Here is a 121896-nt window from a genome sequence, read left to right as displayed (position 1 = left end):
CTTTTATGTGCACCTTAGTGACAAAAGATGATTGTGTATTAAATGTGAATTCAAAAAAATAAAGGAAAAAAGGCAACAAAAAAAAGTTGCCTTTGTATAAATAAAAATGCAAAGAAACAAAATTTGAAGTCCATCTGATTGCATGGCACAAAACTTAATAGCCACAATATAGTTCAATGGTACATATACGAATTTGTTGTGGCAAAATACCAATAATGATGATATTACCATCAATTAAGCGGCTGGGTAAATAAATTTAGCACAACCTTGTTATTAAAGTAAGATAACTCTTAATGTCCTGCTTAAATTTCTTTCAGAAATTATAATTCCTCGCAATGGGCTGTTCAAGTTGCATTTGTTGCTCATATCTTGCCTACAATGAAACTTAATCACAAGGTCTTTGGCCCTCCTGTGGTTTTACTCTATATCAATTTTCTTACCCAACATACCACAAACTATGTTAATGTTATGATATGAATTAGCAGTCTATTCTGTTCCCATGTTTTAATTAGGGGTGTAGGAAGAAAATTGATTTGGTAATATATTGCAATATTTCATTTGTATAAATTCAAAATGCTGCCAGGACGATATTTATGTAATAATTTTTGAGCGTCCTTCAGTTTCTGACTCTTGTTTTCCACTGCGGTGCTTTTTAGCGGGCTCCAGAGAAGAACAAGTGAAGCACTGCAGCTGTTCTGCAATGGCTAATCCATGGAGAAAAAAAAAACAAAATGCTGTCAGCTTAGCGGGCCAAAGTTCTGCAGATCCTCAGCAATAGATTCTAGTTTAGCTACCTGATGCATCAGAGTGATGTGTAAAATGCTCTGAAAGAAGGCCAGCGTTGTGGCGATGAGCGGTGAAATTTGTGTTTACTTCTCCATGTAAGTCATTGGACAATATTGTCTGTTTCTTTTGAGAACAAATATTTCTTAATTTACTAAAATAAAAGCAATATGAATTTGCTTGGGTAAAAGCAACTTGTGTATAAGGTACAGTCTTAGTTCTTAACATTGTGATCATTAAGAAAAAATGAATGTCACCATTTTTTTTTTTTTTTTTTTACAATGAAAGGTGTATTAATATTCGGGTTCAATTTTTTTTCTATGTCATATTGTTAATAAAACAAAAATATTGGTTTATGCATATCGGTATATGTACAGAATTAGGTTTATTATAACTTTTTTTGACAACTTTCAATTGATAAAGAGAGAAAAAGGTAAATGTTCTGCCTGTCAGAGTTCTGAATTAAATCAATCATTCTGCTTGACAAAAGAATAAAAACCTTCAGGTCAATTATTTGTCTAGTTTTTGCTTCCAATTTGACATTTGTTATGTAAACGAAAAAGCAATATGTCAAAATGGATGGCGCTACAAAATATCAGAGGTGGGTAGAAATTAGTTGCATTGACTTAGTTACTATACTTAAAAAACCTTGTGAAATAATTAAAATAATTATGCTGTAATAGTCTTGCAGGACAAAACTTTGTACTTTTGCTCAAGTAGATGAAAACAGTACTCTTACTCAGCTATACGGTTTTTATTCAGTTACTTTTTTTAACTTAGAATTACATTATCTCCTTCTAGGGATAATGATAATCATTATTGAAAATTGGCAGATAATTGTATAAAAAGGTAACTGTCAGCATTAGATAGAATGAAGAATTCTAAAATTAAATCTCACCAACACTTAGCCTTGACTGAAGAACACACCAAGGCCTCCAAAATTGGTGCTGTAGGAATTATGCATGGCAGCATTAAAACATCCTTTTCATAACACTTAAAAATATACCCTTACTAGGAAAAAATAGTATCAGATGCAAAATATTGTTTGAAAGAAAGCAAAAGTTTCACAATTAAATATTTATGTAAGATCTTTGTGTGAAAAGTATCAACCAATTGGATCATAAAATTACTGACCCCGTGACCTGACAGAAAAAAATAATAACGTCATGGTTTGGGTTTCCTTGTATTGGTTTTTCTTTCCGTTTTGTTTTTTGTCATATTTGAGTTCTGTTTCCTGTTTTATTTTGAAAGGTTTCCTGCATGTCATGTTTTTGAGTTTTACTTCCCTTGCTGTCATGTCCATACCGTGTCTACCCTGTCCGTCTTCCCACAGTAAGCCTACAGTTAGCTTTGGTTTTATACTCTGCTCTGCAGTGCCTTTTGTTAAGATTAAACCCCCTTGCTCTGGAACTGTGTGCCTCCCGTCTCCGCATTTTGGGTCTTTCATGCTCACCAGCCCTACCAACCTGACAAATAATTATCTCGTTCCCACAAATTAATATCTCGTTCACACGCGATAGTTGAGTTGTGCGAACTAAATAATATTGTAACGACCCAGCTGGTACGTCACTGTAGTGGGGAAACGAGAGCCAAGCTGCTAATTAACTGGCTGCCTTGGTGAGCTGTCCATGCCACATACAACGCTCGACTATGAACAGTTTCATAGAAGGAGAAGTTGACAGAGTAGCAGATTCCATAAACCATTTATTTAAACACCACACAAACAGACAGACAGCATTGACCTCACTTCTGCTCACAATCCCCTCACTCATGGTGAGGAACTTTGTACCCAAGTTTTCCCACTTCCCATAAGCCTTAGGAGCTGAAGGTGGGGCTAAACCCCTGGTCGCCACAATATCTTGTTCCCACAAAATAATATTCCACTCCCACTTATTAATTAATTTGTGCGAACGAAATAATTATTCATGTCATAAGACATTAATAAACACGGATGTAAGCAGTATTTGGATTTACAGCAGATACCTTCACATTTCTGTCTGTGTGTGTCATTACATTGCATGGAAGACACGGATGATGTTCATCTTCAGGGGGAAACTAAAATAAACAATATCTTAAGTGTATAATCTATAGTTGTACAACATTTTCAAAATTCAAATTCAATGTAGATGATCATCAACAATTTCATTTCAGCGAGTACTCACATAATTCATAATTCAACATTATTTAAAAAGCATTAATAGTTCAATCATGGCTTCACTCACCAGTTCACGTTTTTCTCAACCGTGCTGATTCAAATCCCAGCTTCAGGTAATGAATGGCAATCTGCAGCAGCGGTACACAGCCCAGCTCCCACATGCATGCACACCTGTTGGTGCTTTGACATGCCTCCAAAACAAAAGCCACGTCACCCTAGGACTTATATTCTCACGGTATTTACACAGTGCAAGGGAACCTGCAAATTTAAAGTGACAGCGCAGAATTTAATTAGAAGAAACAGCGCAGAATGTCATTTTAAGTGATAGCGCAGAATTACATCTGGGTTACACCCTCCCCGCTTTAGTTCACGTTCCGCGTCGCATGTCAATACATTTCTTAAGATGAGTCAGTTGCAATGGCTTGATCCAAAGCACTCGAATAAGCATTTCACACATTCTGAAGTAGTGTTTGAATAACGGAAAGAAGTGGTTTTCCCAACACTAAATATTTAACCCTACTTGGTTGTCGACGTTGCCAAGTAGATCGTCTGGTGTTTAAATCTTTCCCTATGGGACCACATGTCACAACAGAGGTGTTGGGGTTCGCAAGTTCTGCTGATGACTCAGATTGAACAGCATCTCCAACCTCAGACTCCAGAGACAGCCCGACATCAGGTAAGGTTATGGACACGCTGGTGGGTAAGTTCTCTTCCACACGAACTTCCACAGGTTGTTCAGCCTCGTCACTGGCAAAATTGGAGAGATCACCTTCAGGCATCGGTACGAGTTCTGCGACCTCAGGCAAGTTAGCCCCTTGTGCTCCCATAGATGAAGCTAATTTTGAGTTGAGGATCAGCAGAAGAGACCACTGCAGTTGAGTCTAGGGAAGATGAAGCAATCCAAGCTGCCTGGTTCAAACTGTGGCTGCTCTGAAGGTCGTTGCACTCTGAACCTTACTGGCGACGGAACCGAACCTTCTGAAAAGACAGACTAAGCATCTTCTTCTTTCGGAAGATCGACAGAATCAGACTGAAGTTTGGACTGACTCCGTGTTTTTGGTCTAACCTGAGAGGTTTCTGCATTGAAAGACGGAACAGAACTTGATGGAAGAAACCCACAGGGTAAGAGTAAGTCTCGATGAAGTGTCCGGCTTGGCCCATCCTTTGTCTCAGGTTTTATGGTGTAGACAGGGAGGTTGCCAGCACGCTCGGTCACCACATAGACATCATGCTCCCGTTTATCTTCCAGCTTGTGCTTCTCACATAGCCGAACAATTCGAACAAGAACTCTGTCTCCAACCTCCAAACTGTAGGGTATTACCCTCTGGTCAATGTGACGTTTTTTTTTCTCATTGGACTTGAGTGAATTCTGTGAAGCCAGCTTGTAACTCTCCTCTAGGCGTGAAAGAAGGGTTTTAACGTACTCTGAATGGGAAACACTAGGAGGGTCACGAACAGGTAAACCAAAAGCCAAGTCAACAGGGAGTTGTGGGAAACGGCCAAAAAGGAGTTCATAAGGCGTGGACCCTGTGACCTCATTCTTTGTGCAGTTATAAGCATGCACCAGAGGTTTCACGTACTCCCTCCATTTGGACTTTTGTTTAGCCTCTAATGTCCCTAACATGTTCAAGAGCGTTCGGTTCAAACATTCCACCAAGTTTCCTCGAGGATGGTAGGGAGTAGTTCTGGTTTTAAACATCCCAGAAATTTCACAGAGCTCTTTAATCAGCTTTGACTCAAAGTCTGGGCCTTGATCAGAGTGCAGGCGCTCTGATATGCCATAATGAACTATAAACTCCTCCCACAGACACTTTGCAACTGTTTTGGTTTTCTGATTTGGGGTAGGTATGGCGTCAGAAAACTTTGTGAAATGATCTGTGGGAACCAGGATGTCTTTGGTATTGGCACTGTCCGGTTCCAGTGACAGAAAATCCCTGCACAGAAGCTCAAGAGGACGAAACGTTCTTATGTTCACCAATGGAGCAGGTTTTTCAAGTAAGGCTTTCCGCCTAACACACTGGTCACATGTTTTAATTGTCTGGTCCACATCCGCTGCCATCCTGGGCCAAAAGAACTGCAGACGCACCAAATTAAGGGTGCGCTCGATGCCCATGTGCCCCATATCGTTATGCAAGGCTTTCAGCACAGCAGGACGCAAACTTGGAGGCAGAACTAACTGGAAAACATAAGTGTCCTCTTCACGTTGCTTCCGATACAATTAAGCCATCATCCAGCTCCAACTTTCACTCCCGTAAAAGAAAAGGCAACTTGCGACGCTCCTCTCTAACTAGAGGGGGGACTTTTTCACCAGTGATCAATTGATGCATAACTTCCCGGATGGCTGGATCAGCTTGCTGCTCAGCTCTTATAGCTTCACGTGACAATGGTGGAATAAGTGGAAAACCATAAAAGTCCTCTTCATAACTGTCTGGAACAACTTCAGTAGTAACGGATAAAATCCCAATCAGAGCGACATTGCATTGTGGAGAATCTGTTTTTTTTCCCAGCAGACAACCATTACAGATGGCATCCACAATATCGGGGGAAAGTTATCCCACCTTCTTGGTTAGGTGCTGAACCATCTCTGGCTGTTGGCTTGACTAATTAGGCAACTTTGTACACAGAGTCCACCAGGCAAAACGGAAGAAGGGTGCTTGATGACTGCCCAGTTACTTGTAGATGCAGCGTCCATCTTAGCAGAACCCTCCAAAACTTTCGTTTGACCTGCTTCAATAAGCACTGGGTTTGGACTCTGGAACTGCACAACTTCAGTTTGTCTTGCTTGGGTCTGGTTGTGATGAAGTTCCAAAGATTTCAGAACCACTTTGTACCGGTATGCTTAAGACTGGTAGGTATTACAGTCACTTTCAAAATTTTTATGATATAATACTTCAAGGGTGTTCATTCCAATCAGTTCAGGGGTTGTGTTCTTTGGGTGTAATTCAGGCACTATCAATGCTAAGATTTGAACCTCAAACTCAGCTCCAAGAAAATCCAACGGAAAGGTTGTGGTGGTTTCTACATATCCCAAATACAGCACAGATTGTCCTGCTACGCCTTCCACTTCCAAAAGGTGGTCCAGAGATTCCACATGTTGATCTGTTAACAGTTAATTGTAAACAGTAAGAGGGATGGTGGTTACTTGAGAACCAGTGTCCAATAAACAACAACACTGTGAACCAGCAATCTTAAACATAGCAGTACACTTTGAACCGATGAGCCCTTTTGGAAACAACTTCTTCTTGGAACTGGACTGAACTCCACACTGAACATATTTTTTCTTGTTGGGACTTGCATGACTTTTGGCTCCCATTTGTCCCACAACAGGCACCAATTCTAGTTTAACGACTGTGATTGAAAAGTGCTTTGGTGCTTTTCCATCCTTTTCGCACTGTGGTCTTATATGTCCGTGTTCGCCACACCTAAAGCAGCAACCTGGTTTGGGCTGAGATTTGATCCCCTGAGGTGGTGACCTCTCTGATTTTCTTGTTTGCTTTAAATACACCTGGTGCTGAAGGTGATGTGGACTGATTAGCTGTTAACAAAGCTAATTGTTGTTGGACATCAGCCAATTGTGTGATGTTGGTCAGCTGTGCCACAGCTCCCTCCTTTTTAGTGCTGTGTGCAAACTGAGCATGGGTGGAAACGTTTTGCTTTGTTGCTCCCAGATGTTGCTGTGGAGGGTTTCTCCCCAGCATTTTGATATGTGTCCATGAATTTAGCAAACAGTTCATCTCTGTCCTGTACTGTGGCATAGGCTGAGTCTAGAGTTTCTAGCAAAATGGTAGGCAGCGTGTCAGATCTCAGATGTTTAATGTCTGAAGCAGGGGGTAGCAGACTGTCAATGATCTTTCTTGGTCTTTGGAGATCAGACACAACAGGATCTCTCAACATCACATCTACGGCCGACCTCCAAGTTTAATAGTCTGTTTCATGAGTCTGTTTCATTCTGAGAATGGCTTGAGTCTTTGGTAGTGTGTTGACTCCTCACGTTTCACAATGTGCTCCACCACGTAATGTTGAACCTCAGGTGGATTAAGATTCAGACCGGAGGCAGATGGATGAAGTGGTGTTGGCTGTGAAGGTTGACCCTGTTCTAAACTCGGGGTGGCTGGATTTTGGTCTCCCAACATCTGATGGTCGGTTATCTAGTTGCCCGCTCACTGATGATGCCATGGATTCAGTGTCCATGGCAGCTCCTTCACCTGTGAAAGAGGCCAAAGAGCTGCAACTGAGTCACCAATCTGATTCATCATGGCGGTAAGGACCTAAACATAATGCTTGCTGGTTAACTGGGTTAAATCCTGCAGTTCAGACAGATACAAAGTCGTTTTTAGTTTTGCAGGATGCTTCGCACAGACATTTGCTAACTCAGAAATCCAAAATGATGAGGCATGATCTTCAGAAACCAAAGTATAAGGTGGTAAAGCTTCTAAAGCTGAACCTGAGCAATATTCAACCACAAGCATTTCATTGAAATCTGAAGCAGTGTCAGTAGTTACTGTAAACTTGTTAATTTTTCCGTAAGACTTTAGAAAATCTAACACTTCCTCATTGTCCGTAGTGACAGTGATACCTTGTACCAAAACTGCATTGGGTATTTTAATTCCAAATTAAAAAAAAAAAACTCCATGACAGAAAATGACCTTTTCAATGTCAGGTGATTAAACATTCATCCAATCCTCCTAGCTCCAGTCAGGACCATAAATATCTGGACAGAGACACATTCTTTCTAATTTAGTTTCTTTACATTACCACAGTGAATTTTAAATAAAACAACTCAGATGCCATTGAAATGTGGACTTTCAGCTTTTGATTCCATGGGTTGAACAAAAAGATTGCATAAAAATGGGAAAAACAAAAGCATTTTTTAAACACAATCCCTTCATTTCATGGGCTCCTAAGTAAGTGGACAAATGAAATAACTAAAAACAAAATGCTCATTACTAATATTTGGTTGAAAACCCTTTGTTGGCAATCACAGCCTGAAGTCTTGAACTCATGGACATCACCAGATGCTGGGTTATGAGGTTGCACAAAGCAGTTGCACATCATTGTTTCAGTCTCTGATGCTTTGAGCTTGTTCTTAAAAACATTTAAAGATACCAGTTCATTTAGTTTCCGGTCTTTCTGCAGCATATTTCAAGCAAAAGAAGAAGAGTGGACGAAGGCTTTTTCCCCCAGCTCTGTGCGGGCAAATGGAACAGAAAACAACAAATGGTCTTTAGATCTTGAGGAGTAAGATTCCACACTTCTCCTTGTGATTAAAGAACAAATGTAGCGAGGCAGTAATCCAAGCAAGGCTTTGTAAATAAAAGTGTACCAATGTCCCTGCCTCCTAGTGGCCAGAGAAGGCCATTGTACTCTTGTATACAGGTCACAATGATGCATCATGGATCTACAGTTGCTAATGGACCTCAGGGCAGAGCATGATACATGGTGTCAACCTTTTTGAGACATGAAGATAAGGTATTCATATACAGAATATCACCATAATCCAGCACAGATAAAACAAAATTGCAGTGACAAGACGCTTTTTTACTTCAAAAGAAAAACCCAACTTATTTCGTAAGAAAAAGCCAAGTTTAAGTTTGAGGTTGTTTTTTTTTACAAGTTTTTCTACATGAGGTTTAAAGGTGAGGGAGTCATCAATCCAGACACCAAGGTACTTGGACTCATGAACCAACTCTATAACATTTCCATCCAAGGTGGACACCATTGGAATTGTGTCAGGGACCTTCTTTGAGTTTGAAAACAATATAAGTTTGGTATTGTCACCATTGAGGACCAATTTTAACTGAATAAGTGAGTGCTGTACAGCAACAAAAGCTTTCTGCAAGGTTCCAATGGCCTGAGCAAGAGACAATCCATAACAGTAAATAACTGTGTCATCAGCAAAAAAATGTAGATTAGTGTCAGAGACATTTTTACCCAAGTCATTAATGTACAAGATAAATAGTAGGGGGCCCAGAACTGAGCCCTGTGGCCAGTAACACACTGAAGGCCCAGACACACCGGGATGAATTTCGCCCGCGACATTCGCCGACGTTTAACGCCTTGTCACTAAACAAAGGGCACCAATGTGAGTGTGCACACCGACGCGAAAAACGCCACGCGTCAAAGCGTCACTTTTTAAAAAACGCCTCGGGTTCGTTTTTTTGGTTCGACGCGCCGCGTCGAGAACTATACGACCAATGAGAACGGCGCTTTTGCACACGTGTCTGGAGCTTCTGAAGTTAAAGTAAAACACAACTTGGGGGCGCTCAAACATCAAACTGCCTTTCTGAGCACATATACCACCGAAGAAGATAGACGCCAAGTAGCGTCTACACTGCCGCGAAGAAATAATGACGGACATTCTAAAATTTCCCCGAACCAAGCACCAGTTGGAGCTACTGGTGCTTGAAATATTCATGTTTTTCTTTGTTTGATTCTGACAAGCGCGTAAATACTTGCTCTCTTCTTCCGAGTGAAAAGCGACTTTAAGAAGCGTGAAGTTGCGCAGCGCCACCTTGTGTACAGGAGTATTTCTGTTTTACATTAAGCGCCATCTAATGTCAGGGAATGAAATTGCATGTTCGCTCGGCTCATTGTCAGCGAAAATCGCCTGGGTGTGAGCACAAAAAACGTGACGAAAAACGCTGGCGAATAACGCCTGGCAAATATTCGTCCCGGTGTGTACGGGCCTTTAGAACAGTTACATCATGTTTAATGCATTGGGTGCTGTTATGCAGGTAATTTAAGAACTGGAAGGAGCTCACCAGTGGTCTGAGGTGCGACAGCACCAGCCGCTCCATGACCCTCATAGCATGGGAGATCAGTGCTATTGGCCCGTAATCACTAGAGCCCTCGGGATGAGGTCACAAATACAGTGTATGTGTTGCTTATAGATGCAAAGGCAATAGGAAAATACACTTCTCTCACTTTTCTCCATGTCAGAATGAACTGATTCACATTGATCAGCTCCTTCTGATGGGTCTGATGGACCAATCCTGGTCCTGAAAAAAACAACCCTACCTGCTTTTCAGCTCTCCCTTGATCACTTGATGCTGACTGCTTAAGTTATTTGTGTTCAGTCAATCAGAATGGGAAATCACCAGGCTCAGCTAATCAGCAGCCAGCTGGTCAAGGAGACTGGAAAATAGGCAGGGTCATTGCTCTTGAGGACCAGGGTTGGCCAGCCCTGACATAAACAGTCGATGAGTTTGACATACTGTAAGTATGTCAAAAAGCATGCATTATTTAGTTGTCTACGTTGATCTCATACATATTTAAACTCTTACACTATATTTAAATAGTTTTTATCTTCAATTTACTGTTTTACAAGCAATTGAGATAACAACAGTCTCACATTTATCGAGAGGGTTACGGTAAAAAAAAAACCCAAAATAAATTAAATCCGATAAGTAGGCATAAAGATACTTTAAGGTGGTAGAACTCCTCACTAAACACATTTTACACTTTTCTCAGTCAGACATGAACATATTTATACTTTTTTCTCTTGTTTAAACTCTCAAAGTTCAAACCTTCATAGAAGTCCAGTATTATAGAATGAAAACAAAGATCTGATAGCTATAAGATCAGGTAAATTGAAACATTCTGTACAGGAGAAAAAGCACAGAGGAGACTGACAAAGTCTCCAGTGAATTAGGACACAGAACACAATAGACTGCTAAAAAAATGCTAAACTGAGGTAACATTTTAATTTTTTCTTCTCCCCAAGTAACAATATTCTAAAGTTGAGTGCAGTTTTTGGAAACTGTGTCAGTATCTGTAAAAGGTCAGTAGGGTTTGGAGGTCCCACATCTCTTTTTGCATCTTGTCAAAGTCACAAGAAAGTGTCTTCTTTTATCTCCGGCAGTCGATTTTTCAATAAGATGCTTTGAAATAAAGCTTGGTTTTGTTTTTTTACACACAATAATACTTGCTCTGAAAATCAGTGAACAGAGAAGAAAATAGAACAAAATGATTTGTTTCCAAAAACACAAAGAAAAAAGTATTTTTCCTTGAAACTTTCTGGGTGCAGAAAGCATTTGCAGAAAGATCCTGACAATAAAAAAAAAAAAAAACTTTTTTTTTTTTTAATGTATGTACTTGTTTGCACAAATAACGCAGCAACAGCCTTTATTTTCTCTAAGTGACGAACATAAAATTGAATGTTGCTTTTTAGTTCCTCTGCCCTTTGCTGTGCTTGTATTAATTGAACACTTGACCTGCAAATAACAGTGAATTGCACAAGCTATTGAAATGTGGATCATCACCTGTTGTTCAGCTGTAAAGATGAGGACTTAAAGAGAAATCATCGATGGGAATAGCGAGAAGAAGCAGGAAAAAGAATAAATCTACCATGTGATGCAGAAAAAAAACATTAAACATCCAGTTATCTGTCTTTTATATGCTAATTTTAACAAAAAAAGAAGTTGTAAAACCACAGGAGCAGAGTTGACACAGGAATAAAGCATTGGATTAGAGGTGGGAGGCGATGTGCTTGTTAGAGACAGGAAATGGAAAGCTGCCTTCATGTGAACAGTGGCAGTTTAATCAAAACCGACTGAAAGGCTACAGAGCAGCAGCAAGTTAAATGAGTGGAAAGGTGCAGACACACAAATCCAAGCACACACACGCGGTGATGGACTGCATAAACACTCATGCTGTGGTCCACAGCCAAAGGAGAATTTCCTTCGAATTCCATCTGGCACTGGGAGAGCTGAGTCTGCGATCGCAGAATAGCTGCTGCTGAAACCCCGCCGGGCTCGAAAACAGAGTCTGCATTCACACTTTCCTGACCTCCATCAGTTTCAGCACCAAAGCTTTTAGGAGTTTGGCCCACACCTCAGAGTTTCTGTCTTCTCGCGTTTCCTTTCCACTCAAACAAGGGGAGCTGTCGTTCTCCCACATGAGCAACATTATTTTTCACAATGTCATTCTCAGTTGAGATAAAAAAACAAAAAATACCTGTATCTAATTTTTTAATGCAAAGTTAACTTGTTTCAGCTTTGCTTATTTATGACTGTTTATATCAGCACAGGAGTTTATTTAAGACAAATTATAACATTTGTGTGCCTGTTAAAGCACTAATTGACTATGGATGGGCGATCAATGTGATCACCTGATTTTTTTAAGGTACTAGAAAGCTTTATTTTAGTAAAATAATCATTAGTTTCTTTTTAATGTCACAGTATTTGGACTTTTTCCAAAAGAAATGGTTTAAGTTGAACACTTAGTTTGAGAGCGAGGTACATAAAGGTCTTTAAAAAGAATTGTTATAAATACAAATCCAGCTACAGAAACAATACAAATTTTAAAGGCGAACTTCAATCATCGTTCCCATTAGTCTTTTAATTATGATTATGATGTATTTTTTTCGTCAAAATCCCAAAACCTTGTTGTTTTTAGGACATAGTTTCTACAGAGTGGCAGTAGGTCATTAGAAATGCTGCCACTCTGCTTCTGAGTTGTTGGTGGGACTGTTTCCGTGGAGAAACCCCGCCCCCTGCTTTCCCATTACCCATAATTGAGCGCTCTGCTAGATTATAGCCCCTCGCACCTCCAAGCTAACATTAACGGCGCAACAAAAATGCAGAGCAATATCCCAGCTATCCAGCCTACTACTGTAGCCCACAAGGACCAAACCAGACATTGGCCCCAAAATGAGCTTTGCCCTTTTTTTTAAGTCAGTGTTGTGTTTTTGAAGTAATTTATAGGGTTTGCTTTGCTGCAACTTTTGTGAGTTCAGTCTATCCGACACATGTAACTATTCAAAATTGTTAATGCCAGTTAAAGATGGGGTGTTTTTTATATATATTTGGAAAAGTTACATTGAGCAGAAAACTGATAACACATTTTTCATAAATTTAATCAAAGAAACTGTCTAAATCAGAACTTAGTCATTATATTCATCATCACACTTGTCACAAAATAAACGTGTGTGTGTAGCAACAGTTATAATAGGGGTTGATAATAAATCCAAATACTTTACATTTAATTTACAAAACTGCTCTTCAGAACTACTGTTCTCAGTAGGAGGAAAATGTAGCATTTTAACCACATTAAATAAGTTATTCCTTTTGACAAACTAACAAGTTATTATACTGAATTATAACCTTTGAATGTCTGTGTTCAGGCAGAAGTTCAAGGAAGCGACCGATACTCTTTAACATGATGACCAAGATTAATGTCATATTGTGTTCCGATTAATCATCCATTTAAATCTCTGCATTTTGAGAGAAAATTGACAAAGTAGCTCAGCTTCCTCCTGCAAAATGGTTACTGGGTGTATGTACATACCAACTCCATACCAATGCCTTTTTTTTCTTCTCTTGCTAAATACATTTTCTTTTTCTGATTGCAATTATTCTTGCAGTCAGCCCATAATGACCCCATAGTTCAAGTGCAACAATATATGGAAATAGCTGCTTTTTGGTACATGGTCAACAGGATTGAGGCTATTCGTTGTCAAGGTTCACAAGAAAATGTGAAGCCTGGGCCATTACTTCAGTCTAGTTTGCTCCAGCTTTCATTAGCAGAGCTGTGGGCTTTTGTGGAATCGAGCACAGACAGTTAGGGTGTTATGGCTGATCGTACCTCTATAATGTCTTCCAGGATTGTTTCACAGAGGCCCAAATTGCAGTAAAAGTAATTTGCCAAATCATCCTCATCAGCTAAGAATGAACAAATGTGTTCAGAATTAGTACCATGAGACACCAAATGCTAATTTCGCAACAGCCCTGGTTCCACAATGATATGGCTTGTGTGAGGAAATGTAAAGTAGACTCCTTCCAAGAAAAATCTCGTATTATTGTTGGTGCCAAGTTTTTTTTTTTTTTTTATCTGGCAACAATGCTGAGAATGCTTTTATAGTTGTTTTTGTGTTCTTCAAACAAGGCATTAGCATGCAATTTATTTATCACTTAGGATAATCTGGGCCCAGACAGCTGGAAGGCTGTTGACATCTCAGAAATTAAGTTTCCAAACTGACAGAATGTACACGTCGGAATGTGAGATTAAACTGATTTATAGCGCAGGGTTGAGTCAGATTCAATCACAGATTCAATATGCTGTTGCAGATGAATTTTTAAAAATTATTCCACACACAATGCAACATTTCAGCTTCGAGGCAATGAGTGGAGTGTAAGTGGTGGGACCAATGTGACTCAAGATTAAATTGTCATTTAACATTCACCCATAACTTCATCTGATCTGATATAGAAAAGTGTTAATGCTTTAATTACCTCGTTTTAATATTGTGTTGTTTGGATTTCCAGCACTTTTCTGAAAAAAATAAAAAAACATATAGTGGATACTTGTCTGTCAAAAAAACAATAAACAAATTTTCTTTCTTCTATTTCAGCTAATATGTAAGTGTTACGGGAAATCAAGGTGACCCAAATGCAGGAACAAAGAAGTAACTGGAGTGAGGAGAAATATTTAATATAACTAAGGAAACCACTTCCAAATGAACAAGCTAAGCCAACCAGGAACATAGAGAACAAACAGAAACTACCCTGTGAAACAGGTGAGCTTAAATAAGAAACCAATTAACTCAATGCAAGCAGCTGTGCGAACTTTAGGAATGACAAGAGGGGAGGAGGAGTCCTCCAGGAGCCACAGCCAATCTACACACACACAAGCAAAAGGAAACTGACAGACTGTAACATAACCCCCTCTCCCCCCCTACGTCCGGCTACAAGACGGACGACAAGGCTAGTCAGGATGATCCCGATGGAACTGGGAGATCACGTCCTTGTACAAGATGTGACGTACAGGAACCAACTGGCGACCATAACCCTCCCAATCCACCAGGAACTGGATGCCCCGGCCCACCCTCCGAGAGGCGAGAAAAGACTTGATAGTGTATGCCTGACCCCCTGTGATGACTGTGGTCACACAATTTTGTATGTTTTTTTGTTATGGTTATTTGTGTATATTGATTTTGTTGTTGTTTGAGTTTTCATGTGGAGCTGTACCGGCTTGAGGTGGCCTAGAGATGGTGCCAAATGGAGAGGCTTTCACAAAGGGTTCTACCATTATCTGGACTCCATGGGGAAGGGAATGGGTTTTTCTGTTCTGTTATAGTTGTTTTTTGTCTCAACCTGGGTGTACTCTCAAGGTGGACGGAAGATCCAGCTTCACGGCCACAGGGTTGATTATCCTGCTGATGATGAAAGGGCCGATGAAGCGAGGATGCAGCTTTTTGGAGCCACCCCTGAGAGGAATGTCCTTAGTGTTCAGCCAGACCCTGTCTCCTACCTTGTACTCTGAGGGAGGGGTTCGTCGACGATTAGCCACAGCCGTGAACCTCTCCTGGTTCCTCAACAGCTGGTTCCTGAATGTCTTCCAGGTGCGCAGACAATGCCGTACAAAGGCTGCTGGACCCGATAGTGAAGCCAATTGCTCCTGGTGAGGGAAGAGAGGTGGCTGGTATCCATAAGCAGCCTGGAACGGAGAGAACCCAGAGGAATGTACCAAGGAGTTATGAGCATACTCCAGCCAAGGTAATTGGGTGGACCATGTACTGGGGTTGTTGGAACGCATGGCAAGCAGTGTGGTCTCAAGGTCCTGGTTGCAGCACTCTACCTGGCCGTTAATCTGAGGATGGAAGCCCGAGCTCAGACTGACCCTGATCCCCAACAGCTTGCAGAACTCCCTCCAAAAACTAGACCTCTATCTGACCCAATTAGACCCAATAGATTTTATTATCAGAAGCTCTCTGTGACAAGACTGTTCCCACTCCAGAGTCAGACGCATCCACCTCCACAATGAGTTGCTTGGAGGTGTCAGGCTGAACCAGAATGGGAGCTGTAGAGAAGCGTCTTTTGAGATCAGTAAACGCTTTGTTGGCCCCGTCATCCTAGACAAAAGTACCTTTCCAGGAGACAGCTTATGGAGAGGTGCAGCAACACCACTGAAGCCCCCAATGAAGCAACTGTATAAGTTAGCAAAACCCAGAAAACGTTGGAGCTGTTTTCTACCAGTCGGGAAAGGCCACTCCAAGACAACTTGGACCTTGGAGTCATCCATTTGGACAGTGCCTGGAGTAACCACATGCTCGAGAAGCTTAGTTTGAGTGGTGTGGAACTCATACTTTTCAGCTTTACAGAAAAGCTGATTCACCAGCAGGCGCTGTACGACGGCTCTGACGTGCTGCACATGGACAACAGGGTCTGGTAAAAAAAATCAAAACGTCATCCAAATAAACAAACACAGACTTATTGATCGTGTCCCTCAATACATCGTTAATCAGTCTCTGGAAAACTGCAGGAGCGTTAGTTAAACCAAACGGCATGACAAGGTACTTAAATGTCCTGTAAGGGTATTGAAGGCTGTCTTCCACTCATCCCCCTCTTGGATACGCACTAAAAGATAAGCGCTACGAAGATCCAGCTTGGAGAAAATGTTAGCTCCTCTGTTCGCACTGTATGCATTAGAGAGAGGGGATAAGTGTTACGCACAGTAATGTTGTTTAGGCCTCTATAGTCAATGCATGGTCGTAAACCACCATCACATTTACCAACAAAGAAAATCCCGCTCCTGCAGGAGAAGAGGAGTGGTGGATAATGCCAGCCTGTAGACTTTCTTGAAGGTACTGCTCCACAGACTCTTGCTCAGGAGGTGACAGAGGATATATACGTCCTCTGGGTGGTTGTGTCCCTGGAAGTAGGTCAATAGCACAGTCGGGCTCCAGGAAAGCACACCTCCAGAAACCCAGTCAATGTGAGAGGAGTGTTTGCAGAGCCAAGGAAACCCTAAAACAATAGCAGGTTTCATAGTCTGTACAACCAGGAATGACATGAGTTCTGAGTGATTACCAGACACAGTAACTTTAACTGGAATAGTCTTAGCAGAACATTGGAGAATAGTAAACCCATTTATAGCATTGATCTGTAAAGTAGTAATGAGAGGTTCGACTGGAATGTTCAATTTATCACAAAAGGAAATGGACAGACTGTGACAGTAAGAAGAATAGCGTAGCTTTAAAACTAAATTCTATCATACGCATAAAACTCAAAATCTATGTTCGCACCGCCCTTGGCAAAGCATGTTTAAGCAACCACTTTTAAGAAAAAGTCTATGTAAATGCGTGTAAATAAGCATTTTGGGATTCTGCGTTGAAAAGTCTTGCATTCACGGCATATAGGTTTCTACAACTGTTGTTGGGCTCCATGTACAAAATGCACAGCCATTGAATGCACATTGAAAATGTACCGTAACGGCTCTCTGTTGGCCAGCCAGCTGCACGGATGTCAGTATAACAAAAATCAAACGAACTCATCCTGGACGCGGGCGAACTCCGGCTGGTACTGTAATTTAGGGTTGAAAAGGAATAATAATATTCAGGACATGCTGAGGTTACTTGCCTTTATTAACATACTTGTTAACAGTCACTTTACATCCGAAGGCTACATGCTACGTATCCCATCATGCATCACACATATCCCATAATGCATCTCGACCAATCAACATGTCCCTGTAACTGAGGTGCATTCAAATACAACAATTCAATTCAATTTTATTTGTATACAGCTACATATATAAAGTCCAGCAGACGAGCTTCATCCAGCCATGGTTGGGGGGACAGTCAGGGGCGCGAGTCGAGCCTGAGACAGGAACCACAGCCTGGTGTAGGAGCAGGAGCAGAGACGAGGTACTCGGTCAGGTAAAGAGCAGAGACGAGCCAGAGATGAGCCAGAGGCAGGATCCACAGCCAGGTGTAGGAGCGGGACCAAAGGCGAGGTAAACGGTCAGGAACAGGAGCACGGATGAGCCAACTGGAGTCTGGAAGCACTCCCAGTCCCCAGGAGGGGAGAGGAAAAGAGGGACAATACATGAATCGCACTCCACCAAACAGAGGCATGGAAAACTAAATGATAAGTGATGATCAAAATAGAGGAGAGGAAGGGTAGAAGTAGATGAGAAAAGAGGACAGAACCCCAGTGCACCATAGTTACCCCAGCTTCAACTTCTAGCAGCCTTTTAAAACAAATAGTTATTGTTATTAAGTTTAATTTAAACAAATTAACATTAAGTTAAATAATCTCTGAATACTAACTAGTCTGACAATAAGCCTGTTCAAAGAGGAATGTTTTCAGTCTAACTTTGAATGTAGAAACTGAATCGGCCTCTCTTACATGAGCTGGGAGCTTCCATAAAACAGGGGCTTGGTGGCTAAACGCTCTACCTCCAACCGTACTTTTACTAATTCTAGGAACCACAAGCAGTCCTGCATTTTGCGAGCAAAGTGTTCTTATTGGAGGGTAAGGGACTATGAGGTCCTTAATATAGGACGGGGCCAGTCCATGTAAGGCCTTATAGGTTAACAGGAGGATCTTGAACTTGATTCTAGAATCAACTGGGAGCCAATGGAGCGAAACTAACACAGGAGTGATGTGTTCTCTTCTGCTAGTTCCTGCTAACAATCTTGCTGCTGCATTCTGAACAAGCTGGCTTCTTAAGGAACTCTTAGGACACGCTTCCTCACAGAGTCCTCAAGAGTCCTCAAGAGTTACGTAATCCAGCCTCGACGTAACAAACGCATGGATGAGTTTTTCAGCATCACACTCAAAGAAATGAAAAAGTGCTGTAGTATTTTTTATGTAAAGTATTTATGTTGAAAATATTAAATCAATTCACTTTCAGTGATATAAACAAGGGTGTTACATTTCATTTAAATAATAATTCCAATTTGGGTAATATTTAAAAATGTTAAATAAAATTTATTTAACACAGTCAATTTTTAAAAGGACAGTTGTCCCAACAAGCTTTCCGTTCATCTGACGCATGCGCATTACGCAATAAAATTCAGCAAGAAGAAAGCGGCCGCCATTTCTCGACGACTCCTCATCTAGTAGTGTGCTCAATAATTTTCATCGAGTTTCTGGTAAGTACTTTAAGTGTAACAAACATACAAATGAAAACGATGTATAAAATTTTTACATTGGGGATTAATAATCAAGATAGTGTGAAGCACTGTTGATTTCTGGAAAAAACGAGGGCGGGAAAATTTTGAAACGTTGAAACTAGCGGTGTAACGGTACACGGAGTTGATCGAACCGTTTTGGTAGGGCAAATTCTGTTCGGATCACTTTTGTACCGCTCCGTTTTGGAGGTTATTTAGTTTATCCCCTCGCCCCCCAATGCATAAACTTTGTGCCGAGGCGGAACTAATGTTAAGTCCGAGTTCCCGCCGAGACGCTCATGTCTGCGCTCGTGCCAGTTTAGGAAGGGGAGGAGGCCAGAGCGGAGCAGTGCAAGTGAGTGTATGAGAGCTCTTTCAGCGTGTGCTGCTGAGTTCACCGTAAGTTTTAAGAGTTTTGCCTTTCACGCGTCATTACAGCGTTAACGCAAATGTTTTTAACGGCAGAAATTATTTGTAACGCTGGTTAATTGTGCGTTAGAACTGAGTGTTTGTTGACCCCATATTGAGGGAAGAAAACCGTGAACACGTCGGTTTCTGTGCGCGCGGGTTAACTCCTCCTCTGCTCAGCGTCAACCCGAACACAAAATGGAGGTGGGCGGCTCCTGCCTCACTCCAAAGAACTCTGCACACCTTTTCCCACAGTTCTCCCTCACCGTCCTCAAACAAGCCTGCTTAGTTCTCTCATGGTAAACAGGCATGTAGCGGTGGCCTATATTTTGAGTTTAGGATATCAGCAAAAAATAACTAAGATAAAATGTATTAAAATTTTTATCGCTTTATATATATATATATTCATCATCATCATGATGATATATAGATACACACACACACTAATCTTTTATCGTCTTTTTTTCTTGTCTAGATCATGTGGACATGCAAAGAGTGTTCTGCAATTGAATCTAATAGGTATGAGCTACTATATTTTGAGGACATGAGCATCAATCACACTGTGACACTTCTATGGTAATCTGTATACTGGTATTCCGTTTGAGATTGAATTACTCCGTGATTCAGGTAAATGCCGAGTTCACCCCCATTACCACTGGTGTCCACCTTCATGTTCCAGCTAAATCATTATTCAGATCTGTTACTAAAGACCTTCAAGAAGAAGGGGGGAACATCAGGACTAAAGGCAAGAATCCTGGCAGCCATGGGGAAGGTTGGTACGTACTGAAATCATTTACACTGATCCAGATTATAAAATCAATTTCTACCGTAGCCTAAGTGTTCTGAAAAACTTAATAGAATTGTCCATGTTCACTAAAACATTTTTTCTGTCTTGTGCATAATTTAGCAACATCTGAAATTACATAGACGCCATTCCCATCTTGGAAGGGTAACAAAAACTTAATGCTGTTTTAAATATAAATGGGTACTATTGTTTACCGTATTTTCACCACCATATGGCCCACTGGGTTATAGGGCGCAGTTTCAGTTATGGGTGATTAGGAGCTCCGCCTCATTAGGAGCACCGCCTCATAGGGCGCCCACTACATTTTGCAGAAAATTTAAGACTTAAGTGCGACTTTTAATCATGAAAATACAGTACTTTAGGCACTGGGTCGCCATTTTACGCTTATTTCACATTAAGCTTATAACGTAGTATTCACCATGTCTCTCCATTTATTTTCTCACTAGCTTAACCAAACATACCCTGATTTTGAATCTTACTCACTTTTGTGTATGGGCAATGCGATAATGGGTGTTTCACTCTGTTCTGGTTTAATTTTTCCATTTCCCATTTCTGGAAAATAAAGTACAGGCAACCTGTGCACAGAGATGAGTTTGTGAAAGTTTCTTTTTTTGTGTGAGTTTTCACAGAACACATCTGTTGAAAAACGAAGAGAATGCATCCTGAAAGCGGTTTGTCTTTACCTCAATAAAAGTCCTGATGACCTGATAAAGGAGTCCCTGGTAAGTGTCAAATTTGTATGACATGAATCCTTGTGTGTAACATTTTTTTCACTTAGAAATGTTAAGACTATCTTCATACAGGTTTTGTATTTAGCTCCATAAACAAAACTAAATTTTTCCTAGAAAGCTCGGAATTTAAAGCGTGCTTACAAGGTTTGGTGCTCAATCATCCAGCAATTTACAATATTTCTTACAGGTTTTTAGTCCAGAGCTTGGGTAAATATTATTTTAATCTAGGCTGAAAAAAGTCATGATGTAGGTAAAGCTTCTTATATATGAGTATGTTCTAGTTCTTGTTTTTTATTATTGTAGTTGATTTTGTATTTGGGTTGTTAGTAAATGCCATAAAGAATTTGAACTTTGATGAATTTTTTTAATATATATAACGTGACAGTAAGACTATCTGAAACACACCTAAAACACATCTTCATAAGTAATTTATTTTAAATCCCTGCTTTAGGATGCTGATCTTGAAGCGGAGCAGGCAACAAATGAGCAACTCCACATGGTGATCCACGTCATTCAACATGAAGGAGCTGAGCTCACAGATGACCCCGCGGAGGTGAACATTTTCATAGAGGGGGTGGAAGTGCTGCAGGATGTAAAGGACGTGCACTGAAAAAAAGGAGACAGCCGTCTCTTGGATTAATCTAAGCATATCTGGTGCATTTAACACAATTTCTACATGTTTTCGAGTCAAATGTGACTGTACAATGTATAATCTACATGAAATGATAAGATTGCACATAGATTTGTTCAGATCACTTTGGAATGAAGCAACTCGGTTATGTTGCAATACTAATTATCGGGATACCTCACGGGATTTCCTCTCGCGCGCTAAGGATTGTTGGAAAAAGAAGGCAGCCATCTCAGTCAAATCCAATGCCTCGTGGTACGACACGTCACACCACAACTTTCCCGGTAAGTCTTGAATTTCTTATTAAATAGTGACAAAATCTGAGCCAAATGTAGCTTAATGTCTCAAGAGTGACTACATAACGTTAACGTTGAAATAAGTTGACGTTATCACTCTGTTTTATTTTAATTTGTCTTTTGAGCAGGAGCGGTCAACGTCACATTTGCGGCGCTCCTAACATATTTTGGTCTTATGTGTGAATTTTTTTTCTTGAATTAATCGTGGTTTACATTGTGTGTTAACGCCACTTTAGTGTTGTTAATATAAGAGTGTCGTAGCCCTTACGGAGAGAAGGGGCGGGTTGCAGCGTAAAGCGAGAGAGAACGGGGGCGCGTAGCTAAAAAGACTGAAAAGTTGTAGCTGGATACTGTATGCCGAGTGTACATTGTGGACAAATAAAGTGTCGAGACTCATCCAGCCGTGGTCCGAGTCGTCCTCCCACCAGCTAATTTCTCTGGACGCGGGGTCTTAAACACGGAACTGAGCGGCTCCCTTGCCCTTACGGTCATCAAGCGGTGAGCAGGAAAGTTAATTTCGATAATAAAGTCAAAGTGTCATTCTTCTCATTAATAAATGCAGTTTCTAATACAATCTTGTTATGTTGAGAATGAGACGCTACTGCTGGGTTGTGATAAAACTTAACATTTACTAAAAATGCTGCGTAACACAGAAGTCATGGCAACCGCTGAGTCACCATGGCAACAGTTACATACACAACAACAACAAAATCCTTCACAAAAAATGTTCTGCGTGGCCCTAAAACTCTGTCCTTGCTAAGTGCTTACTTAGTCGGCTGCATTATTTTAATTACTCCTCCCCTGTTTTGCTTCAGATTGACAAACTCAAGTCATCTATTCACCTGGAGTCAGTTGAAAAGTCGTGGGCTCAAGTATTTGTGGTAAGAACAAGAAGTTGTATTTGCTTTTAAGGCTTTCAATGCATTACATATATTTTAAGTTGCTTTGCAAATTAGCGACAAATGAGTTATGTTTATCTCAGGAATGTATTTTTGAGTTAAACACCATTTTGTCCTCACTATAAGTTAATCATGTTTTGTTTCCCACTTTACAGTGAACAGTGCTACTAGTGTTCCAGTGACAGAGTGAATGTGGCAATGCAAGGCCTGCCCTTCAGTTTTTCAAAGTAGGTCCCACCTTCTGAAGCATTATGGAGTAAGACATGGGCATTATGGGAATAACAGTCGTATTCCATGTGTTCATGAAAGCTGTCCATGCACTTTTAGAACGTGGAATGCACTATTAATTCATTTGAATAGATGTCATGTTATTAAAACTAGCCACCATCATTTAGAGAGATGTATATTTAGCTGCCACTTGTGTCCCTGTAAGGATCTTGTGTCTGAAAGAGATTACTGGACTCATATTAATGCACACTTGAAAAAAAATGAGGTTGTAACTTGTATGTTTTTGCATTGCGACTTTGAAACAAATATTTTAGGATCTTTTAAATCCCACAAGAGCTGGAAACACAGTTTTTACTCATCCAAAGATTTTAAACCAGGAATAGTAATATCAGCAACTGTTGCTGCCCTAGATTCTGCTTCCAGTGCTTCTGATGATGACATTGAGGATGTTCAACCAAGTAGCAGTGCTGATGGTCTTAGCGACCTACCAGATGTAATTCAGCACAGTTTGGCAGCAGCGTTGTTAAAATTAGAACATTTTTCTTGTGTGCCAAGCAAAGCAATCAATGATTTTTTGGTAGAACTTCACTACCAAATTACCAAATTATGCCTTGACAAGTTGTCGCAGAGGATGTGTTCATCTAAAAACAATGCTTGATAATGCTTTCATGTTATTTCAGATAAACGCAGAGTTCAAGCGCATTACAACCATGCCTCTACAGTCAAGGTTTCTGTCGCAGCTTGACTTTCTGTCTGAAAGTCTGCTGAGAGTGTTTGCAAAGCCATCGGGGAAGCAGGGCAAAATGTTGAAAGACATGACAGACATGATGATGGTAAGAACTTATCAAACTTGTTTAACTATCAAGTTTAAATTGCAGTCAGTAAGACTTGTATAAATAAATCCATTTCAAAATCACGACTTCCTCTACCTGAGAGTACTGATGATCTGTAATTTTTAATGCATATTCACTGTCTATTGAAAATTTGAGTTCAAATTTCTGTATTTTCTTTTGTATTAAGGATGACGTGGATGCTAGAAGGGAGTCCCTCATTAAAAAGGACTTTGCCTCTATTTGAAGGAGAATCCTGACATCTTGGTGCACGAGTACATGGTGAGTGTTATAAGTAGATTACTGATTTGCTACATTTTAAAATGTACTCAGTGCACTCTGTGATCCTAAAAACAATTGTAAAGCTTAATATTCTTCATTTGAGCTAGAAGTTGTCGATTTTATTTTGACTTTTCAAATGTGGCAGGGAATGGCAGGGAATCTTTGGCAACAATAATTTACTATGCTGCTCACATGTTTAAACTATAGCATGAGTACTTTTGCTAGGCCTGCACAATATACCGCAAATTTATCGTTATCGCGACATTAAGCTGTGCAATATGCATACCGCAAAAGACGGCGAAAATCGCAATAAATGGTTACCTTAAATTTGCTAAAACAATCTCATGGCAGCTTGAAATATTGAACAAATGAAATAAATCCCTTTATGCATTTAACCAATCGGAAGGACCCATTTACGTTGTTGATCAATCAGATGAGCCCTTTTATGTTTGATGTTTGCCTCCTACGTCGACGTGGGTCATTTGGAGTCTAATTTTTAAACTGTTGCAGTGAACACGGAAATTATGTTTTTGGTTGTTTTGCTATTTGTTTATATACCGCGAATTATATCGTTATCGCAATATTAATCACCAATATTGCATTTCGCGAGTTTTCCTCATATCGTAACTTTTGCATTCAAAAGATCAGTTTAAAAAATCAATCTTCAATAATATTTTCTTTGCCCAGGACATGACTGATGTCTCCACTCTCAGTGCCATTGAGAAAACAACAGTGGGAGTCTATGTTGCCAGGGAGACACCAGGCAAGGACTTTCCTGATGTTGGCATCATCATCGAAGGTGTGGTGATACTTCAGGACCTGGATAATGTGGCCCTTGCAACAGCCATGCTGTTTGGACTTTTTTACTGCTTCAACATGAGTTACCTGGCACAGCTCCCCTACACTTTTGAGGTGATTCAAAAGGTGGTCATGGAATTGGATCCGACTGAACTCTCGAGAAAAGCCCAAAACTTAAAGACAAAACTTCAATAAGAAGAGATCATTGTTGTGCACGTCACATGTTTAACTAAAGGTAAGAGGACATTTATAGTTCACATACGCCCTCTTGCATTTTGGACATTGAATTTGTAGGTGAATGATCAGCAACCCAAAAACGATCACATTGTTCATTGTAGTGTTTATTCTGTGGGATGGTTATAACTGTTTACCTGCCATGGAAACGTAGTGCCATTTTTTTCTGTTTAATTGGTATGGTTCTTCAATTTTGTTTTTCCAAGTGAAAAAGGATGATTGTACGCAATCTGAAAAGGTTGTAGTTTGTCATGTAATTGTAATTTCTATTTTTATTGTTGTTATTTTATGATCATTTTTATTTTTTATTCTGATGTTTTTTACTCCAGTGTTTCCTCTGGGGGATCCATCGTTCTTGGGCACCACCAGCTTGACCTGTAGGGCATGCCGTTGCTGTGGTGCCCGTTCTGGTTGGGCGGGCTGGGGTCCCACTCTGTGGTCTAATAGCCATGGATGGGGCCCTGGGCTGCCCTGTGTTGGGCGGGCGCTGCGGTAATGGCCCCTGTGGTCCGGCTGGGCCTTGGAATGAATGGATCCCCATGATATCGTTTCCTCACAGCAGTACCAAGCCAGACCTTCTTCAACTGCAGTTATTTGTTTCGGTTCACTGTTCTACTGGGGTAACTGGGTGGGTGGGGATGGGGGCGGGGGGTGGTGAGGGAGGGGTACCTTCTTTGTGGGATTGTCCTTTGTTTTCTGTTTTGAACAACTTTCATTTTTTATGACTGTTTTATCTGTTTTTATGTTAAGCGCTTTGTGTTTTTAACCAAAATGAAAGGCGCTATATAAATAAATAAAGTTTGAGTTTGAGTTTGATTGCTTAATTCAATGCAACAATGCTGAATAAATTCAATATAATGATTAATAAATCCAACGCAACAATGTTGAGTAAATTCAATATAATGATTAATAAATCCAACGCAACAATGTTGAGTAAATTCAATATGATTATTAAATCCAACGCAACAATGTTGAGTAAATTCAATATAATGATTAATAAATCCAACGCAACAATGTTGAGTAAATTCAATATGATTAATAAATCCAACGCAACAATGTTGAGTAAATTTTACATAATAGCACTATGTAAACTTACAATAACTGTGTAATGTAGCGCTTATTCAAGATGTTGAATTTTAGTCATTCAGTCTGTCTCAGATTTAAACAAAATTGTTTTGTGGAACCGGTTGACGATACTTTTTTATTTAAATCTAATGTTTCATTTCTTTGAGTGCACTCTTAGAAAGTATATTTCTGATCTTAACAATATTCCGCAGGTGAAAAAAGGCAGTTCTACATGCCTGAGATATGTGAGCCTTAAATAATAAGTCCTGGTCAAATAAAACCCCAAGGTTTCTAACTGTGGAATTGGGGGCTATACTTATGCCATCCAGGGAGACTATCTGAGAAGACAGAGCATCTCTGAGGTTTTTAGGACCTAGTATAATGTCCTCAGTTTTTTCTAGGTTAAAGAGGAGGTTATTAATTGTCATCCAGGTCTTGATGTCTCTGGCATTCAGTTTGTCTATATTGCCATTCTGGTCGGGTTTTATGGATAAATACAACTGCGTGTTGTCGGCATAACGATGAAAATGAATTTTTTGTTTCCTGATTATGTTTCCTATAACATATAAAGCGTAAACAGGATGGGTCCTAAGACTGAGCCCTGTGGGACTCCATAGTTAACTCGAGTGCACTGATAAGAATGTCCATTTACAACAAGATAAATGTATATCAGAATATTATTTCATGGGAAGAAATTCTTATTTTGTTACCCATGTCCGGTCACGTGCCCTGTAAATATGACCTCCTAATGCAGCAAATTCAACAAATAATCATTTTCAATTCTTCAGAATCTATAAAATGTTGTGGAACTCTGTTGTGCCTAAAAATTAGGAAGAGTGCATTTTAAGGTTCTTATTTTGAAAAAGAAATGTTTACATCTGCCTATTTCTATGCACTTTTAATCTCATTGTGGTTGAAACTGAGCACAGCTGCACATACAGCTGGGACCCCCCTTCCATTATTATCTATGCAAATAAGAGGGGAAAAACATGGCCTGCATTAATATTTATTATCTCATATTTAGCAGTCGGCTAACTCATTTTCTTGCACTTAATTAGAGTATCATGGTTTTGATGTAATGAAACTGCAATTGAGCTTTGCATTAATTTTTTATGGGTTAACAAAGACCTAGGAAGATGCAAAATGACTGCTGTTTCTGTGTTCTATGAATACAGTCCTTTTTTAAGTTCCTTTCTTTATGTTCACAGTTGCAAAAATGTATTTCTTAATGCAAGTCCTGGACCACAGCCTGTCCTGGAAGGTACAATAAAGACAATTTTAAGTCGCCACCAATTTGGATCTTTTGAGTTTTGTAGGTGTATTTTAGAGCGTCTGCATTCGAGTTGAAATGGTGACCGCACAGGCCAATGCATTCTTCTGGTACTTCAGTCACTTCCATAAAGAAAGAATAAAAAATATATTTTTTCCTGGTTTCCTGTTTCTAACAACAATGTCTGTTCTATATCCTAAAGCAAGCAGATGACATCTTCAGCTTTGAAGGGAAACATTTAGTGTGACATGTTTTAAATCATTCTTCATCTAGTTTCTGAGAAGATTAACTGATGTTTTCAAGGTAAAATGCCACGAAAAGGTTATTTTTTTCAGCAAAGCACTTCAGTTGTCAATCATTAACTGTATAAGAGAGCTAGACTGAGTAAGTGTGACATATCTGTAGAAAATGGCTTACTTTCTGGTCCAACAAAATTAAGTCAATTCAGTCGCCAGTCCAACACATACAGTACGTCGCCATTTTGTTACCAGACGATGTAATTAAGCAGTGAGTGGTCTGAAACTACGTTTCTATGGTGACCACTCTCTCCAATCACGAGTGAGTTTGTTGGAAATCAAACGTTTTTAACGTTCAACCTTTGAAGCATGAGATTGGCCAGTTTATAACTTGAATAACTTTTACTGCATAAAAATTTGAAATAAAAAAATAAATAAAATGATAAATTAAAAAAAAATTAGGATTATTAAAAACATATCGAAAAAAATTCTCAGTAGAAGTCCATGGGATTTTGGCTTTTTGGAGCCAGTGGAGACTTCCTGTTTGGAACACGACGGGGAGGAGTCACTCAATCCAGTTTTTGCATACCTTCAATAATGTAAAACTAAACTTTTATATACATATTTCAAAGGGCCTATATCATGCTTTTATTAAGCCTTTTATAGTAAACAATATCCAATTATACGATAATATATCACCTATGGCACAAAAGAACGTATTTTAAAGTAAATATTCGTTTTTTTTCTTGAGTTCTTTTCCAAGTCGGAAATAAGACGAATCGATCTCTGAGGCACCGGCTTTCACTCTGTGTGGGTGCCGCCTATTTTATGACATCATCTTTAAGCCTGCCTCGGCAGCGTGTCTGCATTTTGCCCATCATAAACAAACAACAACCAAACTTTTGCAAAGATGGATGTCCATATTGTGCACATACAAGAAAAGTGTTTTAGATAAACACAGCTGCCGAGAGAGTGTGTGTGTTAGTTTGGGGGTGGTGCTGGCGGCGCAGACTCTTCCTGGAAGGAGCTGGTCTCACTGGTCTACATCAGCTCGAGAGAGCCTGCTCGTTTTCATGGGTTGGGAGGGGCTGCCGCTCAGACAACAGGTTTTTAGAGGAATACTCAGAAATGTGTGAATGGATCAAAATACCGCTTTGGAGTTTCTTTTTATTAGGAAAATTGTAATACACTTAAAAGCTCAAACATTTTTATTTTGCATGATATAGGCCCTTTAGGTTTTTGGTGTGATCTGGAATTGATCCTTGATTTCCTGTTAAAAAAATATTTTTTAAATTAATCCTTAAAAACATTGCAATTATGAATTTGTCACTGTGTTTGGATTGACTGAAGCTTCAAGCTGCCGACATTTTATCACTATTTACTAAGATTATCCTCATGTTAAGAAAAGTTTTAGAGCATTATTGGGCTTCATGTGCTCAATTTAAAGCCAACGGTTCGTCCAAATTGTCCAACAACTTTACAGCAAATAGGCAAAAAACATGGACCAAGTTATATAGAATGGGTTTTTAAGGATAGTTTGGGTCATGCTAATGAGATGGGGCTTCAGAAATGTGTGTATCAAATGACATGAATGGGTATATAGGATTCATGTAATACAAAATATGAAAAACACCCTTTGAACTTTGGCACAAAATGGAGACACAAACAGGGGGAATGATTCAGAATTTCTTACGTACTTACTTGTGAGATTTCTGTGTGATGCAATGAAATATCCCGTCAGGATTGTAGCGTTTTCCCTCATTTCAGCTACTAAAAAGGTCGTATAGAGGGACATACGGCCACTTATTAGACACAGGTGAGCAGGAGAGAGCAGGAATACAGCCGCTTATTAGACACAGGTGAGCACTGAGAGAGCAGGAATGCTGGTGTAGGTGGGAGGACATCTGGAAGGGAGGAAGGAAAATAAGAAACCTGGAAGGGATGCAATAATTTCTGCAACATCCATCAGTCCCTAAAGCGAATCTCCAGTGTTGGGCAACGAGAGATTCTTTTAGAAAACTTATAAAAGTTAAAAGAAGCTGCACATGATTGTTAACATGATAGTATTAGTTTGATGATCTCATCCTTCAAAAAGCTTTTTTGTAGCTTTCACAAATTTAGAAAATGTAACATTTGAAAAAGGATCTCTTTTTTTAGAAGTAAACCATACTGTAGCTCACAAACGTTCACTTCTGATCTCAGCCTCACTTCCACTACTTTCCTATGACTTTGTGTGACTGATCAGTTTTAATCGTCCCTAATTTCCACAACTCCAAACTTCTCCCTTTTTCTCAAACAGAAATGATAAATCTTCTCCATCCTTAAGGCCTCCTCTTTGGTGTCCAAGACCTTGATAACAGTGAGAAACTGAAGATTCATCCATTTTCAGAACCCACTGGTATCCTGTCAGGGTCACGGGTTTGCTGGAACCAACCCGGCTACAGTTGGGCAAAAGCAGGGTATACCCTGAAGAGGTTACCAGTCTGTTGCAGGGCCACACAAGCATACTCGCATGCACACCTAGGGACAATTTAGAGATACCAATTAAACTACGTAGCATGTTGTTTTTGGACAGTGGGAGGAAGCCGGAGTACACGGAGAAAACCCCCACATGCACAGCAAAATGTAATTATTGATAAAAGAGCTAGCCAGATAAAAATGTATTCCTGCCTTAGCAACTTTAGATATACTTTAGATACAATGCTCACTGAAATGACTTGAAACGTTCAAAAGTAACAATAAATCAAAATTTATTGAAAAATTAAATAATCAAAATCAGCCATCACTTTTGAGTTGTTTAACAGAATTATTTAAAAAAAAAAACTTATGAAATAGGGAAGGACAAAAATGATGGTACCTCCATAAAAGACTAAGAAATAATTGCCCAGGGGTCATGATGAACTCAGGTATGTCCTTTAATTGACATCACAGCTGTTTTCAAACCCATAATCAGTCAGTCTGCCTATTTAAAGTGAGTCAAATAGTCACGTTGCTCTTTGGTGAAAAGGTGTGTACCACACTGAACATGGACAACAGAAAGCCAAGGAGAGAATTGTCCCGGGACATTAGAAACAAATTATAGACAAACATTGTAAAGGTAAGGTTATAAAACCATCTCTAAGCAGCTTGAAGTTCCTGTGAAGACAGTGGCACATATTATTCAGAAGTTTAAGACCCACGGGACAGTAGCCAACCTCCCTGGACGTGGCCGGAAGAGGAAAATTGATGTCAAATTGAGGAGACGGATAGTTGGAACTGTATCCAAAGAGCCCAGAACAACCTCCAAAGACATTAAAGGTGAACTCCTAGATCAAGGTACATCAGTGTCAAATCGCATCATTCGTCGTTGTTTGAGCCAGAGTGGACTTCATGGGAGACGACCAAGGAGGACACCACTGTTGAAAGGAAATCATAAAAAAGCCAGACTGGAATTTGCAAAAATGCATTCTGGGAAAATGTCCTTTGGACAGATGAGACAAAACTGGAGCTTTTTGGTAAGGCACATCAGCTCTATGTTCGTAGACTCAAAAATGAAGCATACAACCAAAAGAACACTGTCCCTACTGTGAAACATGGAGGAGGCTCAGTTCTGGTTTGGGGCTGCTTTGCTGCATCTGGCACAGGGTGTCTTGAAGTTGTGAAGGTAAAATGAAATCTGAAGATTATCAAGGCATTCTGGATAGAAATGTGCTGCTTAGTGTCAGAAAGCTTGGTCTCAGTCGCAGGTCATGGGTCTTCCAACAGGACAACGATCCAAAACACACAGCCAAAAACCCCCAAGAATGGCTAAGAGACTATTCTGAAGTGGCCTTCTATGAGCCCAGATCTGAATCCCATTGAACATCTGTGGAAGGAGCTGAAACATGCCATTTGGAGAAGACACTCGTCAAACCTGAGACAACTGGAGCAGTTTTCTCATGAGGAGTGGGCCAAAATACCTGTGGACAGGTGCAGAAGGCTCATTGACAAATACAGAAACCGTTTCATTGCAGTGATGGCCTCAAAAGGTTGTGCAACAAAATATTAAGTTATGGGTACAATCATTTTTGTCCAGCCCTATTTCAGTAGTTTGTTTTTTTTTAAATAATTCTGGGAATCAACAACTCAAAAGTAATGGCTGATTTTGAATATGTAATTTTCAATAAATTTCAATTTATTGTTACTTTTGAACTTTTCAAGTCATTTCAGTGAGCATTGTGGACTTTCTTTCTTTAACTGAGGGGTACTAACAATTTTGTCCACCACATGCTTATTTGAACATCTGCATTATTTGTGGTTCCGACGTTGCTTTTTTTTTTAGTATTCCATATCTCAGGTGTCTCTCGTTTCTTCTTACTCTGCCAAGGAAAAATCAATCAAAAGATGATTGTACTCATTAAACCCCAGCTCGTAACAAGGAAACTCATGGGCAAACACAGAGAAATTGACCAATAAACAATAGAAGAAACTGTAAAAGAAGGAGACACGTCAAAGATCCACTGAGCTGAGAGAAGAAAAAAAAGACATCTTTAAAATATGGAGGGGATAGAAATCCATGTCATAAAAAAGAGAGGGGCGACATGCTCCTCCTTAGACCCGCCTAATTCCTGACAACTTCACACGCTATAAGTGTTTTAAAGTCCGCTACTAAAATGATTCCATCTGTAGAATTTACTCAAAGGATCATCAGAATGGATCCATTAAGTACGCATAATTACATCCTACTGATAATGACAAATTGGCTTGAGTTTCTGAGAGGAAATAAGTACAAGAGGAGACTATGGGTACCGCGAGTGGTATAATCCACAGCTGCAGAGTGGAAATGAAGCAGTTAACACTTCAATTTGGACTCATTCATGGTTTAAACTGGAGTCAGTAGTGAGCTCCTTTAAAGCTCTTTCAGAAGGCCGCAAACCATCAAGACACTGCAGATGGACTGAATTTAGGCCTGCATGAATTTAAGGAGGTAAGAATATTTTTAGCCTAAAACTTGTGTACTTTAAAGAATACATGCAAAATAAATGAGGAAATAAATCAATTAGAAAATAATTTTTTACATGTAAAGTAAAAACTTTTGATGGTGATTTTTACTTAAAGTCTGCCTCTATTATTTCATAATCAGTAAAAAAAAATACAATAAAAAATAAATAAAAATGGGGACAATTTTGACTAAGAATTTCTGAAAAAGAAAGTTAACCTAAAACAAGGGTCTGCAATCTGAGGCTTTGCAGCCTCATGCAGTCCCAAAAACCTTCCAGTGTGACTCTTTGGCTTTGAACAAAAATGAATACATAATGTTTATTTTTGCCATTTGTGTTAAGATTTTTAAACTTAGGTTAGCTTTTATTAGTAAAATATATATTTTTTAAATCAATGCTTACATTACACTGAATTAAGACGCCAACTTTGCTTTACCAGCAAAATGATGGTTAAAGTTGAAATTGATTGTCAGACTTGTTTGTTTTTATCAGAATAAGCTTAAAGCACATGTTCTTATCTTCAGCTGCTGAACTTTGTCTTCTTGTTGTTTAGAGGTTCTTACAAGTGTACATTTGCAAGTAAATGTGTTGCAACGGGAGGATCGATCTCATTTGATACAAGCTGTATTTTATTTTTAAAGGAACAAGCACATGCTGCTCTCAAAAGTCAAAGAAGTTCAGGTTATCTTTAGAAAATGTTATAATTTAAGTGTTATAAATATATAAAAGCTATGATCTATAAGTTAATGTCTTAGTTATACAAACACAAGTAAATAGTATTTTTTATTTTAATTATGAGGTGAGATTGTGGCTCTCACTGAGTTTTGATCTGTCAGAAACTTAACCAAAGCTCTCTTTTAGCAGTAAAGGTTGCAGACCCTGGCCTAAAAAGAACCTATTCTGCTCCATTATATGCCTCATAGCTAAACCCTGCCAAAAGTTATAAGTCTCGTCAGTTTTCTAGCCTAAACACGCACATAGCTCATATTTTTTTCTTTAACTTCACACTAATTATTCGTCACAAATGTGTCTTATTACTTAGCGGAGAACTGGTTTCTCATTAAACCTGATTGCACAAGATAAGGTTTCTTGCCAAATCGTTAATTAGAGCACATAAATAATAGACCCAGTTTTATCAGTAGCTTAAACTCCAGTGTGCATTATCTTAATCCAGTGACGTGTGGAAAGGTTCACGACTGGTGAGGCACTGATGTCAGTCAGATTTACAAACACATAAACCCTACAGAGTAGCTTATTCACAATTAAAGTGTTGTTTAAAATTTCATTTTAACATTTTTCTTCCGTTTACAAACTAGCACCAAAACTGTTATTATTGACTTACTTTTACTTATAAATTATGTTCTGAGTGACTTGTAGAAAGAAATTCCTGAGTTTAGACGCCTATTTCCCCATTTAGAAAATGATTCTAAACAATTTTAAAGAAAAACTACACTTGACATGCTGTCAGTAATTCTATTATTCTTTAGCTGCAGTGTTGCATTCTCTGGGATTTAGCGCCCTCTGCCTTGAGGCATGCATATTGCGTGCCTCACATAGTGTATTTCTAATGGCCTTTTCCCGCAGAGGAAAAAGACTAAACTGCGTCACAAGCTGGCACCAAATCAGACAGTTGGTGAGAAAAAAGCAAATGAAGTATTAAAAAATAAAGTGTAATTTATGACGATGGACACTCCGAGTTAGTAAAGTGCATGTGTCAGCTGGAGCTCCAGTCAGTGTGCTGCGCAGGCTGGGCGGAGGCTGGAGCAAGGGACGCCTCACCTGCCACTCTCTGTCTTTTCTTTTTTTTTTTTTTACCACAGAACTATTGAAAAACTCACACAGAATAAAGTAATCATTGGATAGACGTGTCTAAAAATTAATATTTCATTTTTATTTTTAATAAAAAAAAAAGTAGATTAAATTAATGTATTTCTGTATTCTTTAAAATATATTTTGCAGGTGAAGTTGTGCCTCCCCTGACTGCACGTCACTGTCTTTATGCATGTTTGCAATGGATCTCTTGTTTTTTTCTAAAGAAATAAAAAAAAAAGCAGCAGGTTCAGTTCTGGTGCAGTTTTCAGATTCCGGCAGATCTTAATCTGCCGAATCAATGGAGAAGCCCTAAGCCACTTTACCGCTCAGGCAGAAAACCTCTTAAATGTACTAACTTCTGTTCAAAATGTGCAAATGTAGCACCTCAAATGCTGAGTTGGACCAGAATAGTTCTAGGTTCAGAGGAGCAGTTGAAAAGACTAAATTAAATAAATAACCACAGATCACAATTATGATTTTTTAACTTTTAACTTATTTATGAAAGGATGCAAATTAACAAAAACACTTTCAAATACCGGTAATTCCAGAACATGAACAATTAAACCTGATAACCCAAATAAAATTTGTGTAGAAAGAAAATTAGTTAACCCCGGGGTTGGTCAAATTTTACCTTGCAAGGTTTTCAGAAAAATACTTTTTAGTTGAATGAACCTTAACGTTTCAATTTTAAACTCGATATACCAGGTTGGTTCACAAAAATCATGCAATAAAAATATATAAAATTCTCTAAATCAAAACAATATCTAAAAAAGAAATAAAGGTCTGTTCCGTCCTTGGGCAGTTCTTTCAGATCCAGGTGATTGGGCACCTGTGGAATTAAGGTAGTCACTCTCCTACCACAATTGACCGCAGTGTTCAATTTCTCCTCTGAGGCAATCAGAGTTCCAGGGCTCTTTTAAGGTTGCTTCTGTTCAGACTCCAGTTGGGTGGCTCGCAATCACCATACTTCCGTCATTTGCTGCGGTGTGTGTGGAAACTGGGCACTCGTGACAGTGGGGAATTCAGACAAACGAAAAAAACCTGACCTGTCATAAGTGCAATACAAAATAAAATGTATATAAATAAACAAAGATAAAATTCAGTCACAGCACTTAAATGTAGGTCACGCCAACACACACTTCACATTGCGGCTCGTTCACACGAGGGTTAGCTTGCTAAAGGCACCTCGTGGCTCATTAGCTCAGTTCAGTTTCTCAAGATAAAAAGAAAACTCAAAATAATGTCATTTTGACTACAATCATCTCACAAATAAAAAACTGGTATCAAAATAAGTCACAATTTTATAATGAAGAAAATGAAAAGAAAATAATCGATTATATAATAATCATTTGACTCACCAAGTCCTTTGTAAATGTGAAACGAAACAAAACTTGTTATCTGGGAGGCAATATCTTGAAGATAGCCGTCTTTCTTACAAGAGAAAACATAAAAGAACGGGGACAACTCGCCACGTTCTTTTCCAACAGTCTGAGGTCCAGCTCACAGATCTCACAACTCACATATCCCTCCGCGCATGTTCGTCTGTGCTTCCCAAACTACAGCGCCATCTACAGGATAAAAAAAACATCACTCACTAGTTCTAGTAACCTGGGTTACACAAACAGTCTCCAGACAGTGCTGGATCAAGAAAAGGTGCTGAACCAATCATTTTGAATTTTATCTTAAACTAAGCTCTCTACTGACATGATTTCTGGTTCATCAAAGACTATCCAACAGTTATAGAACTTGGCACAATGCCTTTGAATTGTGCTATTATTTTCTCCCTCCTGCAGAGAAAACCTTTCCAATCGCCTTTTAAATAGAACATGAAAATGGTGTAGGGTTATTCTGCATTATACTGCCCTTAGGCTTTATAATTATGGCTTGCAGCAGTCACTGACTGCAAGGACCATATTGCATTCGCAGACGGAAACATTTCTGTGCCTTTGAGCACAAATTTGAGCCCCATCACATGCTTGTAAACTCACCAATATTTGCACACACCTAGTACCCGGCAAAACTGAATTTTGGGCTTAGTGACTCAACCAGCAAGAGCAAGTGGGCCCCATTGTCTAAAAGTGGACAGGAAATATGGAATGGGTTTGTCCACAGTTTCCGTGGTGGCCCCACTTGTGCTTGCCTGCATTGGCTTAACCCTTGTGCTATCTTAGATGACCCCACCCTTACATTGACGTGTTCTCCCTACCATGACAAAGGTGGATAAAGGTGGAAAGATTTCATGTAATCCATGGACACCAGTGAGGTTCACAAATCATTGAAGAAAAAAGGTTCAGCGCACTATCTACTGGGTCTAGATGACCCAACTCCCAACATTAAAGTGCATCGGATAGCACAAGAGTGGCTGGCTCGCTGTGCTAGCCAGCCGTCTGGAGAACAGCGGAGCTCACTACGCTGTCCACCTGGTGTAGCGAGCTCCCCTGTCCACACTTTCTCGTCTTCTAGCTCTCTTCCACCCTCGAGGACCTTGACTTTGCTTGTGATATGGCACTGCTCTTTCATATTCACGACACAAGCAGAAAAGACTGACCGGTTGAACCGGTTTGGATCTCAAGTTGGTCTCAAAATCGACCAAAAAAAGTCAAAGATCCTGACCTTGAACACTACGCCATAGCCCCCCATCAATGTCAATGAACAGAATTTACCATTCACAGAAAGCTTACTTGAGTAGCATCATCACGTCAGATGGTGGTAGTAAGAAGGACACAGAGGCTTTCTGCCTGAGTGGTAACAAATCAAGTATTTAGCAGTCATCAGAACAATATTTGTCATCACAGTACAGGACTAAGACCAAAGTGAAACTCTTCAGCAGCCATGTTCTGTTAGTGTTACTGTATTGAGCAGAGTGCTGGAGAATGACACAGCAAGACTTAACATCCTCCTCAAATTTCTGGTGTGGAAGTTAATGGGTTTTATTAAGAATTACAAGCCCCCAAAAATCTCCAGTAAAGATATATAGTTCCGTTGCCATGAAGAAGACATTATTTTCTAAAGACACCGGACATGGATTTTATGGAAGCATACTGTATGTGCAATGAACAATTAACAACCACAATTTGTCACACACATGACAAAAAAGGCAATAGTGAAAAGGTTAAGACAATGCAATAACATACGGTCAAGACTGCATTATGTTTCTCTGCTAGTAGTTCATACATTTTTTTACTCTACTCTTCTCTTTCCTAAATTTTGTTCTTCATCTGATTTTTGAACCTTGTTAGTTTTTGTTGTTTTGTTGTCCTCTGTAATTCACCCTGACTTGAGAGCTGCAACTCCAATATACTTGTTTTACATGTACAAATTGCAACAAACTCGTAACCCTTGTGCTATCCTAGGCACTTTACCATTGGGAGTTGGGTCATCACACTAGACAGTGCACTGAACCTTTTTTCTTCAATGATTTGTGATCTTCACTGGTGTCCATGGATTACATGAAATCTTTCCACCTTTATCCACCTTTGTCATGGTAGGGAGAAAGCGTCAATATAAGGGAGGGGTCATCTAAGATAGCACAAGGTTAATCCTTGATCCTTAAGTGCGGCGCCACCAAGGTCGATCATTCCTTGGGGTGTGTCCTGTAACTGGAAATAAAATAAGCCATTACTATCTATTTTTTGTGGGTCCTATGCTTCTATTTTTAGGTTATTTGACAGTTAATTTTCTTTAAATGTCAGTAGCTTCCCTACAGGTTTACAGGTTTTGGAGCCAGGGTGCAAATACTTTCAGATTGCAGGCTCCTCTGCAATTACGGGTCAAGTTACAGGCTCTAAGCTCTTAAGACCCAAGCTAATATTTGAGTTAACCCTCTGTGAACATAGTCACAGGGCCCCATTTATCTACTGTGGTAATAAAATCCAAACTAAGATGTCCACGCATATGGACGCCATTTCTTGAAGACCCACTCCAATGAAAACTTTGTTTTGGGTGTTTTGAAAAATGGAAGACATGCGTGTCATGTACCATTTTTTCACATAATGGAGGGATTGTATAAAAGATTTTAAAATTGAAAATTCATTTCTCTGTATTCCTTTATTCGTATTGCATTGGGTCAAGAGCAGATGAAAACCAAATGTTTAAAAAAGCTTGGGCTTACGGTCGTGGGCAGGCTTAAGTCACACTTTCTCTGCTCCGATCCTAAATCCCCCGCTTGCAGACAAATAGATAAAATAACGTCTTAGTTTTCCTCATCTGAGCTGACATCTGGTTTAAACTTTGCCATTGTATAGCCACAATATTCCTCTGCATTTTTTTTGCTACACTCACATTAGCTTGGGCTTTTGAAGCACTTGTAGCTAGCTGGAGACAATAAGGGTATTTCACCAGAGGAGACACGCCCGCTTGGTAAGCCTGGCTGACGGTGGCGTAGCGCGACGCCATCTTAGTGAGGTCGTCGGTGCCCACATGACAATGTTTTCTAAAGCCTTTGGTGGCATCAAAGTAGCTTTTATATAATTTATATATATTCATATTTATACATATATATATATAAATATATATGTATATAATTCATATATATATATACATCATTTGTTGTTGTTAAATAAAAGAAACAATCAGCCTTACAAGCTCAAACTTTAATGAAAAATGCATAGTTGCAGGACTTCTTACAAATAAAAAAGAATATAACTAAAAAAATTTAAAAATGATTTTTAAAAATGTGAAGGTTTTAGACCCTTTTTGACATGTAATTTAAATTATTTAGAAGAGCCCAACAATAAGTTAATAGTAAGTCGATAAGAATAATAAATGATAACAATAAATTAATATGTCAACAATAATAATAAACAATAATAATAAATCAATTATAAGTCAAGAACAAGTGCAAAAGTCAACAACTGATTTACTCTAAAAAAGGAAAAAAACAAAAACAAAGAAAAACAATAGATTTACCCTACTGATTCATGTGAGTGATCAATTCGGTGGAACACAGATGGTATGGTGCCGGGTATCAAGCGAACAGTCTCGCCAGTGTCATCAAAATCTGGATCCACAAAATGTTTTGAACATAGCCAGACTGTATTACCAGTTGGTACCACAGTGATCCATCTGGGTTAGCTCTTTTGATAGCTAAGGCCCACTCCTTCCTTAAGTCTGAATTCATTGGAAACCTGCAAAAAAAAGTTCAGTAACTCAGTCAGAAATATATAAATCTATATTACTATAATAGCCTAGTCCTAGAATACTGTACATAGGTTTAACAAAATACAGTTTACATTTATGTTGACGACAAATTATACGTACATCATCCACATGTTGATAATTGCCCTGCAGCATTAAAACAATATATATATATAGTCCCTTCCTTTGAAATGTTATGCCTTCCTCCTTCGTGGACTTATTTCTCCGATTTTGGCAGGTGAAACCCGCACAATGAACTGGCATTTTGCAAAAAATGTTTTCACATGCATGGACTGCAGCAGTGACTTGACCCCACCAAGAAGGCGGTGCTCCCCTTCCATGAGGAATCACGTAATGTCTCCTCTAGCGATATAAGTCAGGAGAGATATAAGCTGGAGAGAGTGTAAACAAAGGCATACTTTGAAATTAGCCAGGCCAACAGTCCTGCCCACAACCCAAAAATGACTTTTTAATTAGCGCCTGCTGCTCCACAGAAAAGAAATATCTTAAAAATGACTCAGGCTTTTTTATTTTAGCTAAAAACTGCATAATCATATAAAAGACCACTGGAAACAATTTTACAATAGAAAAAAATGTAGTTGGTGTGGGACTTTAGGAGGTTAAACATAATTCCTGGTTTACAAAAGATTGCTATGAAATGTTCTTTTTCTAGATTTTTCCTTCAAATTAATATATATGATATAGGTGACATCATCTGACAACATGGCTTAAATTTTCACTGTTATGCTGATGACATACAACTATACATCTCCACCAAATCCATCAGCTCCATCACTTATTTCACACTCACCCATTGTCTAACTGACATCAAAACATGGCTTGAGCACAATTTCCTCAAACTCAACTGTGATAAGACAGACATAATCATAATTGGCCCCAAAAGCATCACAAAATCCATTCAAAATTTTCAGTTAAATTTCAATAACAACACGCTTTCTTTGTCACCAGTCATTCGCAACCTTGGGTTTCTCTTTGACACAATTCTATCACTTGAACAACATGTTAATCAAATCACTCGGTCTTCCTGTTTCCACCTGAAAAACATTGCCCGTCTCCGTTCATCCCTTTCCTTTGCTGCTGCTGAAACCCTCATTAATGTTTTTATTACCTCCCGGTTAGATTATTGCAATAGCATACTCCTTGGTACACCCTCCAGAATAATAAATAAGCTGCAATACATTCAGAACTCTGCTGCCCGTCTGCTCACACACACCCGCTCCCGTGAACACATCCCCCCCGTCCTTCAAGACCTTCACTGGCTCCCCATCGATCAGCGTATCAAATTCAAAGTTCTCCTCATCACTTTCAAAGCCCTTCATAACCTGGCCCCACCATACCTCACCGATCTCCTCCAGTGTCACACCCCTTCCCGCTCTGTGCGCTCGTCCGATGCTAACCTTCTGTCTCTCCCCTGTCGGACCAAGCTTCGAAATTGGGGAGACAGAGCCTTCTCCATTGCTGCTCCAACACTATGGCACACCCTACCCCAACATCTCAGAGACTGCACTGACCTCCCAGTTTTTAAAAAAATCACTTAAAACTCATTTTTTTAAAACAGCTTTTGATCTTTAATCTGTCTTCTATGTTTTTATTAATATTTTCATTGTATTAGCTCTGTTCTTATTAACTGTTTTTGCTTCTTTTTGTTTGTGTTGTAAAGCGTATTTGTGTGCCATTTAAAGCGCTATACAAATAAAATGTCTTATTATTATTATTATTATTATTATTGTATGTTTAAAGACGTTTCAAACTAAGAAAGCCTCAGGTGGTTTGTGTGAAATAAATGTCATTATGCACAACTGCGTTCTTAATGGCAAGTTGTGATTTCACACTTGGAAAGTACACAGCAAGTCTCTGTCTGTAAATGGCAAAACAATCAAATGTGTCCTTCCACGCAGAAACAAAAGTTTACCATGACAGAGTAAAAGTCTATCTGGGGAAAAACTGTACTTTAACATCCCAGACTAGTTAAAGCATCAAATTAGTAATATTTCACCCCCGAGCATCTCATAAGTCCCTGGGTTGTCATAAACGTATATTAAAGTTATGGAAATATTAATACATTAATAAACTACTCTTAGAATTTTTTGTTTTACGAGTTTGAGTTTTCTTTTGTTTTTTTCAAAAAATCGGCTTGGCCCAGCCAGCTTTGCTGTTGCTTGGATTCACCAGTCTGACTGAGGCATCTGCTCCTCTTTTGACATTTTGCAGCCCCTGCTTTCCCATAAAACTGTTCTCTGCAAAAGCTCTTTACAAAGCTTTGCATATAAGCTCTACACTAAGCTCTAATAAGCTTTGCACTTACATCACATGAGTCTTTATTCCAGATAAAAGCTCAGAAAGTTCAAGGTAAAATCGTATTTAAACTTGTCTTCTTTTAATCATGAATAGTTGTTCTTATTGTAATTTATGCTTTACTGTTCTCTACTGTATGATTGCTGCGTCTGAGCAGATTAGACAGCTTTTTCATCAGGAACTATCATTTGATAAATGAATATTGCAAGTTGCTAAAATATTCGCAGCTTTTGGCCATCATTCTTCTTCTCACTGATGCAATCTCATCGGTGCATATATCTGTGTTTTCAAAAGACCATGCAACATTGAAACAGAGTTTCAAACTGAAGTTGAGATGTTAAAAATATAGATTATAGTTGACCTTTCTTTCATAAAAACTTAACCAGAAATCATCAAAACCGCGCCTGCCCTGTGGCCTTGGGGCTCCGATGCTGGGGATACCTGTGCTCTGCGATGCCGGAGGGGCCCCCTGTGGGGCCCCCTCTGTACCTGGCCGGGTGGGTGGCCGGCCGGCCTCCCTCGATCGGGCTGCGTGGGTCCTTTCGCCATGGGGTGCTCCGATGAAAGGAATTTTTGATAAAATCAAAATTTAGTTTGATCATAATATAATAAAACTAAAGGGACATATGATTCAATGAGGTTCCTTGTGTCTATAAATTATACTGCGTACTTAAATTATTTTTTATCAGACACTGGTTTGTGTCTGATACTAGATAATAGAGACTCCGCAGATGGATCATGGAGGCGGTGGAGATAAGAAAGCGAGCCCATACTTCCATGAACAGGGATGAGGGGGCCTTCCTGCTCTCCCACACCTGGAGCAACATCCTCCAGCAAAAAACGGACATCAAGGGGCGGAGTCACTTGTCAAAGTTTGACAGGTGACTCCAGCTCAGTCACAATCATCTGTTTTTAAAGACGTCACACACCACCACCTGATGACGACCCTGGCGAAGGCGGAAGGTATTCCACCGTTTTATAAAAAAACAAACCAGTGTCTGATAAAAAATAATTTAGGTAAGCAGTAAAGGGACATATGTTTGTCATTTCAAAATACTTTTTAAGAAAAAATATTTTTTTAAAAGGTGTTTAACTAAACTGAATGATAAACAGAAATCATTTTACTGAGCTGGGTTGTTTCAAAGAAAACAAAACTGTCAAGACATTTACAAAACATCAAACGTGATTTAATAAAGGTGAATGTCCTTTGTGTTTCACGGGATCTGACAGAGCGACAGATTTATGGCAGCAGTTCTTTCTTGGCTCACTCACACTTTGCATCATATTTGTTCGGAATTTCCCCAGGGACGGAAAGGAAGCTGCCTGTAAATAAGTGTCAATAGAAGCTGCTTCATTGATGTTAGGAGGTATTAATGTTTAGTTTGCATCACACCTGACATTACATTCATTTGAAAGCTATAAGATACGATAAAAAAAGGATAAGATGCACATTTGACTCTTCTTTGTCAACAAATTGCATGGATGCAACAACAGGACAGATCTAAACAAGTGAGATGTAAAAACAATGGGCAAGTGAGGATCTGCAACAAAAAATAGAAAAAGAATTTGTTAATTTTGAAATGCAAAAGTATAAAGTTCCATGCAGGGAGAAAATACATTAAACTACACTCAAATCTACAAAACAAACAAACAAACAAACACAGGAAAACCATAATCAAAATGTTTAAAACAAATATTCTCAATTGGTAGCGGAGATGAAGATGTTGAGGTTCTCCTTAGGAGTGACCAGGTTAGACAGGATAAGGAACGAGTACATCAGAGGGACGGCTCATGTTGCCTGTGTTAGTGACAAAGTCAGAGAAGCCAGACTGAGATGGTTTGGAAATGTTCAGAGGAGGGATAGTGGATATATTGGTAGAAGGATGTTGGAGATGGAGCTGCCTGGCAGGAGGGCAAGAGGACGGCCAAAGAGGAGATATATGGATGTCTTAACAAAGGACATGAAGTTGGCTAATGTTAGGGTAGAAGTTGTTCATGATAGAGTGAGGTGGAAAAGGATGATTCGCTGTGGCGACCCCTGATGGGAAAAGCCGAAAGAGAAAGAAGATTGTCAATTGGTAGAAATAAAACAGTTTAATATTGTTAAGATGTAAAAGTCTAAAAAACTTCTTGAAAAAAAAAAATGCTATAGCACAACATCCTTTTTGCATAAAGAAAAACACTAAAATAATTAAAAAAAATGTAATAAACTGATTAAAGAAAAGTTAAAGTTCTTGAAAGGCTCAAATTATTTAACCCCAGAGAACCTACAGGGTAAACTTGGCCACTGTTTCTTTTTATAATTTATTTATTACATTTTTTAATTTAAAGTTTTTAATGTAGTTATTTACAAACATTGAATTATATTTGTCTGTAAGAATTCAGAAAATTTTATTTATTAACTCATTAAAAAACAAAAAAACTTTTGTTGTTTGTTGTTTTGTTTATAGAGATTTATTTATATTTCTTTTTCCACTGGTAATTGCTGCTATACCCAAAATGAACAGATAAAAAAAAAGTCAAATTAACTTTTAGAAGTCCTAAAGAAAATTGTTCTTGGGTTCTCCAGGGTTAAACATTTTTGGTAAGCTTTTGAAAACGTATCAAACCTTATACTTTATTTATTATGAAATGTCAAACAAGGTTTATTTGGTTGTGTGCACATTTAACCCTTGTGCTATCAGAGATGACCCCACCCTTACATTGACGTGTTCTCCCTACCATGACAAAGGTGGATAAAGGTGGAAAGATTTCATGTAATCCATGGACACCAGTGAAGATCACAAATCATTGAAGAAAAAAGGTTCAGAGCACTGTCTAGTGTGTCTGGATGACCCAACTCCCAATGTTAAAGTGTCTAGGATAGAACAAGGGATATTAGGCCAGTCTGGTATTTGTGGTTGTTTTTCTGTAGTTGGGGTTCAGATTAATGCATAAATCTTGTTTAATGTCAGCAATGTTGACTTTGGCAGAGTTAAAGTAATCAATTTGGGGATCTCTGAGTACTGTCTTCTATCTGAAAGGAGAGCTGCCAGAGGCACCATGACAGAAATAAGCAAAACCAATAAAGAATCAAAATAAACTATATGTAAGTGAATATAGTCTCATGAGCACATCTTCAATCAACCCAACAAAGCAACTTTGATACTTTGATTCTTCTTCTGACAAGGATTAGTTTTAACACAAATGTTTGAATTTTTAAAAGGTTTCAACAGAGATGCTGAAAGAGATACCAGGCATTTTTGTTTTTCCTGAGTGCATAAGTGAGTGTCTGTGCAGCCCCATGGGACTTGCTGTTCATTAGTTGGCTGAGATGTCTCAAGATGCTAAAGCAGCCTGCCAAAACCTTAAGGACTCAATGTAAAGCTGCCTATGCAGAGACAGCATTTATCCCAAAGGACAAAGTCTTGCTGTCTGTAAAAGAGCACACCAGGCACAGCAGCACAACACTCACTTTTTGGTGGGCTTTCTCGACATTACTGCACCAGAGGGAAAACAGAAAAAAACAAGGTGACACACATTGGATGTGAAGTTAAGTGGGCCACAGCAGGAAACCCATCATCTCACATCGGCTGACTCCTACAGGTATACGTGTAATAAAAACAGTCTTTGGACCACAACTTCTCATCCGCTGCAAGGGTTGGTGTATGTCAATGCACAATTGCAGTTGACAGCAAGACAAAAGTTAAAAGAATAAAAGAAAGTTGTTTAAAACCAAAGGAATCTCTATATTTTGGTAGTAAACTGATCCCATTTAGTTTTTAAACACTTTTCTGTCAAACACTTGCAGTTTTTGCTGATGCTATTTCCAGGTCTGATCTGATTGGTGGTTTGCTAATAGCCAAGCCCGTTAGCATCTGTTGCTGTTGTTTTCTTGTAGAGGTGCACCACGTTCTCTAATGCACAAAATAGAATAGGCTGCAAAATGTAAGTGTTTCATTTCAGCTTCTTTGACCCATACATTTTGAGTTGCTTGTATTTGTCTGTGGTTGGGGTATTTTCAGTCGACTTTTAGTTGGCTAAAAACTCTGTCCATTTAAGATTAATTCATTTGTCATTCCCTTTGAGCAGGAGCAATAAACAAAACCTTTACTGACTCGTTTTGCTCTGGGAAAATAAACTGCATCCACTGCTGGCTTATTTAACAAATACAATGCCGAACTGTACCATTAAACACATTTTAAATAAGTAAAGAGACCCCTCAGACACTCATTGGAAAGATAGTTGTTTAGTCCATTTAATAAGCTTTATTGGCTGAGTTGCCTTATTTAGGAGCAGAATCTGCCTAAAGCTAGGCATGTGATGCGCGTTCAAGAATGTGCTAAACGCACATATTTAAATGCCTGTTTTGTCTGTTGCAGTTGGTTAAGTGCAGGACTGGGGCACAGGAAACCAGGGTCCAATTCCCAGGGTGTGTAACAATGAGTTTCATCCAGTGTCGGGCCTTGGCCAAGACCCTTTTCGCTACTGTCACAAGAGGGCGTGAGTCTGGGTCCCCCTGCCCCTGTCTCCAGCCCAGAGAAAATACAGAGTTATTTCCGTTAGGAAGGGCAGCTAAAACTCTCTGTGCAAATCAGTGTAAGGTGATTTGCTGTGGCGACCCTGTGAAAGGATAAGCCCAAAAGTGAACAACAAGTTGTTTTTTAGTTTAGCTTTTTATTTAATTTTTTTATTTCTATTTTTTATTTTGCCAGCTTCCTTGGCAAAAAAAAGCTTGGTTTCAATCATGACCGTCTATGGTGTGCCAATAAGTTATGTCTCATTTGAGCCACACGGACCACAACAATGAAAATAGCAGTGGATCTATGAGCAAAGAGAAGTTTTGCTGGAATGAGATTAAAAAACCAAAGAGAACTCCTGAGCATTGGAAAAGAAAAAAAACTGTCCAACATTCCAAAACTTGATTTTTTTGTTTTCAAAATCAAAAAAGCAACAAATGAAGCAATATATTATTTACACAAAAAGACCCAGCTATAACAAAAAATGGCATCAAGTAAGGCTAATTTCCCTTTACATTCTGCATAAGATGGTTGCTACATGATCAAAACAAATGACAATTATTTGATAGTTTTTCTTCTTTGCAAAGTGAAACCAACCAGGGAAATATAAGAAAAAGTCAAACAAAGTGAAACGTTTATTTTCTTTACCCGTGCACACACACCCATACATACACAAACACACACGCGTGTTTTACATATGAGAGGACGCAGATGCTTTCTTACAGCTGTAATAATGAATGACAGATAGCAGTGATGACCTGTGACTAAAGTTATTTTGGCATACGTTGAATTTTCAGTGCTCACTTTCACAAACAGAAGGCTGTCAGCAGAAATTAGCAAGTAGACTCTTGCTTGATTGATTACATCCTCTGTAGAACATGCAAACTAACATTCTGAAACACCATCAACTTCTCACCGAGATACTTTATCAGCAGAGGGGGGCATGTGGCTAACTTTTATTTTTAGTAAATGATATACCAGGAAAAAAAACAACAGCTCAAGTGATCCAAGAACTTTGCCCAATTTACCACCACTATTCTCACATAGTACAGAAACTTGATGTCACCAATTAAAAAGTATCTGGTCGGTATTTAGGCGTCTTACATGTTGGCTCTGAAGTTCTCTGTGGGAGAAACCATTTCTGACTGATCACATAAGGGTTCAGCCGAGAACTAATCTCAGAATTGATTCCATTAAGGTTAGAGAGGCAAGCAAAGGGAACACTCTTAAATCTTCTGTCTACATTTAGAAAAGAATAAACTAATTAAAGGGTTGCAGGGGCTGCAGCCAGGAATTAGTGCAGTCATCCCAGCTCCCCATAACCGCATTATGTAATTCCTATTTTTTCTCTCCATAAATACCCAAAACATTAACCAGAGAAAAAATTATGGCAACAAATAAATAGCATTTGTGATCAGGAACTATAGCTCACTGACCGTATATGAAAACAGGAATAAATGACCACTCCCCCTTCCCGTTCCAAATAGGAAGTGCCCGCTGACTCCAAGAAGCCAAAATCCCATAGACTTCTATAGAAAAATAAACAGCTGTTGCTTAGTTATTCTAAGATATATATATATATATATATATATATATATATATATATATATATATATATATATATATATATATATATATATATATATATATATATATATATATTTAAGTATTGGTTTATGGTATTTTTTTTGTTTTCTAAAATGTAATTCTGTTTTTTGATATTTGTTTTGTTTATTTATTTATTTAATTTATATTTTTAATTGTTCTGATCTTTAAAATATTTTTGTATTAATGCAATTTGCACTTCAGGGCCACTGTACAGTTTAGACAAAACACCTTAAATATAAAGATTAAATTTTAATTAGACAATAAATGTGATGTTGTTACACTCAACATTAATAAGTATAAAAACTGATTCTAAATTAAAAGCGAGTGGCATCATGATGACAAAACACTTAGATGGGAGTGGCAGCAGAACAGATGGACTTTTGGGATGGAAGATGAAGCTGGACAGAGGATGGTGTCCCTGCAAGTTGTTGAAAGTATACTACTAACACGATAAGTTATGGTTAGGATATCATAAATAATATCATAAAAAACCAGTGAATTTCATATAAACAGTGTTTAGTTCACTTCATAGATTTTTGGGATAGGGAGGCAATTGTATTGGGGTGATAGACACACCTCATTTTGTGTTTTCCACATAATGTGTGTGCAATGTGTCTTACTAAGCTAAAAGCAAAAAAAAAATATTGAAGAAAAACCTTTTTAATGTGGCATAAATTTGAACATTCTCAAGGCGTAAAAAGCTGATTTTGTCAGTAAGTCATTCTAAGTTCATCATCACTTTAGTAGTAGGCAGTCAGGTTCTGTTGTTGCAGATGAACTTGGCGTGTCTCAAGTGCCATCAGCATCAAGACACAGAATTACTGGCATGGTTTTGCAAGGGCCACACTGCTGCAGGCCCATTTAGCAGGGGGGGACAATCCATTCACAACCAACTCCACCGCTTTTAGTTGAATGCCAGATGACCGTTACAGGTGAAGCCAACAAAAACATCATCACGAATGTTTGCAGCGGCCACAAGACTGTGTGACTCGGACCAACACCGTCCTGTTCACTGATGAGTGCAGGATCACCTTGAACAGATATGATGGTCATCAGCGTTGCTGGAGAAGGCAAGGTGAGCTATGCACTGAAGTCAATGTGGTCCCCAGGTACCCTATGTATGTTAGTTAGGTGTTGCCCTGGCGGTGAAAGGTTAATCATTCAATTAGGAGTATGTTGCATATATACATGTTTTGATCTTTTCGACCATGGCTTAGGTGGAGGAGGTGCAACAGTCAGGACAGGCATCATCACTCAGCTTAGTGCAGATGACCCAGTCACTGCATGTTCTTACCACAGAATCATCACAGAACCCATCATCATCCCCCAACTCTACCAGCACACCCTCAACTGTCTGTTCACGGATGATAATGCTCCACAACATGGTGCCAGAATTGTCACAGCTGGACTTTGGGAAGTGGGAGTGCCTTATATGGTATGGCCAACAATGACCCGTGACCTAACCCCATAGATCATGTCTGGGAACAGCTGAAGCAGCAACTGGATGAGTTTCTCCTTCAGCTGCCAGGTCACTTAGGTCACCCCTAAGTGACCTGGCAGAACTGCATGTAGCACTTGTGGAAGAGTGGAATGCATTACCTCAGAACAATATCACGAGGCTAGTAAGGAGCATGAGGCATCGCTGTCAACTATTGTGATTTCGGGTTATCTTTGTTATTGCCTTAATTTTTGGGGTAATACATATCAAACTGATGAAAATGGTGTTTCTTCTTATTGAGTATTGGTAATATCAAAGAGAACTCAGCTTAGTTTTTTATGATTTGTCTTGAAATACTAGTTAATGATGTGACACTTGATTTAACCTTTACTTGAACTTGCAAAAATAGTCTTGAGAGTAACACTGAAAAAATCAGAGGCAAAGTTGAATCCTGCAAAAGCCTTTGTCAGTCCTGTGGCAGGAAAATCCTCCACAGCAAGGAAGCCGTCAGCTGTCTTTTCTACTGCCGTCAAAACTGGTGTGACGTCAGCTGAGTCAAGATCACAAGTAACACTTTCTTTGGTAAACACTGGAAAACCAGAGGATAAAACTGAATCAGCCTTTTTGCTGAATGATCAAAAATGGAATCAGTGACAGATCAAGCAGCCTGGCTAATAATGAAAGACGGACTGAACAAAAACACACTCAAGGTTTTGAGCCCAATTCATCCATTGGTGACTGCCAAAGTTTTGTCCGTTTCCAGACCAGTGACTGACCTGCTAAAATCTAGCCTTACCACACTAAACAACAACCTCCTGAAGCTTCCTTTAAACCGGGCTCAAAAGCTTGCTCTGGGGACAGTTCGAGTCATGCCAGATGCCTTAAACATCTCACTTGGCTTGGCACAAACTGTAATTGTTTCGGCCCAAAAACAAAATTGCAGAGCTGACTTATTTAAAGCCACCCAAGTGGAAGGTATCTCAGCTAATTTGGGTTTTTTGTTAATCTCTATCTGATTTCTCATCGAGTTAGATAACTGCAGCAAAAAAGAAAGAAAAATATGCACATGGATTGGCCATGCATGACAATTCTTGGTTGACACCAGTCTAATTCAATCACTTTTTGAGGGGCATCCAACTATTATCTGCTTTTTATTGTAAAGAACTTAAATAAGTGCCTTTTTACATGCAAAGATAGCTCTAAATTGATGCTGCTTTAAGTCTGTGTTCCAACATGATATAGACAACACCATTGACAACACTTTTGTGTTCCTAATGCTTAGTTTACACAGGGATTGGAAACGTGCATTCAAGTGACCACTTCCAATGAAAAGTCTAAGTAAACAAGCTTCAGCGTTCAAAAGTCTTGTGTTTATGCATCACTATGCAAGTTTTTAAGTCTGTTTTCGGGCTCTATATATAAAACACACAGCCAATGAACACCCATTAAAAGTTAAACCAGTTGAACTTCGACCATTAACCCTTGTGCTATCTAAGATGACCCCACCCTTACATTGACGTGTTATTCCTACCATGACAAAGATGGATAAAGGTGGAAAGATTTCATGTAATCCATGGACACCAGTGAAGATCACAAATCATTGAAGAAAAAAGGTTCAGCGCACAGTCTAGTGGGTCTAGATGACCCAACTCCCAATGTTAAAGTGTCTAGGATAGCACAAGGGTTAAGGGACTCGGATTTGGTAGTGACGTATCTGAAGAACCAACCATTTCAAAATTGATCATGAAGGAGAAAATAACATTAAGTGTTGCATAAAGTCGTAAATAAGCTTTTTTCTACGACAGGACGAGCAGCTTTACGCTGATTGTGTAAACACTTTACCACTTCAAAGTGTTGCATATCAGCGCAGGGCTATTTCCTTTGCTACAGAATCCACTGGAATTGTTTTAATTACTGTAATCGAATGAATTTCAACACTGGAGCTGTAACTCTGGTGTAAAAAGGTTAATATTATGATTGTGATTTCATTAAATATCTATGATTTTTTATTCCTGAGCTCGAAATAAATAACTTGGACAAATAAAAAGGATTTTCCTTTTGCAAGCTTCTACTTAGTGCTTAACTTCCCCTGTCTCTTGTTTCTAATGTGTCAAAGTTCACTTTAAAAGACAAGTGGTATGCAAATTAAAGGCTTAAAGAGATAAATAACTAACTGGCAAGATCCTTATTTAAAACAAAGAATTAACAGTCAGAGGAGCAAAAAAATCAAAAAGGCCAGTCTGCTGCAACACAAAATCAAAATATGAACATTCCTGCACTTCTAAAAATTGTTTAGGACAGTTTACTGAATGGATTTTTCATGGGAGGAAATCTTAGGGGGACCTTTCTTCATGACAGTCATTGTCTGAAACAGGGCAGGAGACTTATTTTCTCTCTCCTTTGCTGCACAATTTTTCTTTGTTCTCTCTATTTATTCACAGTGATGCTCATTGATCCTGTTTGTGCTCCGTTTCACACAAATGAAATGCCAAAAAGCACAAAGGGCACAAAGTCGTAATTCTACTTATGTTCAATTCAATCTAAATCTTTACACCTGGCTTAACATCTGACTCTTGACTATTGGCGTGCCACGTACTATTGACTTTCCCCAACTTTCCTCCTCAAGGTTCGAGCCATGTAAATTGATAAAATATTCATGGATTTTTTTCTTTTGTTTTTTACTTGCACCCTATATAAATACATTTGTCAAGAACTGCTTTTTAGTGTACAAGTAATTGATGAATGATAAATATTTCTGTCTTGTTTGTTTTCTGATTTGTCAAAGTCCACTAAAAAATGAAGAATTGAACACACAACTAAACAGAAAAAATTATTTAATTTGAACAAAAATATCTGTCCAAGAAAATTTTTTTTAATAAATAAAAATTTTAAAATAAAAACACATTGAAATGCATATGCAAAGAAGTGTTTCCATATAAGGATTAAAGATGCCAAGTATGAGAAGGAGAATTTATACACAATATTTTGGAATAGCAAATCATTTGAGGTGCTCACAAAGTATGGTGTTTGTTGTTTTTGCAATGGTTAAAGAGGCTTGTGGCATTCTTCTGATAATGGAGGACACAAAAAAAAATGAATCTCAAATTTACATTTCTGAGAATTTTATAATTCAAATTGTTGTATATCCGGAGCATATGCGAAACAGCCATTGGAAAAGCTTGTAGTTGTGAAGTGGAGGCCACAATTAGCAGGCTACACAATCCATGCTCGAATCTGATTAATCCACTTGCAGACAAATAGATCCATGAACATCTTTGTTGTACTTCATCTGAGCTGGCATCTGGTTCAAAACTGTATAGTTCCATTATTGCTCGCTGTTTTTGTTGCAGCCATAATGTTAGGCTGAGGGTGCGAGGGGGTGTAAGCCAGTGGGAGAGAGTGTGAACAGATGGATGATGCGAAATGGGGGCGTCTCGCCCACAATCCAGAGGCAAATTTCAAATGAACTCCTGCCACTCCACAGAAACTATGTCCAAGAAAATGAAACAGTTTTTTATTTTTTCTATTTTGGCCAGTAACGCAATGTTAATTAAAAAAAAAAATCACTGAGAACACTTTGAAAATAAACAAAAATGATTGGAGTGGAACTTTAAAGCATCAGTGGCAGAATTTTTTCAAACGGTTTTTACAAAATGCGAGTTTTCCAAAAGCTTCTCTAAATATCATTAAATTTAATGAAAAAAATAATCAGACTTGTCAGTAAAATAAATTTATTTTCTTCTGCTATCTCATGTTTAGCTTAGGGACAAAATTAAAGGTGGAAAAAAATGGGGAAAAAAAGTGGCTCCAATCCACATAATGAGGCATTTGCCTGTGTTTGGTTGAGTTCATTTTAAAATACTTTTGTATGTCTTCAAATGCTTACATGGTCTTGCCCATTCATACCTCTTTGAGCTTCTCCACCTCTATTCCCCCCCTCGATCTTTCAGGTCAGCCGACCTGCAGGTACCGAGGAGGCGGCTCAGAGGGGACAGGGCCTTCTCTGTTGCTGCTCCTCAACTGTGAAACAACCTCCCTCTGAACGTTAGAATTAGCCCCTCACTGTCCATTTTTAAAACCAGTCTTAAAACCCAGTTTTTACTCTCTGGCTTTGAACCCCGGCAAGTTCTTTGTGTCTTTGAACTGCAGTATGTCACATTGATGCCCGTTTGTTTTTGGTATTTTTCAAAGATGTACAGCACTATGATTTCAACTGGAGTTGTTTTAAAGTGCTTCATAAATAAAGTTGGCATGGCATTTGGAGGTACAGAAGAAGGCTGATCTTTTTTCTCAACAAGTATTACTACATTTTACAGGTAATGATAAAGCTGGACTGTGACAGAAGATGGAAACAGTTGTCCTCACTTCCAACGCCTGCTTGGATCTTTTCTTTCTCTTTGAAAGCCAACCATCAGGGACATTTCCTTTGAGGACTGCAGCTTCTCACGTCTCTTCTCTTTTATTTGCAGCTCTCGATCATTCTTTGACTGACTTTGAAAGAGAAAACTTTGACAATATGATTTTTCAGAGTGAAGAAAAATGTCAAGCAAATATCACAGTTGGATATTTTCACCCACAAGCTTTCAGGATAAAAATTAAATAAAAAAATAAGGTTACGTTTTGTGACAGTTTTTTAGGAGACTGTTGGCAGAAGATTGTACAGAGGTGATAGCTAATCCTTCCCCCCTACAGCATCCACTCATTTTTATTTTTATCCATTTTATCTTTCTCTTGACTGGAGCTTTTTTCAGACAGACCTCTGTGATAGTATAAACATGCATTCCTATTGTGTGGATGCAATATCAGTGCAAAAAACAGAAATTACATGTGTCTGCAGAACTAAACTAATAAAAAGGCTTGCAAGTTTATGCCACACATTGGGTCATCAGTCATTAATGCATTAACTTGGAAGGGATAAAGAAGTGTTCAAGTGAACGTGGAGAAAACAAATGTTTGTTGTGCGAGCCGACTCAATGATCAGCAGTGAGATAAAAAGGAACATTCAAGCAAACTATTGATTTCTTAGATGTTTTGCTGTATCTGTTTTCCGCTGATTGTCATTTCGTTCACAAGATCTGGTGAATAAAGTGTGAGCAAAATTAGAATGACTTCACAGAAAAGCTTCAGCCTTGTTTTTCTTTTTAGTAACTGCAAACTGAAAAAAAAAAGTATCTTAGTTTAAATCTAAGTAAATTTGTAACATTTATCTGTCATTCCTCAGCTTTTGAAATACATCGATTTCATTTGTGAAACTTTTAAAAAGGCAATCTTAGAATATTTTCCAATCCCTTCCAGGGTTGAACTCTGTTGAACTGAATGAGTCAGACCTCATGGGAACCAACTCAAATTAATAGAAAGGTACAAATACCAACCTTTAAAGCTTGAATGACTACCTCCAACTCTTTTAACCTAAATGCATTTGTCTCATCTTCTTTAGTTTGTTTGCTGTTCACAGAGTGCTCAGCACTCTGTGAACAGCCAGCTTCTTCAGCCAGGCCTGTTTCTAGCTATAGGTGAACTAGGCATCATAGACCCCCCAAGCCACTAGGGGCCCCAACGCTGCCTGTTCAACCTCTTATTAGTAGAATTAAAATGTCCATTTTCACCTCTATTTCCTGTGTTTTTTAAACCCCTTACATGTTTAAAAATAAACGTGAATCCTCCCGTTGAACAACTTTATTAGCAGCATCTTTGTAACATTTCAATATTGCTGAATATTATGCATCATTATTGTGGTATGTGGGAAAAACTGTCACAGTAAATCCATATTTAGAGTGAAGACACCTGGGTTTTTTCTGTCAAATGCAGATTTTTTTTTTATTTTGAAGTCAAAGACTCTTCTTCTTTTTCCTCACTGGATCTTTTCTGTGAAACGAAAAATTCAACACAGCTTAGGGGTTTCAATTTAGTGGTCACTTTTAAGAACATAGTGGATGGATTTTCGACACGTGACTGATCGACTTGACTTGTGTAAATAAGACGGATGTGGTGGGGGAAATCAAGTTGCTTTTCAAAAGTAAAAACTTCCTCCAAATCAGATGACAAAATAAAACAGAAAAAATTGTGGTCCTGTTTTTCTTCTCTGCAACCCAGTACCAACCGGTACCAGTCCACGACCCAGGGCTTCTGGACCACAGGTGTGGAAGGCTGTGTTGTTGGTTGGTTTAGAGACTCTGAAAAAGAAACAAGAGGCAAATTCAGAGGTAGCAGAGCTGAGAATGTTGAGGTTCTCTTTGGGAATGGACTCATTTAATATTTTTTATGCACTTTCACTGATTTATACGTCTCTTAAGGTTTATTTATCTACTTATCTGGTTATTTATATTTTTTTTAACCCTCCTGTTATGTTCGTTTGTGAGGAACAGAGATGATGTTCCTGGGTCAATTTGACCCGGTGAAGGTTTTATTAATTAAAAGAGGTCTGAAACCCAAAAAAATCCTAACAAGCAGTGTGAATATATCATCACTAACTCCATTACTAATTATTCTATCAAAAACCTAGTGAAATGGTGCTCCTTACCTCTAACAGCTAATGATTGAATTATTAGATAATTCACTTGTTTTTCTTAAAAATATACATCTTCAAACTTTTTTTTCAAATTTTTCACTACTGTATTACTTTTGAAAGACTAACATATAAAATACAATAGTTTTACATAACATTGAAACATAATCTTGAAATTGTGTTTTACATGCACTGTGAACCAGAAAAAAACAAAATCACAATACAACAGACAAGCAATTGCAATATGAAGTTGTGTGTGTGTGTCTGTACATATACACAGCACAAGAGTGACCAGTCATCACACTGTGCTTTGTGCAAATTAATTTTGCACATTTCGCACAGGTCGTGCTCGTCTTGACCTGGATCCTGTCTCTGGCTCGTCTCGCGCCCCCGGCCGTCCCCCCAACTCCATCTGGATGAAACTTGTTTGCTGGACTTTAGATATGTAGTTGTAAAGTTAGATAAATTAATTCTTCTTTATGAGTTCTAGTTAGATAAATTAATTCTTCTCTATGAGTTCTGGTAATCACCTTTCCGTCCTGGGGGAGGATCCCTCCTTCATGTAAGCACCCTTGAGGTTTCTTAGTTTTTTCCGGAATCCGTTTTTTTTTAGGAGTTTTTCCTTACCGCGATTTTTTGTTTTACTTTTTCAATGACCGATACGAAGCCCATTGAGACGACTGTTGTTGTGAATTTGGGCTATACAAATAAAATAAAATAAAATAAAATAAAATTAGATTGAATTGAATTGATGGTCACATGAATCACTGCCATCCTAGTGGGCCCTGGCACTGCCTTTATTATGTTTTCTGCAGACAGGTTTGTCTGACGCATATTTGGGAATGAAGACCAATGTATTTCACCATTCTTTGATATGAATGTCTTGCTTGGAGGAACAAGAATAACAATTCCCTCATCTGGTTCAAAATCAGAATCATTAGAACCAGAATTTAGCTCAAGATAGTCTTCTTCTGATCATGATCAGTGATGACTTCCAGAGCCTCCCAGACTGTCATTGTTCTGCTTCTGCTGCTCATTTTCTAAAGCTTTGCCTGTGTGATGTTGGAAAGACTCCCATGCAGAGAATCTTCTATATGTTTTGCCTCTCCCCTGTTGAGTGTCCACTGAATGTGAGTTGAGTTTTCCCGCGAGAACATAAATGGTTCCTGTCAAAAGTCATAACAACTATGCACCTGTGTGTGTGTGTGTGTGCGTGCGTGCATGTGTCTATGTGTGTGATTGGGGTGAAAAATGTCTCACAGCTGCAAAAAAAGCAATAATACTTAAAATAAGAAATCCTTGTACCTCCAGATTGACTGCCGGGTCAAATTGACCCGAACAGTATCTATGTGATATAAACATGCAGGGGGGGTTGCAAATATGTGAGATGAACCAAATTCATAATATATGTCGATTACACTAATTAAAGCAAGCAGAAGAAGTTTCATGCTGAAAAAATACTTTTAAGTATTTTTCCTAGATGTTCAAACTTTAAAACTGGTCAATTTGACCCGCAACATAACAGGAGGGTTAATTTCCATTTGATTCCTTTTAAATTTTTGTTTTAACTACCTGTCTGTTCCTCAGAGGGATCCTGCAAATCAGTGATTGAGCTTTGTGAACAAACAGCGGCGCTGCAGTGGGATCTTCCAGGTCTGGCTCATTGCTCAGATCTGGGGGGTCCTCTGGTAGTGTATTCTAGCGCGGGTGGGGGTTACTGATATGGACAGGTCCCTAAAACACTGTTTCCCCATTTCAGTACACAGTCAGATCTCTACTTTGCATCGTTTAAGTGAAATTCTTTATGCTTTACTATAGTTTGTACGTGGGAGGGGTTTGTTGTATGGGTTTTATACATATTTTATGTGAACCAGTAATGTGTTGCTTTTTTTTTTTTTTTAATTGGATAGCATTTTTATTTAAAGCACTTTTAGCAACACGAGTTGGAAAAGTGCTATAAAAATATATTTGATTTATTTAATTTGACAGCCGCAGGACATTCCTACGGGAGGACCTGAAGATAAGTGAGGGGGGAGAATGCAGAGGACAGTGGTAAACCGAGGCAGCCGATTCGCTCTGTTGATCCCTAAAGGCAGCAGCCAACACGCAAACTATTTCTTGACCAGGCACAATTTGGAACGAAGAACATTCAAACTTACAGTACAATTATGTCAGCTTGATGATACAATAATAAAGCTGTGCTGTTATCAGTGCAACATCAGCAGTAATGGATTTTAGTTGAAAAAGAGAGTGAACCCAATTCACCTGATTATCTGCTTCCCTCCAGAGGTCTATAATGACTTCATTTTCTTATCTTAATACACTGAAAAGAAAAATATCTGTCACACATCATTCAAAATTTCTATTGAAACGAATGTGATAAACATGCATCTTTAGACAATAAAGCATTAATGATACTGACATTTGTTCTAAAAACAATGTCTCATTTTGGATCTGCGTCACAAATTTGATTTCAAATGAGCATTTTGGAGCACTAAATGCTGTACATGCAGGGTTCTTATCTCTCTGCGGTCTGGCTGTGAAACCACATGCACTGAGGACTTTCAGGGAAATTCACCATGTCTTCAGCGTTTTCATTATACTTATCATCCCACGGTGCTGTGCAAACAGCTTGCTTGGTCAGTAGCTGGTAAAACTGCATTTCCAGCAAAAGGAAAGCAAAGCCTCCATCACCGCACATCAATGAAGCATCTTCACATAGCCTGGCTCGGTGGCAGGCATGCCACCGAAAGCCCGTCTGGGAAAAACAGATAAATTGAAACCTTTCACAGAAATACATATGATCCCAAGGAAGAGAGACAGACTCTGTAACTGAAGTCACATGGCAGAGGTGCAGAGGATAGAGAATTTCCAAATGAAGAAGGAGAAAGGAAGTCAATTAAAGATGGAAATACTTTTTATGCGGATAGGACTTGTAGTCAAGACAAGGAAAATACTAAATATTTTTGTTTCTGTTGAACAGAAACAGGAGGAGCTACACAATACAAATGCTATCTTTATGTGTGGGCGGGGCTTTGAGCTTTTATTGCAACAAATTTGTCTTTTTTCTTTTTCTTTCACTTCTTTATTAATGTTTTGATTTTCCTGTTCCAATTTCAAAACTTTTCTTTAAGATATTTTCTTTCCGGTTGGAAGAGTTGAGTTGTCCCTGATCTTTTTAAAGGTTCTCCTGGAGTTCTTTGACTTTTCTGGCAATGCTTTCATTTTGCCTCTCCATATTAAGAGAAAGTGCTTTCACTTGGTTTGGTCCAGGATGGAGGCATAATGTTGTTTCATTGTTGCCTCCTCCTCCTCATGATGTCTCTCTGGAGTTCTTTCGGTTGGTGCTGGAGAACACTGTTTTTCTCCTGCAGTGTTTGGAGGTGAACTCTCACCTCTTTTCAATGCTTTCTTAAGGTTCTAGAGCCATGATGGTGGTTTGGACCCTTTGAACCACTTTTTACAGATTTTCATCCTCCTGATTTAGAGTTTTGGCTGTGAGTTTGACTTTCTTTAACTCACTGGATAACTCTTCAGGATCCCAAACAATTATTTTTTTCTAATTTTACATAATTCCTTCAAGTTTACAATGTGTACTTTTGAGTTTAAAATTGTTTTCAGTTTTTCAAAAATGTTTCTCAAACTTACAAGGCCTTGTTTTCAAATTTATTTTTCCAATTTACAATCTGGTTTTTCAATCCCTTTAAACTGATCCTAATTTGACCCCATATAGATAAACCGAGTACCATCAAGAACTGGTGGTAAAGGACCCAGAATGCAGGAGACTGGGAATGGTGGAAAAAAAACTTAGACATTTAAACCCAAAAAACTGAAAGATGCCAAACCCATGGGCACAACAAAGGAGCGACAGAACGCAGATGATCTGACACAGGAAATGAAAAATCAAACACTAAATGAACTAAATGATCAACCTGAACCTGGTCAGACTGACAAGGAAAAACAAACCATTTCAAAAACACCACAAACACCCAAGCACAGAATTCTCACAAGTACTAATTAACAGAAAAAGAAAAAAGCAGTAGATCAGTTAAGCCAGCATGACTGACTTAGAACAAAACACAAACCTTTAACACAAGACGCCGAAAACTGAGAAAACTAAAGCAAGAAACTTTAGACTTTTATGTCCTTTTTAAGAGAGTCTGTAGTTTTGTTACGTCTTAATCAGCCAAAATGAAGAGCAAAAACAAAGCAAACACTCTTGGGGTGTATTCAGACCGGAAAAATCCTTTGTCCTTTTGAGTTCGCCTCATTTGTGTCAGATCCAGTCCTGAACTTTGCGTTTGGTGTCTGTTCAGACTGGCACCAAGCAGACCATTCTGTTGCCGAAGCTTGTGAAAACCAGTTGACTAAAGATCTCTTCAGTCATTGGCCAGGAGCTACGAGGGCGGGACATAACAACAAGAGAAAGACGGACATGCTGGACTTTACGATTCTTATCGGGACAGTTAACTTATTAAAAGTTTATATTTCGATTATCAGTTTGAACATCGGGAACACTTTTTACTTGTTCATTTGGTACAGAAGAGGCATGCTGCAAGGCAGTTACTGGCAAGGGGACGAGTTGCGTGTGTTTTAACTCAGAGAATGCTAGCAAGTGCAGTGATGAGGAGACGTCGGGAATGAAGGTCGGCTGATAAATGTTTATGACATATAGATTGTCGGGAAAACAATGAGCAGCAATGTGTATCACGATAAAAATTGTTTCTATCCGTCTGCATTCATCCAACCACATTTCAATGAGTTGCTGTGTCTCATCATTGTGGTGTTATGGCATTGTTTTTAAGAGAATTCTGTTAGGAAACAATTCATTCAAACTCTGTGTACTTTGGCTACGGTGGCCGTTTTGGTTCAGTTGTTCTGAGAGAACCAAAGCTCAGTCTGATTGGAAACGAACCGGGACCCCCTCCAAAGATGGGTCAAAGACCGGTTCCTAGTCCCGGACCAGGGTCCACTTGGGTGTATTCAGACTGAAAATTTATTTTTGATTACTGGGGGAAACGAACACTGGTTGCGGCTTTATTTTTGTTTGAAGTCGGAGGCTCTTCTTCCGTTACTTCACTGACTTTTGTCTCCCTGAAAAAACTTTCCCAGAGCGAATGGTGAACAGAATTCGATGATTTTCCAAAATGAAGTTCCTGTAGTATCAGAAAAATATAAAACAAAAAGGAAATAATCAAAGTTGACGTGTGCATTTCTTTTCTCTCTGCGGCCCAGAACAAGAAAGAACTGAATTTTAAGTAAGCTTAAAATTTCAGTGTGGATGTACACCTTTGAATAAAAACTATTCATACACAGCTGAATAGGTGGATCTTTAACCTGGATTTAAATAAAGTGATTGTTTCAGCTGATCGAAAAGGTTTCTGGAAGTCTCTTCCAGATCTGTGCAGCACAGAAGTTGAATGGAGCTTTTCCATGTTTGGCTTTGACTCTAGGAACTGACAACAGACCAGATCCAGATGACCTTAGAGGACTGGCTAATACATACTGGGTCAGGAGTTCAGTCATTTATTTTGGTCCTAAACCATTCAACACTTTATAAACCAGCAACTGAAGTTTAAAGTCTATCCTCTGGCAACCAGGCAGCCAGTCTGAAGACCTCAAAACTGGACTGGTTTGATTTAAGGGAGCAAATTTATTTGTTTTGTTTAGGGGGTTTGTTGTTCTACTACATCTACAAACTCAAAAAATAATTTTCAGTTTAAAATTTTACCTTTCGGAAAAAAGCAATCTAAAAAGTGAAACGATGTTGGACTCTTTAATTGTACTTGTAAAACTCCATCAATTACACATTGATAGAGGGTTATTATAAGAACTAAAAGTGTTATACTCAAGGTTGAACATGATGCAATTCCTGGCTGTACTTCCTATCACTGAGAAACAATAATTGCATCATTAGAATTGTGAGAAGCAGCATTCATAAATCACCTGCTTCAATAGGTAGAGACACATATTGACTTTTTAGACTGTATTTTATAGTGGATCTTATCTATATGACAAAGTTGCTTAGATTTTACGAAAGCCAGATCAGAGGACTGACTTCAATTGCTCTAAATAGATATACCAGCTATAAATAACTAATACAACTTCACTTCAAAGGGGCTAAAATGCATTTTTAAGCAATATACTTGAGTGGTGGTAGTGCCTTTTTCATGGCAAATGACAAAGACACATCAAATCAAAATTCTTAGTTGTAATCAATATAAAAATGAATATATACTTACAAGGAATTCCACATAAAATGGTGCAAGTCTTCCCATAAAACGGGTCGGTCTTAATGCCTGCAGGAGGACAACAAAGAGATGAGAAGCTGGAAGAAAACACGTGTTCATCCAGTTGGATTTTGGTGCAGGGAGAATTTGAGCACAGAGGGCCGCGTCGGAGTCAAGGCACAAAGCTTTTTAAGTGCAAGCATGAAGCATGTTTGAGGGCACGGTAATTATTCTTTCTGTTTCATCTTGTGAACTCTCAGCTTTTCAGGCTACAACAGTACCATACGAGGCAAACATTGTATTGTTACATCGCCTGCCTTATCCTAACACCATACACTTTCACGGTTTTGTTGTCCATGCATGCCAGTGTTTTCTCTTGTCCAAGGCTCCCATTAGATGTGTTTTTGTGTGCAGCGTGAGAGGTGGATAATAAGAGTGCATTTAAATTGTCCATTGCTTTTTAGCTCATATGAGTGTTTGATCTCCTCAAATTGCCAGTGAGAGCAGTTGTTCCCAATCTGCAGTGCCCACTCCAGTACAGAGGGCTCCAACAACCACAGGGGGAGGGCAAAGTTCACACAGCATGGAGGATGAAAATGTGGAATGGCAAATGCATAATTTTCACATTTTATTTAATCACTATTTTCAACATGTCTACTTGGTGGTATGTGGTGAGACTGAGTCATCACTATGATGCACAGTTAACATGTGGTCCAGTGTATGAAAATCAATTATAGGGCAACCATAATTGCCTATAAACAAAATATGATTGCTAAAACAAAATATGATGTCACTTTTTCTTTAAATCAGGACTGTTAGGTGTAACCCTTGTGCTATCCTGGGCACTTTAACATTGAGAGTTGGGTCATCTAGACCCACTAGACAGTGCGCTGAACCTTTTTTCTTCAATGGTTTGTGATCTTCACTGGTGTCCATGGATTACATGAAATCTTTCCACCTTTATCCACATTTGTCATGGTAGGGAGAACCCGTCAATGCAAGGGTGGGGTCATCTAAGATAGCACAAGGGTTAAACCAGACATTTTCTTGAATAGCTGACCTAATTTGTGAATGAGTCAAAGCTTATTGAAAGCTTGTGTTCTAAAAACCCTAAATGGAGGGTTTTTAGTTTGCTTGCAAGTGAATCCTGATGTGTTTCACTCTCAAATGCAAAACCACAGAGCGGAAATAAAGAAACAAAACAACATTACATACACTCAGTGTTTGCATTAAAAATGAAGAAACACTGAAGATCCAAGTCTAATTCCCCGACCAAGGTTTGAGCTGCAGAGACAGCTGCCTTCGACTGCTACCCAAACCACATTCCACAGGCCCCGTTTGAGCTCTACTGCAGGTGGTGGGTCCACTTGAGAGTGATCTCACATCGTTCTGGACCCGGGCTTGGCCACTGTGGCCAAATCAGATACGTCACTATATGAACTCTGGCGAGGTCACAGCAACTCTGGCGAGATCACAGGGATTCAACTTTGGGCATGTGAAGTTTTCAGTAACAGCGGCTAGAATACACATTCAATATGGTCAATCAATTCAGCAGTTCTCCTCCTGAACTCCCACCCATTTTCTTAATCTGCTGTAACCCTTTCGGGGCAACAGGGTTTCTGGGGCCTGTCCCTGCTACTGTTGGGCAAAGGCGGGAACACCCTATACCAGGGGTCACCAATGCAGTGCCGGCAAGTACAGGGTCATCCTCGAGGATCATTTAAAGTGCCCGCAAGGCATGCTCTAAAAATATCACAGTTTAGGATGGAATTAAATACATTTTATTTTTAACTTCGCTTAGAGCTGCAAATTCTTGGATAAATAACAAAAAAAAGGCCAGTTAAGTCTCTACAGGCCTCATAGTAAAATGAGCAGACAAATCACAGAGACTATTGATAAAACAGTGTTAGGATGAAAATGTTGCACAAAATCTTACATTTTCATTAATTAAGTGTTCAAAAGACTGAAAATATTTTTCTGACAAGAAGATTTACGATTTCCTTTGCTCACAAAATTCTAGAAGTGAGTTTATGTTTCACTTTTTCAATTACCGATACGAAGCCCATCGAGACGACTGTTGTTGTGAATTTGGGCTATACAAATAAAATTGAAATGAAAGGGATTGAATTGAATTGATCGTTTGTACCAGCAATACAACTAGTGTCCCTCCTGACTTACAAATGTTTAACCAGATAAACAGAAACAAATCAATGTATCACGTTTATACATGGTTTTCTTGTCATTACTGCTGAGTAAATCATTGATTAGAAATGTAGAAAATAAGAGCTATTGATGTGTGGGCAATCAATTCATGGTCCTAAAATTACAATAGTAATTATAACAATCACTATCACTATAGTCTGGGGTTTTATATTTGGGGACATTTGCAGTAAACAGATCCTGTGTAGCCCTTCGTACTACTCAGACCCCATAAAATAGCCCTTATCCTCAAAAAGTTGGTGATCCCTGTCCTAGACAGTCTGTCGCAGGAGTTATTGGAGTTATCACGATGACTATGTCAGCTCCCAGGAAGCGAGCTGGCGGCCAGGCAGAGACCTGCTACGTGATGGGGAGGCAGCCTGCTTGGGCCTCCTGAATGTTATGATAATTTTCTTATTTTCATTGAGACAATAATAAAATAGGTCCCTTGATTTTATTCTTGTTATTATTTTTACCGTCTCTGGTAAATGTGGGACAGCAAGCCTTCAAACTCAGAGAGAGACGGAAAAACATCACATATAGCAGCAGGAGCAAAGATCGCTGTACAGGAACAATCTGAATGATCTCAAGAACCCAGACGTAAATACCGATGCTTTTGCAGAGCTCTTCCAAATAAATAAACCTGATCTATCATTATTGTCTGTGTCTTCCATGCATTGTAAATGAGATAAACACAGACACCACTCCATGTAGCGATCAGGCTAAAAACATTAGCTGGTAGCTTCTTCCATACGCAAACGGGACGTCAAGCTAAGAAACACATTTTTGGACTGGCAGCCAACAGAGAATTCGCCGAGTGACGAAGGAAAGGCGGCCAACGAAAATTTGTCAAAGTGCATTTAGTGTGAATGCAGAGATATACTCAGTCACCTGCAGGGAGCTCAGAGTAGTGCTACTGCTTGTTCATATCAAGAGGAGCCAGTTGAGGTGGCTCAGCCATCTATCTGGTCTGGACGCCTACCTGCAGAGGTGATATGGGCATGTCCCACTGGGTGGAAGCCCCAGAGAAGACCCAGGACACACTGGAGAGACTATGTTTCTCGGTCGGCCTGGGAACACCTCGGGGCCCCCAGAGGAGTAGGAGGAAATGGGTGGGGAGAGGTAAGTCTGGGCATCTACTGTCCCCACGACCCAATCCAGGATGAGCGGAAGATGGATGGATGGATGGATGGATGGATGGATGGATGGATGGATGGATGGATGGATGGATGGATGGACGGACGGACAGACCGACGGATGGATCAGTACGGTATTTGCAATACTAGCCCTGTAATTGTTTGCTACCGGATCAGTACCCAAATCCCCAGCATCGCCCACCTCTACTTTTCAGGGTGTGCCCCGCCTTCACCCTACAGTAGCTGGGACAGGATCCAGCAACACCTGCGACCCCAAAAGAGAAATAGCAGGTTTAGAAAATTGACACTTGGATGGTTTGATGCATCTGTGTTTTGTAATTTTTATTATTATTTTTACTGCAAGATTCGATTCTTTTCATTCTTAAAATAAATCACTAAAATCAAAAAAGATAAAATCATTAAGACCTGAACACACTCTGTCATCAGATCTAACCTTTTAGAAGCAAATATAAAGGTATAACTTTAGTTTTTAATAACAACTGATCACAGTCCTCAGATGATTTTAAGGACCTTCAGAGGCTTTTTAATTTGAAACTCTTTTTTTCTGTGATGTGAAACTGAAACAGTTTCACATTATCAGCTGTTATGTTTCCCACAGCTATTCATGCATTTAAGTGACGGTGCAGAGGTGATTTCTGACTTAAAAAAATCACCATCATGATGCTCAAACAAAAAGTTAAATGTGAATTGAAGTCAGAAAACATATTATTTACCCTGAAATATAACTTGGAAAGTAGAAGTGTACAAGTTTCGTCTTTGATGAACTATTAGAAGTAGCGTAAAAATGGAATAAAGCTGCGCAGCACAGAAAGGAGGAAAAAAAAAAGCCTAATGCTTTTTGACATTAATATGGTTTTGTTCAGGGCTGAGGCTGTCAGCTTTTCACACTCAGCAGGAAAACAGGGTCCCAGCTGTGATTCAGTAACGAAAACATGAGCCTTTTGCGGTATGACATCCTAAAAAGCACATTTTTTCCAAAAGAGAAGGTATTTCACAAAGTGCAGCTGCAGGCGCACGTAGGTCCCAATGAATAATGTTCTTCCTGAGAGCAGACGGGATAATTAAATAGCTCCCCCGCTGAGACGCAGCAACAGATTTCTCCGACTCTCTGACAACAGGTTCAAGCATGTTGTCATCCCAAGAAGCGTTTTAAAATAAATGTACAAGATACCCGTAGTGAGAGTGAGATCTGTTCAGATTATAAAAAAAAAAAAAAAAAACAATAAAAAAAACTGACGCAATTCAGGGGCCACCAACACTTTTCAGTAACGACTTAAAGATAAAATAAAGAATGCATCAGAATGTGTGTTTTTCTTTTACTAAGAGGGTTTTTCCTCAAAAGGATTTATTTCAGCAAGTTAGTTAGTTGGCATTTAATGGACTCATCGAGGATTTGGTTAATTTGCAAGTTTGCATTTCTCTCTGTTGCAACTTAACATTAAGGTACGTTCACACTATGGAGTCCTGTAATGTTCATAATTAAATAAATAAATATGATGTTGTGCAATCACACAATCAAACAATGAATCTCATAAATATATATAGAAAGATCATAAAATTGTGAAAAACCTGCACAAAGATTTTAAATTAGCCATTACATTATTAAAGATGTTTCATTTTGCTTTAAAAACCTGTTCATTATTGTAAAAAAGCAGTTTAAAATATTTATTTTTAATCATGTTAGATATTATAATTCTATGTACTTTTTCAGAACCTCGGATTTCCAAATCAATATTTTCCAAAGTAACTTTGTTTTTATTTCATGTTGCTGTTTTTCAGAATGACGTATTTATTTCATGATGAGCTTTTTCAGCAGAATGAGTCTGTCTGTCAATCAGTGAAAGTGGGTGGGATCTAAACGCACATTAGCTGATCCCTGAAATCGACTCATATTCCTAGATACCCGCTCTGCCGTGTGACATTTCTATAGCCGTAGACTGAAAATGTTAATGCACATATTTTGCTTTGGGCATGCCGCAAGTGACACGTCAGAAGTGCATTCAACTTATATTATCCTTACTTCACGATACACCTACTTATGCATGACAATGTTACATTTCATTTTCATCACGTCACAAAGAAAACTGCAAGACACACCTGTACTCCCCTTAAGATGAACCTACAGGTCAACTTTATGGCGACTGTACGAGTGAACCCCCATACATGTGACAAAGGCTTTAAGAAACTCCATTTATTTTCTAAATAATTCTACTTAACTCAGACTTTTCTGTCAGAAAAGAAGAAGAACAAATCTGCTTCCTTCATTATACTTTGAATAAGTCATACATCCTTTATGGCATTCACTTTCAAATTCAAATTTTAGGATGATATGTGTATTAACTTTAAATAACGGCGGCAGTTATAGGTCAGCATGTCGCTAAATCCTGCTGATCATTTAAACCAATAATGATGAAACCAGCTAATCTGATGGATCATTAAAGCTCCACATTATGGCTGTTGAGACTGAAGAGGCAGATTTGTAGAAGAGATGTGAAAAGACGGATGCACCTGGGAATACTCTCCATTTGAAGCGTGCACACTGGGCTTGCTGAAAAGCTCAGCTGGTTATGCAGGTGTCACATGCTGCAGCCTAATATCCTAATTGCTGTCAAACCTTTTTTCTGGAAAGCTTTTCTCCTTTCTCCCATCTGAAAATGCGATGAGATAAAGAACCCCGTGCCCGCAAATTAAAAAATAAAAACCCTTGACTTTATCAAACAATATTACAAACTATAATAGCTTATAAATGAATTAGTGTCTATGTAACCTTTGGATTTGATTCTCCAGTGGTTGCTACAGATAAAAGGCTCAGAGCTAATACTAAATTAAACTTAATTGATTTAATCTGACATTTTTGTTCCGGTTTTTGTTTGCAAGCTAATATAGATTGAAGTTGAAGAATTAACTGACTCAATTAGTATAACAATCCCAGAAAAAACAATTAGACAAAAAGACATAAAAGTAAAACCTTGGATAACCAAGGGAATACTAAATTCTATCAAACAAAAGAATAAATTGTACAAAAAGTATATAAAAAAACCAAATACCCAAAATAAATCAATTTACATAAAATATAAAAACAATCTAATAAAACTATTACGAATAAGCAAACAAAATCATTTCACTACACAACTGAAGGTTGCATCTGGAGATCAAAAAAAGTCTTGGAGGGTGTTAAATGACATTCTCAGCCGCAGAACAAAAACTACAGTCATCCCTGATGCCTTAGAGCAATGTCAAACAAACAATCTCAGTTTACCCGATATTTTTAACAATTATTTCTGTTCAGTTGGGAAAAGTCTCTCTCAAAACATTCATCCACCAGGTGGTGCAAATTACAATGCTTATCTTCAGGGAAATTACCCAAATTCATTCTTTCTAAAACCAATCTGTAAATCAGAAGTGGTGAATATTATAAACAAGCTAAGATCGTCCTACACAGTTGGTGCTGATAACATAAGTAGTAACATCATCAAAGCCATAGTAAATGAAATTGCAGAACCTCTCGCTTACACCATTAATCTTTCTTTAACACATGGCAAAGTCCCAAAAATTACTAAAATAGCTCAAATAATACCCATATATAAGTCTGGGGACAAAAATGATACTAAAAATTACAGACCCATATCAATACTGCCAACTCTTTCCAAAGTATTTGAGCGAGTTGTGTACTCAAGATTATCAGACTATTTTGTAAAACACAATGTATTAGTGCCACAACAATATGGCTTTAGGAAAAACAGCACCACGGGTATGGCTATCTTAGATCTTGTAGAAAAAATCAATGACGCCTTTGAAAGAGGTGAATATGGTATTGGGGTTTTTCTGGATCTTTCTAAGGCATTTGACACTATAGATCATGAAATCTTACTCAGCAAATTAAGGCATTACGGGGTCAGGGGATTAGCGCTCCAGTGGTTCAGGAGTTATATCTGTGGAAGAGAGCAATATGTAAAGGTTAATGAACTAAAATCACAAAAACTCAACATTCAAACGGGTGTACCACAAGGATCCATATTGGGACCACTTCTTTTCATAATTTATATAAATGATTTTGTTTTCTGTTCTGGAGCCATCCACAAAATACTTTTTGCAGACGATACTAGTTTATTCATGTCACATAGAAATATCGACTTATTGGAAAAACTCTTAAATGAACAACTAGTAAAAGTAGATACTTGGTTCAAATGCAATAAATTGTCATTAAACACGAGCAAAACTTTTTTTTATCATATTCCACACATCCAGACACAAATCCACCTACAGGAAATTGAACATAAATATAGATGGGCAATCTCTTCAACAGGTGGACTCGATCAAATTTCTTGGAATCCACATAGATCAATTTATAAATTTTAAAAAACACATAGATGAACTAGTTAAAAAATTATCCAAACTTGTTGGTTTATTCTATAAGATTCGGCACATCCTCCCATCAGATGCATTGCTAACATTGTACAGATCCCTGTTTGAGCCCCACCTGAATTACTGTAACATCATATGGAATAACACATATTCTACCTACACGGCAAAACTCCTGATTACACAAAAGAAAGCAATAAGAGCAATAACCTGGTCCACGCCAAATTCCCCAACGGATCCACTCTTCCACAGATACAGCCTCCTTAAGTTACCGGAACTCAACACGTATCATAATGCATGCACAATGTACAGTGTTGTTAATAAATTAAATAGTCGTTTGTGTGACCTCATACCACTTTTTTTGCCCTCTTATCACCATGACACCAGGGGAAAGCATATGCTAAAAGGCAAAAACAGAAAATTAAAATGTACAAGCTTCTCTGTCTGTATTAGAGGTCCACAAACTTGGAATATTTTAGAAAATGACGTTAAACAGTCTGCAACAATGTACATGTTTAAAAGGAAACTGAAATTGTTATTATTGTCAACATACTGTGAAAATGCTGCTCCAACCGAAACCATCTATTAACGTGTTTGTGATTTCTTTCTGTCTGTTGACACTTATATGGCCACACGCCAGAGTTTATGTTGTTCAAATTCATTGTCCCTATTGTCTAACACTTTCCACTATATTACCATCATTTCTCGCATTCTATTAGTATATTTTATTTATGAAATTATTTTCTTTTCTTTTCTTTTCCTTCCGCCACTTATCTTTTGTATTTTTATGCTTGTCTAAAATGCTGGACCCCTAATAATAAGCAGCTGCTTCTGGGATGTCCATTTTTTCCACATTCTGTATTGTGAGATTTGTTGCTTTCGACGCATTGTGGAAAAATAAAAATAAAATAAAATAAAAAATAAAATAAATAAAATAAAAAATATAGATATCAGGATTTGCATTTATGTTTGAAAGGGTCAATTTTATACTCTTTAGTTTTAAATAAATGAAAACCCTTCTGTTTTTTAGTTCATACAATCTCCAAAAGTCAAACTCTTGTGAAAGACTTATGCCTGCTTCTGTTCAAAAGTCTCCAAAGATGCTTAATCTGCGTTCAGACCTAATGTGCAACTAAATGCTCTCTTTCATTTGTAATAGGCTCAGTCATGGATTGGTGCACAATTTGACAGAAAGAGACATTCGCAGACATAAAAATAACAATAATAGGGTCACACATGGGCATGTGTCCAAGTCTGGAAACTTTATCTGCTTGAAAATGTCTGCGCCATTGAAACTAATAGGCTCCAACTAATTAAACAATTTTTTCAATTTCTCTCCAACCTAACAGCTACCATATACAGTTCCTGAGGAGGAAGTTTGACCCTCAATATCTTCTGCAACGTCTATACCAAATGAGAGCATTGCTTTGAGGAGCAGCAGCAGCATTGCTGTAGACCACTGAATGGACCACTTTTCTCCGCCTCAGAATCAGCTGATTCACGCTGATCGCATAAACAGTCGTAGAATTACTGTATAGAATAGAATAAAACTTTATTGATCTCACAAAGGGGAAATTACCTAAAAGAGTGTGTCAAAGGAGTGTGTGTCATTTAACATCTCTGATTTAAAGCCTCACTCTGATTTTTTGATCTATTTTCAAAGTGTTCCCAGTGGTCTTATAATTACTATTATGCCATTTATAGCCAAAATAACAAAACCTGTGTTGTTTTCTAGGACATACAGTACAGACCAAAAGTTTGGACACACCTTCTCATTCAAAAGTTTTCTTTGTTTTCATGACTGAAAATTGTAGATTCACACTGAAGGCATCAAAACTATCAATTAACACATGTGGAATTATATAACAAAAAAGTGTGAAACAACTGAAAATATGTCATATTCTAGGTTTTTCAAAGTAGCCACCGTTTGCTTTGATTACTGCTTTGCACACTCTTTGCATTCTCTTGATGAGCTTCAAGAGGTAGTCACCTGAAATGTTTTTCACTTCACAGGTGTGCCCTGTCAGGTTTAATAAGTGTGATTTCTTGCCTTACAAATGGGGTTGGGACTATCAGTTGTGTTATGCAGAAGTCAGGTGGATGCACAGCTGATAGTCCTACTGAATAGACTGTTAGAATTTGTATAACGGCGAGAAAAAAGCAGCCAAGTACAGAAAAACGAGTGGCCATCATTACTTTAAGAAATGAAGGTCAGTCAGTCCGAAAAATTTGGAAAACTTTGAAAGTGTCCCCAAGTGCAGTCACAAAAACCATCAAGCGCTACAAAGAAACTGGCTCACATGTGGACAGCCCCAGGAAAGTGCTCATGGGGGAGGAGTCAGACCTGAAACTAGGTTGTATTGTCAACTTAGCCTACATGGTTTCGGGTTAAGAGTCCTTTGTCCTCAGCTGGGGGTTGAGGAGCCAGTGACTCCCTCCCCAAACTGGTCCTCTCTTTCAGCTGGCAACGACCCAGGTGGAACTGGTTTGGTTTGTTTGGGTTTCAGAAGACTGCTGTAGATGGATGGAAGAATATACCTGAGACCACCATTCTCATTAAGAGAAGGTTTATCCTTCTTGACAAAGATCGAAGTCGAAGAGGTAGTCAAAGAGGCAGTGCTCTGAAACCCAAACAAACCGAAAACTCCCCTGCTAGTTCCCAACCACAACCTACCATTTGCGGTGCAACAAAAAAGGCGAGCAGTATCCAAACTTTCCAGCCCCACAGTTTTATTCCAGATTCCAGCTCATTTAATGGAGCGGAGCAGGGAAACTAATGGCCTACCCAGCATATTTTTAAGATCACACATACACGCTTTTTCAAACAGAATTTTTTTTATCTGCTCCTAATTGACAAATATTTTACCAAAGAAATACTCATAAATGCTATTTTAAGCTTATTTTTTTTTCTACATATGGCCTCCATTGTCACAAAAATTCCACAAAAACATGTTAAAACACCAAATCATTATTTTCATCAGAGTGCGTCTTTAAAGGGTCAATGACCTTGGAGACAATGGAGAAATATAAAATGCAAAATATTGTACAACAAACAATACCTTTCTCATTCTTTTCTGAACATCCCAATAATGTATAAAAATACTGACGTACTGTAAATCCTAAATGATTTTTATGTCTAGCTGTATGGTTTTTTATGCACATTTAAGATATTCATTTGTGTAACGTATGTGTATTTCTTTTACTCTTTTACCAACATTCTTATTCACCTGAGAGAGCATTATAGGACACATTTCCTTACACATGAAAGGAACCTTTTACAGTTCATTCCCAGAAAATGCAATTGTTTATGAAAAGTAAATATGATCTGCATCATGATCTACCCCTCCTATGAAGAAATGTTATGGATTTCATAATATGACCACAAGTGATAATATCCAAATTCTGATGAGCTACAAGGACCCATCTCCCTAAACAGTTTCACATAATCTGAGTGACACTAGAATATATAACAGGCATTAAATTACATACTCCTTGAATTCTAATTAGAGAATCAAATCTGCTCAAGGTCTCTGTGTCTAATGGTTACTGAGTGGCAGGTTTAAGGGAAGCTGTGGCCTTCTGTCAAGGTCTTGGTTTCAAAGCATAACTAATTTTCTCCTAAAGGCAGTGTGTATTGTGTGATGGCTGTTTTTTTTCAGCCTGGCTTGGAAGTGAGGGTTATATCTGTTCTACTTTAAAATGGTTTCCTGATCTCTACCGTGTGCAAATGCACTACTGGAGCTGCAATTTGACTTTGACAAATCAAAGAAAAGCGGATATTAAAACTGTCACAATAGCAAAAAAACCCTTCTCAATCTGAAATGCAGTCTAAACACTTATCTGACAGCCAAAGTACAGTATTATCGTACCTGTTTTTGCATTTTATGATAACCTAGAAAGGATCAACAAAAACAAAATGGAAAAAATACATATTTTCTTAGATTTTCTACTAATTCTCTTCAGATTTAAAATATGTCCTTCTGTAAATAAAAACATGGTTCACGTCTGTGCTCTCGGTTGCTTATATAACCAATGGCTACTTCTGACCTGATGTCATGTTTGTAGGCGTTTTTCTTTTTCTTTTTTTTATTTGTCATTTGTTTTAAACATGGTAGTAATTAATAGTAATATGTTTGAACAAATGGATAGATACATGGATGAAATGAATTGATGGGAAAGCAACATTAAATGTGTTAGATGTAACAGATGTAATGACATGATATGAATGAGTGAATGAATGTAATGCAACCACAAGGGAACACAATCCAGTGTGCCGGTCCCAAGTCCGGATAAATGCAGAGGGTTGTGTGAGTGCAAAAACAAATTGAACATATGAACCTCAAACAGAGACGAGTTCAATTTATATATGTATACATAACACACTCCTTAGCATCACAGAGAAATAGTCCAGGAACGCTGGACTCCTCCCCTTTGAGTGCGCGTGGGCTCAACTCGACGCACATTCTCGGCTCTGAAACACAGTCACTGTTTTGTTGTTGGACTTATGTGCTCTTTCTGTCCATAATAAACATCATGTGTAAACACGAGGGGTCCATCAATGCACTTAGCACCAGGACACCCTCCACTGCTGTTCAGTGTTGTGCTTGCAAGCTCTCTGGGGCCTATGGCAAGAAGAAAGAAAGCCTCGGACCGTGAAGGCCTCATCCTCTTGCGACCGCTTCGATGTCCTGTCAGTTTCAACATCTAACAAAGTCCTGTTAGCTGCTTCTCCACTCAGCAGTAAAAATCCTCACCCTGTCGCTGCTTATTGGATCAAGAAAGAAGGCCGCCTGAAGGTTCATCTCCCGGCAAACGCAGACAGCTCCTAAGAGACGCAATAAGGAGAGACCCTGACACTTGCTGTCCTCCGAACGCAATCTACATCCTCGCGGGATTGAACAACGTGGGGTTTCTATCTGCAATCTTGATTGGAGAGTAGGGTTCAGAGTCCGCTGCAGGTGTTGCGGTGACCGCCGCCACCTTTCCTGTTTGTGGTCGTCCCGTTAGCCTCATCGGCCGCTTCCCCTCCCGCTACTCTAGCCAGCTGCCCAGTGGACAACTGAGCTGTCCACCAAAGCCAATGTGGGCAAACACAGGTGGAGCTACCAAAGAAACTGTGGACAAACATATATCGGGGGCCCACATTTTCTGCCCACTTTTAAACCATATAGGGTTCCCTTGGCGTTGCTGGCTGGGTGGATACAGAACTGAAAGCCCTTACAGTGAAAGACTTGACTGCAGCATGTCAGGTATGTCCAGAACTGACCGCCATAAGAGAGCAATGGAGCAAGGATGGCTTAAAACAGCACAATCTTTACCTGCCATGCTCCAGCCTTACTTCACTGTTACGAGATAAACTGACAGTGGAAGACGTAATAGTTTACAGGGGACCTTATCCCCGGCTAGTTCCTGTAGCAGAGAGAAAGCAGATTGTCAATTTGGCACATGAAACCCACCAAGGTGTTGTCGGCACCAAGCAGAGGCTGCGAGGCCTGTACTGGTGGCCACATATGGACTTGTGTGTGGAGGAGATCATAAAAGCATGTGTGATATGCCAGCTGAATGATAAAAGTGCCAAAACACATCATGCACCGGTTCACCCAATTTTTTTTTCAGATGGTCCATGGCAGAATGTGGAGATTGACATTGTTGGTCCATTTGACTCTGCATCTGGGGACTGCCGCTGTGCAATAACACTGATGGACTACTACACCAAATGGCAAGAGGTTGCGTTTCCTTCCATCACTACCATTGCAATCACCACATTCCTGTCTACAATATTTTCCAGGTTTGGCAACCCTACTGAACTGATTAGTGACAATGGGACACAATTTACCTCCACCGAGTTTGCAGACTTCCTAGCAGTGAGAGACACCAAGCACAGGAAGGTGTCTCTATATTATCCTCAAGCAAATGGAGCAACAGAGCGCTGGAACCGCGTTCTGAAAGAAACACTCCGCACAGCAGAGCAGGAGAGAAAGCAATGGAAGCCTTTCATACGGAACGTCCTGCTCACCTATTGTGCTACTCCACTCAGCACCACAGGAGTGTCACCGTATGAACTCATCTTCAACAGGAAGATGAGCACAAAAGTTGACATCGCTCCGGCAAGTACTTCACTACCATCAGAGAAACAACTACGAACCTGTGTTAGCTCCAAACAGAGAGCATCAAAAGCCTACACAGATGTTAAGAGAGGAGCGCGGGTGCCACAAATCAGAGAGGGAAGCCTGGTCAGAGTGAGAAAGCCCTTTCATGAAAAAAAAAAGGACTGTCAAAGTTTTACGCCCCAGCCAGAGTGATGAAGAAAGCAGGTGAAAGTTCGTATGAGCTGGAGGATGGACGCATGTGGAAAGCTTCTCACCTGTCTCTGGTTCCAGAGAGTGTACAAGACATGGCCACAGCCGCTGCAGATGCAATGCCTAAGCCAGAGGTCACACCACCGCTGGTTGATAGAATGCCCAGACCCACAAGGGTCCGAAAGAAGCCTGCGTGGCTTAATGATTATGTTAATGATTATATCTCATGATTTGTGTGAAAAGGGGGGGTGGGAAAAAAGTGTTACTTAACACTTTCAGAGTAAACTATGTTCATAAATATTCATTCATTCATTTCCTACCGTTTTATCCCTTTCGGGGTCACTGGGTTGCCAGAGCAGATTTTGTCAGGTTCGAGGCTTGATGAGCATGAAGGACCCAAAATGCAGAGACGGGAGCCACACACGTCCAAGGCCAGGGTTTTTTTTAACAGAATAGAAAGCGCTGACAAGCAGGGTAACCAAACAAAAACTAACTGTGGGCTAATAAGGTAAAACAAGCAAACTGGGGCAGAAGACGATCAGGGAAATGACTTTATGGAGCAGCACAGAAGAAGGCAGAGACAAGACTCATACAAGCAGGACTGACGAGACATAGGTGAAAACAATCAGGGGAGACAGGACCATGTACATGAAACTCAAACTCATGACATGCAGGAAACCTTCAAAATAAAACAGGAAACAGAACTCAAACATGACAGAAACAAAAAGGAAGCAAAAACTAAGGCACGTTGTGAAGAAAAGACAAAGAAATAAAGAAGATGGTGGGAAAGTATTTGTGTCACTTTCTGATCACGTAAAACCTGAGGATTACTTTTACGAGTATACAACAGGTTGATTGTGCTCTGCAGATCCTACTTTGTGGATGAGCCAGACTGCTTGTTTATGAAACACGTATAATAGAAGTAATCAGGATTTATAAATATTTCACCTGTACTTCAGTACAGTAGGTGAGGTATGGGAGCTCCAAGAAACAGTACAATGTGAATTATAATCAAGAAAGTATTTTATATTTTTATCATTAAGATTTTTATTTTTTCCACGTTTTCATATTATTTTGCTGTCAATTATTAATCCTAAAACCTAGTCTTCTTGCACATTTTCAACTGGACAAAATTGTTGGTACCTCTCAGTTAAAGAAAGAAAGTCCACAATGCTCAATGAAAAGACTCGAAATGTTCAAACAATAAATTAAAATTTATTGAAAATGAAATAATCAAAATCAGCCATTACATTTGAGTTGTTGATTAACAGAATTATAAAAAAGAAAAAAAAAATGAAATAGGGCTGGACAAAAATGATGGTACCCATAACTTAATATATTGTTGCACAACCTTTTGAGGCAATCACTGCAATTAAACGGTTTCTGTATTTGTCAATGAGCCTTCTGCACCTGTCCACAGGTATTTTGGCCCACTCCTCATGAGAAAACTGCTCCAGTTGTCTCAGGTTTGACGGGTGTCTTCAAATGGCATGTTTCAGCTCCTTCCACAGATGTTCAATGGGATTCAGATCTGGGCTCATAGAATGGGGGTAGATGGGTGGTGGGTAGGTGGAGAGGGGAGAGGCTGTTTAGCATCCTGATGGCCTGGTGTGTGAAGTTGTTTCTGAGCCTGGTGGTGCTTGAGCAGAGGCTCCTCTTGTTGGAAAGTGCACATGCTGATGACATTTTGGTGGGACTGTTTTGAGATCAGCGTGGTTCCGGCGAGAATGATGAAACCATCTGGATGTGCTGTCTGTTGTTCACCAATGGCCTGGTATAGTTCATTTAGCGCCGCATTCCTGTCGCTGTTGTTGGTTGTTGGGTGGAAGTATACTGCCACTAATAAAATCGCAGTAAACGCGGTTGGCGAGTTCTGTGTTGTGATTTCTGGCTGGCGTAGTAATCCCAGCTCATCCAGCATCTCTGGTTTAGTGTCAAAAAAGTTGCACAATTTGCTATTTCTAATTTCCAACAGTCTCTGTCGACTGTACTTATGCTCTACTGTAGGCTGGCGGGGGAAAAGCATCATAAATAAACCGAATAGAAATAATAAACAAATAAAAACAAACACAGACACGCGCACTGAGAGAGCAAGGGGCCACTGCGACTGCTCGCGCCGCCTCCCGAAAAGGGTTATCTGAAATAATTCTGTTAATCAACAACTTAAAAGTAATGGCGGATTTTGATTATTTAATTTTCAAGAAATCTTAATTTATTGTTACTTTTGACCGTTTCAAGTCATTTCAGTGAGCATTTTGGACTTTCTTTCTTTAACTGAGGGGTACCAACAATTTTGTCCACCACTGTAATTGGATGTGGTTGGATCCAATAGCAAGAGGATTTAAATAAAATATAAAAAGATGCTGATTTATAACAAAATAGAAAGAAATTGCCAAAAAAAGGTGCAGACAGATTTACTCCTAAATAAACAATCTGAGAATATACAGAGCATTTAACGACAACTGTGGGGACCAGCTGGGATCGAGAAGGGGGACAAAGCAGGAAAAGAAAGCGGAAAAACCAACAAAATAAAACCCAAACACAAAAAAGAAATTTAACCCTGTGAACCAGCTAACCAACCACTGAAGCCACTGAGGTCATGTGACAGCTGACAAGCTTGTATCCTGAAAACTCAAAGCTTAGATTATTTTTTATTCTCTCATCTTCAGCTTTTAATAATTAAAAAAACTCCAGTTTCTAAGTCTATATCAACAGCGAGGCATTCCAACTTCAGGTTTGAGGTAAAGCTTTTCAATAAAACAAGCGTGTCACAACAAGACACGTATTGGAGCATCATTTAACAAATATCTACTTAACAGTTCAAAAGAGAAAGAAGAGAGGCATGAAATTAAACTTTTAAAAGATGTTTCATGGGTTCTTGATCACAAAGATAGAAACAACAAAAACAGCCAAACATGAAAAACAATGGACTCAAAGTTTAAAAAAATATCAAAGCAATATATTAAAGAGACTTCAGTAATAAATATGTATCGATGAACATCTTTTCTAGCAAAATCCATGTGAAGTAAATGAACAAAAACCAGGCATGGATATAACAAAGGATATATTAACAAAGCATTGGACTCCATTTTAATGAAGTGACGCACAAAAACCTGGCTAATGACACCAGTTGTTCATCGCCTAAACCTGTAACCCTTTAACATTGGGAGTTGGGTCATCTAGACCCACTAGACAGTGCTCTGAACCTTTTTTCTTCAATGATTTATGATCTTCACTGGTGTCCATGGATTACATGAAATCTTTCCACCTTTATCCACCTTTGTCATGGTAGGAATAACATGTCAATGTAAGGGTGGGGTCATCTAAGATAGCACAAGGGTTAAACACAATTGCAAAAAAGGCTTTTTTTTTCATCTTTCAAACTCTCAGATTAATTAAAAAAGGGACTAAAGTTATATAGGTTAACAAGACAGAGAAAGCAATAAAATGTTTTTGTAAGAAATGTTTTTGAAAAAATTACCGAACTATCATTTTGTGCCACTTTATACCGTATCTTGCTCATTTGCAAGGTAGAATTAAATCTAGGAATATTCACAAGAATAACCAAGAATATTTTTTATACAATTAGAAATGAAATCAGACAAGAAAGTATTAAATGTAGTGTAATTTCATAAAAATGCAACCCAATTGACAAACACAGATTTTGATTGTTTTAAGACAGATTTTTTCGCTGCAAATTGTGGCTAAACAAAGAACTAAAACATGAATTTATGAATAATTCAATTTAAAAGCAACTATTTCTTGTTTAGAAACAATCTTATTGCAAAAAAAACAACTTTCACTTATTTGCGTGTCCCATGAGGTGCGTTTGAGTGAATTGTTTGTTTAAAACATTGGGTACTTTTTTAAATAATCTTGAAAAACCAAAGACTAAGATGAAGTAAAAGATGAAATGTTGAGTAAATTGTGACAAACTAATGCTTCATCCCAAATATTAAAACATTAACTCTTTTTTTATGATTACATTGTATTATTGCACTGATAAATGAATTAATGCAGAGAACAAATAAACCACCAAAGCAAAAACTATTCTTTAAAAGATTTTTCACAATAAAATTCTTATTTCATGGAGTTTTCCACACTTTCAGTCAGCTCTCAATTTTTCCCAAGAAGCTTCAAATCTGAAACTTCTAAAGGGATAAACTGCTAAGACTGAACTTTTGTGTGGAGTTATTATCTTGCAGAATTAAATGCTGAGCAATCAAAGGCACAGACTGGAGGACTGCTCAGAATGGAAGACTGCTATTAAGGTTTAGGATGCTTTTTCTCACTTTGTACAAACTACGGATTCTGAACTCACTAAATTCATGCTTAAAAGAAGATGACACACCCCTTTTCTGTTCATTAAAAATGCCTTGTATGGTTTGAAAGGTAAAATGTTTAACTCTGACATCACCACTTTTCTACCGTTTGAGGCTATTCAGTAGAGTTTCAAAGTTGAATGTCATCAACATAACGATCACTTCGATCATCTTATCATCTATTGTAAAAGTTTTTTCTGTGTTTTTTTTTTTTTTTATTTATGCCATTTTAATCCAGAGATAACAAAAAAAAACAAAAAAAACAACTGTAATTTTCTTGGACATAGTATCTGCCAAGAGGCAGACGTTCATTACAAACTTTAAGTTGTGGGCGGAACTGTTGGGGCGGAGTAAGCCCGCCCCCATTTTCCATCTGTTTACATGCTCTCTCACTAGCTTACAGCCCCTCACACCCCCGACCTAACATTATCGCTGCAACAAAAATGGTGAGCAATGTTGTAGCTTTCCAGCCATACCGTTTGGAGCCAGATGCCAGCTTGGAAAAGGAAGATGTTCATGCATCTATTCATCTACAAGCGGATGCCTCAAAATGGAGTGGAGTAAGGACCGCGTGGCCCACCAATTGGAGCTTCTGCTTCACAGCTACAAGCTTTTTTCAACTGCATGTTTTCATCAATTTTTAGTGGTGTGGGTCTTTAATAGAAGGGAAATTAATTCATTAATTATTAAATGTAAACACACTGAATTCAGTATAAAATAGAAGTCAGGTAAATTTGCAAAATGTAAAACTTTGCAAGAACTACTGTGCAGCTCTTGTGACCCACAGAGAAAAACGCCAGTGTGTAAACATAAAGCTGCTGACCACTTTGTTGTGAATGGGTCTTCTGTATCAGCAGCAAAAACGCTAATCAATGCAACAGCAGAGACTCAAGTGAAAACCTGCGCTACACACAGGGAACTGATGCAATATTAAAACATTAGTCACTGCTTTGCTTGACTGTAATGATGCTTCTCCGAGAGGAAGATGGAACCCGGCAAACAGGAGTTCATCACTTCCTCCCTGGACTTGTGCTGTGTAGGCTGCTGGCGCAGAAAATAAGATAAATTGAGACATGCCAAAAACTTTCCCAAAGCATGCAGTCTTGGCATAAAGACAGATGAGGAAATTGTAAAAAAGAAAAAAAAGCTATATGTATGTTGCACAGAGAAAAAAAAATCAGCATGACTCGCACTTTTATTTTTGCTCGTTGTTCTTCTAATAAAGTGCTGATGTTAAATGAGCTTTAATATAATGGGATCAAGAAGGTAAATTTAATTTTTATAATAAAAAAATTACGCTTTTGTAAAACTGACATCAGGCCAGTGTGTTTAAGGGACACACTGTTTCTCCTAAATCTTCACACTCTCTCCAGACTTTCTCCAAATATGGCATATCCAAACTGCATTATATGGATTTTCTTAGCTCTGTAACAGAAGTTTAGAAGTGGCCGTTAAGATTGTAATCTCAAATATCACTGAACACAATGATATTTGAGAAGTGAAATGAAGTTTATTGGATATATATATATATATATATATATATATATATATATATATATATATATATGTATAGGACTACCTATATATATATAAATATATATAGGTAGTCCACACAGGAGGAGTCTCACTCCCAGAAGGAACAACAGCAGACATTGAGGACAGTTACAAGTACCTTGGAATTCCACAGGCAAATGGCAACCTGGAACAGGCAACAAGGAAAGCTGCAACAGCTAAATACCTCCAACGAGTGAGGCAAGTCCTGAGAAGCCAGCTCAATGGCAAAAATAAGACCCGGGCAATAAACAGCTACACACTGCCAGTTATCAGATACCCTGCAGGAATAATAAGATGGCCAAAGGAAGAGACACAGACCACGGATGTTAAGACATGAAAGCTCCTCACCATGCATGGAGGGTTCCATCACAAATCCAGCACCCTGAGACTGTATGCTAGCCGCAAGGAAGGAGGTCGAGGACTAGTGAGCGTAGAAGCCACTATCCAGGATGAAACATCAAAGATGCATGAATACATCAAGCTCAACGCCCCAACTGACAGTGTGCTCAGTGAATGTCTCAGGCAATGGAGAGCAGAGGATACAGTGCTGGAGGACAGATCCTCATGGGAGGACAAACCCCTGCATGGGATGTACCACCGGACCATAACTGAAGTGGCTGATATCAAGAATACCTACCATTGACTAGAAAGGGCTGGCCTACAGGACAGCACCGAAGCGCCCATCCTGGCAGCTCAGGAACAAGCTCTGAGCACCAGAGCAATAGAGGCTCAGATCTAGCACACCAGACAAGACCCAAGGTGTAGGCTGTGCAAGAAGCGCCTGAAACAATCCAGCACATAACTGCAGTGTGTAAGATGCTGGCAGGTAAAGCATACATGGAGAGCCACAATCAAGTGGCTGGAATAATATACAGGAACATGTGTGCAGAATATGGACTGGAAACCCCAAGATCAAAATGGGAAACACCTCCGAAGGTGGTAGAGAATGAGAGGGCAAAGATCCTGTGGGACTTCCAGATCCAGGCTGATAGGATGGTAATGGTGAATGAACCAGACATTGTATTGGTGGATAAAGAACAGAGGAAAGCCGTTATGGTGGATGTGGCATTGCCAAGCGATGGGAACATCGGGAAGAAGGAACATGGGAGACTGGAAAAATACCAGGGACTCAGAGAAGAACTGGAGAAACTCTAGAAAGTGAAGGTGACAGTGGTGCCTGTGGTAATTGGAGCACTCGTGGCAGTAACCCCGAAGCTGGAGGAGTGGCTACAACAGATACCTGGAAAGACCTCAGACCTCTCAGTCCAGAAAAGCGCAGTGCTAGGAACAGCTAAGATACTGTGCAGGACCCTCAAGCTCCCAGGCCTCTGGTAGAGGACCCGAGCTTGGAGGAGGAACCACCCGCGGAGGGTGAGAGGGACGTTTTTTATATATATATATATATATATATATATATGTACACACACATTTTTTTAAGTGTGTTGGGAAAAAATTAGAAAAAAGAAAACAATAAAATTTGAATCCAAGTATCGTTCCAAAAATAAAGATTAGGGAAAACAAAACCGTGCTTGTCTAGAAAAAAAAAAGAAAAAGAAAATCTCAGCCCCTGCTGAAGATGAAGAGGGATAAATGGTTTCAGCTCGCAGACTCTGCTGTAAATGCTGGTCAATCACCTCCCATTGTGAGGTGGCAGAGGGTACATGTCTCCCTTAGGGGGTTGTGTCCCTGGCAGGAGGTCTGTGGCACAATCACTAGGGCGAGGAGGAGGCAGAGACTTAGCTGAAACAAGGCCAGCATATTGTGATATTTTGGACGTACTTTACTGACATTGACGCTCAAGAGGAGAATTGATCTGACAGAGCAAAGCACAGCAGTTGAACAATTTATTGAACCAAAACATCTCCAGGGCAACTGTTATCCCAAGATTGAGTTAAAATTGGGTGTGCACCCCACAACCATGGGTAACCCAAAAAACGAAATATCAAAGCTTGGTGCGAATACCTAATATAGCCATCGTTCATTTATGAAAAAAGGGAGCCATTAATGGGGTCTTAAGCTATGGTAACATGGGGCATGTGACAGGTGTTCAAAAATGCGCTAAAAGCGCGTTTAGCATACGTGTTCTCACAAGTCTGTCATTACACGATACTAGCACATGTATCACAGTTAGAAGAGGCTTGGTGTTAAATGTCAAAATGGTGCAAATCTCACAAATCTTGATCCTGGCTTCTTCTTTCACAGCTCTGTTCGGACATATGAAAGACTTGGTGTCATTGTATTCCGCTGGGCACAAACCACGTTTATTAATTTCTCCTAAATGGTTTTATGTTTAATGAACGCTCAATGGCAGCGCGTTTTGTACATAGAGCCCGAAGACAGTCATAGAAACTTGTGTAAAAAAGCATTAATTTGAGAGTTTTGAATGTAGAAGCCTGAAACGCGCATTAGAATCGGCTTTCCATTGAAGGTGGCCGCTTAAACCCGCATTGCCAAAGGTGGTGTGAGCTGACTTTAAACTCCTGCTATGACTCTTTGTCATAGCACCTTCCACCTGGTGCCAGGTGGAAGGTTGTGAGAGAGGGAAAAAAGAAGATATAGAATTCCTAGTTACTCAGCTCCTGAATGATATAACCGGGCTGTCAGGAGTTCAAACTCAGACCTCCATCCTTCCATATCTGCTACTCCACAGGAGAACGTGGTATTTTGATGCAGAGTGTTGCTGCTTGAGACAACCAGAAGAGAGCTCATGGAAGTGAAGGTGTGACGTTACTCAGGGTGCTGCACTGTCAGCCAATCACATGGCAGCAACCCAATACATTTAGGCCTGCTGACATGGTTCAGACGATCTGCTGCAGTTCAAAATGAGCATCAGAATGGGAAAGAAAGGTGACTGGAGTGACTTTGAACGTGGCGTGGTTGTTGGTGCCAGTTGGGCTGTTCTGAGTATTTCAAAAACTGCTGATCTACTGGGATTATTACTCAGACAACAATTTACACAGACTCCCCAAAATTGGACATTAGAAGATTGGAAAGAAATTGTCTGATCTGATGAGTCTCCATTTCTGCTGTCACATTCAGATGGCAGGGTCAGAGTTTGGTGTCAACAACATGAAAGTATCGATCCATCCTGCCTCTACAGCTCAGACTGGCATTGGTGGTGTAATGGTGTGGGTTATATTTTCTTGGCACACTTTGTGCCCCTTAGTACCAATTGAGCATGGTTACAATGCCACAGCCTACCTGACTATTGTTGCTGACCATGTCCATCCCTTTATGACCACAGTCAGTCCATCTTCTGAGTGCTACTTCCAGCATGATAAGACACCATGTCATCAAGGTGGGATCGTCTCAGACTGGTTTCTTGAATATGACAACAAATTCTCTGTACTTCAATGGCCTCTTTTGGGATGTGGCGTAATGGGAGATTGACATCGTGGATGTGCAGCTGACAAATCTGCAGCAACGGTGTGATTCTATCATGCCAATATGAATATAACTCTCTAAAAAAGATTTCCAGTATTTATGCCACAAAGGATTAAGGCTATACTGAAGACAAAAAGGGGTCCAACCAACTAGCAAGGTGTGCCTGATAAAGTGGCCGACCCCACCAAGTCTTTCAGATATCGGAATGGAGCTGTGAAAGAAAAACAATGGAGCAAGATATGGGAGATTTGCACCACTTCGACAATTTCTAATAAGCCTCTTCCAGCTGTAGGTGGCAGAAATGCACTAGAATCAGGTAGCGACAGTTCAGTGGGAACAATGTATGTTTAACAAGGGTTCAGTGTCTCACATGCCTCTTGTAAACATAGTATTACAGCTTAGATTGTATTTGAGTTCACTGTAGAGACCCTGAAGACAGCTCATCAGGCTGAGCTCCACTGCCTAATCAGAAATGATTTAAGTATCCTACTTGAGTTGGAAAAGCTGGGAAGTGAGCTGTGATTGGATACAAGACGATGAAAAGCTGGGTGGAGAATGCTGGAAGAAGTTGCACTGATCTCAGGACTATCATGCTTTGCCCCTCAAAAAGCTCAGGACCAAAACTGGCTTGCTTTTTTTTCAGAAGAGACCTTGTTTGGATTAAAATGAAAATGGAGCCAAACTGCAAGTAGAAAAAATTATTTTGTTCATACAGTGGCTTGCGAAAGTATTTGGCCCACTTGAACTTTTCAACCTTTTGCCACATTTCAGGCTTTAAACATGAAGATATGAAGGCATAATGGTCTTGGCCTGCGTTTCTTAAACAGGGACAGGGTGTTACGGTTTACGTTTCTTTGCTTTTGGGCTTTGTTCTCCTTTTGTTTTGTCATGTTTTGAGTTTCGGTTTCCTGTTTTATTTTGAAAGGTTTCCTGTTTTGTTGTTGTTTCGAGTTTTACTTTGGTCCCCCACTGCCCTCATTGTTGTCACCTGTGTCTTGTTTGTCTGTATGTATTTAAGTCTTGTCCTTCCCTTTCTCCTGTGCAGGTCCATCGTTTGATGTTCCCCAGCTCTTGAGTTTTTAAGAGTTAAGAGTTTGCCTGCCTGCTGCAGTGGTGTTTATTTTGATTTTTGGACTTAGTGAATTAAAAGACCTTGTTCTCCTGGAACCACCTGCCTCCTCCTCTCTGCATATGGGTACTCCCTCAAAATGACACAGGGAGGATGGTTAGAATTGATGGGAAGATGGATGGAGCCAAATACAGGACCATTCTGGAAGAAAACCTGATGGAGTCTGCAAAAGACCTGAGACTGGGACGGAGATTTGTCTTCCAACAAGAAAATGATCCAAAACATAAAGCAAACTCTACAATGGAATGGTTCAAAAATATCCAGGTTTTAGAAAGGCCAAGTCCAGACCTGAATCCAAATTGAGAATCTGTGGGAGGAACTGAAAACTGCTGTTCAAAAACGCTCTCCATTCATCCTCACTGTGCTCCAGCTGTTTTGCAAGGGGGAATGGGAAAAATTTCAGTCTCTCGATGTGCAAAACTGATAGAAACATACTCCCAAGAGATTTACAGCTGTAAACACGACAAAAAGCAGTGCTACAAAGTATTAACTTAAGGGGGCTGAATAATTTTGAACGCCCAATTTTTCAGTTTTTTATTTGCTAAACAAGTTTGAAATATCCAATAATTTCCGTTCCACTTCATGGTTGTGTGTCATTTGTTGATTCTTTCCAAAGAATTACAGTTTTATATCTTTGTGTTTGAAGCCTGAAAGTTTGAAAAGTTTAAGGGAGCCGAATACTTTCGCAAGGCACTGCATCTTGTCTAAAATAAATCAAAAATGCTCACATAAGCAGACATTACTTTTTAATGACGTTTCTGGGGAAAATAAAAGCCCGTTCTAGTAGGACGAGTCAGGAAAAAAAGAGTTTTGATCCTTGTCCTTGTAGCTGCATACATTTAAGATTTAGAACTTTTTTATAATCAAGGAACTGAAATATTGCACCAAAAGGTACTTCCACACACTGCACAATAGGCAATCTGATCTGATACTTTATCTACTTGAATATCAACCGACAAGTGCATTTTAGATTTATTTTCAAATAATATGTTTTGTTCGGATTTAGATTTATCTAGAAATATTTTAAAGTACATTTAATAATAAAAAAAGATGTACATAAAAATTGTTGATAATAAAAAATAGTATGCATATGAATTCAGTTTTTCCCCGATGGAACAAATTTTTAATCATGCTGCTCCCCATGTCATCAGTAGGAGTCAGGCAGACCCAATTTCAGGCAGAGTCGGTCAAAGGCTGTTTCTGTCACAGACGTGGCCTCCAGCTGCAAACATAAGCCTCTGTGGGCCGCTCGGAAATCCTCAGTTTGAGCCTTTTCCTGCTTCCTTATCCAGCTGAAGTTGATTCAAAAGAAGAAAGAAATTCTGTTTACCAATGCACACAGGTTTTCATTTGTCTAAGTAGCAGCAATGTCTTTGACACTTTGACCTTTACGGTGTTCTTACATAAAGCAGTGTCGTGTCTACTCAATAAGCAGTTACTCAAAAATCTGCAATTTGTGTGTGGAGGATGCAGGAGAGGAGACAACCTTGGAGATACTGTTTTATTGAGTTATGTGAAATGACACGGTGATGTATGAAGGGGAGAACTTTCAATTACTGCCCCCACATGCAATCTCTCTCATTATTTTTTTTATTTGCCTCTGGTGTAAGAGTTCTCACTGACCTGCAATTTTGAGTCAAGGATCCCACATCAACAATGAAATGATGGCTTTTCTTATTACTTTAATATTTAAATAAATATGCATCAATGGCACAAAGGTTAAGTCAAAGTTGTATGATCTTTGCCGAGTTCTAAACTACTGGAAATGTGGTAATAAAACAAAATCTTTTATGAAATGTTGGACTAAAATGCCACTTTGTAATGTTTTGCAACTTTAACATAATATAGAAGTATTTTTCTTTTTCAAAAAGTCACTTATATCAGTGGTAAGTAACCTTTTTCAGTCCATGGGTTTAATGTCATACAATATTTTCACTGACCAGCTGACCGACTTGTCAAAGTGGAAACTAAAACTTCAGATGCCAACTTTCACATTGTCTGATTTGTAAGGTCAAGGAATAAGATATAAAAAACATGGTCACTAAAACCTATATTTTCTAAATATAACATGTCATAAATGCAAATCCATCATTTAAGCAACTTTATTAGAAGTCTTCCTAACATTAGACAGCTGGTTGCTGAATATTATGCATAAATATTTCAATGTGTGGGAAAAACTTTAGCAATAAATTCGTAATTTGAATAAAGACTTGGTTTTTCTGTTAAATGCAGCTTTTATTTTGAAGAACTTCTGTTTCCTTACTGTTTCTCTCATTTGCTTTTTGCCAACTTTGCTGGCTTGAGGGTTTTAATGTAGTGGTTGGTGCAGCCACTTTAAGAAAGTAGGGGAGGGATTTTTGACAAGTGACCGGGCGGCTTGAGATGCATCAAGAATGAGAATGTGGATGGGAAAATCTAGTAGTTTTCCAAAATAAAACTTCCTTCAGAATCAGATTATGAATAAAACTAAAGGTCGTGTTTTTTTGTTTCTTTTTTTTCCTGCAGACCAGCACCAACTGCCCAAAAGACTGGTACCAGTCCTTTGCCCAGAGGCTGGGGACCACTGACTAAAAAGATAAAAAAAAATGAATGTGTTAATTTAAAAAAAAATCAATAATATAAGTTTGAAGGCAAGTGTGTCTGTATGTTGCATCACGTCTTTGTGAAACAGGTTGGAGAGACGTTTCCTTATTTTCTCCACAAAGTCAATTTTGACATCTATAATATATTAACATTGCCTTTTGATTGTTAAAATGTGATTTTAAGCCTAGTTTTTCACTTCTATGACAGTCTGGCTTGCAGACACAATTTATGGGATGTATATAACAATAAAAAATTTTAAAGTTTTATGTAATTCATCTGTCAACAATGTTGCAGCCAATTTCTAATGACTTTATTCTGTATTTTCACACAAACAGATGTTTTTATGTTCGGAAAGTCAGTTGATGTATACTCCAAGAGCTTTTAGACTCAAGGATATCTTAGCTCTGCTACAAACTAATGGCAGCAGGATTTTATTTATATTCAAAAAAAGAAGCGGAGACTCCAACAATACATCACCGCCTCCTTTCTTGTTAGTGTCAATGTTATGGCTGAGATGCATGAAAGAGATCAAAGCAAAAGAAAAACTGCACGTAAAATTGTGCAAAGAGAAGACATGTACCCCCTTCCAAATCAAGTCCTCTCCTGTCAGGTTGGTTAGTAAATATAGAAGAACAGAAAAAAATTCAGCTGTCACAGCTAAACTCCTCCTTCTGACAATTAAAACTGATTGACACACAAACCCTTTGTTGATTGTGTTTTTTTGCTGTTGTTCTTTTAGTGTTTGCAGTCAAACAGCATCAATTATTTTCTGTCTGAAAGCCTACGTAAGGTGTGTGAGGCATGAAACAGAAAATGTGCTTTTTTAAAAATATTATTTCAATGAAAAAGGTGTACGAATCTGATGTGAGTGGAGTGAGAATGAGAGGAAGACCACGAATGGGATGGACAGAGGGTGTAAAAAGAGCACTAAATGCAAGAGGGATGACTGTTTTGCAGGGGAGAGAGGCTGCTCAGGACAGGGATGGGTGGAGAGAGTTTGTGTATGAATGAATGGATGGGTGTGGTGGAGGTCTGGTCTTGGTATGAAGCGCCAAGGGGAAACCAGCCTTGGCTGAGGCCCTGCTGTGGAGGTGCCCACACTGGGCTGTGCAGCTGACCCTGGTGCAATGTGGTGTGGCTTAGACCAGTCACATACACACACATGCGCACACACACACGCACACACTGAAGGAGGAGGGTTTGGGGAAGAGAAGGAGGGAGGTAAGAATGTGTGCCCTGTCTAGGCTACCCCACTTTGGTGGGACACAGCCTGGGTACATAGATAGATTGTGCGGACAAGTTCGATATGAACTTTACAGCAACAAGTCAAAGCAGGGTATGTATGGTATAACATATCTGCATGACATATTTATGTATATTTATGATGAATCTGAATACCTGAATACCTGTGTGGGTGTGTTCTGAAGCACAGAAGTTTACATTCAAATGTAAGTACGGTAATGTCTTTCTGCTTTTTCAGGACTTTTTAAAGTTATAAAACCGACATTACTTATTTGGTAGTAATGTCCGGATCTAAAGACACTATTTTTTTATATATCTCCGTTTGGACGGCTAAATGTAGGGAGAGGGAGAAGCCATGGGGTAGGGAGGACTGCAGATTTGGCCTTAGAAAATAAAGGTGCACTGAAGTTATGGAACTCTTTGCCACTGGGGATTGGCAATGCATTCTCACTGCTCACTCTTTAATGCTGTTTAACCCATCAACTCCGGAGATGACACCTAAATAACACGCTCTTGGACATACCTCTGCAACTGTTTACACCAGGGGTCTTGCAACCTAGGCACAGATGGCACGCTGGTGTGTGACAACAATGTTTGTATTTTTCTGATATGAAAAAAAAAAAAAGGTTTGAGTGACAATCTCATGATTATAAGTTCAGTTCCTTAAAAAATAACCAAGCAAAGTCAGATAAGGGTTGATTTATGGCAACCACCGCGCGGTCTCGTTCATACTAATGTTGGCTGGTTTTGATTGCAACTGTCCGATGGATTTCTGAGTGGCATTTATACTTTTCAAGCGACACGATCGTCTCCGGTGTTTATTTTGAACATGAACGACATCCTGCCTACACACCTGCAACGTCAGAGTACGTGCAGCTCATAATAATAACCATAGTGACTTGAAAAGTGAAAGTAAGAATCGTCCTATTCTTCCAGAAACGTCATGTGTTCATCTTTATACTCTGAATTAAGCCATTTTGACCATGAGGGTAACAGTCTGCACGCACATGAAATGTTTACTTATTTTTTCCAGCATTGAGCGTAACCCGAGCAAATGATTGGCGGTCATGAATGTGTCGGGAGCAGCATCAAAACACACACACTGCCAAATTACTATTGTGTTTATTTTTTTTAATACCCTCGGATGGATTTGAGTGTGGTTTAAGACGGAAAAAACTATGAAATGAGGCACAGTATATAGAAAATATGATGAGATGGAAAGAGCTGCATGCCTATTGGCCGAGAGTCGCATGCAGCTCGAGAGCCGCATGCAGCTCGAAAGCCGTGTGTTTGCCACCCCTGCCCTAAGTCGTACTTTTGGAATAAAACCCACTCACCTACAGTGCCCTCTATTGGTTGTTGTGGGAAATGGCCTCCACAAATAAAGTGAATCCTGAATCCCCTTGTTTGATTGAGGTCATGTTTAGTTGTCATGAAGGTAAAGTTAGTTTCACTTGATCTGAATAACTGGCAGTGGTGTGTTGATTTGTGCTCGTTTTGTAGGGCCAGAACCAGAATTTTTTTTCATATAAAAAGAGCGACACAAACATTTAAGTAAAAAAAAAAAACCCTCTAAAGTTTAAATGATGCCATCTGTTAAACCATTATTTTCTAAGGTGCAACAAATGTTTCCCAAAGCAAATTTTCTGCTCTAGTGGAAAGGAAAAAGCTCTGACTGTGCAACTAAAAAGATGTTCACCTTCTGCATATCAATTTTTAGAGAAGCATTACCAGCCTTTATGGACAGGGTCAAATAAATACTTACATTTCCTTGTCATTGTCAAAAATAGCCTCACGTCTTCTTAGGAGGAATTCACAAAAAGGCAAAAATGCATTACTCAAATAAATATAATTATTCAGTTCACTAGATTACAGTTAATGATGAATATCACTCAACCATTTTGTCTTTCTGAATTACTTGTTAAATTGCTCTTATTTTTAAGTCAAACCTAATTGGATCTAAATATTTTTCCTGTCAGCCTATATGGTTTAAATTAACCAAATGTTTCTTTGTCATGCTTGAAGCCCCTATTTGATATCAAGACTAAGTCCCTTTTACGTTTTGCAGTTTAATGCTCAGACTGTCACACTGAAAGGAAATGTGAAACCACATTTACAAACTACCATATTTTCTTCAATATAGGGCACACCAGATGATAAGACGCACCGTCAATGAATGGCCTTTTTTCAAAATGATGTCAACAAAAAGTGCAGTTAACTATAAGGCGAGACAAAACGCATGTTTTTGATCGTGCATTTAGCCGCAGGACCTCAGATCGCGTATGTACCATGGACTTAACATCAAAAGTAGTAAGTGGGAATCACATTCAGTGTGAACACAGCTTTATAATTCATGGGTCAAATATGACCATAAGAAAATCCTATGTGTACCATAAAGAAAACCAAAGTATCACTTTTTTAGGATGGAGTCAATTTAGGATGTCATGAACCTTCAAGCTGGGAAAGAAATCAGTTAAGGTATTTTTTTCAACATCTAAACAATTTGATGGGTGTTTTTTACTTGCAAGACAACACAGGAGTTACAGAAAAATGGAGCACAAACATTAAGTTGAAGCCTCAGTTCTGCAGACTAGGTCAGGTGCATTAAGGTTTTAGTAAAGGGGAAAATGTCCTTTTCATGCACAAAAACTCCCCACTTGTAGAGAACTTACTTTTTATTTCAGTGCACCAAAGGTTCCTATATTTTAAGAAAAAGTACTTTTTCAAAAGTAATCAACTTCTATAACATAAAAAGCAATCACATAATACATCTGATGAACCTCTCTGTCCATAATTTATTCCATTTATTGAATGGATCATTTATTTTTGATCTGCATCTAAGAAGTTAGTTTGTGGCTCAGTTTTTACTACTTCTCAAATTAGCAGCAAACTATGGCCGGATATAAGTCTCTCTGAAATGTCAGCTTTCATTATGAACTCGAGCCAAAATTGTCCACAAACTGAGCATTGGCCTTTTAGTGCAGATTGGCTGATTAACGGTGTTACAGCTCAGACAGTGGAGTTCAGTCTGAGCCGCTCTGACACTCATTGATCCTGCTCCTGCTGATTTCCACCCTGTAAGCCTCTTTTCCCCAAAGGGTTTTCCCCCTTTGAGCTCCATCACGATCAACTAGAGACAAAAAAAAGCTTACCATAAATCAGACTCCAAATCCCACAGCCACTGGGGAATTTAGTCGGCAGGAAAGGAGGACAGACCTTTCTCTAAACAGAGCTAAACACAAATCATGCCAATATCCCCTCCATCTGATGAGAGACAAATTCTCTCACTCACACTGTGTTAGTGGGAGAGTAGCTTAATATTTAAAAATGGTGCGCCTGCAGCTCCGGGAAAGTGATAAGCTCTTCCACCAACTGTTAAAAGTCAAAAAGTCATACTTATTATACAAATGCCAATCCGTCTGTCTGGTAACCAGAGGGGCGATTAGTCCCAGCTGAGGTCAAGGATTCATTCAATCACACTAAAGCGGGAATCGTAATTGTTCGGGTAACATCTGGATGAACAAGTCATTCGGCTTTTTCGTTCTCTTTTTGCCTGAATCCAAACTGTTTACAGTATGAGAAGAAACTGCTAATCTGTAAATTGTATTCAACTTTTCAAACAGAGATGGCTTCAGAGTGAGTTTCAGGTTCTGCTTTTTTATTTTCATTAGCTAGTCTTGTTCTTGGTTTGAGTGGCTGGATGACTCAGTTGGCTGTGTGCAGGACAGGCACATGGAAAAGCAGGGTTCATTTCCCAGGGGGGGGGGCAATGAGCTAAATCCAGTGAGGGTCCTTGGGCAAGACCCTTCAAGCTATGTAGCCACAAGGGGAAAAATGCAGGGTTGTGTCAGGAAGGACATCCTGCCAAACCAAATGTGTACGTCAATGGCAGCTGATTCGCTGTGGCGACCCCTGACAGGCTTTGACAAAAGGTGAACAGCAAGTCTTGTTCTTGGTTTGGATTAGAACTTGGTGTGGTTAATTTTAGTATTATTTTCTGTTTTTTTCTGTCGTATTGCACTGTGGTCTTTATTTCAGAAAAACCACTTGGCACTGTAGAGTTCATGAAAGTTTTGTTGGGCAGTTTGATTCTGAATTTGCATGGCATGACTAGCTTTGGGCGGGTGGAGTTGGTTTGGGATTGCTCGACCTCACCTGCCATCATAATAATCCTGTAAATAAATATGTGTCGACTAATTTGCTCTATAAATGCCATTTATATGTATGATTCTAATAAATCATTTTTATCCTCATTTCCAGTTAAACTATAGCCCAGGTTGGGAGGTGAAGCAACACAGAGTTCTGCCTTACTGAAGATTGCGCAATAACATTTAAAAAGGTTTGATTATGAGCCATTTAGCTTATTCAGCATATGCTAATGCTCTAGTAATATTTGTTATACATGGAGAAAATTTTTATTACATGTCCCCACTTTTCATTTTATAGGTAGTGCATTTTACGTTAGTGAAATCCATTGTATTCCGATTTGACATAAAACTGCATTGAAATAGGTTGCTTGTGCTCATGTTTGTTCTTTGTTGTTGCTGATAAAGTTCATTAATGTTTTGCAAGATTTTTATCCAGAAGGAGAGGCCTATGGGCTTTACTCACAAGTAAATGTCTGAAATCTGTGTGTGTGTGTGTGTGTGTGTGCGTGTGGGTGTGTGTGTGTGTGTGTGGGTGTGTGTGGGTGTGTGAGCACTGTCTGTAGCATTCACCTTGTTGTTGTTTTTTTTGAGCCTTACTGAACTCCTAAGAATTTTACAATCTTCTTCGGCCCAAAAGGAACCTGCCATATTTACAAAAGAAATTCTGATATGAGACATGAAAAACAGTTAGTAGTAGCCAATATTGGGTTTGCATGTTTGTAAATATAATTAACTACTGATTAACTGTTTTGTTTTGTATTTTAAAGCTTTTTGTGGGGTCTGGTGGTTTTTGAATGACCTTTGTGCTACAAACCCATGATTATCTGGGAACAGTGGGCAGAGCACAGGTGGTTTTGACAAGAGGTTTTGCACACAGTTTTTTTTTTTTTTTTTTTGCCTTATTTGGTTGCATTGAGACAATATGTTTTTTGCCCTAAAGCTTGTTTCACCTGGACAAAACCTTTGAAATGTGTGTTGGCCTCCACCTGAACCCAAAGGGTGACTAAAGGCAGGACTAGATAGTAACTACACCAAGTTTTTAATCTTCTTTTATTTATTAATTACTTTGCAGCAAATATTTAACTGGCAGAGGCTTATGGTGTACGTTATAGAAACAGCACTTTTCTACAGCAAGTTATTTATTTTGTGAGATTAAATAACCTATCTATAGTGTGAAGGTTATTCATTTCTAAAATAAAGTAAATAACAAAAATCTTTTATTTTGAAATTAAACAATTTGGTCATAGAAAGTGTCTATTTTATGCAGTAGCTGCAGGACAATGATAATTACCTGGCCTTTTGTAATTTAAAATGAAAGTAATTTGCAGTTTATACATATATATAGAGTTAAAGCTGGTCGTTATGTTCTTTATGTAACTTTTATCGGCATATTCACACACAGTGTCCAGATAGGACACACACCTACATCAGGAGACTGATGGGAGATAGAGGTTCAATGTCACAGTCAATTGTGATTAAGCGTATCTTGCCTATTACTTATCAGAGCATCTAACGGCAGCTCTGCTCTAATTAAATCTCAGCCCCTTTTTATGCAGTAAATCCGAAAGACATGTGCAGTTACTGGAAAATAGGTTTGAGACTAAAGCCGTTTTATTGCAAATGCCATAACGATAAAACAAAAAAAAAAGTTTCACTAGGAGAGTTTTTTAGGAAGTTATACTTCATTTAAGATGATGACATGAATCTTTTTGAAAATGTCAAGGAGACCATTTTGGACACAAAAGAGAAACTTAATTGGACGCTTGTGTTACCTTTAAGGCGTACTTCTCCAGAAAGAGCCTATTTGAAGGAAACAAGAGAGAAACAAATGTAAACACAATAAAAAATGTAATTAAATGAATAAATGAATAGACATACCTGATGTGTAGTTGATAACAGGGCTGATAAAAAAATAAAATAAATGAAACATCTGATGAGTTGGCATAAATAAATGAGAAATCTAATCAGCTACTCTGGTTGAAGCTTTTTTTAAATTAAAAATTTTCAGCTCAATGTGACTGTTAGCTGTAGTTGGACTTCGACAATATTTCTGAAAACTTTCGATTAAAAACTGATATATTAAAGACTTGAAAATGTGTCACAGTCAGAAAAAGTAAATAATTCCTTTAACATCGAGTCTTATTGATTTAAACCAGCTTATGCACATGTGCATAATTTATTAGTCAGCAAGGATTCACATAAAGTTTTCTTCAACTTGCAATGTATGATAGAAGTGATCATTTGGCTTCATAGCTACATCTTGGTGTCAATTTCACGCTGAAAGAGCTCCAGTATCTCAGAGTTGTGCTCTGCTAAACTCACCACTCTCAGCAGGGTTTTGCTGTCCTTGACAAAACATTTACAAAACCGCGATGCACTCAGCTGGATCATTATCAAAAAGAAGTATTTTTAATAAACCATGAGGAGATCAAAAGTTGTCTCAGCAGTTTCAGGCAGTGACACCAAAAGCTTGAGCTCGATCACTGGAAAGCCTATTGAGTTCAGATTTAGTTTTATTACTCTAAGAAACAATATTTCCATAATAACTTTTGTGATGTACAGCATGTGCTTTTCATTGCAAGAAACTATTAACTATGTTTAAACACAAAATTAATAAAGAAAGTCCTTTTATTAAAGCTTTCTGGATATAAAAACAAACCTGAAAGCTCAGGGGAGGAAGCTGTCAGCAGTCCAACCTGTTTTTAAAAAAAGCTCAATTTAAAGTAATAGCCTGACCTTCTAATCTCATCATTAATAAATAAATGGACAAGAACCCACAAAGGCAAAAACTCCTAAATAATTAGTGTATAAGACGAGGACTCAAATTACACAATAACTTGACAGTGAAAAGATAAATTTGCAACAATTCAGATTCAGGAATATCTCCATAAGTGCTGTTTGCAGAAGAAAAAGTTAAGATTCTTCTGCTGCAGATCTGCCTTAAACCAGGTTTTAAGACCAAAAGTGTGTTGAAAAAGCATTTTTGCTCAAATTCTGACTGTTTCGACTTTTCAACTTACGATGTGACAATGAAAAACACTTGTTTTGAACAATAAATGAGAACTTTGCCTTTTTGAGTATGTTTTGTGCTCAAAAATCCTTTTGTCTGCCAAAACTGGGAAAAAAGCATTTTTGCTCAAATTCTGACTGTGATGACTTTTATACTTGCATTGTGACGATAAATAACAATTTTTTTGCAAAACAAATGAGAGCTTTGACTTTTTTTTTCTTTTCTTTTTAAATGAAAAAAAAAGAACTTTGCCTTCTGAGTGCGTTATGTGCTCAAAAATCATTTTTGTCAGTCAAAACTGCCAAAAGTGTAAAAAAAAAGCATTTTTGCTCCAATTCTGACTTTTCTGACTTGTATACTTACATTGTGAAGCACACTGTTGCACCTGGATCAGATGTGAATTAGATAGAAAAATACAGTCAGTGGTAGATATTAAGGATGAGTGTCAAACGGATCTCCTCTTCACAACTAGACTTGTGTTAAAATTTAATTTCTGTTGAATTGAGCCCTAAATGATGAAGTCAAACTTGTACATCTCTTTAAAACCAACCAGTTGAATTAAAGGAGCACAATTAACCGTTAAGCTTTTATTAGCATGCATACAAGACGCATGTGATTAAACTCAAATGTCCTCATCCAATAAACAATCTCCTACCTTTTCCGGCGTTTTAGAGTGATTTGTTTTTGAATGTTTCATTTTAAATTCTGGAAAATACTTTTGTTTTCTTAAATGTGTCAATTTTATTTTATTTCATTTTTTTATTTTGTTTTTATTTCTAAAATTATTTTTCTGTTGTTGTTGTTATGATATTTAATGTTTTTGCGAGAAGTAAATTTGCTTGTGTGATATGGACTTCAGGGCCACTGTAGTACAATGTAATATAACAAAGTCATTAAAAACAAGTGTTTTCTGAGTTTGCAACCTGTTTCTGCAGAAACCTAGAGTTATCTCTAGGTCGGGATGACAGAGAGTTTCTGAACAGGTAGTCAGCATTTTGTCTTCAGCTGAGGTGATATTGTTGCTTTGCTGTTCTGCATCACCTCCTATGTAATGCATCCATACCAGTTTAAGACCATATCTGCTCCTGCTGCAGTCTCAGAGGCATATGATCTGTGGTCTGTTTCCCAGTGTTACCACAAGATGCCACAGACTCTTACCAATTTGCATTAAAAAGACAACACATGTAACAGAAGGAGCTGGAGAACTGGGATGTTCCATTAAAACAGGGAACTTTAATGAAGTTTCTTTTTTTTTTCCAGACAGCTTTGTAGCAAGCTGTCAAATAAACCTCTGTCTTCTTTAACAACAGGAAGCAGCAGACACACCCCCTTCCAGATTGCTCATCAAAGAGGCCAGCACATTTTTATTTAAGGAGCACTCAGTTTTAAAACTTTAAACATTAATAAAACACTCACCGGCGTATTTCCCACAGGAAGAGATGAGAAAGTTCAAGCCGCTACCAGGAAAAATGCGACAGATTCCCATACATCAGAGCAGAACGTCCTCCCACTGGAAACCCTTTCACACATCCTCCTCCTTTGTATGCAGGAAACACACTGACCTGCCCTTGTGTCTGCAGTCTTGCCTGAGGGGGACGTTAGTCAACGGGACAAAATGGACGAGTCAAAGACAGAAGTCAGATCGATTAAGATTTTCTGTAAAACAGAAAGGTGAATTTAGCCTGGAAGACGCATACAAGTCTGGAGCATTAGGCCCATATGAATAACAATGCTAATGTTGTAATGTTAAAAGGGGGTGGATTAGGACTGCTTCAAGAAAAGATAGTAGAATTCAGCCTTCTCTTCATAAACTTGTATTTATCAAACATTGTGATAAGTGGATAATAGGAAGGATGTGCAGACATTAAGGTAGAGACTTGATTAACTCAAATAATCAGGAGCAGCAAGTGTTTGTAACATTCTTAAATCTGAAACTCCAAAGTTTTCTTGAGCAGCCCAAGTCCAGTTTTTGCTTCCTTTCTTATTTGTAACCATTTAGCTTTAGCTGCAGTGTTCATGTTCTTTCGATTACTGTAACTCTTCAACCGTTTCTGTAATTAATATAATTCCACTGGATTCAGAAGTGGGGAAAAGCAGCCTGGCACTGATATGCTACAATTTACAGTCGTGAAATGTTTTCCCAACCAACGTAAAACAGTTGATTCTGTCATGGAAAAAGTGTCTTTGCACCATTATGCAACACTTTGTGTTTGCAAAGGGTTGCATTCAGGTGCAAAAGCTGCTTTTCTCCCCCTCTGAATCGGCAGATTCCAGTTGATTGTATAAATAGCATCATATCTGGTTGTGTTGGTTGTATATACTTTATTTTCTTATCATTCCAACTGCTGTTTTAGGAGAAACTTCTTTTTGAACTCTGTTGACATACACTGAAGGCTGCTATGTTGGGAATATTGTTTCTTCCTCACACTCTCCACATGGCATCTGGAGGAAGAAGTTCCTGGGAGTTTGAAATGCAGACTGATAAAGAACTGTGAACCAAGACTCCCCGTCTGCAGCAAAATGATTTAAACAAGTGGATTGTTAACTGCTGACCTTGCACATATTAGATTTCTATAACGAGGGCAACCAATTCTAAATCAAATAGGGGGTGGGACAGACATCCAGGAAAACTGTTGGAGACCGAGGTGTTGGACGGTTGTCTGTTTCAGCTCAACTCGCGAGAAATCATACTGTGCTCTTGTAGATGTTCTATTAATACTGTCTTGTTTTTTCAGAAATAACCATGACAAGTTAGTACTTTCGTGCTTTGAAATGACGCTACCCGAAAACAGACTTAAAGCGACACATAAATACAAGAGTTTTGAACACTAAGTCCAAAACGGGCACATACATGTCCTTACACAGACTTTTAATGGAATCTAGTCACTTGCATGCACGTTTTCAAGCCGGGTGTGATCGTAGCCTGAATGTAGCATCTACAACACAAACCCTTGATTAAAGGAGCAACTTCACATTCCATGTAATGTTTATTATCTGTGGATTTGCAATTCACCAATGTGGTTCTAGAAAAGATATTTTCTATTTGGCCACATCCAAAAGTAAGTTTCAGGTATACGTTTCAACTTGTATGATCTTTCTGTCAAAAGATGTTGCACTAAGCCTAAACACAAGGGAAATTTGAAACTCCATTTTCTTTGATCGCATCCAATACAATCTCTAAGAGGATTAGATCATCATTAAATAGGTTTGCCTCTGAGGGGATAAATATAAATCCTCTAAGTCTCAGCTGTGAAATCTGCAACTTTTGGCACACTGCCACAAATATACAGGATACCAAAACATGGAATCTGTCAAACAACTTTGGTTTTGTTCAAAATAAAACACACAACTTGTCGGGTAAAACCAGACCCACAGTCTTCAGTATCTAAAAAAAAATCAAAGGAAAAAGGGTTGAAGAATCCTTTGTTCCACATGATGATCTTTCAAGATATGCAAAGTTTTGTTTCCCTTTTTATATATTTGACTTTGTGAATTCGCTCATCATCACTGCACATTTTTCCTTCATCCACTTGCCTGCGATTCAGTAGAGCTTTATATATCTTTTTTGCTCACTCCGTGTCCTCCTATTAATATATGAGCAAATGAAGTTGAGAACAGTTTTGATATAAATTTTTTTTAAATCAATTGCAACCAAAAAAATTCACAAACAAGTTTCACTCATTTCATAATTATGCTTTTTCAGAGGTGGAGAATGGAAAGATGTTTAGTTTTTACTTCATCGTAAATTTAAGGAAACATGAGTGGTGGATGATTTCCAGGGAACTGGTAACCTCTTTAGGGTGTAACCCACCTTCACCCAACAGTAGCTGAGATAGGAGCCTGACGTATGCGCATGCTGATCTACTTCCTCTGCTGCCAAGTACTTTACGCCTAAAACTCCAGTCACACCCAGCACCAGGCCCAGAAGATAACCACAGAACTGGTCAGTCAGTTACACCTTAGAACATGTCTGAGCTGACCCAATGCAAGACAATTGCTTTCATATTAGCTCTCTGAGTCATCTTCTTCATATATGTGTATGATCAGAACAGTAGAAGATGTTGATTTCTACTCCGTACTCAAGTTCAGATTTGAACGTACCGGTAGTTATTTTCTGTACTACTTGAAAGTTTTTTTTTAATTTAAACTTCAGACTCTGAGTCTGTTTATGTTTGGAAAACTGTGTAGAAATTAACTGCCTTTTTCTATTGTCCTTTTTCAGGACAGGTTTCCTGATATTCAGAAGCAAAATCAACGAGTAGAAATAGGAACCACCATCAAATCGTTTTTTGTGTGAGGGATTTCTGTGTGGCTGACAAACTTGAAGTCATAGAAGAGTGTCAGTATTATCCCCGATTTGATTTAGATTGAGGATTCAGAATTGTTTTAGGCTTAAAGTGTGGAAAATTAACTTACATACTTTTACTTTGACAATATGCATGAAATATAAGTGCATAATACATAAATGAAAGCTATTTTTAACTTTTCGCTGATTTCAGAAAATTCACCAATCCATCGATTCTCTACTACTTATTTGGGCAACCGTTTAGTGGTCAGATCTCCCTCTTCAGCGGAACTTTCGTCCAGGTTGGATCTTTTTCAGCTTCTAAAAGAAATGCCCAACAGATCTCAATTGGTCTCTCTGATGGAATAACTGTCGTACACAGAGCTCTGCCCGCAATGTCTAAAGGAGCAGACACCCTTCAGTGGAAACACATTTCAGCCACTTGAATCTAGGATGTAATCCTCTTGGTCAAGACTATGTTCATGACCGTAGGTGAGGGTAGGAACAAATATTACCTGTAAATTGAGAGATGTGCCTTTTGACCCAGCTCCTTCTTCATCCCATTCAATACAGCAACAGTATTACTACACACCCCTTGTCGCATCGGTTAGGCCATCTCAGTGGCAAGTACAGTGACCTCCCTGGGAGGGTGTGGGTTCAAATCAACAGTCAAGTCAAACCAAAGACTCTAACGGGAGCCAGTCCCTCCCTCCTCCTTAGCATCAGGGGTTTAATTGTCGGAGTTTAACCACCGAATGGTTCCCGAGCGCAGCTGTGACTGCAGCTCACTTCTTTCCCCAGGGGAAGGATCAAATGCAGAGAACAACTTTTGCACACCCAGGTGTGTGACAGCTAATATGACTTGAATGTATAATCTGCATGACACTTAATCATTTTCTTTGTCTTTTCTTGCTTTTTTCCTTGTTTGCAAATTTGAGGGAAACTGTTAAGGTTACCAACTTGTATTATTTTGTTCCACATTTATTCCCTATCCTCTCTCACCCCAATTTAGCACAGCAGTCAGTTGCTCCTCCTGAGTCTGGTTCTGCTGAAGGGTTCTTGCTTTTCTTCCATTAGGAGCAGGAGTGTCCAGTTCCAGAAAACCTAAACCAAATGGGGTTTTCCATCTTATTTTTTTTAAATATTTTAATTGTTTTTTTTTAATTCTTTGTAAAATAACCTTGAGGATATCTCACTTGTGAATTGATCTTAATCAATAAACCAAAGCATTAAAAAAATTACTCTTAGGAAAAATTGCATATTCTATAAAAATGACACAATATGCTAAATAAAGTCACAACTATCCTGTTAACAACTGCACACAATTAAACTGTTGTTAACAGGCCTTATGGTGACACTATTCATCAGCTGAGATGAAAGATTCATGAAGGACATTAATCACATTGAAAAATGGATTGTGAATTTATAATTGGGTAAACAACAGCTGGGGCTTTTGCCAAGTGGACTCTAGAGATGAAAGCGAACTGGAAATTATAAAATGAGTGGAAAAGAAAGAAGAATGGGAGTCCTAATTACATTAACATGAAAATCTTTCAATGCCAAAAATGAAAACACTTTATTTATATTTTACTTTATTTAAGTTGGTCAGTTGCAATGGCGTCTTCAATCAATGCCACACTTCCTAAAAGATATGATTTTATGTCATAGATTCCCTATTGCGCGATCACAGAAAAAAGGGCAAACCTTAAACTTGCTCAGTGACCCTCAGGAAAAAGAAATTAAAATAATCTGATTACAGTCTGCGTCATTGTAACATCATGATATGGTGTTACAGGTAACACTTGGTTGTCCTCTTATTCGGGTCTATGTTTACCTTTGGATGCGCCACAAAGATGAAATACAATCTGATGAATTTGTGGCAAAATGCACTGACGTAGTAAAGCACGGCACTCTGTCAAAAGGTTTGTTGGGGTTACTTTTACTTGTTACCAACAAGATTGGCAGTAGCGTAGTCATTGTGTACATTTTTTTGTATCAGTCTGGTTTTTTTACTTGTTGCAAGTTTGGGAGTTACAAGGATTGGAAATATGTTAACTTAGCTAACGTGTAGTGTGTTACAAACAAGTTATAAAATTACTGTGTTTTTTTTTTTGTTTTTTTTTTATATATGCTGTTTTTGCAGAACTGTAAACTGTTTTTACTGTTTTTACTTTTCTGATTACTGTATTGCTTTTTCCTACATGTATGTCTTATAGTGCTGTATGCGATGGAGATGTCAATTTCCATGCGGGAACCTCCCAAAGGGATAAATAAAGTTGTCTATCGATCCTATCTACAAAAATGTTTGTTTTATTCTGAAAATATTCCATTGTTTCCTGTTTAACTTAAAGAGTTCGTACAGAGAAAAACAACAACTCCAAGCTAACTAAATGCTAAATGCTTTTTGTGTTAAAGCTCCCTATGACCGGAGCAACCTTTCTTTATCTATATGTTCCATGTCATCTTCGTCATTGTTTAAGAAAGTTCTTTTAACTCATTTCAAACACACTTTGACGTTTTCTTTTTAACTCAGTATTCTGTCAATTGCCCCAATGTCTTTACTTTAACGTTGATTTATTTTCTGTGGTTTTTGTTTTTTCACTTTAGCTTTTTCACAAATGTGTTTATTTAAACTTTCTGAAATGTCACGTTAGATGTGGATATTGAGAGCCAGTGCGTATATGCGTGTTATGTGTTGTCAATTTCTATTTGTACACTTTTGTTTGATGTTTTGTCTTGTCATTTTTTTGTGCTTATGATTTCTTGACATGGAAAACCTTCTTGAAAACGAGATGTTTCATCTCTAGGGGTTTAATCTCCCACTTTAGTTCGAATGTTTAAATAAAATGAATACATCTTTTCAGTAGGTGTTGGTGAGATGCTGAGTGAGTGACAGGTGGGCAGGACAGAGGGCAATGAGAACAAATGTAGCGATGCCTCATGTGTCAATACAAGTTAGCAGCTGGACAGTTTGAATTGGAAAGCTCTGGGGAGATAGGATGATTTGCTGGGAGGCTTCATGAACCGCCTGTGCACCTGTGATTACTTCCCAAAGAGGCAATCGCCGACCAAGGTTAAACAATGTGTGAAATTAATGTATAAATATTAATGGTCTTCCAAATTAGACTTTTCTGATCCACCTAAATCCCAGCTGCAGAGCTGCTGGAGATTAGAGCGTTTTTGCTGGCTCCTTTGGGCTGTTTATCTCAGGTGTTCATAATAAGAGCGATCTACACATTGATTAAAAAAATACAAAAAAAGATACATTTAGCTTTTTATCAGGGTCTTAACATTGCCACCAAAGCTTAAGGTAGTATCTCCTAATGAGACACAATTAGATGCACACAGCTGCAGCAGACTCAGTATGAACCAGAGGCTACAGGGCCAATGCTTTTTGCATAATGCCAAATAGGTCTTTGGAAATGATACACAAGCTAAATTCTGATTTTATAAACCAACTTTTTTCTGGACCTTTAACGTATTTTTCGACTTTCACTCTAACTTCACAAGGGCATCTCAAGTTCTTTTTTTTTTACAGTTATTATTTTAATGCGAAGGACAACACACCCTTGTTGTAACACCTTTTTAACTTTTAGCCTGTGAGGGATTGAGATGCTCAAAGCTCTCAGTTGGATTAAACTGGTGTTAGGCAAAGCCCATTTTACTCTGACTACGGGATGCGTGGATGCAGTCATAGAGCCAAGAGTTGGCATTTTAGCCGCAGCTGGAACTATTTACAAACAGACAGATGCTGCGTCTTCAGTGACAGTCAGCGTTTAATGAGGAGAGAGAATCAGGGATATTGATATGTTGTTGCAACGTGCATGATATTTAGATCCAGTGGAACAAATGAGAGTATAATAATGAAAGTGAAAAGAAAAAAAAATGGATGAAGAAAGAGGGGAAACACAGAATGAAAATGCAGAGAGCAAACAGATGAATAGACCACCAAATGAATGATGACAACTGCAGATTGGCACATAGATTTATGGCTGGAAAAAAAAAAATTGTTAACGGGAATGTTGTTTACTCAATGCAATTTTTTCCCCCCAAACATGTTATTCATTTGAAATTATTTTAAATCAAATTTCCTTGCAGCTTAACATTCAGATATAGACCCTGCTTTGACTCTGTTTCTACCAAAGTCATTAAAGAGAGCCTATATCATGCAAAGTCAATTTTTTGAGCTTTTAAGTGTATCATAATGTCAATTCCTTACAATGAACAACCCCAAAGGTGTATTTTGATCCATTTATGCATTTCTGAGCATTCCTCTAAAAACCTGCACTCTGAGCACCAGCCCCTCCCAAATCACAGAAACGAGTAGGTGCTCACATTGTGATGTCACAAAGTGACAGGAAGAGTCTGCACTGCAAGCACCGCCCCCAGGCGAACACAAACACCCACTTTCTGCATTGAGCTAGCAATGATCAGGAAAACGCTTTCTTTTGTACGCACAATATGCACATCCATCTTTGCAAAAGTCCGGATGTTGTTTGTATTCATGAGCGAAATGCAGACATGCTGCCGTTCTTTAGTGTGCCAAAGAGAAAATATCATTCTATGATTATCATTTACTTTGAAAGGTCTAAGAATAGCATTACAGGCCTTTAAAATTGACCAGAAAAAAATACATGTTTTGAAATTGTGTCAGATTAGAATTATCAAAGTGTCATGGTGACCTCTGATACAACATAAAAAAGTGGAAAAACAAAAAATGTCTTACAAATGTGTATTTATTTATTCATTTCTGTTACTAAAATGACAACATCAAATTTACAAGTTGCACTTTCAAGTTTAAAACTGTCTTCAAAATCTCGATTTTTAGAATTTACAATCTATTTTTTCATTCATTTCAAGCAAAAGGTTACAGATTAAATATAACACAATGCAAATTAGTGTGTTTGTGTGTAAAACAGTGTTTGAGTCCTAATTTATAGTTGCCAATCCGATATTTAAAGTCCAATTCCCCCTAGATATGAATAAATGCACACCAATTTTTCATTTTATTTTAAGAAATTAAAAACTTTATGCTCTCGCGGGCCACATACAATGACATGGCGGGCCACATTTGGCCCGTGGGCCTTGAGTTTGACACATGTGATGTAAATTATTAAAATTGGTTTAATATATAAAAATATATGTATAGAATATCATAACATTGGGGGTGGGAATTAACAAAATTTTACTTGCACTTACTCCTTTTTACAAGCATTTTATCATTTTATGTTCATCATGTTTAATTTACAATTTTATGTAATATTTAAAAAATAAAAAGAAATTGAATCAAAATCAATTCAAACACTAATTTGACTCCATATGTATCATACTGTTTAGCTCATGGACTCAAGAAGCCAAAATCCTGTTTGGAATGCGGGGGAGGGTCACTTCGTCCACTTTTCATATACAGTCAATGGTAAAGCCTCCCTGGGAAAAGGGTTAACTAAGGACTCTTGGAAATAAAATTAGAGTAACCTTGTAGGAGTCACCTTGTAGGAAGTGCAAATGTCTGGTGACCAACCTAAGATTGTTCTGTTGTCAAACTCCTGGTGCACCTGAAACTCATGGCCCCTCCTGCAGGGGGAGACACTCAGGTGCACCATGGGCATGGCATTTATCCAAAGAGGGTTTTATTTTTAATTCTCGTCTCCTAGGAAATGGACTAGTAACCTGAGAGAAATGCATGTTTGGTTATTTAGATATTTGTTTTAACTTTCCTACCTGCCAATACATTTTAAACTGTCATAAAAATGATTTGGATTTCCTTTCAAACAGCATCCTACGTGTGAGTAACATGCATATATGGGACATGCAGCAAGAATTCAAGTGCAAGAGTTCATGCCAGATGTATTGTTGTCACTCCGATACAATGGAATTATGATAGAACTGAACTAAACAAAGTTGAACAAAGTAATACAACACAAAGAAACTGCACTTAGGGCACGAACGACTAACAAAATATGATTAAATTAAGAAACCGCAGATGTTGCATAAACACATAATATCTGTTCTGGTAAAACTTGATAAGAAGTATCTTGATGTCGTTAAATTTTCTGCAGAGTCAGTTTTCCCCTATAAACTCTAAAGACTCCACTCTGCAGGGAAACTTTTCACAGCTTTTCAGGTTTTATTCTTTGATGTAATTTTGTTGGCTTTGTGTGGCTGCAGAGATAGTATCATTTATCACTGGAATTGCATGAAGTGAGACTCCAAGGTTTATATTAAGATCCTGTAAGTCTATGGAAGTTTTTTGGAGTCATATACAAAGCAATATGCAATTCTTATTGGGCAATTGAATTTGCAATTTTATCTTGCAATTTGAAAATGCGTTTTTCAATTGACACCTTAATTAATTTTAATATTTAATTTAATATTGAAATGTTTGATTCAATGTGACATATTTAGTGAATTTATGAACGTGGTAGGCATGTAATGAAATTTCATTTTAAAATATTGTATAGTAAATGGCAAAATGCATTTTCAAGTGAAAGGTCGAATTGCATATTGAATTGTAAATTGTAAAAAGCAGTCATGTGAATTATGACATCAAAAATCCCGACAATTTAAATCACAATTGTTTTTTTCATTTAATATTTTATTTTTAAAATTGTAATATTGAATTGTAAATTGTAATATTGAATTCGAAATTGTAAAACGTATTTTCATATTTCAAGTCTGAATTGCAAAGTGAATTGCCACCGAAAAGTGCTTTTTCATATTGTATGATCAAATTGCATATTATTCTGAATTATGACTCAAAAAAAACCTCCATATTAGTCTCTGGAAAAAAAAACAAAAAAAAAAAAAAAAAACAGCTTTTAATCTTTCAAAGATGCACTGCAAATGTCGGTGTTAATTTGATGCAAAGCCAGTACAAAAATTTACTTCATTTGACATTTGCATTTGGTAACTCTCTACCAACACCATCAGATGGTGATATACTTGAACAAATAGCAGACAAGGAATCTATTCATGGCGGTTCTTAAAATATAACCGTTTTTATTTATTTTTTTATATTCAAAGCAAAATCTAATGACTATATTATTAAAAATGTGTGTACTTATAACAGTGTGTGAACTGATTTATGCGCAATAAAAACCTAGTGTCGGGTATAGCTGTGCTGTTTTAACACAGTTCTTTGCTTATTGAATATAAACACTAGAAAAAGAAAAGTGTCTGTAATTTAGGTTATACCACGGTCCAGGTGAAAACTCAACTGATTGTCGCAGTATTAAAAAATAATAATCCATAGTGATATTGCACACCTAAAAAGGAAGTTCTGGTCACACAGCCTAAATGTTCTACACCATTGCGCTGGCCTAATTGCCAGTTGGTAACCGTAGCATCTGAACTTAACTGATGCTTTGTTTAACTTACCATGATTTTTAGCATATCACTCTCATTTGCTGCTACAGTGCAAGTTCGGTGTGGGTTCTGTAGCCATTGCCATGACAACGCATTGCATCACGTATCAAATAGTCCATTTTTTGTGGAAAGTGATTCAAACCTAAAAAAAAAATAACATAATTGAAGTACTAAAACTTAACTGAATATTTCTTTCTTTCTTAAGTTACCAAGCATGGTATAAACTGGTTAATCGAAGTGTGCATTTTTAGAAATCAACAAACTTCATGGGAGCCTTAACCGTCCTTTTCGAAATGAAGTCCATTAACTTCTGATATTGCACACCTTGTCTGGGATTGTCCCTTACATAAAATGGACAACCAGATGTCTCCATGTCCCCCGTCGAACATTGATAGGGGTGTGGACTTCCAGCAAGCTCATTCCTGTTTGGCTAGAGGGATTGCAATAGAAACATGGACTTGAACCAACTCAGACCAATCACTGCTTACTGAAGCCAACATAACGGCGTCTGCATCACAAGAAAATGGTGACAGAACTGACTTAATTTGGTTGAAGCTGGAAGTAAATCATTTTTTATGGGTGGCGTAACACTCCATCTAATTCTCATGAACAATCAATGGGGGAGACAGATAAAAAACAAAAAAGAACTTACAACTAAATTGTAAGTTACTATTGTTAGATTTTTGTCTTGGAACAGTAATAATTTGTCTTCTTTAAAATAAATTTTAAATCCAAAACCTGAGGAAACACAAACTCTCATTAATTTAGATGCCAAATAAGATTAGGACTACATTTAGGATAATGATAAGGTTGCTAAATGGGCTAAAATTAAGGGTGTATTTAGACTGGACACATTTGGTTTGCTGAAAGTGCACCAGAGTTTGTTTGCCCCAATAATCCTTGACAATTTTTCAGTCTAAATACACCTAAGCGGAAAACATGACCACAACGATGACCCAGCAACTCATTGAAATGTGGTTGCATGAACTCTCTCAAAACAATTTTAGCTTGATACACATTGCTTTCCCGAAAATCTGTTTGCCATAAACACTTATCAGTGTACCCTTTTAGACATCTTTTTGCCTGTAACCACCTTGTAGCCTCTACCGGACCAAAGCAGCAGTAAAAAGTGTTGTACCTGATGATGATGCAGACATTTAAAATCGGTCAGCAAAAAAGTTGAAATGAACTACCCCGAGATGTACTGCAAACTGCAGGACTTCCATAACGTCTGCCTCTAGCTGCTAGGTAAGGTAAGGCTGCTTGACCCCAGGTTGAATACAGACAAAACGCAAAGTTCAAACTATCTGGAACAAATTAAGATGACTGGGTGCGGACCAAATTGTTATCCCAGTCTGAGTGCACTCCAAGAATTAAACACATTTTTGGTCTAATGTCTCTAAATGAACAATTTACACACTATTATGACTGTTTTGCAGCACAAAATTGACTAAAACATTTGTTTCTAACAATTAAATGATATCTGTCCAAGATTGGTACAAATGATCAATTGGAAAAACTACTTTTTCCATGGGTCTGTCGTAATTCAGATTTATTTTTGAAAATCCCATAGTCTTAGTTATTCCAAGGCACTATATCACCAGTTTTCCTCTTAATGGAGGCTGACACAGTTTTTCACGTAGCAGATGGAAGCAGTAGGAGGGTGAAGAGAAGTGTGTTTGACAAAAAACTTTGCACGTGATCTTAACTTTATCTTCTTTGGGTCATTAATAAATGTTATGTATTTTTAGAAATAAAAGCTGAACCATCTAAATGTATGTGGAGGAAATTTCCCCTAATGAGACCGAGTTTTGACCAGCATGTTTTGCATCTCTACATGCAGCCCTCTTCTGGGTAAATGGTTCTGGCTCTTTAATCGGAAGAAAATCATCAAAGTGTTGCATGAAAAAGAGAAAAATGATAAACATGAATAAAGGTAAGCCATATCAAGTGTTGCAAATCCTAATTGAAAGGGACTCAAAACACCTAAAAGTATTAAATGAAATATCTGAAATGATATAAAATAAATATAAATAATAATAAATAATAATTAATGTTATGATGGCATTTATACAACTACAGACTGTATTTATATAAATGGCCAACTCCATGGTTAGAAACATGTTAATTTTTTGTAAATTGACAGCTCTGGATCTTTAAATTGCAAAGATTTATGGTTCTCCATTTATTTTTATTTTCAGGAGGGGGGGAGGGCGCCCTGTAGATGCTGTAGATGTAAATCAACTGATTCGGTCACCCAGAAATGCATCTTTGTGTCAATACGCAACATTTCATGTTAGCAATATATTGAATATTGGTGCAGAGCTGTTATAAAGGAATGCTTTTTTTCTTCTCATCCCAGCTGGCATCTGGCTTACAAATGAAAGGCTGAACAGCTCCAATTTTGCTCATCAGTTTTGTTGCCCCACTAATGTTTGGTTGGAGGTGTGAAGGACCATAAGCTAGTGAGAGAAAGTGTAAACTGATGGGTGATAGGACATTTGGGTGGGCTTACTTCGTGCCAACGGTTCTGCCCACAACCCATAAGTAAATTTTTAAATAATTTCAGTTTGGCTAAAATACTTATAATTAAAACACCACTGGGAACACTTTTAAAGTGGATCAAAATGTGATTCATTCTGTGGCTTAGACAATGAAATAATGCTTAAAAATGGCATCCCCAACAAGAAGAGAAACTGCTAGGTGCACACAAAAAGACCGAGTATATCTGCACAAAAGCTGTGTAAGAATGACTGCATACTTGAAATGTCTCTATTCCTGTTAATGTTTTTCCACACTATTCAAATATTTCAAACCAAATTGATCACAACTGTGCTTTGATCTAGGGACATAAGAAAAACACGCTTTGAGGATTTCAAGACAAATTGTCATCGGTTAACCTAAATTTTTAACAAACTGCATGTGGCTTATAGAAAAAAATAAAGTAGGCTACTCTTAACCAGAACGACATTGCTTGTAGATGACAGCCAACATTGCAGAACTTGTTCAGATTTGCTTTGCTTTTAACATTAATGTAGCAGCTTAGTGTAATTTCTTCACATTGTAGTACAAGCGATGGTGACCAAGTTGAGGCATGGTGGAATTTGGCAAACTGATTATATTAGCGCTACAACAAATGTTTTTTATAGAGTATGGACTGGAAAACAGCTGGACTCTCTGTTATACAAATAGATGGTCTTTCTTTAATGTTTAATGTTTTGAATCAAATTTATCTTCAAGGTTTATAAAAGAGTTAAAGGCCTGCTGAAAATTGTGTTTTTTTTGTTTTCAACATTTTTTGTGGCTTTTTGATGGAGGACATACATAATTATAAAGACAATTAAGCCTTTAATTGCATATTTGTGTATTTCTTTATTCAAATCATCAGGAATTGGGGACAGATGAAAAAATGTGGTTTGAAAAAGATTGTAGTTGTGATGTAGAAAAAATACTAGGTGGGCCACAAGCTCTTTTCTGATGCACACTTGGAGACAAATAGATCCATGCGCGTCTTTGTTTTCCTCGTCCAAACTGGCATCTGGATCAAAACTGTCCGGATGGATGGCTCCAATATTGTTGCACCGGTAATATTGGGAGTGTGAGGAGCTGTAAGCTAGCGGGAGAGCTTTTAAACAGAGCTCTCATCAATGGTGAGGGGAACAGGGGTGGGGTTGCTCCACACCAACGGTCCCATCCACAACTCAGACACTATATCCTAGAAAACAACTTTTTTTTTTTTTTATCTAAAAAAAACCCCGGCATAATCATAATTATAAAAGAAAACACTGGGAATGCAATATAACAGATCAAAATATGATTGGAGTAAGGTAATTTTACTTTATCTGGAGCTGCATGGGCTTCAACTGCTTTCCCAGTGAATTTGATTTTTGACGTTTAAATTAATTTGGCATCCCACAATCTTTTTAACGTTCATTTTGTTTGGCTGACGTGCTTTATTAGGCTTATAATTGCACATGATAATTTTGATAGTTTGTTATGCATTCAAAATGTATTTGTTGCCTAGCTTTGTGAAAATGACAAGCATTACTTTCCTCCATTCTGCTCTGGTAAAACTCTGACTGACAGATATTGAGTGTCGAGGCATCAATCAGGTGCTTTTCGGTTCTTCCTTCACCCCAAACCATCAGTTTGTGTTGGGTAATCGCCTGCGTGGAATGACCAGAGATGCTTGAAGGCGTCATATAGATGGACCAATAATGAGAACATAATTTCCCAGTTCACCACCTGTGATGGAAAAGAGGGAAAGAGTGGTGGGGGGTAAGAGGAAGAAAGATTGGGATAAGAAGATGGGAGGAGAACTGAAGGAGGATATAATGGTGTTTGTGTGAAGCCACAGTCCCCAGGCTCTGTCTGGACCCAGAGGCGACCGAAAGTAGCATCTGCTCGGAGACACCGCAGAGGCAGAATTTAATGCCAAGGAGATTGAAGAACACTCCTGCCTAAAACCATCACTTTGTGTTGTTGTTGTTTTTTCTGTTATCACGTGTTCCGGAGGAAAAGAGAACGAAAACAGTGATTACATGGAAAATGGGACAAAATGGGACCATACAGGAAACACAGCCGCTATTCTATTTGACAGTCAAAAATGTAAAACAAAGTATATACGTTTTTTTTTTTTTACAGTTCAGCTGATTTGATACAATTTCATTTAAATTCATCAGAAAAGAAGCCTGCCTGATTTATTTGTTTAAGTCTAAGTTGGATTTCAAGTCTGTGAACAAAGTCCAAGCTCTGAAATGAAGTCCTAAGTCCTTTTATTGTAATGAGGATTCTATAGACACAAACCATAGACAAACCTATGATGGATGGATGTTTTACATCCCTCATAGGATTATATATGATAAAAATAAATCTCCAAGAGGGATGGGCACGATTCCAAAACTTTGAAAACAGACTTTTCTCTTTCGTGTTGTATCAGACTTTTTAACAGGGGGAATCAATGGGGAGTTTTCCTTCAGCCTTCGGTGGTCTTTTGAGGAACTTTGTACTTTTGTGTTTGCATCAAAGTCAGGTATAGAAGATAAAGGCTTGTTCCTGATATCAACTACCGGTAATCTCATATCCCAGGTCAGGTCGATGGTATAGCAGATTACTGATATAGACTGGCACTACAGTGTTCACTCATGTATCACAGGGGTTACGTTCTAAAGATAACCTGCGATAAATAAAATCTGTGAAGTAGGCTTACAGATTACAAAATAAAGACATGTAAACTGTTCATCAGTGCCTGACTGTTGTAATTGCAGAGGCATCTTTTTTCCTGACGTTCTATCTCTAGTTGTAGTCACTACGCATGGGCGCTGTGTTAAATAGACGTTTCTTGACTCGACTTGTTTGCCTGTGAACCTGTAACATATTTTTGACAGTTATCCAACAGGAGACATTTTGTATTAAAATAAAAAAAAAAAGTCTTATTCAAAACAGACACGTCAAACCTAAAACAACAAAAATAAAAAACAACTACAACAACAAACAACTAAATGATGTATTCATATTTTCTCTTTTTTTCAGAGTCTGCACAACTTATAAACAATCTACAATCTATATGCATAAGTTTCTTTTTGACAGCTATCTTAACCCATAGTTTTCCAACTAATAACTGACCTCAAGCACTTTCAAACCAGCATAACAACATATTCCAAAGTCAAAATAAGTGGTGGAGTTAAAATAGATACCTGGGTATCAACATCTCTTAGGATCTGACCTGGTCTACGTCTATGGACCTATTAAGTTGGTTATTTGAATTATTAATTCTTGAAGTAGTAGAAAATAGCATTTCACTGCTGCATTGCAATGCAATTCAAGCACAGTGAGCAAAAAGTATTTGATCTGTTGCTGATTTAGTTGGTTTGCCCACTAATAAAGACATGACCATTCTATACTTTTAATAGTAGATGTATTTTAACACGGAGAAACAAAAAATCAAAACAAAAATATAGAAATTAACTTTAAAAAATGTTTTTTAATTCATGTGGATTTCACGGAGGAAAATAAGTATTTGATCACTCTATCCAAAAGCACTTAATACTTGGGGGCAAAACCTGTGTTTGCAAGCGCAGCCGTCAAACGTTTGTTGTAGTTAACCACAAGGTTAGCACACATATCAGGAGGAATTTTGACCCTCTTCTTGGAACTTCTTGGAATTTGCTTCCCAAATTTCAGAAGTTTATACACTTTCCCACCAGAGACAACAACACACTGGATCAAGTCAACTGCAATATCCCAGGTGCATACAAGGCTGCAGCAGCTCCTCACCTGGGCATGTCAGATCACATCTCTGTGGAGCCAATCCCCACATACAGACCTCTGATCTGCAGGACAAAACCAACCATCAAAACAGTTCAGGTATGGACCGAAGAGGTTTCTTCAGCACTACAGGACTGTTTTGAACTCACTGACTGGGAGGTGTTTAAAGATGGCTCAGACCTTGAGGCCCACACAACATCTGTCCTGTCCTGAGCAGTTTTGCACCGATGGTGTTCTGCCCACAAAGTCCATCAAAGTGTACCCATACCAGAAACCATGGTTTGATGGCACAGTGCAGTCTCTGCTCAAAGCTTGGGATGCAGCCTATAGGTCAGGTTACAAGCTGGCCTACAGCAGGGCCCGGACAGAGCTAAGGAAGGGCATCAACCAGACCAAACGCAGATACAGACAACGGGTAGAGGAGCACTTTGCAAACAACAACCCACGGAAGATGTGGAGAGGCATCAGAACCATCACAGGCCACAGGAGCAACACGCAGCAGATCACCCATGACCCCACCTTGCCTGACACCTTAAACACCTTCTTTGCACGCTTTGACACGCCCGGCAGCAGAGACACTGGTCATCTTTTACAGCCGGAGGAACAGTCCCAGCCTCTCGTCCTGTAGCTCCATCAAGTGAGCTCCACTCTGAGAAGGATTGACACCAGCAAAGCCGCAGGACCAGACAAGGTGTCAGGTTGGGTCCTGAAGCTATGTGCGCACCAGGTGTCTGGAGAGGTACAGGAGCACCAGAACCCACACGAGCAGACTGAGAAACAGCTTCTTCCCCAGAGCTGTGAAGATCATCCACACCCACCCCCATCACACAATTGTGTCAACAACACTCCCCTTCTCCCCAGAGTTAACATAACCCACTGACCCCATGTCAGTATGTACCCCAGGTAGTGTGACCCCACTCTGATGGTTATATAGTAGTTGGAGGTATAGCCTGCTGTTGTTGGTTTATAAATATTGTTAACCAAGAGTGGTCATCTTAACTGGCTACCGTCTTTGTTGGAGATGCATTTTTTTTTGCATACGGATTTTTAGCTCAGAGTGATCATCTCACTCCTACTGAGATCTTTGTGTGATAGCGTTCTTTGCAACACCGTGTGTGCAGAGTTACAGAGAGGGAAACTGAACGTGGGAGCGAATAACCAAATTGATATTTATATCAATGTCAATATATATATTGATATTTAGTTTAAAGAAAAAAAAAAACGTAGAAAGCTTTTTGATTTATGCTGGAGCTGCGCTTTGTTGAAACTGCACTGAACATTTTTTTTATATTTCGTACAATGGATATCCTGGCTGTTTTTTTTTTTTTTATGTGACATTCCAGAGGAGTTTTCAGTCATCTGCCATCTTATGTTTCCGGTCTTTCTACACCTCCATCTTGGTTCGTTTCCCTCCTCGATTGAAAAGAATTCTTGGGCTGGATAGTATAAACCTTGATAGGTAAAATTTGACCCAAGCCTTCACCAAACCAGGAGTAAAGATTTCCCCTCTACCACAGTGGACAGCCCTGCCTTTGGAACAGTAGGAGCGAAGAGAGGGTTACAACTACACAGCAGACAATGCTCTGGCTGCACTTTAAATCAAGTTCGCAATATTCATGTCATGTGTGCAATATTCATTCTGTGTGGAATATCCACTCATATCTGCAGTATTCATCCCATTCTACTGTACAGTCTTGTGTATTATTTTTTTTATAAAGTAGGAAAAGAGCTGCTGGAAAAAAAAATCATTATGCACAATAAAAGATTCTGATTCTGATTTTTTGCAGATCCTCTCTAAATCATTAAGGTTGGTGGGGTGTCGCTTGGCAACTCGAACCTTCAGCTCTCTTCAATTGGATTGAGGTCCGGAGACTGGCCGGGCCACTCCATGACCTTAATATGGTTCCTCTTGAGCCACTCCTTTGTTGCCTTTGCTGTATGCTTTGGGTCATTGTCATTTGGAAGACCCAGCCCTGGACCATTTTCAGCGTCCTAGCAGAGGGAAGGAGGTCGTCTCTCAGGACTGCACGGTACATGGCTCCATCCATCTTCCCACTGATGCGGGGTAGTAGCTCTGTGCCCGAGGTCTATTGATGGTCATGTTATACTTCTTAAATTTTCTCACAATTGCACCAATTGTTGTTACTGATACCCAGCATCGTGCTAATGTTTTTGTAGCCTAATCTAGATTTTTGCATGTCAATAATCCTGTCTCTGAGGTTCTGGGAGAATTCTTTGGTCTTAACCATGTTGGAGGGTTTGGAACCTGTCTGATTCTGTGAACAAGTGTCTTTCCTACAGGTGATTACGGTAGTTAGAACAGGTGTCTTCAATTCAGGTTACAAGTTGATGCTCTGTGAAACCCAGAACTCCTTACGTGCTCAGGTCTCTGCACTGGCTCCCTGTACCTCAAAGAATAGACTTCAAAGCAGCTCTGCTTGTGTACAAGTCTCTCCATGGCCGCGCACCAAAGTACATCTCTGACACGTAAGTGCCATATGAACCATCTCGTACTCTGAGGACCTCAGGGGCCGGCCTCCTGTTGATTCCCAGAGTCAGAACTAATCAAGGGGAATCAGCGTTTCAATATTCTGCAGCTAAAATCTGGAACAGCCTCCCTGAAGTCGTAAGACAGGCCTCTTCTGTGTTCATGTTCAAATCTAGACCTAAAACATTTCTGTTTAGCCGTGTATATGACTGAAAGGTCCTATCTGCACTTTTCTTTCGTTTCCTTCCTTTTTAAATAATTTTCAAATTTCTTCTTTTCTTTTAAAGTAAATTTTACGTTGATTATTTCTATGATGTATTGTGATTTTAATGCATTTTTCTGTTTTGTGAAGCACCTTGAATTACTTTGTGTAAGAATTGTGCCATACAAATAAACTTGCCTTGCCTTATGCTTACAAGGGGATCAAATACTTATTTCCCTCAATAAAAGACACATAAATTGATATAAATTCTTTGAAGTTATTTTCTGGATTTTCGTTTTGATATACTGTCTCTCGATGTTAGAATATGGAGGGCATCTACCATTAAAAGTACAGAATATTTGTTAGTGGGCAAACCAACTAAATGGTTGGTCGGTCGATTGATTTTTCATTAACTTGAGTTCTGAAACTATAGGTTTTTTGCAGTTATAGTTTAGTTTTTAACCTGTGGTTTTGCACATACATGATCACACTTGTGGTTCAAGCTAGATAAAAGGTTTTGTTTCTGCTCCACAGGCAGTTTGCTGGTGGATTAGAATCAGTGCGTCCTTAAAAGTATTAACGTGCTGGACAAGGTATGCATGAAGTTGTTGCCAGGGAAAATCTAGGACTTAGAATTCTTCACCGTTTCCAAACAGACAGTCTTGGAGCCAATCTAACTCACCCATTTCCTGTGCAGAAATTCTGATCATTTCACCATTTCCATCTCCTCCCTTTGTAATGATGGTTGGAAAAAAGTGGTAGGTCAACCAAAACTATGCTCTCATTTCATATTTTGCTGGTAAATATGTTATTATACAGCTTTTTAATCATCATGTTATTTCATTTTTATTTACTGTACTGTTACAGTGAACCCAAATAATGTCTATTTCATATCATCTCTGAAATGGCTTATAAGGCAACATTATTCAGTGAATGGAAGCAAATGTGAAACATAATTACGTCTCCTGGAGTCACAGTTGCTCAGCAGGTTGTTTCTGCCTCTCCACTTTTAATTTTCTTTCGCAAAACCATCTGGTTTGAAAACCAAAGCAGCAGCAGCAGCAGTGACTAATGTAAGCCCTGCTCTCCGCGTATCATAGTGCATTTGGCTGTGATCCCTTGTCAGATGATGCCGTTTTATGCTAATAGACCCCATTTAAAAGAGGTTTCTATAAAGTGATAGCATTACTTTGAGTACGTGTGATCCATGTTTTGCTTTTGGATATCAGATTCAAAAAACACATCAGATCAGTGGTTGGCGAGAGTTTAATTGAAAGTATTTTATTGTAGTTATTGTAGGGGGTCAGGGGACTCAGACAACCAGTCAGTATCTGGTGTGACCACCATTTGCCTCATGAAGTGCGACACATCTCCTTCGCATAGAGTTGATCAGTCCCCTGACCCCCTCAATAAAACAAAACTGAAGATTTCAGAGTGGCCTTTTCTTGTGGCACACCTGTGCAATAATCATGCTGTCTAATCAGCATCTTGATATGGCACACCTGCGAGGTGGGATGGATTGTCTTGGCAAAGGAGAAGTGCTCACTATCCCAGATTTAGGCAGATTTGTGAACAATATTTCAGAGAACTGGTTATTTTGTGTATGTGGAAAATGTTTCACATATTTGAGTTCATACCATAAAAAATAGGAGCAATAACAAAAGTGTTGCGTTTATATTTTTGTTCAGTGTATTTTCAGTGACAATTATGTGCTTCAGTAAAACGCTGGTAAGGTTAGCTGCATTTAATAAGACTGGGTCTTTCTTTGGATATAGTGGATTATAGCAATGGAAAACTATGAAAGCGTTTTGTGTACTCATTTTTATTTTTTTTTAAATCTGTTTTCCTGATCTAAATTTTTGTTCTAGATTTTATAAGAAATACAAAGGCAAAGAACTCAGAACAGGTCAAACCTCATCTGCTCATGAAAACTATAGGATGACCGTTTCCATTTTCTTATTTTGTTTCAATTTTGTTATTAACATTTTCTTTCAATTTCTGAAAATATATCATTTTCCAAAACGTTTCCTTTATGTATAAAATCAACATATTTTATTGTGTTGATTTTATCTATTTATAGTATTTTCTGTAATGTACAGTGTCCTTGAGTGGCAAGAAAGGCACTTTAAATAAAATGCATTATTATTATTATTGTTATTTTTTGTTGCTTTATTATCATTTTGTGAGTGTGTTTTGTTTTCTGGAATTTTGTTTAGATTTCTTTTGGCTTTTGACATTTTTGTTGTGATTTTTTTTATATGTGTTAACATCAAGAGTTTTTCATGTGCTTTGCACTTCAGGGCCACCTTAGAAAACAAAGAAGATTGAAATAAAAGAAGAAAAAAATAAATCTTTATAAAAGCAAGCTGAGCAAAAATTCGTACAAAAAAAGTATTATTAGAAAACTTTTATTGCAGCGGTTGCACTGGAAAGGTTGCATTTTGTGAAGTAAACATGTTTTTCATGTGTCTGTTTTTCCCTTAAATGAAAAAAAAAGATATAACATCACTTTTGTTTTTTGCAATTATTCATGAAAATGGAAATTGTGCAAAATGAGACAGAAAGAAGCAAAGAGACTGTTCTAAGTTTTGCATTGATATGAAAATTCTTCCCAAAATTAACAATAAATTAAATTTGAAGCCACAATAAAAGTGGGAAAAATAATATTACAGGGGGCAATGCAATGTTTCTAGAAAATAAAGGTTTTTGGTTTTTTTCTCATCACAAAGATCATTTCTATTCAATTCAATTCAATTTTATTTGTATAGTCCAAAATCACAACAACAGTCGTCTCGATGGGCTTCGAAGTAAAACATTAACTCAAAAGGATCACGAATACAAAGAGTTCAATAGAAAAATACTAAAATAAACTAACAAACTGACCAAGCTAAACTGGTATCCCTGCCCTTAGACCCCCCTTCACTTAATATGTTAAAATTAATTTGCTGATACAAGCATCGCTACTCTTTCACATATACAAGTTTTATGTTTTTTATGAAATATTTTAATTAAATGCAAGTGAAGTATGCAAAAAAAAAGTGTGAACATAGACTACAGTTTAGAAATGTAATGTTAACCCAATTGTTTTTTATCTGCCAGGTAAGAAATCAAAGGTTTGGAATATGCATGACTTTAAATTGTTATGGCTAAGTTTGAATCTGCTCCAAGAAAAAACAGTTTTCTTCGCTTTGCTCGGAGAAAATGTCAGAACCATTAATGTATGATACAAAAAAAATTGAGCAAAGAGATGAAATGCTGTCTTCACACAACCTAGAGGGAGAGAGTCTGTCATCTTATCCTGAGCCTGAATACCATAAGGGATGATGGGAAAATTAATCACATGGAATAAACTCAGGTTTTCATTTTCGTCTTCATTTTTCAAAATGACACAAAGAAAACAAGACCGGCTGTAAGTGTGTCCAACACCTCTGATGCTTGACATCTGACAGATGGGTGAGGGAAGAGGTGGAGACTACTGTCGAGTCAACGGGTGGAATGAAGAGAATGACGCCAAGAGGAAGTTTCTGTTATCGCTGATAAAGTGTTCAACCATGAAAGTCATGTGCTTCACACACTTCCTGCCTCTCCTGCTGTTTATTTATTTTATTTATTTATTCACTTATTTGGTGCATGTGTATCATCTCTATCTGCCCTCAGGCAGCATGGCATCTGCCCCTGTCGGAAACTGATTAATGCCTTCACTGGTTTGTCATATTTGAAATGCTATCCTCCTATTATGGGAGCTCAACAGCAGCTGCTTAATTGCTCTGGATTGCAGTTTAATTAAATATGGGAAACTTCAGAAAGTTAACAAAACCATCAACACCATTCATAATCTCTTCAGAAATGGTACTG

The 121896-nt window shown here is 38.5% G+C and overlaps 3 long non-coding RNA genes across 3 annotated transcripts; 2 read left to right on the top strand and 1 right to left on the bottom strand.

The window, feature by feature from the left end:
* The first annotated feature begins 19182 nt into the window (after nt 1–19182).
* Nucleotides 19183–21365, top strand: LOC144996345 (uncharacterized). The gene is made up of 3 exons (XR_013659335.1): nt 19183–19232; nt 20676–20768; nt 21229–21365. It is a non-coding gene; the product is annotated as an uncharacterized LOC144996345 (long non-coding RNA).
* Nucleotides 21366–21614: 249 nt separating this feature from the next.
* On the top strand, nt 21615–25783 carry LOC105354797 (uncharacterized). The gene is made up of 6 exons (XR_002874338.2): nt 21615–21689; nt 22517–22582; nt 22756–22827; nt 23509–23661; nt 23849–23940; nt 24628–25783. It is a non-coding gene; the product is annotated as an uncharacterized LOC105354797 (long non-coding RNA).
* Nucleotides 25784–55365: 29582 nt separating this feature from the next.
* LOC110016088 (uncharacterized) lies at nt 55366–58529 on the bottom strand. The gene is made up of 3 exons (XR_002874310.2): nt 58394–58529; nt 58081–58138; nt 55366–55483 (listed from the first exon to the last, which is right to left on the bottom strand). It is a non-coding gene; the product is annotated as an uncharacterized LOC110016088 (long non-coding RNA).
* Between the last annotated feature and the right edge of the window lie 63367 nt (nt 58530–121896).

Source organism: Oryzias latipes, chromosome 12 (assembly GCF_053564925.1).
Source record: "Oryzias latipes strain Hd-rR chromosome 12, Olatipes_Hd-rR_3.1".
Lineage (NCBI taxonomy): Eukaryota > Metazoa > Chordata > Actinopteri > Beloniformes > Adrianichthyidae > Oryzias > Oryzias latipes.
The sequence above is the reverse complement of the archived record's forward strand: the minus strand, read 5'-3'. Positions and strand labels throughout refer to the sequence as shown.